Source organism: Passer montanus, unplaced genomic scaffold (assembly GCF_014805655.1).
Source record: "Passer montanus isolate IOZ18808 unplaced genomic scaffold, ASM1480565v1 scaffold37, whole genome shotgun sequence".
Classification (NCBI taxonomy): domain Eukaryota; kingdom Metazoa; phylum Chordata; class Aves; order Passeriformes; family Passeridae; genus Passer; species Passer montanus.
In genome coordinates, this window is record NW_024368485.1 from 756,974 (window position 1) to 898,638 (window position 141,665).

General features: G+C 48.6%; 3 protein-coding genes across 6 annotated transcripts in view; 1 reads left to right on the plus strand and 2 right to left on the minus strand.

Moving 5' to 3' along the window:
* Positions 1–11,106, minus strand: part of PSEN2 (presenilin 2) — an 18,393-nt gene extending 7,287 nt beyond the window's left edge. The window contains exons 1-7 of the mRNA XM_039717050.1: positions 11,034–11,106; positions 5,763–5,952; positions 4,816–5,045; positions 4,021–4,162; positions 3,102–3,169; positions 2,087–2,307; positions 1,193–1,291 (exon numbers count right to left, since the gene is read on the minus strand). Of these exons, the coding sequence (XP_039572984.1) occupies positions 1,193–1,291; positions 2,087–2,307; positions 3,102–3,169; positions 4,021–4,162; positions 4,816–5,045; positions 5,763–5,906 (904 nt within the window). The 5' untranslated portion in view covers positions 5,907–5,952; positions 11,034–11,106. The remainder of the gene's footprint in view (positions 1–1,192; positions 1,292–2,086; positions 2,308–3,101; positions 3,170–4,020; positions 4,163–4,815; positions 5,046–5,762; positions 5,953–11,033) is intronic.
* A 26,112-nt stretch (positions 11,107–37,218) lies between these two features.
* ITPKB (inositol-trisphosphate 3-kinase B) lies at positions 37,219–102,465 on the plus strand. Its single transcript, XM_039717019.1, has 7 exons — positions 37,219–38,323; positions 86,982–87,081; positions 87,662–87,875; positions 90,749–90,953; positions 95,946–96,047; positions 97,444–97,515; positions 100,063–102,465. Exons 1-7 carry the CDS (start codon positions 37,424–37,426, stop codon positions 100,276–100,278), a joined length of 1,809 nt encoding a protein of 602 aa, XP_039572953.1. The 5' UTR covers positions 37,219–37,423; the 3' UTR covers positions 100,279–102,465.
* An 8,057-nt stretch (positions 102,466–110,522) lies between these two features.
* The window catches only part of STUM (stum, mechanosensory transduction mediator homolog), a 49,031-nt gene continuing 17,888 nt past the window's right edge, over positions 110,523–141,665 (minus strand). Inside the window, exons 2-5 of one of the 4 annotated variants that reach the window (XM_039717063.1) lie at positions 126,032–126,211; positions 120,488–120,496; positions 116,068–116,879; positions 110,523–112,581 (exon numbers count right to left, since the gene is read on the minus strand). In XM_039717063.1, the coding sequence (XP_039572997.1) occupies positions 116,839–116,879; positions 120,488–120,496; positions 126,032–126,211 (230 nt within the window). In that variant the 3' untranslated portion in view covers positions 110,523–112,581; positions 116,068–116,838. Of the gene's footprint in view, positions 112,582–116,067; positions 117,061–120,487; positions 120,497–126,031; positions 126,212–141,665 lie in introns of all 4 variants that reach the window. The other 3 variants (XM_039717064.1, XM_039717065.1, XM_039717066.1) reach the window with 3 other exon arrangements.

Below are 141,665 nucleotides of genomic sequence, written 5' to 3' on the forward strand. Positions count from 1 at the left end.
AGGAATACAGACCATTCCAAAACCAGCAGAAGGGAACTCAAATCAGCTTTTTATTTAAGTGTGCATCACTCTCCCTGATTTTGTAGAAGCTAAGCTAAACAAAATAAGCCAAGGCAAACACAGTGCCTGCTTTTCCACTATGAGCTCAGCCAAGGTGATGTTTTTGCATGTAGAGGGAGCCACAGAATGTAGTCTTGCAATGGAGACACTGACATTCTGCACAAGAACTTTTTGTTCAGTGTTTATTATTTGCTGAACTGCATTCTCCTTTAGGGAAGCTCTTGTTTGTTAACTACAGCATGTGAAAGACTCCATCTACATCGTCTCAGGTCAGATTCTGTTAGAATCTCCTGTAAAAGGGAAGGCAGCTGAAGTGAACTGAGACTCTGCTTGGAACACATAAAAGCATTTATGTAACATTAAATGCTTGAAGAAAAAAAAAATCAGTCAGGTTGTAGGCATCCTCAGCTTAGCACCAAACATTTGGGAATAATCCTTCATCTTCCAAGTGATGTAATGAAAAAGTCACTGAGGTCCATGAAGCACCCAAGTTCAGGTCTCATGAGTGTTGAGTCTTCTGCCTTCCAACAATCTTAGGCATGTGGATACCTCTGGACAAGGGCACCAGACACTGTGGTAGTTAAAGAGCCCAGGAAAGCCAGGAGAGAGATGACTGATTCTGTTTGCAGAGCAATACTTGAATGGAGCCCTTTGCAAAGTGAGGAGCCAAACAATGAACAATAAAGGAAAAAAATATATATAAGCACTGGCATCTGTACAGGACAGAGGGCAAGAGGGGGCTGCAGGAAGCATGGAGCCTCATCACACGTTTGAAGTGTGTCTGTAAAGCATACACACAATGAATAAATGCATTGAGTGGGCATCACCTCATCACAGAACTTGGCAAACACTGCTGCCCACCTCACACAGGGTTTGTGTGCAGAAAAAAAAATACATATTCTGCACTATATTCATGAAAAGATTAGTCTGTTTCTGAACATCCAGCTTCACAAGGTAAGTGTGGGCTCCCTTTGGCTAATTAGAGTTAGCAACATTGTAACTGATAAACAAGGCCTTCTACAAATTCCAGAACATTCTTAAGGCAAGAAAGTAGCTAAGACAGTGCTCTTTGCTTTGACACAAACATAGACTTTCATCAGGCTAAAAACATTAACATTGTAATCTTACTCACAGGAATATATTAATGCAGGGAAAATGGGCTCATTTCTCTCCTGTGCAGTTTCTACCAGCATTCTCAGTGGCCCCTTGGGGCAGAGAACAGCCATCAAATCTGCAGAAAGAAAAGGACCAGTCTCATCTCAAACTGTCATGCATATTTTACATTCTTTATCTTTAAGATGTTCTCCCCCTAAATTTACATCTATCCATATAAACCAGATGATTTCCTGAATGGCACTTTCCACCACTTTGCATAACTCTAGCTGTTTTAAGTCCCTGAAATTGTTGCTCACTTAAAATACCATCTTCAAGCCTTAATGTAATAATAAGAGTGTTCACTGTGCTAATCCTATAAAAAGCCCCTTGAGAATACCACATGAGTTCTTTGAAAGCTGATGGCAGCATTTCACTGAGATGTTAAATTTAATTAGAGGAGGAGTGGGGGGTGCTTTGTTCACATTCCACAATCCATCACTACCTACACTGGCTCCGTGTTTCACATGCAGCCTTCAGTCCAGGACCTCTTTGCCTACCCTCTCTCCTCCATCACATCTCTCCTCCCTCTTGTTCTGCAGGTTCTCTTGAAACTTAGTACTCATACCAAAATCCAAGATGTCTTGATAACAATAAACAAAACCTGCAAGACTGTCAGGTCTGCTCCTGATAAAAATCCAGCCACCCCTACCATGCTGGGTGAGGTTCAGTCCTTCCCTGATTTGGTGATCCACTCTGACAGACCTGATTGAGGTACACTACCTACATGAACAATTAGCAAGAGACAAGGCAGGGAGTCAAATTAATTGACCATCTGGCACTTCCTAAAGCTTTTAGCACCATAAAGTTGTTTTTCTGAAGGACATACAGAGTCCTGAGGAGCCACACCTTGAGCGTCACAACCCAGACTTACCATAGATGGAGATTGCACCTAGAATCACCCATGCTGACCACTCAGGTAGATATTTAATGAACACCAATGCCATTAGAGCACTGATCATAATGAGATAAGCTTGCTGGAGCTGCAAGGGACCTTTCCAGTGGATGCAAATCATTCCAACAGCTCCAAAATTCCAGATGACTATGAACAGAGTGGGGTAATCCATGGCCACGTTGTATGTCTTCAATACTTCCCTGGAATACCACAAGAAAATTTAGCTAAGCAGTGAAAACAAGTGACATGCAAAGCATCCCCCTGGCTGTAGTTAAACAAAAAAGCCCCCAACAACACCAGGAGGAAGCAGAAGAGAGCAACTCTCATCATGAAAGGGGAACCTGCCCTTTGGCTGCTTGCTGCTCTGAGCTCTGTTCCTCCTGCCTGAGATGGATGTGCTGTGTTACAGACCACCATTCCACTGCCTTAGTCCTCAGTCCAACAGCCATTCCAAGGGTTTGAGCAGGCAGGATTTCAAGTCTAAAATGAGCATGGCTACATGACTGTCTGCAGCAAAGAAATCCTGTCAGTGTCATCCCACCAGGTGCAATGTGCTCACATTAAAAATGAAAATGTCTTAATAATAAATGTCACGCTCAAGTTAAAAGTTTCCTTTCACCTGAGCTGGGAGCTAAGGGAATGAGCTTGAAACAATATTGTGAAAGAAAAAAGACAAATCAGGAAAGTAACTTGGCACATGAAGTGCCTTTCCACATGCTTCTCAATGTATAATAATCCAGGGTCTCTGTACCACAAGATTCAGCCTGTTTATGTCATGTTCACAGTATCACTTCCCAGCAATTTTTGTAAAACTGAGCATTGTCTATTAAAGATCTTCTTGTCCAGTTTTTAAAAGAGAAAGCTGTCTTCTAACAACACTTAAATGTCCACTTGGAGAAGGGGAGACATTCCTTTTCTTGTTCAAAGTGGGAATTCTCAGCAAAGAGGTGCAGGAGCCCTGAACTGCCAGGTTACCTGCACCATTCCCGCTTACCCGAGGTATATGTAGGTAAAGAGGAAGAGCAGCATCAAGGAGGACAGGATCAGCCAGCCATGGATGAACTGTCAAGGGCAAGAAGAGACAGTGATTGCAGGTGCTGTTACCCCTGCACAGGTCACAGAACTGCAGCCCAACAGTCTCCTTCTGCACTCTTCTTCCAGTGTCCAAAGACCCTGCCTTCCCTACGGTCAGTGAAGGAGGAGGGACAGCCAGTTCCTCCCAGTTCTCCCACTTTCATTCTGTATTCTGTCCCTGAGCATTTTAGCTGGTCTGGGTTTATTTCAGTCTCTGGCCTAAGCATTTTCATGGGTATTCAGACTGGCTGCTAGCTCATACAGGTGAGCACATTCTTTCTGTTTGCTAGGAAGGAGGAGGGGTTTGCCCAAGGCTGTAAAATAAGCTCTGTCTTTGAGACAACTTTAAAAAGCAGGAATGGACAAAGCTCAAATGCTGGGCTGGTACCACATATGAGAACTCCCTGAGCACCATAGAACCTGAATGTGCCTTTCTCTCCAAGCCTTGTGCTCTTCTACCAGAGCTTCCATAGGCAGAAAAATACCAGCTCCCACAAAGCTTGTCTGAAATGTCTTAATAAAAGGCATTCTCAGTAAAGAGTACAACTTAGTCCATAAGTACAAATGGCAAAATATTTGGATCAGATGCAGAAGACTCAGACCTGAGTCTAAGTCTTTGTGTCACTAAGGGCCTGCCATTAGTGACAAAATAATAGCAAAGCCTATTTAGAGCCACAGCTCCATCACTACTGATGAAGAGTTCTGCACAGTGTGATTCCTGCTGTGCCCAAGATGAGATGAGCCAGTGCAGTGCCTGTGTCTCTCACTGCTGTGCAAGGCCCATTTGATCCCAGGCTCACAGCACAGAGATGGAAAAGGCTCTGGCATGGATGCTTTACCTTGTAGCAGCGATATTTATAGAGCAGCACTAGGAACACAGTCATTACAATGATGACACTGATCATCACAATGGTGTTCAACACCGAGTTCAAGAGACGCTGGCCCACAGATGGGGTGTCCTCACTGAAAGGGGTGTAGATCCTGCAGGATAAAGAAAAAGCCATATAAAGTACAGATATTCTCCTCTAACTATCTGTCCCAGATAAAACCAGACCTCTCTGTGTGTGGGAAAGAAAGGGAGGTAGAACTGCCAAGGACAGCAAACATGAGATGTAGGCTGGGCTCAGGTTAATTATCAACTAAAGATAGTGGTCTCTATCAAAAACACATTCTTACAGAGCAGCTGGGTTCCCAGGTGCTGTTCTGAAATGGGGGACACCCTTTCTTTCCACACTTGGTAGGAGAGTTTTGGACTCTTTTTATCCCTTCTCACCACCCTACACCCCTTCCCCCATTTTGTTTGCTTTGATTCAGCTCAAGGGACCACAGTCCCCCTTTCTCCATCCCATACGGAAGCAGCTACAGTCCCAGGAGACAGGCCCCAGAAGCCAGGCACTGTCAGCAAGAGCTGGATGGAATTATGTATCCACACCATGAGTCTTTAGGAACCAGAAATATCACCAGGAAATGAGACACTCATCCAAATGAACATGCTATTCTCTCATTGCTGCCAGCTAGTGAGTGAACAGTCTAGGAGTTCAGCCTGGGCCTTTTCTGCTGCAGAATGAAGCAGCAGAGTGTGTGTGTGGAGCAGGGGGTCCCACAGACTCAGGCTGTTTGCAGAGCCCACTTACAGCTGCCCGTTTTTCTCCGTATAGAAGCGCACTGACTTTATGGTGGCGACGACAACAATCATACAAAGGGTGACAGGCACAAAGAGCATGATTACATGCTTCGCTCCATATTTCAGTGTCAGTTCCTCCTCTTCATTTTCCAGGATGCTTTCTCTCACTGGAACACCTGAGCCAGACATTTCTCCACCAGCGATATTGTTTGGGCCACGGCTGCTGCCTGCTCGCCTCTTCTGAAAAGAAACATTTGCAAATGTGTAAGATGCTTCTTTTCTTTGTGCTCAAAGTTTGATTCCATCATATCTCACGAGGCTGCTGTAGGCCACCACAGCATAGCAGCTGAATCCTAACAGAAAGGTACCAAGTGAACAATACAATTAGAAATTCCATTAAATTCCATTGCAAACAGGTTGCAATAAACCAATTGGATTTTAAACCAAAAAACAATTGGTTTTTAAACTAAGGACCTCTTCAAATACACATATATAGACAGACACATGAACATGAAGGGCAAGATGCCCAGAACTAGACAGAATAAGTGTCATCTGAGGTGACAAAAGCTTGACGTGTTCCTCCTCTCTCAGCAATGCTGTGCTTGCTTTATCCTGCTGCTTTGCTGGCAGCTGGACTAGATTCTGTTCTAACATTAGCTGCATCTGACCAGAGCAGACAAGAAGGCTAAAAAGGATGTCCTGCAACAGTCATATGTGCATCAGGTCCTGATTAAAAGCCTGTATCTTTACCAAAAGGAAGGAAAAGGGAGGAGTACCTATAGAGATAAAAACGGGGGAAAAGAGTGGAGGAAATGGCAACAGGCAGTGCTGCTGCTGGCTGAGTGTGACACCAGGGAAACAACACCAAAGCCAATCCCAGAATCCAACCAGGAAGGAGGAATTGAGGGGTAGCAGGACTACTTCTGTCACCACAGCCCGTGAGGGACACACACCTACCCTGTGTGCCTGTGCTTCCCCTGCTTCTGAGGCTTGCAGGCCATCCTGGTAGGAGGGTACTGGAGGGCTCTCTGCAGACATCAGGGATGTTCTCTCATTGCAGGGCTCCTCCTCGCTGTCCGAGTTGTTCATGAACGTGATCATGGCCGCCTCCCAAGGCAGCACTCAGGAGGGCAAGCACTACCCAAGGCTGTGGGGACAAGCAGAGCAGAGGGGAAGAAAACAGTGAACACCACACTGCAAATAACTGGAAGTCTGAAGAGGATTTCAGCAGGGAGGCTCCAGCACAGCCTGCAGCTCCATCTCCTCCCAAGAGCAGATTTATCCTGCCCTCACCCAGGCGTGAAAATCCATTCAGTTCAAGTCACTGGGACTGCTGCAGGCACAGATATCAGCAAAATGCAGCACTAAAGAAACTTACTTTTTCTTTACCACAGCTTTCATGCTTGCTGCCTCTATTTCCCCTCTCCCATCAGTATACCTTACCTTCCACAAAGGACGTTTCTCAGTGCTCAGTGTTTGTTTGGTAGGGGCCAGACACATTTTCCCCTCACACCCTGGCTGCCTGTCAGGAAGCTCAGCTCTTACACAACACTCCCGTGAGCATCAGCAAGGAGCAGAAGTTTCTTAGTAACCTAATCAGGAGCCACATGCTGTCTTATGACTGTTTATTAACCAGAATAATTTTATTAGCAGTGCTTCTCTTTGCTGATGAAGAGGTTTGCATAGCAAGGGAAACACCTGTCTCCTTTTAGGAGAGCCACTTGTGGGTTTTTCCTTGTGCTGTCTTGTGATTAAAAGCAAAACTACTTGAATGGGCAAAAACACGGAGAATAAATGTGGAGGCTAGAAATGCTTGGCCTCTTTTCACCTATTCCTATGCAGAAAAGCAGGCAAAGCAGTGACAGAGTGCAGGAAGGAAAGGAACAGCTCTTCTTTCTAGACACCAGAGGGAGAAGGTGCACTGCCCTGAATATGGCAGAACAGCCTTAAAATCGGGATTTCAGGAAGTTATAAATGCAACTAATAGGAAAATTCCTTTTAGCATTTATTAAGTCAGCTTTAAAAAGCAAGTAATTAATTGCTTTTCTGATACTCAGCCACTTGTCCACAAGCAAAACCATACCTCTAATGTATTGTCAGAAGTTATACCTACCAGAAGAACTCTCCTCTACAGAACCTTACCCAAGTTCCTGTGTCTCAGGAAATAGAAGAGGAAGCTGAAGAAGCCACGTGATTTGGATACTTAAATCTGAATCATACATTCACAGCCCAACCAGCACACCCTGGCATCAGAGTACACACTTTGAAGATCTGTGAGATATTCTTGCTTCTCACTAAAGAAACTGAAATTCACTTTGGAGGAAAGAGGGAGGTGTAGGAGACCCCTCCTTTCTTTCACAGCCTCCTCAACACATCTGCACCTTCAAGAAATTTTAGAACATCAACTCAATCCACCCAAGTGAAACATTTTTCAAACATCTGCTCCTCCCCTGGCTTCTGTTGCTTTTTCATATCATTTTGTTCCTCCTTTGGTGATAAAAGTGGTACATTATGGGAAACAGAAGCAGGGTTAACCCTCACACCAGGCCTGTCAGCTTCATAGTAATCCCATGTTCTTACTGAGTGAGCTGCTTAGCACTTGTGTGCTTATTTCTTACAGACACCAAGGTCTCCTCTCTGGATTATTAACACGCTCTTTTGACTGAGCTCCTGAGGGCTCACAATTTACAGACTGTGCTCCAGTTCTAGGATTTAGGTCTTTAAAGAAGTCGGATCCACAGTCATTCAATCATGACATACTTCTGGATGAGGAACAGGATAAGTTATTCCTGCCACAGGATCTGTGACCTACAGGATTTAAATAACTCTCAAAACCTTCTGATCATGCCAGAGGCCAGGGAGGAAATAAATAAAGCTTTATTCACTGATAGTTTGGGACCAATATTTAAGTTTCAACAACCCAATCAAAATACTGAAGAACTTTTTCACACATTATTTAAGAAATCATTTTTGCTACATAAAGAGAGCAATTCTGCAGAGGACTTTGAAGGGACAGCCACTTAGCCTACTTTCAATACCCTAGTTATGCCCACTGGAGGAGTTAAACCAATAGCAAAACCACTGTGCCAATTACTAACCTTCATAGTTACATGGGAAGAAATAAACTCATGTTGAAATACAGCCAATTTTAAGGACATTTTCTCCTAGGCTCCCCCAACGAGGATATGGACATGCAAAGGTGCCATGATACTTCTGCTCAGCAAGCAGATCCAGACCTGAACAGAGCTTCACTGTCCCTTGTTTACACAGCCATGGTTCCAGTGAGGGTGGACACAAACCCACACCGAGGGATCCAAGACTTTACAGGAGCTCCAATGGCAGACACAAAGTCACAGCTGCCTTAAGATTGCCAGAGGGCTTGTCTCACCACCCTCCAACTCTCTGGTGCCAACACCAGGTGCTCATCAGCTGTGTCCTGCCTTTGAAAAGACAGTGAGGCAGCACTTTCCCTTTGCTGTCACAGAGCCAGGTCCAGCAGGGCAGGCCCTGAGAGTGGCTGTGGAGCAGCCCCAGTGGCAGAGCCCACACTGGGAACAGCGAGCACTGTGCATCCCCCTTCCAGCAGGAATGAGCCTCAAGGTGACAAGCCCTCTGCTCGCTGCCAGACAAGCAGCCCATCCTCACCTCAGGCCTGCAGAACCCTTGGCAGTGTGGCTTTGTGCCTCTTACCTAAGCAGGGGCCTTGAATATATGGTTTACAGGGGCAGGAACACTGGCTCTCCCCATCTGCCCCACCACAGACCCAGCAGGGATTTTGTCTAATGGCACTATTTATTGATCAGAGGTGCACTTTGAGCTGGCAGCGAGGCTGTGCTGGCTGCCTGAGGGAGCTGTGGTTTGAGCAATGTGTGCTCCAGGGGAGGAAGGACCAGCCTGGTCACTGTCACCCATGTACCCCTTTGGGCTGAGCAGAGAAAGAACAGAAAGCCAGGGACTTGCCTGACAAACAAAAAGGGAGACACAGGGCACCAGGCAGCTAAGACAGGGGTGTTACAGAGCCACACTGTTTTCTGGTCCCATTTCACTACTTAAACTAAGGAAAAGGGGCTTGTGGAAACAATTTCTGCCTGCCAAAAAGGATGCTGCATACACCACAGTGGAAAGGAAGGTAGCCTTCTTTCCTACTCAAACTCATGACAGCAAATATGTCTGTGCATATTGACTGTTTTTCTAGGCTGAGCTGAAAGAGGGAGAAGGACAGCTCAGGAATGGAAAACATGGAGCACTGAGAGAAATGTAAGCTGTATCTATGTTAACAGAAAGCTTTAGAGCATGATCTACCAAATACCTTAAACAACGTGCCAGGCCATTATCCAACTGAAGCACTAAGTTATATCAGGCAAGGTTCTCCTCTCTGCCTCTCAAACCACCAGGTCCCATTCAAAAAAAAAAATCATACAATGCTTAAGAGCAAAATGACCCAACTCTCAAAACTGCATGGAAAAAATATGAAAGAGGACAAAAAGTAGGCCAGTAGTAAGTGCTTCTTAGAAGAGCTGAGGTGGGAATACAATTACTCCTGCTTTACAGCAGTCTTGTGAATCCTGAAGGGAAGCAGGAGTCACCAATTCTCTTTTCAGATGTCCTTCATGCAAGAGACCTCTCTCCTCAACTCTGAAAAATCAGCTTTATGGATTTTGATTAAACTGGGCCGGTTCACTAACATTAAGATCTAGCCTCAGTTTGCCTTTTATTTTCATGCTGCAAACAATCTAAATCACATCGTCCATCACAAATAATACCTCTACAATATACAGCACAGAATAGCTGCTACAGCCTGGCAGAATACTTAATTATCCACTTGAGAGTTAAAATTCCTTCTTATCCATATTGTTCTCTTTGATGGCAATTAGATTAAGAAGTATGTATTTTCTTTGCTATATTTAGATCAAGAGAAAGCTTTGAGATGATACTGACAGCCTGATGCTCTCCTAAGTCTCGGCTGCAGCAACCACTGCTGTTGATAAATATGAAGAGAAGGAAATAAACTTAAGAAATCGGAAGTGGTGGGGCCAAAATTAGGAGGGAAGATTTCCATGCTCTTGCCAATGAATAAAGTCAGAATGGGTGTGCTGCTAAATGACAGGGGACTTGGAACACACCATCTCAAGAGTGCAAATACCACTCACTTTTAGCCCCAGAACACAAAAAAAAATAAAAATAAAAAAATACAAGATGGTCTGGGAAGCAGTAAAGATTTGTAGCTTTCTTTTTACACAGTGGCTGAACTAGCACTGCTTTCTCTTGCCCAAGAAAGGCACAAGGTGTAGCCCCAAAGGGCGATTCCGCTGGCAGAGCTGCAATCAGACCCTCCCCGAGGGGGTCAGAAGGAGGGTCAGGAGGATTGTCCTGCCAGCACCGAGCCCAAACACCCCATCAGCCATCTCCTTGTCACAGCACCAAGGCAGGACTGCCCAGAGCACCCAAACCTCAAAGCCTCACGCTTCCCGTGCGGGAGCAGCTTTGGCCCCAGTGCTGCCGAGGGCACCAGAGCCAGCAGCGGTGACACTCCGGGGACACCCAAGGACAGCTGTGCTGGGCTGCTGTGTCCCGGCAGGGTGGCGGCTTCTCCCGGGCCCGCCAGGGGACTCGGGCACACAGCGCGGCCGGGCTCCTCCCCGCGCATCCCGGGCGGACAACACTGAAGAAAAACGGGGAAAAAGCCCCAAGAGGAGCCCCAGCGCAGCAGGCAGAGGCTCTGCGGGAGGCCAGAGGGCTCCTGCTGCCATGCAGGTGCTCTCGCTCCCCAGCCGCCTTCTGAACGCTGAAAAACTCCGCCTGCCTCCGAAGGGGCGCCGGAGGCGCTCCCAGAGGAAAGCCGGGATGCGCCGCCACCGCCCCGGGGAAACAGGCACACAGGTATTCTAACACACGTACACACCAAACACGCATGGAAACATGTAACTTTTTATATCAGACGTGTAACTTTTTATATATAACATGCACCTATATGAGAACATACATTTGTATGTGTATATATACACACACACAGCAGGCAGTTCTGGGAGCGCGGCGACGCCGAGATACCGCGCGAACGCCGGCGGCTGGCCAGGCCCGGCCGGTCCCGTCCTGTCCCACTCATAGCCCGCAGCACCCTGACCCTGACCCTGACCCTGACCCTGACCCCGATCCCGATCCCGATCCCGATCCCGATCCCGATCCCGGTCCCGGTGCCGGTCCCGCGCCCCGGCCGGCCCCGCTGTTTACCTGCTCCCGGCACCGCACGCGCCCCCCGCCGCTCCCATTGGCTCCCGCCCCACCGCCGGCCGGGAGGGACGGCCGCGCTCGCCCATTCGCCGCCGCAGCCGTCGCTCAGAGGCTGTTCCCGCCTACGGGACGCTCTTCTCCAATAGAAGAGAAGAACGGGAAGGGGATCGGCCAATAGGACGGCGGCTGTCGCAGCCAGCCCGCTGGCGGCCTGTGAGGCGGCGGCGCCGCCATGGTGGGGCGGGTGCGCGCCGTGCCCCAGCCTCGGGTCATGAGGATTCCAGGGATGGCTGGAGCTGGAAGGGGCCGGGAAGGTCATCCAGGGCCAACCCCTTGCATGGCTCGGAGCCTCCCACTAAACCATGTTGCTCAAGGCCCTGGCCGGCATGTCCCTGAATGCTTCCAGGGATGGGGCATCCGCAGCTGCTCTGTGCCAGCTCCTCACCACCCTCACAGTACGGAACTTCCTCCTAATATCTAATGTATAATCGAAACCTACTCTCTTACAGTCTGAATCCATCTCCCCCTTGTCTTGTCACTAAATCCCCTTGTAAAAAGTCAGCTAATGTCTGTCTTGTAGACGCCTTTCAGGTATTGGAAGGCTTAAATGCACATCAACTTATCCCTTCTTCCCAACTATCCCAACCTCCCAAGTAAAATGATATGCAAACGTACAGATCCTGATGGAAATAAAAGGAGTAATAAATAGTAAGAGAGAAGTGTGGAAGAATAAACAGAAACCAGAGGAAAAGGCCAAAGAACAGTTCTGCTGGAATTGTCTGACCCCTACTCAGTACAGAGATCAGAGGGGTGAATAAGGAAAATTGCAATTTTGCCCTGTTTGCACTGGGTGTGGAGAGTTTGTATTTTCAGACTGTAAGCATTTTTGTTTAAAATTAAAAGAATAAAAAGGCATGATAGTAAGCGAGATAATCCAGTAAATAGATGAAATTGCTCTTCAGAAGAAAACAACTCCTGCCTCAGTTCCCATTGCTTCATCAAGCAGCAGCCAAGTGAAATTAAGATTCTGGCAGCTCTGTAGCACTTGCTCATCATCTGTGGGGGCAGAGACACGAACAGGAGTCATGGCAATTTCCCTCTGCTGCTGTTGTCATTTCAGGAAGAACCCCAGGCACAGACACGGGGAGATTCACACTCCTCTTTGCTCCATGCCACCCATGGTGATTCTGTATACAGAAGGAACGAAGAGTGAGATGGTAACGAAGGAGACACGAGGTACAAGCACTATAAATCATTGGGTAAAATGGAATCTTTTGCAGATTCCAAATCTTAAGTTGGCCATCACATTCTTTTCCCCAAAGTCCCTGCATGACATCAGTGACAAGTGATACACCTTCCTTGTACCCATAATTCTTATTTTGAACACTGCACACAGAACTAAGTTACATGGAAAATTCTTCAGAGTCCCGGAGAGCTGCCTATTTATTTTTTACCTTTGCCAAGATAAAGTCAGTCTGGAAAAATTGATAAACTCTGTGCCTGGCTGTGTTCTTCACTAGCCAAGAGCTCTTCACTATCAGAGCTCTTTGTAACAGGTTTCCCTCAAAGGCTGTGTCTGCCTTTGGTCTTTGTGCTGAGCTCTTGAGTTCCTTTTCACTGGATACTTGATCCAGCTGGAGATTTTTTTTAAATGGCAATTTTTCTGATGGATTGAATCCTTCACACATGTGAAGGATGCTGCTTTGTTAGGTTTAACATTAGGGGAAGGAATAATTTTGGCTTTACTCAGATTTTCCAAAACTGACAATGATTTTACTCCTCTTTACTTTTACATGGACCAAATGTATCTGACACAAATTTGGGATAATAGTAAAAATATTAATCTGTTTTACAACATTTTACAACTTCAAAGCCAAAGTGTTGACAGTCTGTGCTGCTGTGCACCTCACTGGCAGCTGTCAGTCCAGCTGAGCCTGCCATAGATCTGTGCAGGAGATAGGGAAATTGTTCTTAGGCTCCTTCTTCTAGGGGCTGAAGGGATGGGAACTGGTTTTACAAGCCCAGTTGCCCTTTTATTAGCAGCTTTAGAAGCTAAACTTGCAGCTTTTTGTATCTCTCAAAAGTGCTGCTCTGCTGTATGAAGGGCACACAGGTGCCTACTCTGGACTAAAATTTAGAGACAAACAAATTCCTTGCTTCTTTCCACATTCTCACTAGATCCTCCCTTTTTGCTCTCACCCTCATGGACAAATGCAAAGAGGTGTAGGTCTTGTGCAACCTAGCAAAGGGTTTTATGAAAAAAATAATGTACTTCAACCTTCATGGAAGCACAAGAGCATGGGTATGTAAAACCCAGCTGTCTTTCTCAGAATGCATATCCTGCCTGCCTCCTTTGTAGCATGAGGCAAAAATCTGTCTTAGCTCAGTGTTCCTCTTCTGTAGCCTAAAGTGGGTAATAGGAAGGCAAATAGTTGTTTTGACCTCTCCATCCATGAGTGCTACTTCCATGCTGCTTTCAGTCAGAATGCCTTTTCACATGTTTTTTCCCAGCTGCATCACATGAGAAGCATCTGACCTGGGAGCAAGTTAACAGGCTCTCTGAGCAAAGCCTTGCTCTGTGTGTTATGGACATCACAAATATTTCTGGGTTTTTTCTTTCTGTTGTTTTTTTTAACAGATTTGTGCAGTCATTGCCTTAAAGGATCTCTCCCAGATAATGCAGATTTGTGCTCATTGCCAGGGAAATCACATGCCCAGCTGCATCACAGCTTCATGACTTGGGGGGTCGGTGTCTCTCACCAGGCTGGTGGTGGTTCTGAAGTACACGGGGACATTCTCTGGGATTGCCCTAATGTGTTCCACTTTGGTGCTGAGATGTTTACGGGAGGAAATCTCAGGGAGGTTTTGGTCATAAGCTGTTGCAGTCCTTCAAATATATCCAAGGAATTGTGACTGTTTTATTTCAGGAGATGTAAATAATACCCGGAAACAGGACTACTGACACAAATCCAAACAGAGATGCTCCCTTGGCTTTTGAATGGAAACAGACTTGACACCATCTGTCAAAATAACAGTAAAACCTCTTGTGCTTGCACAGAAGATATGAATAGGGTCAGGCCCAGCACACTGGAGTTTTGTTCTGGAATAGATAGTACTTTCCAGGAGTCTTGCTCAGTTTATTCCATCCCACAGATCTGCACTCCCTCAAGGAAAGGTCATTACTGAGAACCAAAGCTAACATTTTTCTCATAACTGAAGGAGATCTCATTCATGAGAGGGCTTAGCAAGCAGCCAGGGCTCATGACTGAGTGCCACCTGTGGGCAGGAATCATGTATTGGCATCACACTTCTGTGTGGATTTTTAAGGAGTGTTCCCACATTGGTGTATCCCTGATGCCTCTGATGTAACCAGAGAGTTCAGAGTGTGGTGTATCCTTCTATCTAAAACAGATCTAAGTACAGATCCAGAGTTCCCTGGACTGCAGGCTGTCTTTAGGGTCTGACCCTTGGAAGCTCAGCTTTGTGCTAAGGGGATAGTCATGAGATGTGTCATGAATGTTCACACAATATAAATCCCCCACGGTGCTGCACAGACCTGAGATCTCCTTCCAGGTCATCAGCATCACAGGAGCTGTGCAGATGGCTTCTTTCTAAAGGATATAGAATTGAGCTAAATATGAGATTCTCTCAAAACAGACAGGGCCAAAGTGGTGGGAAGGGAGCAGGAATTAAATCTGGTAGTGTGCAGTCACAAAGCAGTCAGTGACGCATCCAAGTCAATGGAATGCCACCAAAATCTTGCTTTTAGGCACAAGGTCCTTGGCAGCCCGTCAAGCAGGAGCCCAGTGGGACTGCCCTGTGCCTGCCTGGGAGCAGAGCTCCTGTGCCATGGTATCCTCTGGACCACTGTCTGTATCAGACAGCTTCTCCTGCCTCCTTATGTACAAGTTCTGCACAGTTTTGCTAAAGCATGACATTCCCCTTTGGGAGACAAATGCACCAGTCTGACTAGCAGCATTGTGCCTTTAGGGTTGTTGGTATCTCTTTGGCTTTTCAGATCTTGGGACGGATCCTTCAGGCAATTCCCAGGCTCTGAGCAATCAGCAGACCTCTTCATGTGACCTGGAAAACTGTGAGTTCACACTGCTCTGCTCCCTTTGGAGACAGTGACTTTAACTGAAATGAGGTCTCTCCTGGGAAGAAGGGAAGCAAATGTCTAACATATTTTCAAAATCCACATGGAAAAAAACCCAAAAACTAAAAAGAGAATAAAAGTTGCTAATTAAGTTCCCCACAACTACTCAGATGAACTGTATAATTGACTTGGACCTGTTGGTGAGGAGGTTGGGACATTCCCCACTCATGTCCCCCACTGCTGAGCTACTCAGATGAACTGTATAATTGACTGTTGGTGAGGAGGTTGGGACATTCCCCACTCATGTCCCCCACTGCTGAGGGGGACATGAATGAGGGATGTGGATTATACATTCACACCCAAATAAATCCTTCCCTGTTTCCCTGGAAGGAGATTCCCATGCCCAAGCTGTGACGGAGCCTCTCGCTGTGCCCGCTAGGGGACAGAGCTCTGCCGCCAACATCCCTCTCCTCGGGAGTGCAATGAGCTCCAGCCCCGGGACTCTCCGGGATAAGCCTTTCAGGGAATTTTTTTAGTGTAATCAGATCCCTGCGAAATACAGCCCTCGATGGAGAATGTATCTGTGAAACTCCTGACAGTGCAAGAACGATTGATTTGAAGCCACGTTATTTGCTGGGTTCCACCTCGCTCGGCAGGACTCAGACTGAGCCCAGCTTCCCACAACTGTAGCAGCAATGGCAAGAAAACTGAGAAAATGTAGGCAAAACTGTATTTTTCACTCCGCTAAGGGGAAAGGGGAAAAGCGTTGTTTTTGATTTTTGTTTATAAAAGGTGCAAGGTTTAGTTGCTTTCAGTTTCCGTGCTTCACTCACGTACTCGTGTTAAGCAGCAGTTTTCCAGAGTCCATTGTAATAGCTCTGCAAGTTTTTCTGCACAGAAGCACTTAGAATAGTTTATCTTAGTAACTTTTAAAGTAAATTAAATGAGTTTGTTTTAAACTACTTACCCTTCAGCAGGAGTGGCAATTCCTAAAATAGCTTTTACTGGCACTTAGTTTATTTAACTTTACATTAGCACTATTTAATCAAGCCCTAAATTAGGTTCTGAATGGGCCTAGTTAAACTGGATCAAGCTGGTTTGATTCTCAATTATTCAGTGACTGAAGAGGTTATAACATATTATGAAAGATTAAATAAGGGAGTTTATACAGGAATTTTCTACTGATCAAATAAAGCAGGTTAAAGGTAAAACTACAGTTAAACCACAGTTAAACTGTGGCTTTTCAAAACCTTGAGGCATTTTTTCCCTCTTGTACAATTAAACTGTAAGTTGAAGAAAAAAGTATTTATTTTATATATCAAAGGCATTCAAGCATAGATCTCAAATTAAGGAAACAACAGTAACTAGTACCTCCTCATCTTCATAACTTCCCTCCTCTTTTCTACATCTGACAAGCATCAATTGCTTAAAGAAGAACTTCAGAAGTGAATTATTTTTAAATTCTGCATGGTATTGTACTTTGGTAATGAATAATACTTCTCATCTGTAACTTTTTATAAGCACAGTTAAGCACACCTTTATTGCCATTCCGTTGCCATATTTCACCCAAATCACCTTGGTGTTCCCATACATCTCACAGATGTTTCCACATAACAATAACACCTGTTTCCAGGGCAACAAAACTTTGCAGGCACTATGGGAGACACTCATCCTTGGTCAAAAACTGTCTTCCTGGAACACAGTCATGCTGCAGCTTTCAAACAGCCAGAGTTGATTGTTGGGGTGGGATAAACTCTTTTATCTGCTCCTGTCTGTGATTGTCTCCTAAGGGCTGTGTAGAGCCTGGAGATCATTATATGTATATGTATTATAAGTATATATGTACACCTGATATTTAATAGCTCACAAAATTACATAGAATAGTCGAGGAGAAAGAAATGAAAGAACATCACAGAGATCTGACATTGCCAAGCTGTTTGTCTCCTAAAGGCTGTGTAGAGCCTGGAGATCGTTATATGTATTATATGTATATATGTACACCTGCTATTTAACAGCTGACAAAATTAAATAGAATAGTCGAAGAGAAAGAAATGAAAGAACATCACAGAGATCTGACATTGCCAAGCTGAAGTTAGGCTGTCCAAAATTCATTATTCAATAGATAGTTACAGAGGAGAGGACATTGCAAATAAATAAAAATAACAAAGATTCATTTGAATGCAAGCTACAGGTTTTCCAAAATGTCTTTGGTATGTGTGGAGGTGTACTGTTTTTTTCCTAAACCACATGAGGAACTGGATACTTGCACAAATAGAAACAGTGTGGGCCTAATATATGGAAGCTGGGAAAATAGCAGAAAAGAGAATGCACTGTGGTAGAGCCAAAGAGAGCACCTGAGCAAAGGGAGGTGTGGCACCGGAATCTGGATTGGTGCTCACTGATGCAGTCTGAATTCCCTGACATTTGCAACTGCAAAGTTGCCCTGAGAAAATCTAGACCTGTGTCAAGCAGTCAACTTGGTTTCCTCTTAGCTCAGTCAGGAGCTTTTCCGTGCTTGAAATCCTTGCTGAAAAAATGCCACTCCTCTGTGGCCACGTTGCCTGACAGCCACCAAACAGCTCAGCAGCTCAACTCCAGCTGTCACTGAAGGCAGTGTCAAACTCAGCAAGACAGAGGGTGGGTGTAGTGCTGTCAGGGGAGCTGCAATACCCCTATCCAAAAGGAAAAATTACAGTTCTTCATGGCATGTAGGCAAGATGCAGTTTCCTCATCTACCCTATGAAGTCAGATGAGTTTACTCATACAAATATCAGGAAAAAGCAAATACAACTCCATAGATACCTCCATGTTATTTGTGGACAGCTTGTATTACAAAGTGAATACAAAAGCTGTGATAAAGTAACATTCAAATCAGATATATTATTTAAAAATAAGATTCCTTCACTATATTAGAGACAGAAACTAATTGTGGTAACTTTCTGTATGAGCTACAATAGCATTTAAGGGACTAACATATCCCATGTATTCATCTCAAATGCTGAATTTGAGACGCCTTGGACCTTGTTTTCATATGTGCTGAGCAGACAATAGTCCACACTTGTGCAAGTCATGAGGTTCATGAAGGTCGTGAGGTTCATGAAAGGCATGGCTTTCATTAAGGAAACAAGACTGGTTTCCTTTTAGACATGCCGAAATCAAGCCACCAAAAACCAGTCTTTAAAATGTTGGTCTTGACCTTTCCCTGCCTTGGTTTTCCCATCTGCATGGAAAAGATGATAATCCCAGCAGTGAGAAGTGCCTTGAGCCAGCCCCTCCAGGGAGGGAAGGGGTAGCAAAGTGCTATGCTGTTCATGGAGATGAGCAGTGCCCACTGCACTGCACACAATGCCAACGCTTAGATCATTTCTCACCCACCTCTGCTTTCCTCCCTCATCTGCATTTCTGTCTCCTGTGTCTTTCACAGAGCTTTTCACACCCCTGTTTATTGCAACATGTATACAGGAGGTTCCATAACAACTTGAGATTCATTTACTTTTTTCCGCCCAGTGCAGCTATATTAGAAACCCGTTAAAACATTTCACCTCTTAAAGTAATTTCTTTTCTCAGACAGCCACTGTGACACTTCTTATAAACTCAACACCTACTCTGCTTATTCAAGGAAGATTCCTTGTGAGTGCTGAATCAAGTCTAGCCCTGAGATCCCAAGCTGCAGTTAAAACAGCCAGTGCCACAGCAGAGGCACTCGGTAGGTGATGGCAGAGGAGGAGTGCTCCTAGACCTTGAAAAGATGAATTTGTTCCTGCTGTAGAGGGTCTGTCTGAACACAGAACCTCTGTTTGACTCTAATCCCAGTGCTGAGCTAATAGGTCTAATGACTTCTGAAGAACTACCTTGTGCACACTGAGGGAATTGGCCCTTCTGAGAGCCTTGAACCACCAGAACCAGAGTACCTTTGCTGTAGAAAGGAAGTGTAAGTTGGAAATTTGAGCAGAAAGGAAAGAACAGCTTCTGGCTTGGGCCCTGATTTAGAATACTCATAGTCCAGGCTGGTTTCCCAATTCCTGCACAGACTTACTAAATATTCATAGAGATAAGAACCTTTCTGACGCCTGTCTTGGAGAGTAAACTCTTGGGCAGAGAGATTCCTGCATGTTATATACATGTGCTTTTCACTTATGTTTATGAGGTTCTGACTCATAAGCTAATTTGAATAAATTTTGAGTTGGGTAGCTGAGCCAAATAAATCAGTTGGACTGAAATTGGTTTGAACTGATCCATAGTAGAGATATATGGGTTGTATTTGCATTCAAAAGAAAAACTGAAATGTTGCTCTGGTTTGTGGAACATACTTTACTCAACCCAAAATGAAATCCTTCCTTCTTATAGTGGAAAAAAGAAAAGTTAAATAGTAGATTAACCTTATAAAGTAGCTGATGGTAGTGGCCACCTCTTCTGCAAACACAAGAAGCCATCATGTAGGCAGTGTAAAACCCACATCTGAAAGGATGTGACCCACATCTCTCATTTCTCACAGAAGCATCTTCTCAAAGCTGTTTTACATCCACCAGATTTAGTCAAAGGGAGGAACTCTGTCTAATGTTGTAAAGTCAATACATTTCTGACATGCTGAAATAGTTCCTTTCTATGTTAACAACATAATTTTTTGTTCAGCCAAGCTATTTTGCAAAGTTGATGGACAACCAATCACTCAAAACATGTGCCTCAGTTGTCAGCATCTGATATTACTGTTTGTGGTTTATTTGAACTATTCAATTGATTTCTATAAATAGGATATACTCTCCCACTGAAATCTATAAAGAGTGGAAACAGCATGCAAATGATAGCAGCCTCCTGTGTACCTTTATAGAAGGACTTACAGTGATGGGAGGCTTTTTGCTGTAAAATAGTTCTTGTGAAGTCTGAAACAAGCATAAGTTGACTCATGGAAGAAAAATTGAATCATAAAGAACACTCAAACACACACAGCAATGAACCCAAACACCTCCATTAGTGTCTGCAAATTGTCACATTTACTCTCACCACTGTGTGAACTGACCAATCCTCATGGCTGGAGAAAGAAGAGCTAAAAAGAGAACGAGAGAAAGAAAGAGAGAAAGAGAGAAAGAGAGAAAAAGAAAGAAAGAAAGAAAGAAAGAAAGAAAGAAAGAAAGAAAGAAAGAAAGAAAGAAAGAAAGAAAAAGAAAAGCAGATGGGATAAAGAATCAACAATACAGAAACTTTTAACTCTGCTGCCTTCAAAACTAAAAATTTTTCAGAAGTCTGCAGTCCAGTTTATGCCAGATGTTCTGAGAAAACACATCAAACTTTTGCATATGGATCATGGTGCAACATGGAATTCTGAACAAATACCTGCAGGGTTGCATTGCCCATCTCATTCCAGAAAGCAATGCATCTTTCTTCATCTTTCCTAATGTTCTTCTGTGCTTCCTTGTCCTCTTGTCATCCTAATCCATGGTCCATCCTGCCAGATGCTGAGCTCACAGTGGTGCTTGTGCTGCCAAGAGCTGAGTGCCCTTGAAGCCATTGTTCACTTGAGTTTTGTCACAAGGTCTCTGTTTTCCTTGGTTTCCAAAGTTTCCTCATGGCCAGCAATATTATATGGTGATAAACAATAGTATGAGCTGTTCTCCAGAAGGAGGGAGAGAAAGAGCAGGGAGAGAAGGAAAGAAGGAGAGAAGGAAAATGGGGAGAAAAGCAAGAAGAAGGGTTAAGGGGAACAAAGGGAGGGAAGGAGTGGAAAGGGAATTGCTTCCTGAACAGCACTTGTTCTGGCAAGTCCCAGAGTCCCTGATTGATGCCATTGTTGAGCATTCAGCAGTCACTGAGCACTGGGCTGTGTCATTTCCAGTGTGCCATAACAGCATATGCACTCACCACAGAGACAGGAAGGACGGTGTGGGACTCCTGTAGGACAGCTGTGCAGCTTTGCCAGCTGCAGTGCTGTCATTACATCCCCACCTAATGTAGGATGGACAGGAAAACCCCAGACCTGTTCCTTGCACTCTCCCTGAGGGGAGGAAGGAGGGTTGACTCACCAGGAAATATAAGTGATGTATTTTATGGGAATGGCCTTTGCTGCTGGTGCAGCTTCTGCATCAGCCACATGCTGCTTTTTTTCTGGGTTTTGCTAAGCACACCACTTCTGCCTGGGACCTTTGGCTGCCTTCCCTGGGCTGGGACAAACCAGTTCATCTCCCTGAAAGCAGCCCCTTGGGGTACAGAGACTGCAGAGACAGGACAAGCCAAGTAGAAAAGAGTTATTAGTGTGTGGTGAGGTATCAGATGGAGTTGGACACCAACCAGAGCCTGTCTGTGGAGTCATGGTGATGAGGGATCATTCTCCTCTGCAGAAGCTGCTCCTACCACAGGCTGCATGTCTGGGCTTCTCCTCGGGCAGCCTTCCTTCAAACCTGGGTCTGGTGAGGGTGATGTTTTTTACACAACTTACAGGTTCATGGCAGGTGATGACATCTCTTTTGAAAAAGGGGTCATAATAGAAGAGTACCAAAAAAAAAAATGCAGAGGACATGAATTAGTTGTCATCATTTCTAAACCAAGAAAGACAAAGCTATGATAACTAAGAATTTGATTCCAAAAAAGACAAAGGTGGAGATTAAAAAGGCCTCATAGGGGCATTTTGAATCTAAAGTTGAAGCTGAGTGAAATGTTACAGTACAGTTCTGTTAAGCCATAACCCTCCTTGTGCTTCTTTCATTTAGGAGAAGTGTAGAATTTTTTAAAGCATCAAAATTGATGTAGAAACACAAATATTAGTTGTTTTCAACCACTTCAATGTGGAGAGAATTTGTAGATACTAACATCATGCTAACATCTATCGTGTCAGCATTCAGCAGATGCCACAAGAAAATATAAATTTTTGGTACAGTAAGATATGGATCAAGTACAAAAAAAGCATTATATGATGACACTATCTTTCCACTTCCTGGGCTTAAAGTAACCAGAAATAACCAAAACCTATTTTTTCAGTATTTCTGCTGCTAAGAAATACTGTGTCAAGATTTGCTGAGAATATCCTGAGAAACAAAATCAGGACATTCCCTACCATCCTCATCTGCTACCTTGTAAAGGCTTGCTGTATATATACCTACATCTGTCCCACCAGACATCCTGAGAGTTCTTTCATGTGCAAAGGAACTGATTTACCTTGCCAAAAGTACAGCCTGCTGCTGCTACTGCTTGAAGTTTGTCAGATGAGGCAGATACTGGAGAATCCCTTTCCATTTTGCTGAATCCATGAAGATTATGTTGACAAATGAAATGTGCATGGACTCTTTCAAATATTTGCAGAAAACCTTTGTTTTTGAAGAATCCTGCAGCAACCACTATGCAGTTTCCAGCATCACCCCACCACATTGACTGGAACCAATTGCTTCCAACAAATTTCCAGAGTTTATTCAGGAAGAAGAGAGATGAAAAGCTTTGCCAAGAGCTCTTCTCAAAAAAATTAGCACCTATGCTCATGGCCCAGGGTTGATCTGGCAAAACTTGATCAGCTTTTTCTTCTAGTAGAGGTGCAAAAGGAGGAGCAGCAGCAGCTTTTCTGTCACTGGAGGGACAAGAGAAGTTCAGACTGCTAACTCAACTGTCTTGTCTGCAACAGAAACTCAAGATATTTCTGAGGAAGAAGGCTTCATTTTCAATGTATTTTCCTGATTTGACTAAAATCTCCAGCTGTGGCCCTTTACCTGACCAGCCAGGCTTTGTCCTGCTAGAGAAGATGCAAAATGAAAAGCAGTGGTGCCAAGTGCCTGGGGAGCCCAACCGATGGTTCTCAAATGTCACCACAACACCCGTGATCATATCACAGCGTGGCCTCTGTCTCTTGACAAAATGAAGCAGAGGCAGAAGTTGCTAAATCACAGTGGTTGCTTTTCATTTATAAAGCTGCAGATGTTTTTGAGCCAAGGGTCAGGAAGTAAATAAAGCTGTGTTTGCATTTCATAAGTCCTGAAAGGTCAGTGCTGCATCCAATTGCCTCTGGGAGCTGGTCCCCCAGGGGGAAGAGGGAAAGTGTTAGGAGTAGCAGTGCCCCAAACTTGAACCTTTTCAGCTGGGCACCTTTCACCTTTGCAGAAATGTTTGTGCACTTGTTCTTGAGGTGAAGCTCCTGCTTCACTGCCCAGGCAGAGCTTGGAGCAGCAGGGCTGGGGCTGCAGCCACTGCCCCGCTGCTGTGCTTGTGGGGCTGCTTCTCCTCTAGGCATGGCTTCCCCTTCTTCGTGTGGCACCCTGACTGGCACCTCCTGGCCTCCTCTATTTACCTGTGGGCTCTCCAGCTAAAAGAAATGATGCTAAAAGAAAACAGAAATCTGTTTTCTATGTCTCTCCATTTCTTCTGCAGAATAACCCAGCTCTGTGGTTTCATTAGCACTGCTTCAGGTACTGAGGTGATGCTCTTAACTTTCAGCAGTGTCTCAGTGGCTGCTCCATAGCCATAAAAGGTTGCTTAAGCACACTTTCAAAATGAAATAGACAGGGGCTACTCATTCCAGCCCTTTCTTGGGTTGGTTTTAATATGCTTTTATCTGATGTTTACCCTTCAGGAACCCAAACAGCAAAACCAATGATTTTGGTTGAATCTAAAAGCTCCACCAAGCTTTTAGATTCAACCCTCTCTGCAAGACTAAATGTCTTTCAGTAAAGGAAAAATTTGATTCAGTGCCTGTAGGAGTCAGTGATTCTCTTCCCTTCAGCATTTGGGTCCAACTCCATGAGCTTTATGAAAAACTAACAGCAGTGTGAGGACAATGAATGTGAGCCCAAGAAATATTATAGGCAGAGCAAAGAGAAGTTGGGGCTAATAGAAATTTAGGTAGAGTGAGAAGGGTTTCCTTGAGCTGCCTGAGCACCATGGAAAGCCTGGACACACAGACAGATAAAAGCCAGATAGACACACAGAGCAAATTGTCTGCACTTTGCTGTTCACCTTCAGGAAGAGGATATGATGGACAACAAAGGCTCTCCATGCAGGCTGAGAAACTGGCAGGACCCAGCTGAGCTGAGGCAGCTGCAGATAAATCACTACAACAAGAGCTCAGACAGTAGCTGTGTCAAAGAACAGGACAAGTACAAATAACCTACCCAGTGTGCTGGCTTCACTGAAGCTCATCATGCAAACATAACCATGAGGAAACAGGAATGAGGAAAAAGGCTTTAGCTATTTTTAGCTATTTACCTCTGTCCTTCTCTCTAAATACAAGAGCCAAGGCCATCAATGCAGTCCTGAGACCCCAGGGTGGTCCTGGCTTGGCCTGATTGCTTTCTCTGCTGCTGCTTCCCTGCACTGTGCTGGGCATCACTGTCAGTGCTGCTGCCCTCTGTTTTCTGACCTGTGCCAGGGGGAGGACTGGCCTCCTCACTGCCAAATGCTCGGAGCTCTTCCATCTGCAGGGACTTACCTCTTCATTCATCCTGTTTACATTGCACCAGCTTGTTGAAAGAAAGGCTGGTCCAGTGTGCCTAACTTAAATGTGGAAGGAAAAAATTATACCTACCCAGTGGAAACTGATTTGAATTCAGCAGATTATTTAGCACCTTGTATGTAAATCCTTGCTTTCGATCTTTGAATAGTACAAGTGAAAATAGGAAATGTGGAAAACATTACTTCCTCAGAAACAGAAGGGATTTTGAACTGAATTCTGGAAGAGAGAACTTGATAAGTTTCTGTCCCAGAGACAGATGAATTTCTAATTTTGGTGTACAGTATAAGACCTGATCTGTAGCCTATTCAAATCAGCAGGTATTTTTCTTTGGACATATGCAGACTATAATTTGTGTTTCCAGCTACAGTTGTTAGCCTTTTGGGGATTTTTAATGGATTATCTAAGTGACAGAGCCAAGACTTATTTCAGGTGGGTTGTAATCCACTTTATGTGAATCTTCCCAGGAACTGATCTAGTTTATTATTCTGAAATAATTCTGATTATTTCAAATGTAAGCAAAATTAATTAAAGGCTTTCAACCCTGCTGATACTCAGAATTGCTGCAATAATTTTGCATTTATTGAGAAAAAGCTTCCATAATTTTAAGTGCTTAAGCATATTAACATAAAATATTTGACTGTAATCTCATCCCTCTGTAATGATTTGGAAAACTGAATGCTTTAGCAGCTATTCCAGATCCATTTACCTGCAATACAGCTAATGTCTCAATTAAACTCAATCAACCAAAACTCATCAACATTTATGCTCAGGTGTTCAAAGTTACGCACACTTTGAAAATGAAAATTATTTCAAACCCAACCCCTCAAGACTACCTTCCCAAAGACAGAATTTATCACTGAGGGCAGGTTAGAACAGATGTGGGCTTTTTAAACCTCTACTTTGTTTGAGACAGAACTTGACAAAGCCCCTGAAGTTTTTAGATAACTCAAGGCCCAACCTTCCCTTTTTACAACTTATTGTACCAAGCAAATGGTACCATTCACCCCAAGCTTGAGGGAAAAAAGACCCCTCTGAGAATCATTTAAGCATTAAGAGTGGGAGAGTATATCTATATATTTTGAGGGAGAAAAAGATGAGTGTCATTAATCAGATTTTTAACAGAGAATGAAGTGCAGTACTGACTTCAGGCATTATCTATCTCTGGTAAACCTGGTGGATGACATCTCTTAACAACTGCCAGGCAAATTTCATCAACAGAAAATTGTCCTGCACTCTTCCTGCAAGGATCATCATCCTTTTTTCTGGATGTCCAAAAGCTGGTTTTATTTCCTTGTAAATGCAATTGAAATGTATGTTCATATTGACAGCTTGCATCTAAGGGACTCCAACCTTCTTCCATCCATCTTCTATTTGAAATGAAAATCTATTTGTTCAATTACCTTAGCACACAGAAGCTGCCCCAGCACTATTTTCCTTCCAAAAGAAAAGGGATGAACCCTTGTTTTGTCAGGGTTATAAGGACTCCCCTGGTCCTTGCAGTATATTTTTCTTGGATGCATTGCAACTGTAGGTGCTACTAAGTGTCTTGCCATGGAAGTCAAATGAGACTTTCCATCAGAGAGCAAACAAGTTGGGAATATGGGAAAACTGAGGCAAGGAGTGTTACATTTCTGTGAAGAGACTCAGCTGGCCACCAGCCAGCAAAGCCATCACTGCAGCTGTTTAGATAAAAAAAAAGAGAGAGAGAAATGTAATATTTGTTGACAATCTAATGTCAAAGTCTATGATATCACCTGCCTCCAGCTGCTGATTAATCTTGTGAAAGAAATTAGCTTGGACATGAGAGAGTGTGAATCTGGGACAAATAACTGTGTTCAGAAAGGAACGAGGAGGAAACAACTTACCAAGTGTTTGGTCAAACAGTTTATTTTAGAACAGCCTCAACCCCCAATTCTCTCTTTCCCTGTAAAATTTGCTACTAAATCCTCATGGTCTGATTGCACTCCTATCAGATTCAGTCCTTTTGCTTCCATGGAATTGCTACAGGTTTCTCCATGAGCAGAACTGTCCATGAGCTTGATGGACTGGAGATGAGAAAATGGCATGGAGGGAACATTAAAACACAGACAATTTAGAAGTTTCAGTGAGGATGAGAGGAAGAGTTGTTGGTGTGTGTCAAGATTTCCAGGGAGGCTTCCTAGGGCACTTACCACTTCCAGTAAGATGGGCATTTTGCCTCTCATTCTCCTTAGCTCAGCTTTCAGAAGTGTTCCTACGAGTTCACAGAACTTGTGTGTGCTTGTCACTTTCCATCCAGGTTGATTTCCCTGGGAGAAGATAGAAATGTGACAGTGCAGGTACTTCAGGGCTTTCAGGTTAGGGGTGGGGAAGTGTAAGAGGCCATGTAAAAATCTCTGCAGGTGAGATCACTGTTTAGGCAGTAAATCTGATGGCCGGCCTTTTGTTAGTCGTTAGAGTTCATCTCCTCCTCTCTGGTGGTCTCAAGTGTGCAAAGGAAAGCCTTCTGCAACAAAGTGGAAGCGGATTTTGTAGAAGATCAGAGTTTCACCTGTTGTTCTGAAGTCCCTTCCAGTGTCCCACCAGCAACTACAATGGAATGACGTCCAGGGGAGAGCTGGGCCCAGCTTGTTGAGCAGAGCAGTGGTGATGAACTCCATTCTCTGGTTCACCACTGATGCACCATTTTCTACATTGCTACGGCAGCCTCCAGCTGTTGTTCTTGGAGCTTTCAAGCCTGACTACACTCGTGATGTTTCCTCCAAAACCGGAGCCTTGCCTAACTCAACAGCCTCACATAGGATCTGTTCCTGCAAATAATCCAAATTTCCATTTGTCCAACTTCAAAGTCTGTTCCATCCGCTGTAATAAATCTTAGCCTGCTCCATTTTCCTCTCCATCTCTCTTTGAAGCAATTGAAATGGTAGATCATTCCCTGATGACCACTGTTGCTGGTGACGCAAATGGCACCGCGCTGGATCCTGTAAGTCTTGTTCAGCCCCATCTATCATCTTAACAGGGAAGAAGAGATGTTAGGCAAACTGTCTCTTAATGAAAGATAGGGCTGTAAAAAAGAAAAATATTTCATTGTTTCAACACTTCGTTCCTTTTGGGAAATGCCACATATGTAAAAGAGAAAGAAACAAACTGGTTGCGTTTTTTTGTTGCATTTTTGTTTGTTTGTTTGTTTGTTTGTTTTTGTTTTAACAGAAAACTCTTGCAATCCAGTCCAGAAATGATCTTGAGAAGAGTTAAAGAAATTTGCTTGTGTAGCTAAGGAATGAAGTGAGTGTCTCTGCCAAATGATGGGTGTTTCCAGGATACTGTGTCTCCAACCAGAAAGGGTTATTCCAAGGCATTTCTCTGGCAGCTTTTATAAATCTCCTTCGCTCTGAGCCAGAAGACAGGAAGATGTCAGACATCTGTGCTCTTGCACTGTTCCCCTTTTCCTATTCAGGACAAGGCTGTCCTCAGCCAGTGGGAGAGAACGTAAAGGAACTGGCAAAGCTCAAACATTTTGTCAAAGGGAGACACATTTGTAAAGTTAATCCTAGTGCTCTGTCCGGGTGCTCTCTTCCCTCTCCTCATAAAACAGCCATGAAGAAAAACAGTTTCAGTCTGTTCCCAGTGGAGAGAAGACCACAACAGCTGCCAGCTTTTCCAGTGCCTCCAGCTGGAGGTGCAGGCTGTGTCCACAGAGGGTGACATCAAGAAGCCACCATCTCTGAGGGCAAAGCTGTCACTGGAGCCAGCAGAGCTTCACCAACTCTCCTGGTTCTCCCACTTCCATGCTGTTTCTGTCCAGGCAGGGTGTCTCTCTGTCCCACTCACCAGACAAGTCCTGCTTTTCTCCACCAGCAGAAGCCCGTGGGCAGAGTGGCCAGAGTGTGGGTGCAGGCCCAGCTGGAGGGAGCTGTGGCAGCTCCCCACCAGGGAGGAGTGGGCCTCTTTGCCATGCCCCTCTGCAGCTCCATCTTCTGCCAGCCCTCCCTGGCTCAGGCCAGCCTGAAGTCCTACCCAATCCAGTCTGGAATGCTGCTGTCAAGGACTGTGGGAGAATCTGGTTCAGACATCAAGGGCTACAGTTCCTATAGACGTGCCCAGAAAGGAGGAGAGCAAAGGATGGAAAAGGAGTGAAGAACAAGTGGGAAGTAAACACAGCATTTCTGCTGAGGACCTGCAGGCCCCACATCTCTCCTCTTCTCTACTTGCTTTTGCATCTCATTAAGTTACTTAAGCAAATATGTGAATTCTCCTGGGAAGAAAAGAGCAGCCAGCTGGAAGTCTGTGGTATCAGTCCCCATCCAGCAGGAAGTGGGGAGAAAATACATAACATTTAGGAGCCATTAATGCTGCGGTCTAGCTCATCAGCCCCCATTCAGCAAGATAGGAAATGGATGGTTAATCTCTCCCTTCTGGGCCAGTCCTTCATCTTCCCCAGCTGCAGTGTGTCTTCAGTGTCCTAATTTCAGGCAGGCAGACCATGAAATATCTTTCACCTTTTGCAAAGGAAAAGACGGATTCAGAGCCCCTCCCTTGGAGCACAGAGAGTCATGAAGAGTGGCAAACTTCATGGTGGTGTGGGGGAGCATCCCAGCTCTTGACATCTGTCTTCAAACTCAGGCATCTATACATGCCTGAGAGTTTAAATTTTTCAGTTTAGTTACACAGAGGTGAAAACTCAAGTTGTAGTGCTGCCTGGTGTTAGAGAGCTCATGGCAGTGGAGTGGGAAATGCCAATGACCTGAAACTCTGCAGAGGGCAAATAACTGCCCTCTCAGTGCTAAATAACTCTGTGGATCCAGGAGCAACCTGGAAATACCTGAGGGAGGAGGAAGGGCAGCACAAGAGGGAGGCTTGTCCTGGGCAGAACCAGCCAGAGGAGGTGGGAGCACTGCAGAGGAGACTATGCTGCATTGCTCAATTTGCTGCTCAAATCCAGGGCTGGGGAGGCAGCTCAGAGAGCAGCTCCAGGAGTGGATGTCTCCAGAGTGCTCCAGGAATGGTCATCTCCAGAGCTGGGGCAAGGGGCAGCAGGGAGATAAGGCTCTGACTAGTGCTAGTTGCAGCTGGAGGAGCTGCTCTTAAAGTGCCCCCTTATTATGCCTGGGCATATTTGTGTGTATGGATTTATGTGTAGGAACTTGTGACAGTTCTGAAAATATCCTAGGTGGACATGTAAGCCATAAGGGCTTTACTTACCTCTAGCTGTTCAGAGGAAAAGCGTGATCCATCATGCAGATCTCAGTCTTTCTGGGAAAGATGTTCTGGCTTGAAGCAATCCTGTGTGCAAGGACTGGTGTTTTCCAGTGACTGCTATAACACAGCTGCTTTGCAGGGTCAGGGTCTGCTGACCTCTGTGATTTGTTGCATAGCAATGAACACTGCTGCACACAGAAAACAGCACAGATAATACTCTTCTGTCTGGCAACATCATTTAGGAATATTTTCATAACTCCATTGCTTTAGATATTTAAAGTTAGGAAGAATCGACCCAGACCTGCTAGTTTGTTTAACTGTGCTGCACTCGTTCAAAGTTCAGCTTTTTTTCCTTTCAAAGGCATAGGAACGAAGATAAACATCTGTCCATTGTAGCAATATTATGGTAAATCCTTAAAATAATTATACAGCAAGCAAAAATAGATTTCTGGAGAAAACCAAATTGCTTTATTTAAAATTACATGGATACAGCTCAGTATGAACTTTAAAATTATTAATCATGTCTTCTTCAGTGCCTTCTGTCTCCCAGTTTTTCAAAACACAGCTATCACTCACTGCAGAGTGGAAACTTGGACAACATTTCTTGTGATTCCACGCTCATCTCATCCCTAAAAGGTGCAGTGGAATCTCACAGCCCCTTCATATACTACTGATTCCAAAAAAGTCTATGTGACACACACTGCTCACTTGGAAAGCAGCCTTTTTCCTGCTGTGATCGTAGCTATCTCAAAGAAATGCAAAGCTGCTCAATTATGGCTGTGTGGTCACAGTCTAGTAGAATAACTGTGGCCCATGAATAGAAAAAACTTCTTCAGATAACTAAGCAGTATTTGAGTTCTAATTGTTTTATTCCCTCAGCAACAGACCTGGGTACAACTCTTAGAAGCCTCAAGCCCCAACAGGGAAGGATTCCCCTTTATGGTTTTAGTTTTTGTGAATGTCAGCAAAACTCAGCAATACTTATTTGATGTGCTTCTACTGCTGTAGTTTGGTCTGTGCAAAAAAAAAAGAAAACATTTATGCCAAATCATGAGTTAGTCCCCAAACATGCACATGTTTCTATTCCTATTATCTGCAAATAGCAACTGTGAGCCAAGGTGCCAATGTAAAGCCCTGCTGCAGCCCAGAGGACCACGGCTGTGGCACACACCAACTGCAAAGCTGGGCTCTTCCCTGGAATCCAGAAAAAACAGGAAGGGTGGCACTGAAACTGCTGGCCATAGCCAGACATAAAACCAAGAATTCACATCAGACCTTCACATCCTCACCCTGGGGAGTTTACCAGCTGAGGGAAAGGTACCACAGCCATACATGCATTGCATCAGGAGGAAATGTCATATCCTGTGCTTGTTCAAGAGTTCCTAAATATTCTTGCCTATACTGTGTGTACATAACTCCTTGTTGGAGTAATGCACTATGCATAATATTTTCCATAGATAGATCTCTTGAGCTCTGTAACAGTTCTCCAAAGTCCAGCTGCAAATCCTGAAGCCTGAGAGGCAAACTGCTGTTCTTAGCTCAGCACTACAGCTCTGCATATGTGTGCTGGGCATGGACACGTGGTGTGTACCCCTTCCCTCAAGGTGCCCAGATGTGAATCAGCCTTCAGGCAGGTCACGGACACCAAGTCCCCAGAAGACACAGGATGTCTCAGTCCCTCCTGCCTGTTCTGCAGGTGGGCAGTCACCTCATTGCTCAGGAACAGCAGGGGCAGAGCCTGGAAAGGATCACTGAGATCTTTGGCTGCCTTTCCTGGCTGTGCTCAGCCCTGGGTCTTGCTGCAGCACAGGGCGAGGCTCAGCCAGGAATGCGTGGAGGAGGCTCCCAGGGAACAAAACTGGTTCCTTTGTGCTCTGGGAGGACGTACAAGCTCAGGCAGATGTAGGTGCAGTACAAAGACTGCCCTAAATCACAGTGACTTGCTACAGGTGTCCTAGCAGAGCCCTGTGTTCTTGTTCCCTGAACAGGAGCTGGCACAGAGAATATTAACCAGTCATTGCCTAATTCTGCCATTATGTGTGTTCTTGTGGGATAGCGGGACGGGAGAAGATGACTGGATAACCTAACTCAGAGGTCACTGAGAGCTGGGAAAACCAGCTTCTTTCTGACCTGTTTTCCACTGAAGGAAGGCAAAAGGGCCAGTGCAAGATAAGCATCCAGAGGCCTTTGCTCAGGCCTGTGTTTCCTCTGGCAGCCCAGACAGGGCAGATGTGTGCTGTGCCTGTGACAGCCACCTGCCTGAACAGAGACAATTCTCAGCACATAATTCAGTGCTATGTTTTCACTTGTGTCTTCTGTGGGTCTTTTTCTTGTAAAATGTTAGCCAGACTGATTCTCTGTCATGCTGGCATGAACACAAAGTCAATCTGTTGACTGTAGAATTACTCTACATTTATCCATTAATTTCTATATTTTACATGAGCCTAAGATTCAACTCACTGGTGAGGAAATGCAGTCAGACACTGACTTCCACTGCAAGGGTGCTGATGGTCCTGATGCTGGATGGGATGAACAGTGACAGTCTAGACAACTCATCTTTGAAACACAGGGAAGGCTGTCTTGCCCAACCGGTCCAAAACACGACAGGGAGTAATAATTTTTTAAATTAATCTTATAATAAAGAAATAATGGATTGAGGAGGGTACTTGAGGATTGTGGTTGTTTTTTTATTAAATTGTTACGATTTTTTTCTGTTTTGTTTTTACAGCTGGATTGATTGTGGTCCATCTAGCTTTATAATGCAGCCTACACCATATTAATTATGTGTCTTCAAGGATTCAAGTGATTACAATTACCATGCAAGTATTTTCCCTTCTCCACAGAAGGAGGTATTTCTGCACTACAGGATCTTGTTTCAGTGGGTGTTTTGGATTTGCTTTTTTTGCTTGTTACTTTGGCTTGGACTGGGGAAGAGGTTCTTCTTCAATTCAGTACATGCAGACCAGGACCTGAACTCCAGGGGAAGAGAGTGTATAAAATAGCAAATGACAGCTCTACTTGTGCTTGAGAGGGTCACCAGCACTGTACAGGTCTCCTGTCCCTCCCACTGGATGCCACTTGTTAGGGCTGCCCCATCACTCCTACAAAAAGCCACCCCCCCACAGTGATCAGCAGCCCCAGGCCCTGGGGTACAGCAGCCACACCCCTTGCTGCTCATGGGGCACAGTGAGCACACTCAGGACAACTAATTTTACATGAAACATGGTAATTAACGTGTCTCCCTTCGAGTACGCAGAGGTGCTGGGAGGCCATTAACTTTGACAGCTGTGGTATTTCTTTCCCTAAATGACTCTTAGCCAGTGTGTCAGTGGGAGATGTTACACACTTAGGACAACTCCATGCCCTTCTCTAAGTGTCTGTCCTCACTTTATTTCAGATTAAAATACATTCTGCACTGGATATGTGCCCCTCCTAAGTGGAAGATCCTGTTCATTTTAATGGCTCCACTCCCTTGGATAAGGACAAGACAAAAGTTGGCTGGATCAACTGTTTGCCCTAACCCAGCCTGTTTCAGTATCCTTAAGCACTGTAATGATTTTCTTTGGAAGCAGGAAGTATAAATTTAAATTAAGAACATAGCTTAAGGAGAAGCAAGATCTTTTAACACCCAACACTGAAGTTTTATTTGAAGAATGTGCACTGAGAGTGTCAGAGTGGAACGATCTTTTTGTTCTCTTTGTACAGCACCTAAGGCAACACTGCCAAAGCCACGGAGAAGGCTCCTCAGTAACTACAGCAGTACCAGTGCCCAGGTCTGTGTCTGTGAAAGCAACTTTTCTCTTTTCTTGCTTCCATCCTTGTCCCTGGATTGGACTAGCAACCTGTATCGGTTGTGTTTTCCATTTAGGCTAACCTCAAACACTTGGTTTCCCCTTGATTGGAAACAAGTGTGCTGAAAGCTGTCTGCTCTTTCCTCACTGCACAGTGTGGACTGCTGCCTGGCTCCTGTCTGGAAACAATTATTTCCCTCATGTACCTACTGGTTCTGAACAGTCAAAGACTTATCCCTAGACTTTATTTTCCTTTTTGCACTTTTATTAGCCCCTTCCTTTATAAACAGAACTTGTCATTGTATATAATGCCCACAGAACAGCTCTAGCTCTGTTACTTGACAAAATTGCTGCCACGTTTTAAGGCCAGGTCTCCCTTGAGGGAGTTTTGTATCTGTAAACGTGCCATGGTGAATTCACCACTCCTTTGTTCTGATAGGATAAATTTTGGATGGTGTTTGGATTTGTTGGACTTTAAGATAGGGTGGGACTTCAAGCACACATTGTGGTTACAGTGGTGTAAATATTCTTCGACAACCCCAAAGACTGGTCAAAACATCCACACACAGATGTGCAGTAATGCCTCCAAGTATTTGCAGATGCTACCAGCATAGCATAGTGCAGCTGTTTAAAAAAAGAATGTACCTGTTTATCTGCCTGTATTCCTGGATTTATTCCTCTTTTCAAATGTTCCTACTTTTTGACGTGTGTATGCAGACACGAGGGAATGTGAGCAACAGATGACCAGAATCTGCAGATATTTGCACACAGGGTAAGCTTATGCCATGAATAGTGCCATTATACTGAGCAGAGTCACTTTTCTCAGAGAGATTGATCTCATACTTTACTTCACGAAGACCAGTTCCCAACTAAGCACAGACTGTGAGGAAACGAATTGGAGTGGAAAGAGTCTATAAATTTCTTTTCCTGCGCTGAATTCAAAATAGCATTTCTCTTACTGGAAAAACAAACATAAGCTCATTTTGGGTGTCTCTGTCTGCCTGCCTGTGGGACTGGTAGTCCACACCTTCTGCCAATTCAGAGACCTCTCTGCCCCCGTTTATGCTCTAGAGGTTATGTCTTAATTACAGAAAAACTGATCTGCTGTGACATCAATTTCCCTCCCTAGGGGAAATTCCTAGCTGTGAAATCCTAGCAGAGGCAAATTGCTGTTCTTTTTTTTTTTTTTTTTCCTTTTCCTTTGGCCAGTCCAGATCAACCCCAAAACTGCCATCTCGGTTTGACCTTGACTACTGCCTTGAGAGTGAATCGGAGAGTCTGCTCTCCTAAAGTGCTGACGTACAGACAACTATTTCCAATGAGTTATCTTGATACAGAACTCAGGCTGTATCACAGCCAAGAGCCTGCTTCTCCTGCCAAGCAGGACCCAAGCCTGGGGGCTGCAGGAGCTGAGGAAGTGCAGCGTCCCTCCATGAATCAAAAAGGATGGGCAGTGTCCTGAACGAGGACACTGCAGCCCTGCCTAAACCTGGGCTGCATCACAGCAAGTCCAAGTGCCATCGATCCTCTAGAGAGATGTGGGGGCCATCTCGGGATGACCCAAGGGATCTCTCCCTTGGGATGTGCTCACCCAAAGCCACGCAGCCTGGCAGGGAGGGCTTTGTGTGAATGCCCAGCACGCTGAGAAGCAGCAGGACTGAGCCCTGGTGCGCGGGGAAGGGGATGCCGGGGGAAATGGCTGTGTTATCCCGTGCCTTCGTGGGGAGGTGGGTGGCCTTGGGCTGCGCGGTGCTGGCGCTGCCGGCACCCCCCTTTGCCGTGACCGCTGTGCCCGGGGAGAGCTCGGCAGCGCTGGGAGCCGGGATGCGGAGGCGAGGCGGGGGATGCCCCCCCGGGCGGGCGGTGCCGGGGCTGACCGGGGGCTCTGCCGGGCCCGCACCGCACGCCACGGCCGCGGGTGGAAAATGCTTCGTGTGTCTTGAACCCACAGCCCAGCCACCAAAGCACGGCGACGGTGTTGTTTTGTTTCTTTTTTTTTTTTCTTAGTTAACAATGGAAACTTTTTTTTTTCAGTATTTCCCTCCAGCCTGAGCCGAGCGAGAAGAGAAAAAAAAAAAAAAACTTGTTCCGCTGAGTTCAACCCCAGACCCCCCAGCCGGACCCTGGGGAAAAAAAAAAAAAAAAAAAAAAAACTTGTTCCGCTGAGTTCAACCCCAGACAGACTCACAACTTCCTTCCTGCTCTCCTACCCCCCTCCCTCCGCTCTCCTCCTCCTCGCCGCTCCTCTCCCTCTCCTCCTCCTCCTCCTGCTCTCTCCGCCTTTCCAGCCGCACCGGGAGCGGGCTCCGGGGCCGCGGAGCCGCCCGGAGCGCGGAACCGCCCGGAGCGCGGAGGGGCAGAGCCCGGCGCGGCCGGCCCGCCCCNNNNTAGGTAAGCAGCGGGAAAGGAGCGGGGGTCGCGGCCGCCCCTCCGCCGGGGGCGGTGCGGGGGCCAGGCGGGCCCCGCGGGGAGGAAGGGGCGAGCTGGGGACGGGCAGAGGGGCAGGGTGCTGCCCCGGGGCCGAGCGGGCTGTCCCACAGCCGAAGGGTGGCCGAGCACCTTGTGCCGGTGCTCGCTTTGGCAGCCGAGCCGGAGTGCTTGGGAGAGTTGCTGTGCCGGGGATCCCTGCAAAGAGTGGCTGTCCACGCTGGCTGGGCTCTGCTGAGGCTCGCACTGCCTGCAAGCAGTGCCTGGAGGGATGGCGAGCCCTTTGGTCACGCCGTCAGCTGGGACTGCGCTTAGACTTGAGGGCATTTACCTGCCAGGAACCTCACAGGGATACCGCTGATAGCATCACACACGAGTGCTTCCAGAGGCGTGTTCACCCACAGGCAGAGTTAGCGCACTGTGTGTAAACAAGTTTGTACTCTCATGTGGGCAGTGTGTTTGTGCCGATCTCAGGAGTTCCCATGCCCCGACACGGGATGGGGACTGCAACTCCAGGGCACATGGAGCAAACAGGAGATGACGGAAAGCACACTGACATGCACGGGGGCACAGGGAGCCACCTCCGAAAGCAGAGCCTCCCTCACATGTGTACACAGTCACACACTCGCCAGAACAAGCAGCACGGCACATCTCTGCGTGTGCAGTCCGGGCTGTGACTCGGAGGCAGCTGCAGCCTGCAGTGTCCCGGATGGCACATGTGCACAGGGAATTCACATTAACCAGGGCATTCATGACAATGTGCAAAGCCGTGTTGTTGCACATGGTAGGTTAAGGGACTAGCTTGAGATGTGACCCTGTGCCATACAAAACAGTGCAAGCAGGGAGTCTTCCCATGTATCGTATAACATAAATGCATTCCTGAGACTTGGTCTTGCTATAGGTGACGGACTGGAGGGAGGCAAATTTAAGTTGTTTGGAGTTTTTTATCTTCTTTCAGAAAATGCCAAGTTTTGGGGCGAACAAACCATAACTAATCATTTAACCATAATGCTCTTACTCTGTTGTGGGAATGGCTGCTGGCTGTGTGTCCTCTCGGACACTGCTGCTGCAGCTGTGCCGACAGGCAACCTGGAGCGGGGGCAGGGAAGAGGGGAAACAGCCGCAAACCCGACTTCCCTTTCACTCAGATCGTTCTCCCGGCTGGCCCGTGTCCCCAGGGCTGACACTGGGGGTGCATGCAGGTGGGAGGGGCACGCAGCAAGGGAAGAGTCCGGCACGCTGTGTGCCCAGCTGGACGGCGAGCTAAGGGCGGGCACGGCGCTACTCTCACTGCTTCTCTCTCCTCAGCCGTCCCGTTTTATGGAGCTGCGGGCCAGGTGCAGCCCCGCTCGCCGTGTTCCTGCTGGCGATGCTGCTGGTCCCGCCGCGGAGGGAGCCCGGGCAGCCCCGCAGAGCCTGAGCAGAGCCGAGGCGGCAGTGGCGACGGCCCCCCAGTGCTCCGCGGCTGACTACTATGGCCGTGTACTGCTATGCGCTCAATAGCTTGGTGATGATGAATAGCAACAGCGAGGTGACAAGCGGCGGGAGCAAGACGCCGCCTCCTCCCGGACAAGTGCTGCCCCGGGGCCCGGAGACGCCCGGCGGCTGCCGCTCGCTCCCCGTCTTCAGCCCGGCGCCCGTGCCGCCCCGCTCGCCGCGCTGCGGCCCCGCTTTCCTCTTCCCGCTGCCCGAGGAGCCCCTGCGGCAGCCGGGCAGCCCCGGGGCCCGGCGGGGCAGCCGCGGTGAGGAGGGACAGCCCATGGCGCGGCAGCTTCAGCGGGAGCTGCACAACGTGCAGGTGAACCAGAAAGTGGGGCTCTTCGAGGCGCACATCCAGGCGCACAGCTCGGCTGCCCAGCCGCCCCGGAGCCCCCGGCTGGCCCGGCCCCGTCCGGCCAGCCCCGCGGCACCGGCGGTGGGACTTGGAGCTGGACCGCGGCCGAGAGCCTACGGAGAGAGCGAGGCCCCCGATGCGGGTGGGGGGCAGGTTTGTGTGAGCGCTGCAGAGCCCTCCAGGAGGCCAGTGCCCATGGTGGAGCTGGCAGAGAGCAGCAGCCCCCTGGAGCAGTCGGGGCCGGCGCCACGGCAGGAGGAGGTGGTGGTGGTTCCCACGGGACCGAAGGGCCAGCACCCGGCCATGGGTGGGAGCATCCCTGCCGTCATTGTCACAGACCTGGGGGGCCCGGAGGAGGAGGCGGGCGCCGTGCCCCCTGGCAGCCTGCCCGTCCGGAAGCTCTCATCATCCTCTGCGTCTTCCACTGGCTTCTCCTCGTCCTGGGAGGAGTCCGAGGAGGACATCTCCAGTGACCCCGAGCGCACCCTGGACCAGACCCCCGCCTTCCTGCAGACCCTGGACCAGCAGAAACCCCGAGTGGTGAGTCTTGCAGCAGCCCTGCGGAGGTGGGGTGAAGGGTTGTGGCATCCCTGCTCCAGGGCACAGCTGCACCTCTGTGGCAGGTGTGTTGCAGCAGAGTTCTGCAGAGAAACTTTACACTTGCTTGCTTTCCCTCACATGAAAAGCTTTCAGACTTACAAGAGGGGTTCCTGGCCGGAAAATCCTCTCAGGAGAGAGTACTGGTGCCTGTTTCATTGTGCACAGTCCTTGCAGAGCTTCCCTGGTGCTGCAAAGCTGCCTGCCAGCATGCTTAAAATACATCCGTGGACTGCAGCCTTCTGCTGACATGTGGTTACGAGCTTCAGTTTTTCCTCAGCACAGCTTCCCTGGGTGCTGGAGGTTTCCCATGGTTTACATGAGCCTGAGGGAGAATTTATTTCCTCCCTGGAGCTGAAACTGTGTGGGCCCACTGTCTGTTCAGGTTTACAGTGATGCCCATCACCACGATGTCTCTGTGTCTTTCACACAGAAGCAAAATGCTCTGGAATTTCTGGTAATTCCCCTTTTGAATAATACTTCTTGGTTGTGGGATATCTTATATTTTAGGTACGCGTATTTTTATTAGGTATTTATATTAAGTTCATTTGTTTCAGGATCTTTGTTGTGGAGCTGGTTGTGAGGCTTAAGGCGAGAGAAATCATCAGTGTTGTGTTGCCCTTAGGAGAAGAAAGGTCTCCTCAGAGAGGAGAGCTCTGAGGCATTCTCCAAAGGCATGAGACAGTCATGGGGTTTGTGGTGTCACTGGGGGAGTTCATTGCATGTGTGAGTGCACCACACAGAGCCTGCTTTGCTCTGAGCTGTCACACCAGTAGTCCAGAGGGCTTTGAACCACTTTAACCCAGTGCAGGGCACCCATCACGAGGTTCTCCAGCCAGCACATGGTCTCTGCTATCATCCAGCTCTGAGACATTACATTGATTTGAGCCCAGCACTGGAGCCTCCCACTGACAAACCATGAAACATGCAGGACAACCCAGTGGTTCCTTAGTTTGAAGAGTTTAACAAAGGCTTATGAACTTCAGTGATGTATTTTACTATGTTTAATTTCCTGTAGACACTGGTAGTGAAACTCCTGCTAAATGCAATGACACAAGGAAAACTAGTGCAGGGAAACATCTAAGTGAAGGCATCAAACTTGGAAGAACTGAGACTGTGGTTTGTAAAACACTCAGCAGGCTGAAATAAGTATCTTTTCTTTTCTTTTGTACTCCTTTTGTCCTATTCCAAGAATCCAGGCTTGGTTCTGCTCAGGATGGAGCAGCAGCTGAGCAAAAGCAGTTAACAAAGTTATGAGCCTGCAGTTCATCGTGTTTGCAGACAGTTTTGTATTTTGGGGCTCTCAACTGATGAATCAGCCTGTTCCCTTTGGGAGCTGCTACAATCCCTCTGCTGATTAAACTGCTGGTTTTATGTGCAGAGCTGTAGTAATCTCTGCTCCATTCTCTGCGCTAATGACTGTTCCTAGTGCCAGGAACAGATTTGCTGCTGAAAACAGTTCATTGATGGGTAAAAGCATGCCTGGTGCTCCTGTGGAAAGCTTCCTGGAGCCTCAAGCCGACTGTGCACAACCTCCCGTGGCCTCCAGTGAGCTCAGCCAGGCCGGTGGCTCAGCAGTGCACAGGCAGGGCTCATTTGTGCTGCTAAAAGCTCTGGATGAGAGCAAGCTCAGATCAGCTCTAAGATCAGAGTAACTGCTGGGCTCCATGGGACCACTCAGGCCAAACGAGATGAAGATGTGGTCCAGAATGTGTCAGGCAGCCTAAGGAGGTGCACTTGATTTTGTGTTTCAGTGCTGGAGTCTCAGCAGAGGCAGTAAGGGTAATTTACAATGATACTTTCCACTGGGCTCCACGGGTCCCATGCAGGGCTGATCACTGACTTTGGCAGGTTATAGTCAACTTCTCAGCAGGATCATGTGCAAATGCCCAGTAATTCAAAATTGATTTGGTATAAATAACACCCAGCTTTGTGTACTGGTTGGCAGTATCTTGTAAATCCATAACGACAGCAGAAGGCAGCTACTGAAGCAGTGTCAGGTTGCACACTCATTTGTTTTCATGAACTCACTGTTTCCTTTCAGCAACGCACACGGTCTGGAAATGAGGAGAATGTGTGAGAAGCTCTCTCCACAACTCCTGCTTTTAATCAAATCCTGGGAGATCTCGGCCGAGAGAAACCAACAAGGTGCCCCTGGGTGCCTGTGGGTTGAGGAGATAAAGGCAGGGCAGGCAGAGAGCCCTGCCTGTCTGCTCTGGGCACTGCTGGCACTCTTGTACCTGGAGGAGAGGTAACGAGGAGTGGCAGGAAAGCCGTTCCTGCTGCAGAGACAGTCTGTGCTGCACATCTCACACAGCATGTTTACAGATTTGATAAACAGCAGGCCTGCTTCTGCCCTTCCTTTTTGGAGGCTTTCTGGTTTAGCAAATCTGTTAGGGATGTCCGGCGGTCTATTGTAGTTCCTCCTGACATCCCGGGGAAACAGGCAGATCCCTCCGGCTGTCATGGACTCGTCCTCCATTTGTACTGCAGGTAGGAAACTTTGTTTGTGCTCAACCCTGAGAGTTGGCCAGTAAGAAAATTATGCTGCCAAGTGAAAGGGAAGGAGGTATTGTGGCCACACTTTTGGACGCTGTGACCTGGAGCAGCTCTGCGGGTGAAGCGGGCTCTGTGTCTGTTTGTTGAAACAGTTTGCTCAGTGCTTTCCCTGTCCCTGGAGTGCCCTGGTGCTCAGTGGGCTGCACAGCACCGGGGAACAGTGACCCTGCCACGGTGGTTGCAGACTTGTGAAGTGCAGTGACAGCAGGGGCAACGTGACGTTTTGCTGTTTAGTTGCAAATCCACTTAAGGTCTGAGTAAACTTCCACGTAAGGGCTTTTGCAGCTGTGGCTTTCCCCGGGCTGTGGGCTGCTGCCGGAGAAACCCCACGCTTGTTTATTGATGCTTGCAAGGTTTCAGAGACACTCGAGCGACTGCACTTCTGGGGCTGTGTGGGAGGGACGGGCTGTCCAGGCAGCGTGCTGGGATGGGGACACTGTGGTTTGGAAATGCTGCAGGGGAGCACTCCCTGCACACCCCCTGTGACCAGCACGGGCACTTTGGGGAAGGAGCTGACCTGAGGTCTCTGCTCACCAACCCCCTGAGGCAGTGACTGTGGGAAGGCACCTGCCTCCATCGCTGTCTCGTGCTGAGAGGGAGAATTTCTGCCCTCCTGGCTCATCACACGGGTTGGGTGTGTAGGGAAGGGAGAAGGTGCTCCTTTGCCCCAGGTTCTGAGTGGCACAGGTAGCCTGAAATGGCAGCCCAGTCTGCTGAGGAGATTTCATGCCTAAAATACGTTCTAGCTGTGACTCCCACTGACTTCTCGACTGGAAAAGCAGCAGTGTATGAGTTTTGCCATTCTGGGGGCTCTGTTGGCTCTTCCCAAGGAAGAGCTGACAACCAGGATGGACTCTGCAGCAGGAGACTTGTCCCGCTCTTGGAAACTGGCTGCGCCCCTTAAGCAAAAGATATTCCAAAGCTGGTCATTAGTGAGTCCTTGTCACTGACCTAAATTCCCCAGTTTGTCAGCTTCTCCAAAACTGGAGACAAAGCAACAGACAAGTGGGGGGAGAGGCAGAAGCTGTGCAAGCAAGCACGTACTATAGAAAAATGACATGTTGAGGGGGAAAGGAACCCCTTCCTGGAAAAACAGTACAAGACACTGCAGTGTTCCTCTTCCTGGCTTTCCTACAGCTGCTGTGGAAATGCAAGGATGTACAGCAGAATAGTAATCAAGGGACTTGGTACTCTGTGAAACTTCTGCTCCTTTCAGCAGGCTGAGTAGATTTCTCAGAATAAGAGACTTCCATTAACCTGTGCGAAATGGAAGAATTTTTGGAAAAAGCTAACGGCAGTGCTGATGACAGGCATTCTTTTAATTGATTTATTTGTTTGACTCACAATGGCTGTTAATGCAGTCCTGAAAGGAGCCAAGTTTAGATAGGGCTAGTGTCAGCCAAGGGCCTCTGGGACCTTTGCTTATTTCTCTTTGAGATGTTCCAAGGCATAAGCTGACAACAGGAGTCCTGATTTGTTCCTATAAAAATCAATCAAATTAAATATGCTTTCGTTCCCTTTCCAAGCTGTCGCTGTGATCAGGAAGTCTCCGTGTAACAGAAACCATGACCACATGGCTATGGTGATACATGCAAGCCCTGTGAATATATATCTTTATGCCAACTGTGTTTATGTGTTTCACTCCTTACTCCTACTCCTACTGTGTTTGTCTTAAAAGCTCCCAAGCTTATGAGCTTGTGAGTGGTATCTCTGATTTAGTATCAATATAATGTCTGGTGTATTAGGGCCCTGCTGGCTGACTCAGAAGAGCGACTGCTCTTTTAGTAATGCACATCATTGCAAGGGAAGATGCTCAGCACACCTGGTAAGCTGCCAAGGGATGGAGTCTCCCTGCTGCAGGAAGACCTGGGGGGAGAGGGGAATGAGGTGGGCACCTGTGTGTTTCCCCTTTCAGAACAGCACAGCCTGTTCTACCTGCTGGGATGAGATGAGCACACCCCGGAGCTTGGAGGGCTGGGCAGAGCTCCAGGCTCTTTGTGGATGGAGGCTGTGCACTCCAGGGACTCCACAAAGCATCACTCCCTATTCCACAGCTAATCCTCTACCTACTCACGTGACCTGCTCAGGGAATAAGCAGCTTTTTTATGGGCTCCCACCCACAGAGGCCAAGTGAAGATGCTGCTGTAACCCAGTGAGAGACATATGGTGCTACTTCAGTCTGTTTTCAGCTCATTGGGAAAAGTTTGTTCTCCGTGCACATTCTCCATTATTGACAGGGCAGGAATTACATGGCACATAGATCCTTTTCATGGAGGGACTTACTTGCTGGCACAGCTGCTGTCTCTTGCATATTTTGTTTCTCAAAAGAAATTTCATGCTGAAAGCATTCATGAAAGTAGCAAAATAAATCTCTCCCCACACTACTGAGGTGCAGGAAGAACAAACATTAGACCCATCATCCTTAGGGTCCCCAGCTCTGGAAAGAGCCAGATTTCCACCTCTTCTGGTGGGAATTGCAGGATGTCAGGAGCTTGCCTGTTGGGGTCCCTTGGATGGAAAACTGAATGTCCGCAGGGTGAATTTCATGGATCAGTGGAAACTTCAGAGTTTTGTCTTCACATTTTTAGAGGCTTGCAATGACAAAACCCAAACTGTAGTCAGCACCTGTCTCATGTTTTCCATATTATTTCTATAATGTGTTAGGACAGATTTGCATGTGAAGAAAATATTAGTGCAGCACTGAGTTCTCACGTGCCATGTGATGGCTGAAAGCCACTGCTGAGCTAATGTTTTCTGTACATGTAATTCTGTTCTAGCTCACTACTGAAATAATGGCGTCTGTGTATGACATTAAGTGTCGCTTCAGCTAAGATTAGTCTTCTGTAATGGTTAGAGATTATTTTGTTTATACCTGTAGTGCAGTAAATTTGACCTGCTTTCTTCCAACGAAGCCCAGCCAAGCTTTCTAAGAAAGATATGTTAATATTTAACAGACAGTGAAAACTAAATGTTAACATTTTCAAATCACTGAGTAGCTTTGCAGCCTAATCCCTTTTCTTACATGTGACTTTTTGGGGAATGGTGGCTTCCACGCTTGCTGTGTCACTTGAAATGGCTCTTTTATGGCATTCCTCTTGCTTAGCCTTGCTGGGTGTCTCCTCAGGCATCCTAAGGTTCTCCTAACGTAGCTTTCTTCTCTCTTACGCTAATGGGATCTTGACAACTAGCCCAAGAGTTTGCTTTAAGACAGAGGAATCTGTTTCTGAATGTCTACTATAAAATTTATTGGAATTTCATTTTTATTCCTACACGTAAAAACCCAGGTCATGCATAGCCTGCGCAATGGCTCCAAGTAGTTCAGAAAGCTGATTCAGTCTGAGGTCTACCAGCCTCAAAAGCAAGTGCCTGTGATTGGCTTTTAAATCAGTGTTTAGGCAGCAAAATTCAACTTGCTCTGTAACAGGATGATCATCCAGCAGTGCCTTTCAGCATGGCTTGGTGCAGGCACATTCAGAAATGTAGGGTCTCCAGCTGCAAGTTTCAGTCTGGGTGCATGCACTGGGGATTGGTGGAAGCCTTTGGAAAATGCAGGCTGCAGGTCCTGCTTCCCCAGGCACGGTGGGAGTTGAGCCCAGAGCTGCTGTCACAGCTGTGTGCCTGTAGAGATCCTCATCGCTGCTGTCAGCCACGGGATGCGTTTGCAGGGTGGATTCTGACCTTAATTTCCCAGGGATGGGTAATACTGGAGCCAGGAGCTGCTGCAGGCTGCTAAGACCCATGTTAGACTCTTCCCTCTCTCGATATTTATTTCAGTCTTTTCGTACATTCCAGCCATGAAAAGAAAGAAGTGATTTTTCTTTTTTTTTTTTTTTGTAGTAAAGAAAGTTCTTTTCATTAATGACATGGGAAAAGGGACAAGCCAGTAGAAGGAATTAAATTCTTCTTTTAGACGTAAGATTTATTGCTGGTCAAAACACAAGGACTGCTTTTGGAAGGAGAACTAGGGGGTAAAACAACAAGTGCTTAGCACTTACAACTACTTCTTGTAAGCAGTACAGTGTAGTATCTGATCAGTGCTACACAACAGGAACTTCATTAGCATTCTGCACTGTTGTGGTTTTAAGTAATAGTAAAGCATCCCTCGTCTCTGTGAAAGACATAGATGTGCTCAGGAGGGACATGCCTGCAGACATTTTAATGAGCTAGATTCAAAGGACAGAATCAGGTTGTCTCTTCACTATTTGCTTCACACACTTGATTTGCAGAGATGTTGGCACCTGGGGTTGCTGTGGCATGGACCTCACTGAATTGATGTGAGTTTTTCCCAGGGTTTCATCCTTGACTTTAAGCCTTGTACTTGGGATTTTGGACAACAGGGTTCCTGTACTATGCAAAGCAGAGGGAGGTCTCATGGGGCCTGCAGTCTTTGCTGTCACAAAACTCCCTGCAGCCAGAATGAGGACCAATACTCCACCAGGAGTAACCAGCACAACATTTTGGTCAAATGGCTATGGCAAGGAGATGATGCAACTCTTTCCTCCCAGCCCATCAGCATTTGCAGAAGGGGCTGTTTAGCAAGGGCTAAGCAATGGCAGCACCTACCTTCAGCATCAGCTCCTTCTCCTCCCCCTTCGCTTCCTGTCCCTTTGCCCTTGCTTGGGCAATTCATCTGCAGCAAGATAGAATCAAAGAACCCTCTTCCTTTGCTAAACAATTTGCTCCTTTTGTTAGGGTCAGATAAAACGCTGATAAAAGCTGTTGTAGCTAGCAGGAGCATGCTGCAGGTTTGGTCCTTGAGCGTTTTTCGCCGCGCTCGCTCCTGCATGTATCCAGTTACATCTTGTGGTACATCCAACCTTAAGCAGAATTAATGAGCCAGAGATGCAGTCCCTCTTGGGGGGGTTTGCCTGTTCACAGGTCCAGCGCCTCAGAGCCTTGGGAGACAGGAGGTTTATAAATGGAAAGTTCTGCAGGGAGGCTTTTTGGAAACTGCATTTTAGGGTTGGGTGTCTTTCTCTCGTTTCTTGCTAAACAATCTCTGATCCCTGCCCCTGGAGAGAAGATCAGGAGCCAGGGCTGGCCTTCAGCTCACCACTGAGCCTTGTTGGTTGCAGACCTGCATTTTGGGAAGGCGTAGGAATAGTTTTTATCCCCTTGAGCTGAACACATTCAAAACACTTTCATTAAAGGGGTACTTGAGCACAAGCCCAGGCGTACCTCTCCAAAGAGAGGAGACCAGGGCTCCAGGAAGGGGTGGGAGCGAGGGGGAGGTGAGCAGGCTCCTTCTCACCATGTGAACCATAGGACTGGCTTTGCTGGCTGCTGCAAGCTCCATTAGTTACCCAGGGGTGTCCTCCCACTGCAGGCAAGGTACAGAGCAGCCAGCTGGAGAATTAGCAGTGTGCCCAAATGTAATGGGGCTGCTATTACGGGTAATATATATTTAACACTCTGCGGGGACCGTTTAAACCTGCATCTGCAGGAAGGGGAAAAAAGTCAGGTTTGCTTTCTTGGCAGACTGCAGATCAGAAAGTCCAATCTGTAGTCTCTCTTGGTATGTTTTATGTGGGTGGGTTTTGTTAAATTACAGGCAAAGTTATTGCACCCCTAGGCTACGCGCATTAAATGTTTCTCCAATTTTAGCAACATTCTTTCCAGGCTCAGCTACATTTGTTTTTGTCTTCTCTATGGCAATTGATGAGCTCAGTCTGAAATGTATAACTCCACGGGATCTCCTGTTATATATTTCTTCCACAGCTGTAGCTGAATCGGCGCAGTGTAATCCAATGACTTGTTGTAATGCCTAATGCTTTCTTTAATGCATTCCAGATTAAAGGAGTCAGCAAAGTTTACATATCCAAAGTAATAAATTTAAACAATAATAATGGCAAATCCAAAACCATGATTATATCTTGAAAATTCTGGGCTTTTTTCCCCCTCCTATCTTTTCTGGTCTGGCTAAAGTCTGTTTTTAGGAAACTGAACAGGACAGATAAAAGATGATGAGACAAACAACTTAATCCCTTAATAATGTCAAGTGGAAAATCCAACAACAGATTGGCAAGAAACTGTAATAACAACTCTAAGTGACCCTTACTGAAGACTAAAGAACTGGTTTTAAAGGCTGAACTTGGGACATAATTAGAGATGAGCCTGAATCAGTGCCCATAGGCTCAAATATTTCTTTGAACTCTGAAATGGAGCCAAATTTATTTTTTTTTTTTTTAATCCATGCCTGTACAGCATCATCTTAGCTGCACTGAGGCCAATTCAGCATCACCTCGTACCTTGTACTGCCCTGGGTACCCACACAAAATGAACAATCCCAGGGTGGTATTCCCACCTCTGGGTGCTGTTGCAGATGGAGTGTGGGATGACAGCCACTGTGCACAGCCCAGGCAGGTGCTTGTTATGGCAGCAGCAGAAGGGATGGGCAGTGCCTCCAAGTGGGAGGAGAAAGATGAGCGTTTCTGCATCGGCCTTTCAGTCCCAGCATCTCATCCTGCCCTTGCCCCACCCCTGGGCAGCAACTCTGAATAGTCTTGGGCTGCCATTAATAGATAGACCTTGGAAGCAAGGCATGTGGTCACAGGAGTGGGGAGCACTTGGAATTGTAATTGCCAAAGCAGCTTCAGGAAGAGGGCGTTAATTATTATCTCTCCTTGGAGCCATATTTACCTAGAGCTGACAGCCCTCCACCCTGGGGTTCCTGGGAGGAATGTCTTGCTGGGGTGGAGACCAGGACTGCCAGAAAAGGAAACAAAGGAAAGAGATTTTAGAACGGTGGCTTATCTCTATCCACCTGAATTACTGTTGTATTTTAAAAGAATATGGGAAAAAGGATTGTTTGAAAAAGCCTTGACAAGTGTACTCTCCCAGCTCCATTGTTTTAACCTTCTCCTAGGAATTTGTGTATAAAATGTTCTCAATTCAGTTTATCTCTGCTTGACAAATCCTGTGTTTCCCTTCCGTGCTTTTAGTGGAGTGGGAACTAACCTTGATCTTTTTGCAAAGCAAACAGAAGCTGGATGTCACATTCCCACCTTCACACACAAACAGTGCGTGTCACAGCTTTTGAGCAAGATGTACAATCACTGACAAAAAAATTGTGTAAAGTTCATATTCGAGATAAGCTTTTAGAAAAGCAGCTCCAAACTGAACCAGGCTCTCAGAGGAGGGAGCAGTTGATGTTGTCTGGCTCTCGTGGAAGCCACCTTGCTCAGCAGGTTAAAACAAAAGGTCTGAAGCCAGGACTGTAGCTCAGCTCCTCCATTAGCAGCCCCTCATCTATGTCTCATCTTGAGGAGAAAAGACTTGGCCTCTCTCCTCAGGTCTCTGTTTTCTCATGCTACCCTGTGTTGCTGGAATGGCTTTTCTGAGCCAAGGAAAGCAGCAGAGGAGTCCAGGTGGTCACAAGTGACCAAAACATTGACCAGATGCTGGGCTGGTAATGAGAGGGAAAAGCAGAGGTAGCACAATGCCACCTAGTCTGTTATTGTCCTCCCTGTGTCCTACATCCCAACCAAGTCTGGAATTTGGTTTTTGAGCATTTGGGCGGCTCAGGAGGCAGTTCCAGATTCCAGGTTTGTTCCTGTGGATGGGAACCCTTCCCAGAAGGGAGAAAGCTCAGAGGAGCCTGTTTAATATAGGCTGATCTCATGCTTGAGCATACGCAGGAGCTGACCTTTCAGTGCTGAAATAAGAAGTGATGGGAATAGAATAAATCACAGTCTTGAAAGAAAAGCCAAGGAGCTTAGAGATGCACCTCAGGAGAAGGAATCAAGGTAGGGAGGCTGAGAGCCACAGAAGGGCCAAATGACAGATTCAAAAGCCATCTTTCAGCAATGAGGTTGATGGATCTTTGGAGAGCAAAGGCTGTTGAGATGAGAAATGGGGATATGATGTGATGAGCCCAGAAAGTGAATTTTGTTTGGGTGGATAGGCTGGAAAGACTCTTTTAGGGATGCTATCCTGAAAAATCTGCAAGACTTACAAATAGGTTGGATGTGAGGACTGAAAGAGATCCAAGTTTTCCACTTACTAAAAGTTTCAGGGTAGTAGCAAAACATTCACAAATGGGAGCAGTAACGTTTACACTTGCACTGCAAAGACATAAATTGTTCTGTGAATCGCCAGGCTACGAAGAATCAAACCTCTACATTGCATTGCAAGCCTCAGAGCTTTCAAGTCTTGACTGAATCCAAAGCTAAATTTTCTGTAACCTTGATAGGAGACAGCTCCAAGCCTCTATAGTACATCCACTTAACCTCCAGAGGCCTGGCTTTAATGCAAGATTTTTCCAAGAGAACCAAAACTCTAAGCACTCTTCTCATACCTGGAAGCCACAGCCTGATGAGGAATTCTGTCTGTGTGGTGGCCTCTGTTGGAGCCCAGCTCCCTGCTCAGCCTCAAGACAGGGTGGCTCAGAGCTTTTTCAGAGCCCATCACTGCCTGGGGTTTGCCCTCCTGGCCTGCTCTGCCTCTGGACCATCCATGCTGTGTCCCCAGGGCAGTCAGAGCCTCAGACCCAGACAAACCCTGGCAGGGCAGGAGGTTGTAGGAGCTGGCTGGATCTGGAAGAACAGTTTTTTTGGCAGAGAATAGATTTTCCAGCAAATGTCAGGGGAGAGGGGGAGTCAAAATGATTCACAAATTCAAACACATTTTCTGAATAGTTCTGGCCTAGAAAAAAATACAGAGGTGGGGGAAGAAGGAGGGAGGTTAAAAATAGCAGTGCATGTCATTCTGACACTTTCAGAATGAACTGTTTCATTTTGGGGATGGTTTGTTTATGTTTTGCAAGTATTTGAAATGTAGATTTGGTTCAAAATGCCATTTTTCACTTAAAAGTTGACCTCGCCACTAAAACACATTGAAAGAAGAGAAGAGAAAAGGTTTTTTAGGACTTTCATAACCCAAAATGAAACACCTCCTTTTGCTTTGGCTCCAGATGAGACATTGTAGAGTTTTCCTTTCACAACCCCATGATCTTAGCTGGGTCCAGCCCAAGCTGAGCAGCTCCTATCCCCTAGTTTTTTGATTGAGCTCTGATGTTAAAAAATAAATCCAGCTCCCATGCTGGCCAACCCTTAAGTCTAATGCCATGGAGCAAGTACTTTAGTTTATTCTGAGGTCAACCACACATTGCTGTGATTCAGACTGAAACCTGTGGTATCAAATTAATAAGAGCTGTAGGTTTTGTAGATAACTGGCATCTTCCCCAGAAGATGCAGTGCTGAGCCTCATTTAGAAAAATAACCCAAACTCCTGAGGCCCTGAAATCTGATCTAGAAATCTTCAGAGAAGCCGGGGTTTGCAGACAGCTGAATGACAGACTTTCACTCCCCTGACACTCACACTGGTCTCATTCAAGTGATTCATTAAAGGAAAATGAGCAGATAGCTGGTAATCACTTTGCTGTAGGCAAAACGTGCCACAGTTTCCCCAGGCAGAGGGGAAGGAACACGCGTGTTTGCTGTACGATGAGCCATAGCTGAGTTTGCTGTTCCTGCTGTGTTTTCTGCCTGGCTGAGACACGCTGTGTGCCATTTCCTCATCCCTTGGTGACTGAGTGGAGCCTCCTTTGCTGAGATTTACCTTCCTTGTCTCCTGAGCCCTTCCTCTCCATGCCTTGGGAGGGTTTGGGCATAGAGGGAGAGCGCAGATGCTACAGTGTGGGATGGCAAACTTCTTAACATCAGCCCTTTTGGGGCAGGGGCTATAGGAAAGATATTTTCCATTCATGGGGAAATCCTGGTTTTCACCTGAAACAGGCAGATTTGTAAGCATTTTTCTGGCCTGCTGTAATTTGAAAGATGGATCTCATGGTGTGGACAGGATATTTTTATGGTAGAGGAGAGGGGCTGGCAGTGGCTGAGCATCAGAGCAGGCTGTGCTCCCTGCTAGCTCTGGTTTCTGTGGTGGCTCAGGGTCCCCAGCAGTGGAGAGGGCAGGGATCAATGCCTGTAGCAGGATGAGGAGTCAAGGCCAATGAGTGCATCAGCAATGCAATTCCCTCAATCACGCATTTACTGTTCAAACATTGCCAACTCAAGCTCTCCCAGAAAACAATGAGGATTGCCTTAAAAACCAAACCAAAAGTTTCAAGGGTTTTGGAAGTGCTGGGCTTGTTTGATTGTTTTCCTGGTTTCCCTGCCTATAATTCACACTCAGGAGAATTTTTCAATCTGTTCTCTGCAAGGCAGAAGCCTAGAAGTGTACTTTAAAAAAAAAAATATGAAAACTCAGAGTCTCAGCTACCTGATGACTGCAAGAGCTTCAATCTGTTCTCTGCAAGGCAGAACCTAGAAGTGTACTTTAAAAAAAAATATGAAAACTCAGAGTCTCAGCTACCTGATGACTGCAAGAGAGCTGTGAGAACAAGGCAGAGCTCACGTTAGACCTGCAGGAGTGGGCAGAGGGCCTGTGGAGAGGGCTGTTTCTGTGGGTCAGGAGTGGGGCTGAATGGAAAGAAAGGCCAGAGGGCAGAGCCTGTAAGCCGATTCGGCTGCCTGGAACAATCGGAGCGCGCCAGCGCTGCCTCCCCGCCCCAGCCGAAACAAAAAGCCCTTACACACCAAAGCAAAATCTGCCTTCCTGTTTGTATGCCTGGGAGGGCAGGTGGCGTTTGACTCTTGCATCCCCACCAAAGCCCAAAGTCCCCTCTGTCCCAGCTGAATGCAGAGGCGGGGATGCAGGAGGTCACTGAAGAGCAAGGACTGTGCAAACGGCACAAGAGGGCCACACTCCTTCCCTGTTGATAGTTTATATGAAGCAGTTTGAGAACTAATTGCTTTTTCTACTTGTAGAAGTGATTCACAGGTCTTTGACACAAGCAGCTGCCAGGAGATGGGAGTACAGCTTTGATTATGTTAAAGGGAGGAGGCAGCGGCTTTCGAAGTGAGCAACTGCATTTGGACAGTCTGTGGAAGGCTGTATACATCTTTCAGCAAGGAATCTTAGGCTGTGATAGATCCCAGAAAGTAGCAGGCAGGGTTGTTGAACCATCCCAAACCACCTTGTCATTGAATGGTGCAGAGGCAATGTGTGAAGCAATGCCAAGCATTCTGTAGCAGCTCTAATGGTGTCTGGATTTCAATTTACTCTCATCAGATAAGCTGACGTGTTCCCCAGTTTGCATCTTGAATTAAGATGCTGTAGTGTTCATTTTTCCCCTTTCCAGCTGATAGGTATGTGTCCTTGCTCCTCCACAGGGAGGAAAGCAAGTATATTCTTCTCTTTAGCATGTCCTTAGAGCTATTACACGTTTAAAGGGAATTAATCCTCAGAGCAAAGGCCAGAACACTGTGTGTGTGTGTCACATTCCAGCTGGTGGGCTGTTCCCAGGTGCTCCATCTGCAGGCAGCACTTCTGTGAAATCACACCAGGAGGGCAGTTCTGAAGGTTGTGTACAACATGCAGCTGGTCCTCTGGAGTGCAGACGCCTTTGAAAAGCTAGCTAGAGCCACTGATGGCGTAACAAACAGAATTAGAATATTTCCAGGATATAAAATTGAGGGAGGGAAGTGGCTTTACTGGCTATTGTCAGAAAACAGAGGTTTGCGTAACAGCAACATTTTCCATATACTGCGCAATGGAGTTCCTTGCTTGGGAATTAAATTGCAAGTCAGTTTTAGACAGCGTGGCCAGCTGTAACATAGCACACATTGCAACACCCATGCTGAATGTTATTACTTGGTGTCAGTGTTTATTGAAGCTAGTGGGGATTTGAGAAACAAGCTCTGGCACGGGAAACACTAACAATGTGATGGCACTTAATGTCTCAGAGAGTGTAAGAACTTTGGGGAATAAATTCTCCAAAGACAGAATACTTTAGAAAATACACGCTAATCCCTTTAAACCCCTAAGACGCTTTAATTTTTGTATTGGGTGATGATAAGCCACAGATTTCACCACTAATCTAAAAAATATCCTGTGGTTTCTGGAAAAGCACAGGAGACTCCAGGTGCAGGTTCAGTGGCAGATTTTGCAGTGGCAGCTCCAGCTGATCTCACTGGAAAGAGTTTATTTGCTGCTGTCTGCTGGTCCCTTGCTGTCTTCTTTTGCTACTGCAAGAACCAGGATCAGCAAACTTGAGCTACACTTCCCTGTCACCTTTATGGAGAAGATTCAGCACTCTAGAACTTCATTTAGCTGCAAGACTGGAATCAGATTGGGCCAAATCAATTCTGTTGTATCTCTGTTGAGTCTGGTGGGCTTGCACAATGGATAGATGTGGTCCAGAGTAAGAACAACACGAACCACAGATGGCTGAGTGAAGTGCATTGTTTGTATTCATGGCTAGGCCATGGAGAGCTGCCCGCATTGCAAAATCCCCCTCCCATCTGGCTCCTTCAAGGCATCTGAAATCACAGCAGGGGGAGACCAGCCACAAAATGTGGCACAGAGACCGAGTTTCCCCCTGTGCTCAGAGATGTGGATCTATTGGCACTGGTACATGGGCTCAGCTCACCAACTGTGCTGAGCTGGCATCTCAGAGAGCAGGACAGGTCACATTGCTGTGCCCTCTGATGGCAGTAAAGTTAGAAATACATTTTTGGAGCAAAAATAGGAACCAACTCAGAGATGTGGATCTATTGGCAGTGGTACATGGGCTCAGCTCACCCTACTCTGCTGAGCTGGCATCTCAGGGAGCAGGACAGGTCACATTGCTGTGCCCTCTGATGGCAGTAAAGTTAGAAATACATTTTTGGAGCAAAAATAGGAACCATCCACCACAGCTATTTCTGATGGCCTAAGAATAAAGTCAGAATTTGGGTTTTTTTCCCTCTGTTTCTTAGCAGGGCTGCTGAGCTCTCCAGCAGAACAGGAAGTAGGCTGAGGAACTGTTTGAGTAACCAGGGTCGTCAGATCAATGGAAAAAGCGGTTTGAGTACACTCTGTGAAAGTGCAGTCAACAATTTTGAAATTACTGCAGCTTCTCTTCCTAGGTCAGGGCTCTTGTTCATGCCAAGGGGACTTAAGTTACTACTGCTCTTTCTGTAAGCAAACAGAACGTTTCTTTTTGATGATGTACATAATGTGCACCCAGGGGTGAAGCAGAGAGCTTTCCCTTGGTGTCCTTGGCTCAGGTTCCAGATGAGTTAGGAGATAATTTGATCAAGATCCTACGTAATTTTGAGATGTCTACCATGCTATTTGGAGGAAAAGTAAACTTGCTTTTGTTGGGATTTGGGCATGGAGAGGTCAGAGTAGGTGAGGAGGGAGGGAGAGGATAAGGGACAATATTTTGCTGTCAAGGAGGACGATGTACAGTTGTCAATCTCAGAATTGAGGCTGATCCTACATTTTAGTGACACTTGCAGCTTCTTTCATGTTTTGCAAGTTCATCTGAGAACTGAATGCATGCCAAATGAATCTTTCAAGGGAAGTGGAGCTGGGTTGAAAATATCTCCAGCACACATAATTCAAAGGAAGTGCAACTTTCAAAAAAACATGTGAAATGGCTCTAAGAATCTACCTGTTTTTTCCTGTTTACTTTTTTCTTTTTTCCCTTGCCTCCTCTTAGCCCTACATTTCACCTCTGCTCTGCCATCACGTCACCTTTTTTTGCCTTTAGTTGATCTCACAGAGGCATGCAAAGGGTTTTCAGTGCCGTCACATGCTCCAGCTGGAACTGGAGCACGATTCCTTTCTGACACTGTTTTCTCCAGGATTCTGTCAAGCTGAGCTACAGACTCTCCCTGGTTTTTCTCTGATTGTCTTTTCAGCTGTCCTCCTCTTGCAACACTCACGTTGCAGCCAGGCAGAGGCCCGGGGCTCACTGCAGAGTGGAGACCATGCCGTGAGTGCAGGAGCAAGGGGTGCCAGCGGGATGGGGCGGCTGCGGCGTGGGAGAGCAGGGCCAGGAGAGAGAGATAAGGTGGGCAGGAAGGGGAAAGGCAGGTGGAAAAGGGAAATGACCACGGGGGCCAGGAAGACTAAAGAGAATACAAGGGAAGCTGTGAAGCCATCTGGGAATCTGCTCTAGCCACGTGTGAGTGCTGCGCGTCCTTGGGGCGTCGCAGTGCGCGCGGAGCGGGGATGGCGGCGTGGAGCTGTGCGGGGTGAGCCCCTGGGGTGAGTGGGGACACGTGGGGACAGCCCCCTGGGCACGGTGCTGATGGGTGTGGGGGCGAGGGGAAGGGTGGGGGTGCTCCAAAGTGGGGTGCAGGGGTGGCAGGGATGATATGGCTCTGCAGGGACTTGCCTGCCTGTTGCCGCTCGTTGCGCTTCTTAAAGACGCTGAGGTTACCTTGAAATAGACTTACTTGCTTTGCCCTGGCAAAAAATACTGAGTTTTGGGGTTATGAGGGCTACCTTTAACTGGAGGTGATGATGGAGTGTGGATTGTTGATTGTCCTGTGAGGATGAGGGCAGATGGTGCCACTTTTACTTGGAGCTGTGTCCAGCTGTGTCAGGTCCTGGGTGATGGCTGAAGAGCGAGAGGAGAGGTGGGTGGCAGAATGGGAAGTCTGGGGGAAACTGAGTGCAAAATCTCGTCAGGAGATGGAAAAGGAGCAAAGTGGAGGGGAAAATAACGTGAAAAGTTGCATTGTGAAAAAGTAGTGGAAGAAAGCATGCAAGCATTGTGCAAGGCTGACATGGAAGGGCAGGGAGGGAGAAGAGAGGAGAGCTTGGGTAACAAGACTTTAAAAGTACTTAATGATGCATGGCTGTGGTGGGATTTAGACTTACTTGCTTTGCCCCGGCAAAAAATACTGAGTTTTGGGGGTGATGAGGGCTACCTTTAACTGGAGGTGATGATGGAGTGTGGATTGTTGATTGTCCCATGAGGATGAGGGCAGATGGTGCCCCTTTTACTTGGAGCTGTGTCCAACTGAGTCTGGTCCTGGGTGATGGCCGAGGAGCGGGAGGAGAGGTGGGTGTTATGGGGTGGAGGCAGAATGGGAAATTTGGGAGAAAATGAGTGCAAAATCTCATCAGGAGATGGAAAAGGAGCAAAGTGGAGGGGAAAATAACGTAAAAAGTTGCATTGTGAAAAAGTAGTGGAAGAAAGCACGCAAGCATCGTGCAAGGCTGGCATGGAAAGGCAGGGGGAAGAGAGGAGAGCTTGGGTAATAAGACTTTAAAAGTACTTAATAGTGCATGGCTGTGGTGGGATTTGTGGCAAATAGCTAGATCTGATCCAGCCTCCCTTTGTGGGGAGAAACAGGCCCCTGCAGGACACACTGTATGTGACCTGTCTGCACAGCATGAGAGGAGCTGAGGCTGAGCAGCCCTGTGACTGTAAAAGGAGTTAACCAGGATAGATGCAGTCATCTACATTGAATATGTCTAAAAATAGGTGAGATGAATTTCGGTCCAGAGGACAAAATGTTACAGGAAATTAATACAAACAATCTCATGGTGTCTAGCTGGGTTTGTTCATGTCTCCTGTGCCCAGTTTCAGAGCTTGTGCACGTGTGGACACCAGCACAAACCTGGCTGCAATGTTCGTGTCTCACATCTTCTGTGCAAAAGTCCTCTGCAGCTTGAACACTGAAAAATGGAGCTGTGATGCTGGAGCAGGCTGTAGTTCCTCAGGTGTCTGCAGTTTTTATTGTAAATCATTCCTAAGAGCCTCAAGGAAGGGCAGGGAGGTGTGCTGCGTTTTCAGGGAGTGCTGCTGCTGACCCCATCACTCTCTGCTTCACTGTGGGACTGCCTGGTTTTATCTCAGCTCTCCTGGCTGCCTCAGAGGTGTGGGGCTTACTTTGCTTTAGCTCATGCCGTGAGACACCAGTGTGACAGGGAAGGAAAGTCCCAGTCCCCAGTGGTGCCATTGCCCCATGCCACCTTGCCAACTGTTCTGAAGGAGAGACAATTTCTTTCCCCTGGTGAGAGGACTGGCTGGAAAAGAATAACCACATCTCTGTGGAGACCCTCATGGGATGTGCCAAGAGGAGCCCAGGCAGCTGCAGTTATTTAATGGGATCCCTCAGGGATGGATCTGGAGCCTGTCCCCAGCCAGTTCCCTGCAGCCCTGCTCTCCTTCCTTGTTCCAGTCCCTGTGCGTGTCCTCATCTCCAAAATTAGGTCTGCAGGTCCCCTGCCTCATCTTTAAAACTCTCTGTGCAATTAACTTGCACAGGCACGTCCTTGGCAGAAAATGTCCCCAGAGGATGGGCAACAAGAGGGTGGCACAGTTTCACTGAGTAGCTGAAGGTTATTTGTAGGAAAAGCTGGGAATGTCTGTCCCTGCACCAAGAAGTGGCAGCATGCTCATGGAGGTCGTGAGTCTCTGGTAGGACCTGAGCTCATTTAACAGTCTGCACTGTGGAAGAGAACAGAGTTTTAATTTAATGAGGGTGGTGTTGGGCAAACGCTTTTAGTGCTTGGGTCTGATTAGTTGTGATTGAGCTCCTCTCTCCCTTAGTCCCTTACTGGAGGCTGCTCATTCTCATGCTGCGCATTTCCTCTGCCTGCAAAAGCACTTAGAGCAGCTTGGATCCCCAGGTCACATATTCTCAATATTTATGCCCCCTGAGCGGTTTTCCAGGGAAGCTCTTAATCTACCAAGTCAAGGAAAGACACATATTTGTTAGAACCAATTCTAGCAAGGTGCAGAGTTCATTCTTAGGCAGCAGGTGGGTTAGAAAGTCTTATTTTTGTGCAATTAATTTTGTAAAAGCTCCCTCCCCCCTTCTCCATGCTTTCATTTTCTTTTGTGTCCTGGGGTCTCGGAACACAAAGGTTTCTAAGGGTAGGTTGTGTGCCTTGAGATCACTTGCTGGTAATGCCCAGAGGAGCAGTACATTTCTATTTCCACATTCATGTTAGCTGTTGAAACATGTTGTCTCACCCCAGTAATTCTTTAAACCTGTTCAGAGGGGATCTGTAGAAATCCAGTAAGCCAGTTTCACATTACTGTAATAGTTTCCAGATTATTTTGTTTAGAAGCCTGTGTGAAACATTACTTCTTGCCTTCCTCTGTCACCCCTCAGGCTGAAAGTGAAAAGGTCTTGGTGAAGAAAACTGAGTAAGGAGATGAACAAAGTTTATATATGGAATTATTTGGCCTGCAAACTAATGGGTTTCGAATGAAATATCTAAGATCATTGCAAAAACTCTTCCATTCATTGCCTTCTACTCTACCCTGTCTGGTAAATCGACATACACCTTGTCAGATGGAATTGTGAGGATATGCACACAGACTTGGAGAAGAAATTAGTGGGCACCATGCAGAGCCACCCTGGGGAACTCCCTGCTGTGGGATGCTCTGAGCCCACCTGTGCCAAGGGGAGAAAGGGCTGGGGGGCACCCCAGCCACCTGCTTGCAGCTTTGCAGGCTGGGACAGGCAGCCACATGGGGGATTCCAGCAGTGACCATAAGCTGGACACTGGAAGGAACAGGATGGGATTTTTGCACTGCAGCCTCCATGGCTCCATGGGTGGGGCTGTCTGTGATGGAAAGGGGGTGCAGAGGCACTGCCTGGCCCATGGCAAAGGCCCACAGCTTTCTGAGGTGGTGAAAGGCCGTGCTGTGAATGAGAGGGCAGCTCCTCAAGTGGGTTCATCTTCCTGTGAAATGGGGGCAGAGCTGAGAGCAAACACCTGGAATGCACTTGCTGTGATCTGGGCCATGGGGGCTCTGCTGTTACTCTCAGTAACAGAATTTGCCCAGTTTCCTATTAAATGCAACACCTGCACCTGAGACAGTGAAAGCCTTTGCAGCTCCTTAGACCTCACATCACAAATGATGAGCCCCAGGTCCATCACACGGAATTGCACTAGCCCAGTGTCAGTCTCATGCACCTTAGGAGCAGGACCCAAAAGGATGTGGTTTTCTCCCCAAAGTTGGTGTGAACTCCCAGCATATTCCATGCAAAGCTCACAGTGATGCCCAATGGCTGTTCCTTGGAGGGTGATATCAGCAGGGTGTCCCTGAGCATCTTGCACTGATGGACTTGGTAGGCAACATCTTCTCCTGCTGTGAAGTCTCCAAGCTGCCTTAGCTTCAGCCCAGCTCTCACTTCGACACCAGCTGAGGATCTGGCTGCCACCTCAAAGGGTTACACACGGTTTGTGCTCTGTTAGAAAGCCCCACCCTTTTCCTGCAGTTTTAGTCTGAGGGGTAGCGCTGCTTGAGATGCCTTATTGTAACAGAAAATGAAGAGAAATGGGGAAAAATGAGGCAGTTAGATACTTGGTCTAAGGTATGCTGCTGAATTTTTTATCTAGGGAGGGGAAGAAGGTGCCCTTCCTTCAGTAGGTGGTTTTAGATTATATTTGTTTAAGCAAGGAGTGAAGTGTTTAGGACCATAGGGCTCCCCCAGGTTTCTGCATGCTACATGAGCATTGCTCAGAGAGCAGGCAGCTCTGGCTCACAAATGGTTTGTGTATGGCTGTGTTTGCCCTTCCAGCAGAGGGACTTCAATCCTGCTCTGTGTCAGGAGGCAAACTCTGCTGGAGCATCACCAGCAGACCCAGGGATTGCTGTGTGTCTTCATGAAATTCAGTTGGAGCTGACCACCAGGAAGGTCTCAGGACTGAGAGAAGGATGTTTTTTGGGATTTCTGGCACATCAGCAGGGCTTTCAGGCAGTAGATGGTCCATCCTATTCCCTCCTGCAGGAGCTGTGCAGTTGAAGTGCTGGAGCTGTTCCCCAGCCTCCCATCCACAGCCTGTGTGGTTGATGTGGTGGGCCTGGGAAAAGCAGGATTTGCAGGTACAGCTGGGTGATTGGTGCATGAGACTCTCTGAAGGGAGAAACTGATGCACCAGCACTACAACAGGGAGCTGATGGGCTGGAGAGAACATCCAGCTTGCAGTCCCAAGGCATCTTGGGGACCATCATTGTTTGCCAGGGGAAGGCTTTGCTGGGACTGCACCCTCTGCCTCCTGAGACCTCTGTGTTCACTGTTGTTCCTTGCCTTGTTTTGTGGATTTGGGTAGTCCAGGCAGTTCTGTTGGATGCTGCAATGTGTTGTGTGCCATTAGGCTGCATGGGAAGGGATGCTCTTCCAGTTCTTGGATTCTTCCCTGCCTCTCCTCTGTTCAGACAAGTGGTTGTCTTTTTCTTCCTTGGTCCAGCAAAACATGTTCCTGCAGGTGGACCCTCTGACTCTGCCAATTGACAACCTGGCAGTTTCAGTCTGTGGCAGAATTTCCACAGAAATTCCCCACTCCTGCACTGTTTTGTTTTTTTTTTCCTCCAAGTGGTGGGACTGGCTCTTTTTACATTCCCATCAGGCTGGGAGCTCTGCCAGCTCCCAGCCAGGCTCCACTGCCTGCACACAGCCAGCACAGGACAGCAGGGATTGTCTCCAATGCCTGGATGTTTGCTGCTGGGTTAGGCACCCCCAGGCTCTGCTCTGCAGAGCAGCAACATATCTAATCCTGTGGGAGTTTCATCCCTTTCAGTCAGAGGTCTGTAGAACTCCTTTCAATGATTAGCTCCCTGAATGTTAATGATCCACAATTTGGTTAGTGCTGGGTCTTTTTCACAGGCCACATCCCAGAGTAACTGCTGAGGGGGCAGACTGGTGAGGTCAGACATAAAAGCAGATGCCACAGGGGGGCATGACCACAGAGATGTACACAGCCTCATGCTGAGGGGAGTCCTTAACCTCTCCTAGAAGAAGAGAGAAGCAGTGTGTTTCCTTCTGCTGGTGGCGGGTTGCCAAGGTGAGCAGGTTAGCACCGATAAAAACATCTCTCTTTTCCACCCTCAAACGAGGGCCTACGGGTTTCCTCTTCAGATTTGCACTTCTCTTGCAACCCCATTCAGCTGGCCTGAGGTGCAGTGAGTGACATGCAGGTGGGAGAGACCTTGGGAGGTTAATTGTGAGTGGCTTGAGGGGAGCAGGGGCAGGAGTGTGCACACCCAGGGATATATACCCAAGAACCCAGGGATACACACCCAGAGCCCCTCCTGTTCTGTTATGGTGTTTCTTGGCATGGTGTTGCTTTTGCCATGCACCTGCTCAGTGTGCTTTAGCCACAGGGATGGCAGGAATAACTTGGCAACATGCCACAGCACACCTGCACACACAGGCAGCACATCTGCACATGCAGTGGCCACTGTCACTGCCAGTGCTTGGACCTTCAGAGCTAAAGATGTGAGCTTTTTGTCTGGGGAGAAGAACGTGATTTGAGGAGGGGTTTACATGTCCTTTGTGCTGTGGTGCAGGGTGTGGATGGGGACAGGACCAGAGTGACATCCTCCCTGTCCACCCTTGCTCTGGGATGTGAGTGTTTTCACCCATCCACTGACAAGTGCCTCAGTTGTATTTACACCCTGTAGACCAACTCCAAAACTTCTTTCAATTTTGCCTCCATTCTTACTGGAAAGCAATGCTCTCAGTGAAATTTAAGTGGAGTTTTTTCAATAAAAAGGACTGTTAAAAAGAAGTCCTTCATGGTTTTGTCCAATATGAAGGCAGCTTTTACTTTTAGTTTCACAGAAATCACAAACATCCCTAGTTGCTGTAATAATAGAAGTCAGAATAGAAACATGCTGTTTATGTGGTGTGGAGAATGAGAAAGAACTGGTGAATGTTTAAAACCAAGGCCCCTCTGTGACTCTCCAATAAAAGCTGTCCCAAAGAGCCTGCTCATTAAGAGGGGTGGTGGTGAGCAGAGGCCTGAGTGGGATTTGTTACAAACCCTGGAGCAAGGCAGTGTGTCCTTCACTGTCACCTCATTTCAGACCAGTGCCCACCTCTGCTTCATGTCTCACCACAGCCTGGGGAGGGATGGGCCCACAGGAGATGCTCTGTTGCAGGCATCTCTCTGGGGAAGTTCAGGCTGCTAGGCTGGACCTGCAGTACCTCCCTTAGCAAGGGACATCCTGCACTGTGAGCATCCACCCTCGGGTTTCTCTGTTACCAGCAAGAAGTCTCTGCATGGGTGTTCTGGGCACTTTGTTCCCAAAGCTGGCATCACAACCTGATGAGGTTTTCATCCAGCATCTGGGTAGGAGAAGCCAGGTGTCTACAAATGTGCTGTGCATTAAAGGCAGATGTGTCTTGGCTGCTGAGTGTGGTTGCTACTACCAGGGACCTAGCATTTCTTCCCTGGATCTGGATTTTTTTTCCTGAGCATTGTACTGATTCTTGTTGTGCCTTTCCCTTCTCTTTTTTTCCTTAATTACTCTCATTGCCTTCTTTTCCTGGCAAGTGAATGCCATTAAATCCAGGCACCAAATCAAGAGGGAGACTGGCAGCATTGAATTTCTGGGCAGGTTCCTGAGGACTCTGCAACCTTCTCATGAAACTCATTTGGTGGAAGAAATTTGGCTGCTTTTGTCAGTCACTTCTGCCTGCAGTCATCACCAGTGACTTGCCTCTCTCAGGATTTAGACAATCTGCCTCTGAAATGCAGAAAGTTTTACTAGAAGTTGCACGTTATACCATAAGGTCTTAGTAGTAATATGCATCATCTTTTCATCTCTTTTATTGCACAGGATGTACCACAAATAGGCCCTGATTCCTGTTTACTTTAAGCATTATCTCAGCATTAGTACACAGGCTTTCCTGATTATTTCTCCTCCTCTGCCGCAGGCTTTCCAGTTTTTTAAATATTTTGTATTTAATGCATCGCACAAGCCAGAAGTTGGATTTTATAATCAGTATGGTAAGGAGAACTGAAATACAAACAGAAAAGAGCTGGACACGTTTTTTTTGCCCAGATAAGTGAGGAGGTAGATAGGATATGTCCCCACAGTGACTGCAAGCACTGGAGAAGCTCCCCTCCTTTTTGGAAGCCCCTGTGGAGGGGCGATGAAAGTAGAGCTTTCCAGCAACTCCTGCCAGCTGATTTGGGCCTCTCTGTACTTTTGTTAACATGACACCCACCAGGCTCTCCACCCTTGGTTTTGTGAGCAGATTTGTGGCTGTGCCAGGGGCAGGCATGGGAGCTCTTTGTTAGGAGTTGTGGGGTGCAGCCCCCTGGCTGGGGACAGCAAATGCTCTCTTGCTTCCAGGGCTCACATCTGTGTGGGAATAATCATGCCACAGGCGTCCTTGAGCGCTCCATTTTAGAAATGAGGAAGGCCTGGCAGAAGATCAGCCTTGCCTTAGGCACCCACCTACTTGGATACCCCGGGTTTGTAGCCCATTTTGAGGCTGGCAGGGCTGAAGTGCAGCTTTTGGTTCAGAAGTGCTTCATGCTCATAATAAACACTACATGAAGGGTCCTGGCCCTCCACACTTCAGTGGCCCTCAGGGAAAAGCTCTGGCTTCAGTGAGCACATCCAGTGCCTGCTGGAGCACGGAGCGCTTCCCCGACCTCCCCTTTCCTCACTCCTGAGCTCCTCGGAGGAGCCCAGGCACACATGGCCCTCTGTCAGGCAGCCTTTAACACGACTCTGTAACTCTTTTTTTGTTCTCTGTCTTATTTATGGCTGTAAAGTATGTTTCTTCCAGGCCAGCAGAAAACAAGTCGATGTAGGAAACAATGTGCGATTCAGTTTGCAGTGGTGCATCCAATTTACAGGAACTGGCTCCTTGCAGTACAGTACATGCTGTGAAAGAGCAGGTCTGCCTTGGCACTGCCTGGACAAACAGAGGTGACTAAGCAATCCAACTGATTTATAGCAACAGCCTTGCACAGGAGATCCGGGAAACCTCTGGGAAAGCTGCCTCTAGCTCAAGGAATCACCGTGTGTGAATTATAAAGGCTCCTGGGCGCAGCAGAGACCTGTCGTCAGAGCCTGAGGAGGGAAACATGAGGCAGGAGAGCACTTAGAGCTTTGGGCACTCCTCTCCCGGAGCTCTCCCAGCGAGCCTGGGGCTGCCGGCGTGCGCGGAGGAGCCTTTCCCGCGGGATCGCCATGCAAGCCAGCGATGACGGGCTGTTGTGGGAATTCCTGTCCCAGGTAGGGTTGTGGGGGCAGACAGGGAGGAGTGACAGGTGCTGGGAAAGTTTGAGACACGGCTGATTTTCTGTGGCAGAGAGATGGGAACGGGGGAGGTTGGTGTTGGATGCACAGCAGGGTGATGGGGGAGGACAGAGGTCTGGTTACAGGGGTGTCAAGTGCCTTCAGTCTCTGGAAATGAGGGACTAGAGGATGCTTATTCCTGTGGCAGTGTGTCAGGCAAATTGTGGACCCCTGGCTATAGGTGGTGCAGAGAATGTTTTAATGAATAAGGAGGAAAAGTCGTTTACTCGATTTGACTTATGATAAAAGGCCTTCCATCACAACAGGGAATGTATGAGCAGTCTCTCAATGCAAGCTGTGGTGTCCCTATGAAATGTTATTAGACTTTCCATCTGGGGTTCCTTTTGCCTAACCCACTTCCAGAATGGTGTCCCACAGCCCCACCACCCCACAACTTGGATTTTACTGACTTGAGCTGCAGAGATTTTTTGTTCTCAAGGCCAGCTGAGATTCACTGAAGCAATGTTGTAAGAACGTGTTTTGGCAGTGCAAGGATTTTTGGGGTTAAGTGGTGGGGAAGGGGCAGGGCAGTGCTCAGCTCTGAAGCCCAGCAGGCAAGGACTGCTCTGCCTTCCCTCTTCCTCACATCCCACCCTTTTCCCTCATCCCTCACCACTCTGTGCTGGAGCACTCTTTGTTGCTTGTGCTTTCCTGGTACCTGGCGCTGCCTGTTTGGCATGCCATGGCCACCCCCACAAGCGCTGGCAGTGACAAGGGAAATTTGCCTTGTCTCAGTCACCACTCATTTCCCAAGCTCTCGATGTCTGCTGTGCAGGGCAGCCCATCAGAAACACCCTGGCACGTTTCAAAAGCTGATGCCACTGCTCTCTGGGAAGGGCTGTGTTCTCCCTGCCCACCCCTCCAGAGTCCGTGGAACTGCGTCCCGTGGGGATGAAGAAATGAATGTCCCACGTCATCAGGGAGATCTGGGGGTGACAAATGCTCAGTGCAATCTTCAGAAGCAATGGGAAAACAAAGGGATTAGTGCTTGCCACATTTCCTAGGAAAGCACGAGTAGCTAGCTGGGAGGGACGGCTGCCATAGTCTGGGAAATGGAGGGGCTGTTGCTGGAGATGCAGCTCCATGTCCTGTTGCACAAGGGGCCTCAGCTTTAATGGGCAAGTCTGGGGAGAAATGATGCAGAAAGGATGAATCAAGCTAAAATGGAAAAGTGTGAGTGTGTAGGGTGTGAAATACTGGATTTACTGGTGGAGGAGAGTGGAGAGCAGAAGGCAGATGCTCTGCCTGTTGATCCGGACACAGGTGCTGTGGTATGTAAAGCACCTTTGGATCACTCGAGGAGTGGAGGAGGAAGGAGTCTGGCTGCATACCATTGAAATTACTGCCTCTCTCTGAGAGGAATTGATTAATGAGATCAGGTAGGGGCAAGGCTTACCAGATTAAAATGACTTTGCAACACCTCCCCTGTTCCTTGTGGGGCACCACCCAGAAACACAGATCGAAAATCCACCTCAGGGTTTCGTTGGATGAGTGGCCCTGCACATCTCCACCCCTTAGGTCTGGAGTCTCTGTGCCAGCTGTAGCAGCTGGGAAGGAATCCTGCGTGTGGGCTGCTCTGCCAGAGCAAAATGGGGCAGAGGGAGGTGGCAGGGATCAGCAGGCACCTGGCAAATCAGGATTGCCTCCTTCCACATGGCGCTTGTGGCTGGCTCACAGTCTTGTCCCTGTGCCCCTCCCCTACACCTAGGGGCAGGGATGGAGGTTTGGGTTCCTCTAGGTCCCTGCAGCCTTGTTTGTGTCCCGCAGCCCAGAGAGGATCAGTGGACACTCGATGAGTTTAGGAATGTACACAGTGCCATTGTAGCAGCATGGAGGCCCTGTGTAGATGCCTAAACTTGTGGGGCTACTCACTTTGTGTAATGAACTGTGGAGAGAAGTACTTGTGTGCATCTGAAAAACCTGTTTCAAAGTCTTTAATGCTTGTGTGTTACTATTTTCGAGGATGACAATTCCTCAGTGTGTAAACTCCCAGTATCTTATCAAAAAATCCAAGACGAACCTCAAGGAAGCTTCGTAATAGGGGAAACTCCTCAGGTGGGAATGGCATTAAAGAGCTGCTCCTCTGGAAAGCTGTAACTTTCTTTTCTGTGCAATTATCTGCTAGTATCTCAGCTGCCAACCCAACCACTTTCCTTGAGAACATTCTTTATTGCCAGACCCTGGGCACTACAAGCCTGCATTCAGTAACTGGCTGGGTGGCACTGAGGCACTGGGGGTGCCAGACAAGGACTTTCCAAGCAAACCAGTGACCTTCTATTTGCTCATGACCAATTTCAGAGCGGGTTATTTTGTACTGTTTTTTTAAAGTAATGGTAGAGTTGAATCAATCTAGGGGTAGGCTTTTTACCTACTGCTTATGTTTTGGAAAAATGTCGCTTGCATGAAACACGAGTCTCAGACTAGAGCTGTTGGGGCCTCTGCTTTTCCTGTTCTTCTTCTCTGTGTGCGTTGAAAGAACCTAATTTAATATGGTCGCCCTGTAGTTTAGAAATGTGGTTATGCTAAATGGCTGTCTGCTAGATTTCTCTTGTGAAGTTTCCTCTCGATCCCATAGAAATTGCAGATGTTCATGCTCAACATTGCAAAGATAAGCTTGAAGTTCAAATGAAGCTTTGCATCAAAGTGGAAGGATGAAGCCAAATCTTGTCATTTCCTTGTCAGAGCTTTGTGTTTGATAGAACATGAATATGCAATTCATCACCACCTGGCTTTTCATGCAGCTGTAGCAAAAATGCATGTTCTCATATCTCCCTGTTTGCCATACACAACTGGGGAAGGTGTGTCCCAGGACAAGAAAACAAAGGTGTTTTCACACTCAGGCGTTCAAAGCACGTGCTTTAGGTGGTAGCAGTCCTGGGATGTGGAAGATGTGGACTCACTTCCTTCTCTTGCAGCATTTTTGTTCTTATGAAGCCCCTTGTAAGTGAATCAGGGCCAGTGACCTCATTTTCAGTAAATTACAAGGCGAGGTTATTGCTGACTTTTCTGTAGACATGTCTGATTAAGCCACAGAATAAATAATAGGAACAAATATTTCAGAAGGACCTTTCCCTCGGGGTTTATTCCCACTGAGTCAGTCCCTGTTACATCAACAAGCTGTGCCACTTCAGTAAGTGCAGGAATCAACAGGGCTGAGCGGAAATCACAGCACGTCGAGCTGATTCCTCCTTTCCCCTCAGCTGGGTCATCACCATGGCTTTCAGTTTCCACCCTGCCCCAGTATGAGTGTGGTCAGGTAGCACAGCCTGGCCTTGAATTCAGAAAGTGGTGATGGATCATGGTAGTCCAGCCCAGTCCCATGTCAAAGAAACTCATGGCTGGTGTGTCCTGCAAAACATTTGGCTCTACATCATCTTCTTGAAGGTGAGCCCTGGGGTAAGCCCTGTGCTACCTGTTGCTGTGGGACTGTCTGTCCCACATGCTCTGGGCATGTTCTGGGCATCAGTACCAGGGCCCCTGGCTCCTGCCCTCCTCCTGCCTCTCAGTCTCACTGCTGCAACTGAGTTTCTGCTCAGCCCCAGTCAGGGACGTCCTGCTGGTCCTGGAAAGTCACTCTCTTCCACAGGGAGAGGGGCCAGTGCCCTTCTAGTGATACTCTGCTGGTCTGGCAGCACTTCAGCGTGGGATGTCCATGTCTCTGATCATCAGCTGGGAGTGCTTGGCATGAAGGGGCAGTTTATAGCCCTGCTCTGTGCTGATCCATCTTTCCTGGTCACTGAGAGCAAGCACTGACCCACTGAGCGACCTGCTCTGTTCACAGCTGCCAAAATCAGCTGGAGGGATCAGAACAGAACAGGGCAAAGTACCTGGGCTGAGGATCCTGCCCATCCACTGGGAATGGGCTGCAGGCTGAGAGCACAGCACAACTGGAAGCTGTCATCCCAGTTGTGCAGGCCTGACAGCTCATTTCCCTAGGGAGCAAGCCATCGAGTGGGAATGCTGGAATTGGCTGTCACTGGCTCCCACCAGGCAGCCATGGTTTATTGCAACACATGTGGGGGACTCCAGCTGAGGCAACAGCCTCCAGATTCCTGGGAAATGGGGTTACTAACAATTTTCCAGCCAAACACCTCCGTGTCTGTGCTTTTACTGGGAACTAGACAGGGGCAGAGCTTCTTGCCTGCAGATGGACAGCCCCAGTATAGGGGCTGGAAATGTCCTGCTGAGCAGCAAACAGATCACAAGATGCTGGATCCTGTCTGTTGTCAGCAGCCCGTGCTGAAGGCACCTTTGGAGACAGCAGCAGGGATTCAGCTTTAAGAGGAGCTGAGCCACCACACATCTACTCACCTGGCCCATTTTCCTTGCATTTTCCCCACCAGTCAGTCCAAGGTTACTAGGACAGTGTCCTCCGTCGGAAAACATCCAGAAAAGCTCACCAAAGAGGGAAGAGAGGTAAGAGAAGGGGCACAAGAGGGGGATGCAGTAAAATGGCATCAATGGAAATGATTTTTCAGCAAGAAAAATGCAGGCTCAGGACAACTCCAATTCCTCAGACTGTCAACACTGCCCTTGAACCTCCTAGCCTGCCTTCCTCCCTGGCAAGGGGAAAGGGCACAGTGTGCATTTGCTATCTTCTGCAAGGGCTTCAGATGAATTTCCCACTATTTTGGTGTTTGTAAACCTCTGTGCAGGGTGAGGAAGTCCAGGGGAAGCACAATAGCCACAGGGGTGGCCTGGCCCGGGTTCAGAGGTCGCAGGTTTTCTGACTGATTGGTGCTGGGCTCAGAACTGCCTCTAAAAGTTGCAGGAAAATATTTTCAACTAATAACACTTTTTTTTTTCCTGTTTTCCCTAAGCTCACATTCTTTTTCTCTGGCGTTTTGGCTGACAGTTGAATGGATTTATTGCTCTAATAGCAGAAAATGACCATCAGCAAATCCCTGTGGTTTTGCTGCCCCTTAAGGCAAATTGTTCATAGTTTCTCCATACTCCAGAGCACAGATATTTTGCAGGGTAGTTTTCCAGCCTCTGTCCCCTGGCTGGCTGGAGCAGCCTACAGAATTCCTGTACCTGCATTTCAGTGCCCTGCCAAGGGTGCCTTTTGTGCACTGGGACAACTCATGACAGCAATTCAGGGGGAGGCTTTGGGAGCTGTGAGGAGTTGGGGGGAGAGCCAGGACACAGAGCTGGCTCTGACAGCCTCAGTGACAGTGTGTCCTCCCTGACACATGGTGTGAGGCAGGGGAATCCACTCCTGCCAAGGGTCAGATTTGGCCTTCGTGCGGAAGGACAGGATGTTTCTGCTGCAATTCCACGCATTGGTGGAAGGGCATTTCCAGGGCAGAGCTTTGTCCTGTATCAGGTTTTGTACATCCATACTCTGCCAGCAGCTCGAGCCATTTTGGATGTACATGCTGGATGCAGCTGCGCTCATGTGACTTCCTGGGCTAAACTTTGTTACGGGGGGGAAAAAGCAAAGTCTTTGTTTACCCGTCTCAATGGAAAAGTTTAGTCCTGGCCTGTCTTGCCAAGGAAGGAAGGAGTGTGCCAAAGTGATAGTACAGCAAATTCTGGCTGCTGGTGGGCCAGGGATGGAGCTGGCTGCCAGGCACACCATCAGCATCACACCCTGGCTGTGTAGGGCTGCCCTGGAGCATGGGGCTCCAGGATACAGTGAGCATCTGGCTCTTCCTTGGCTCTCTCCATTGCAAGAGATGGCCACAGTGAGGTGCTGGTCGAGTTTCTTGTGTCTGTCCAGCAGAAAATGAGGAGGGGGAGAAGCAAGCACTGCGTATGTGGGATGGGAATGGGTCAGGAAGGAAAACATCTTTGGCCATATATGCCCAGATGATGTAGCATCGTGCATGGAGGGACCAGTCCTCAGGTCTGAAGTGCCATCTTAACTTGAGTAATCACAGCTCTGGTATCAACTCTCAATCACTGTGTACAGCTCTCAGCTTTCTCAAAGCATGCAGCTACCCAAGGGGCAGAGCTCCAGCCCTGAGTTCAGGCTTTATATTCCATTTCTCTCTGTCCTCCTTCCCCTGACTCAGGTGGTAATGGCTCCTGAGCATGGGATGCTCAGCTGACATGGGGTGCTTGGCTGGCGTGGCTGCTCTCACAGGACTGAAAGGCACAAGTTGCCTCTATGGCTTTTATTTACATGGGTTGAAATTATCACGAGGTTAAACTACAGCCAGGCAATGCTCATGGGTGCTTTAAAAGTTGCAGGCTTTAAAAGCTGGCTCCAGAAAGTTGCTCAAACAGGGCTCTGTAAAGGGAAACTCATCCATGGTGAATTTACCACATGTCTTCAATTCAGGAGCTGCTGTCCTGTGCCCAGCTAGGGCAGGGTGGTTCCCCCAGATCACAGCCTTCCCATCGTGGCCCAAAGCAGCACAGGAGTGGCAAAGGGCCCTGGCCACCAGAACAGGATCTCCAGCACACAAAAGGGCAGGCTTGTCTGCAGAGAGGGTGGGTTTTTTTCATACTTTCCAATGGGACTGGGAGGCTCAACAAGACTGGGACTGACTCACAAATCCCAGCTCTTGAGACCAGAGTCTTGGAGTGGATAATTTTTTATATTGTCCTCTTTCTCATCCAAGGAAGCGGCGGTGCCGTGGGGCGAAGGATGGTGCCCCACATGAGCATTGCCCATCCCCCTGCATCTGAAACTTTCCACTTGAAACCAAGAGCCCTCACAGTGAGCTCTGCTGCCAGTCCCAATTCCCAGCACTCATTGCTGTGCAGCTGAAGCACAGCTGCAGCTCCCCTCCTGATTTTGTCCAGATCCTCAGTTCTGTGAGTCTTTCTGCTCCTTTCCTTTGGAGCTGCTTAAACTCAAATCAACAACCTCTTAATGGGACCTGCATCTTCCAAAAGAGTCTCTGTTACTTGCTTGCCACAGCTAAAACTTTCCAAATGCTTTCAATGATCCTTTTTTGAACTACCTCTCTATACAGAAAACAAAAATCTTCTCTTCTACCCTCCTCTCATCTAGCCACTGTCTGGGATGTGCCAGTCATTGACTTGAGAATACTTTTTTCTTGTCTGGCACATCAGTGGGTGTCACAAATAGTCACCTCATCAACACGTTTTTTGTTAATATCTCAAACACCCTGTGGCTATTAAAAATACTATAAATACCTTAGCTCATTAACAAGACACTGTTTCCAGCATATAAACTTTTCCATTACAGAACCACTAGCTGTAATGCCCTAAAAGCTTACAGTTGTTTATAATCTAAGTAAAATGGGGCACCTTCCCTCTCCTTGTGCCATGTCTACTTGTGCTGGTGACTGTGTAAGAGGGACAGACCTGTGCTGCTGTTTCCACAGGCAAGTGTTAGCCAAGACAAAATACTTTTATTTATGGATTTTTTTATTCTTATTCTGCACCCACAGTACTGCTGCCTGGACAGCACCACTGACAGATTTAGGTCTTGTGAGATTTTTGCATCTTCCCTCATGAGCTGGAGCATGGGTGTTGGGGGTCCCTGCCTTGCCCTGGTGCAGGGGGGAGCGGGCTGGGGCACCAGCTTTGCATAGACAATTACACTTGTGATTAGGAATGGAGAAGGTTTAGCCACCACATTTGCATAGCTCCTGTGCAGAGCTGTGCAAGTGCAGGCGTACGCTCGATACCGAACCCCAGGGTGGCACCCCTGCCCTTGGCCCAGGGCCCATGTGCAGGAAGAGTGCTGGCAGCAGTTTCCTTGGGCATTTCGCAGATGCCAGCTCAGGAGAAATGGATCCTTGTCCCTGGTGGTGTCCTGGGACGTGTCCTAGGTAGCTGTGCCACCCTAGGCACGCAGCACCAGTGCACACTGGTGAGGAGGTGTGAGACTCCCCCAGCGAGGCTGTCTGGGACTCAGGTGTGGTGGCCATGGCTTGAAACACTTTGTCTGCTCTGAGAGGGAGCACATGGAACATTTTCAGTGGTTCCTGAAGTGGTAGCATTGCAAATGTCACTCTTTCAGTAGCTTCCTGACTTGTTTTTCATGCAGAGAGTCTTGGTGCTGCGCAGGTGAAGGAACAGTGAATCCAAATTGGTTTTATGCAAAAAATGCAAATGCTGCTTTTATTAGTAGATTGCCATGTGCCAGGGATAGTACATTTGCAAAGCAGCACAGCTCATTTTCTGCAAATCTCTCCTCCTCATTCCATGTAAGGCCAGGGATCCTGTAAGGCCATTTACATCCCTGCGAGGCCCTGGCAGCTGCAGGCTGTTGCACAGAGTTGTGACTTAGCAGCAAAAAATAAGGTTTTGCTCTCCACAGGCCAAACAGTGGAGCCAAGAAGTGGAGCTCAGCAAGGTCACCAAAAAGCAGCAAGCTCCAAAAGGTAACTTCTGATTTCGAGTTGATCATGGTGCCCTTTTTTCTGAGATGGTGAAGGTCTCAGTGCTTCTCTGTAGAGAGCTGGACTTGTTTTTCATATCAAAAATCTACGAGGGAGATATTGGGAACTTCTAGTGATCACCCTGTAGGTGAGACTGTCTCTGTAGCTTCCTTCTATCCCTAATCAACAGCAGGAGTAATTCAAGAGCTTGGAAACACACAGGGGTTTTTTCCTTTTTTTTCTCCTTCAGACAGAGGATGTTTCCCATGCCATGATTCAGTACCACTGAGCTAATACTTTAGTTTTACACATTTCTGCTTGTCCCTGACTCCACGAGTGGGATTGCCTCACTGTGAGCCAGCACACTGCCAAGAGAGGTGGATTTGTGAGGCAGCTGCAGCCTCCCAGTACCTGCACAGTGCCCCAGAGTGCTTGGGGGAATTAACCCTGCAGGGCAGGAGATCCCTGCAAGAAATGCAGAAATTGCTACTTCTGCCCACACCAGGGAAGGACAAACAGATTTGTGAACACAGGAAAATAACTGAACCAGCGAGGAAACAGTGAGCCTAAAATGTTGATCCTGAATTGCCATGATGAAATGACACCATAACAGTTAGCTGAACTTCCAGCAAGCATACTCCATCCTGCAAAACATTTGAGTTGTACTTCAGATAGTGTGCCCAAAAATGGCTTGATGTTCACCAGTTGCCTGTCTCTGAGGCTATGAGGTGGTTAAAAACTGCACAAGTTGTTGTGTTTGGTGGCATTTAATACCTCACGAGCCTGGCCTGCAGCTTCCAGCTGCGTGGGAGGTAGATAAGCTGTGACCAGAGATGTTACATAGCTCTGGCTTTGTGCAGGAGCTGGGCAGGCTGCTGCCCCGAGCTGCTGATTAAAGGACCATCCCTGTGGTTGTTGGCACCCCGCAGTGGGAGAGGAGGGTTGAAATCAGTCCGTGAACTGAGGTGAACATCTGGAGAGACCTGACCCTGAGAGCCACCAAAGCGTGGAGCTGAGAGAGACCATGGCAAGAGCTGCTCTTGTGGCTGGTCAGGCTGTGCTGCTGCTCCCCATCCAGAGACCCTTCCCAGGAGTGAGCAGGGCTGGCTCAGCCCCCTTAAATCACTCTGAGGATGGTGGCACAGCAGTGAAATGGGCATCCCTGTGGGTAGGACCCAGTGAAGGGGCTGGCAGCAGTGCCTGTGCTGCTGCAGCCTCATTGCCCAGGTAACACGTGGAGTGAGGACTGTGTCAGCCCATCCTCCCCCACGAGTCACCCCTGTGCTCCACAGGGAAAGCCACCAGGAATTTTTGGCTCTCCACCCACACCTCGCTCTGCTTGGAACCTTGACTTTTCTATACCCACACTCTGAGAGGTGTAGTGGCAGGTGTGCCCTTTCTTCAAGCCAGGTCTGAAAACGTGCACTCATTTGTTCCGAACAGGGCAGCTCTCGGCCGCGTCGCGCTCTCCTTCTTTTAAACGTGCCGTGAGTAGCCCTGCAGAGCCCTGCCACCTCGCTGATCTCTCTCAGTTGCTCGCTCAGGAAAGCCACCTCCTGCTCTGCAAGCTTCAACACCGTGTAATGGAAAAATGTAGAAGTGGGGCCCGGCTGTGCGTCAGCGGCTGCCGTGGCAACCTCCGCCTGCGCTGCGCTCGGCCATAGGCGCGCACGGCTGTCCATCTCCAGCGGGGATGAAATGCAGCACTGAGCATCCCCCCCTCCCTCACGAGGGAGAAGGAGGAAATACCAGGGTTTGCTGGTGTCACTGGAGCTTGCCGGGTGCTAACAAAGCGGTGATTTATGAGCGCCGCGAAGAATTTCGTCGTGCTTCAAAGCGGGACAGAGGCATCTGGCGCTCGGCCACCGGGTTTGCATCAGTACAGGAAAAACGCTGAGTTTCTTCAAAGCTGCCACAGCGTTTCCTATTTTTAGGTTAACAATGCCTGTTTTGCTGTACAGCATCAAATGTCAACAAGGAATGAAGATCTATTTGTGTTGCTTTATTGTAAAGCTGAAGCAACAGGAAGCTGTGAGCCATCTGGGTGCCTTCTGAGCCCTCCAAAAACCCCCATCCTGAGTCAATTGTAAAGCACTGGGTCACTGCTATGCCAGTGGGTTTGTTTTTGATGGGGGAGAATGATGGGAATTTTTTGGGCTTGCCTCCCTGTCCTTGGACCCTTCAGGACAGGAGAGAAACCAAATGCCCAGCTCTACATTGCGCTTGCATTCAGAGACACTTTGCTTCTTGCTGCTGTTCAAGCTCTCCCTTCTGAGGCTGCATCTCACAGTCAAAAGGCTCACTGGGGGAAGGGACAGTGTCAAGGGCTCTCTGTGCTCTCCTGAGGATGAGAGGAGTCAGGAAGGGCTGGAGTTTTCCGGTGTTCTGCAGCACTGTTGGACAAAGCCAGTTTTGACAGAAGTTTTTATCCTTAAGGGCTGTAATGCAGGAGCTGTGGTGGCTGGCTTACTAAAATCAACCCCAAAGGAAGTGCTGCTCTGACACTGTTGGAGAGTGGAGGACATCCAAGCTGGATGTGTGGCTTAGGTTGCAAGATAGTCCTTGCTGCTGGAAAACACCTGGAGCATGAGTGGTGTGTTAGAACACTGAATTTACTGTGAGGGCAGGTGCCAGTGCCTGTAGGGGCACGAAGCAGATCTCAGCTCCAGAGGATGCTTGGCACCTTGGCCTGCTGAAGCAGCCCATCGAGCTGTCACTGAGTGAGAGGAAGTGGCAGCTCCTGCCCTCTCTCCTCCTGCATGCAAACACTCACCTGGGTGTCTGCAGCAGCCTCTGAGCTGGGGGGTGAAGTCCTGGTCACTCGCTGCTCACACCCCCAGCCTCCTCCACTAGCTGCTTATTTGGGAAGGAACCTCCTTTTTCTCCTTTTATTTTGATTTGGAAAAATAAAAATAGAAAAAGCCTGTCTGAGACAGCGTGACTAAGTGCTTCATGTGCTGCTGAAGTAAATGAACAGCAAAATGTCTGAGGGGAGAAGATGACTAAGTTTTTTTTCCTCCTCTCCTGCTTCCTTCACCTTCTAAGAGAAGCTAAAATAGCTGCCTGCAGCAGGAGGAGTTCAGCAGCAGGCTGCTACCCACAGATGCAGCCTCAGAGATCGTGGGCTTGTGCCTTGATGGAAAACCCAGTAGTTCAGAAGACTGGGCGTCTTCCCTGTATTCATTTCTCTTCTCCCTTGCTCTTCCCTCAAGCCAAAGTATATTTAGAAACTGTAGGACACAATGAGCTAAACTCTGCTTGTGCTACACCCATGTTTATAATGTGTTCATTGTATTGCCTCTCTTCATTGTATTGCAAGTGCCCTCACTATTTTAGGGCTAGAGATAATTACCCTTCATCTTTGTCTCCTTTTTTGGACCAGAAAGTTCACGAGAATTCTCTTCAACCATAACATGCTGTTCCAAGAAAGACTATCTGAGTTTTAATGTGAAACCCATGATCTCTACCTCTTTGAAGGGTGTCACACTGTGTCATTCCATCCACTTTAAAACAGCCTCTTTCAAGAGAAATATTTAGTTTAGAAACAATTTCACTTTTTCTTTCTTTTTTTTTTTTTTTCCAAAAAAGCAATCAGATGTCTGGATCTGTCTTGACGAACCTGAATTGCCTGGGTGATCCTTGGGTGATGCTGTTTGTGGTCAGCATGTTGTCAGCATTGCTGTAGAACCCAGACCCTCTCTCCCCACATCCGGGACTCCCACGCAGGGCACTCACCAACTCTGCTATTACCCTGACTGAGCAGTGTTTCCCCCCAAAACCTCAGCATGTCCCCGTTTGTGCCAGCAGCAGCCCCCCAGGGCTTTCCTGGGGTGCTGAGTGAGCTGACTTGGCAGGGACAGGGTGTTTTTCCCCAAAAAGCATCTTCTCCCTGCTGCACACCCAGGGAATTCAACACACAGCTACTGCAGGGGTTGATTTTCCACTATTAATGCTCAAAATAAAGTTCCATTTTCCTGTTTCAGATGAGCATTTCCCTTTAGAGTTAGAGAAACCTTTTCCTCCCCAGCACCCTGTGTAAGGCTGTGAACGTGCACCAGAGCAGCAAATTTCTTTGCTGGCCCTGCAGTCCTCTTCCCACCAAAACTCAGCGTTCCCCCAGCCGGCACCTCTGCAGCATGGCATGTACCAGCTCTCAGGAGACTGAGGCCAGTTACACAGGAGTGATAAGCTTTTCCTCAATTTCTTAGAAGTTAACAGCTGAAATCCTCTTTTTCTTCCCCTGCCCCACCCCACCCCTGCGTGTCAGCGCACGGTTGGGTTGGAAAATCCAACGCTGCGCGCCGCACCAGGATGTAGGGTTGGGTAACCCTCTCTGTGTCTGAGGATCCCATTCCTTTCCCTAAGGGCTCAGGGGAGTGCCGGGGTGCAGCAGGGCTCGCCAGCTCTGCTCACAAGCGTCAGAGGCAGCGTGGAAGAAGCAGTGTAGGAAGAAACCTCCTTGCCTGCTGCTGTGACAGCTTCGTCCCCCAGCGCCGTGCTGGCCTTCCCCGGGCACAGCGCTGCCCAGCTGGCTCCTCGGATGCCCTCCCAGCAGGCAGGCGTGGCAGGACGTTGGCTTTGGGAGCAGAGGTATGTACCTGGCCCTGCAGCAGTCGAGCTGTGTAGCTACAGCTGACATTTTTGGATGACTCATAACTGAAATGGTGAAGGGGTGCACGTAGGGCTCTGAGTCCAAAAATGAAGCCGAGGGTAAAATTACTGGTGGTTCTGTGTGAGGTCTGCTCAGTGCCAGCCTTTCTGGTGCTGGGGGGCAGCTGAGGTGTGCTGTTTATATGAATTCCTCCCTCCATCCTGGTCTCCAGGGTCCCACATGGCATCCTGGCTGCTCCCAGCCGGTGCTCTGCCTCTGTCCTCACCAGGCTGGGTGAGCCCGCTCCTGGGTGTGGCAGTGAGGAGCACCCTGCCTGGCAGAGCACGAGTGCAGCTGGGTCTGGATCTGTATGGACAGGGAATGGGGTAATCTAGCGAATGTGGAAAGAGTCCCTGTTCTCAGCCTGGCTCTGCTGTGTGGAGAATTGCGAATGAGCAGCTGAGCATGTGAGATGGTCCATGTTTGAAGCCCTGTAATTAGCTGGGTTTTGCCATGCTCCTGGGAGCCTCTGGCTCCAGCACAGCCTGTGGTTGATGTGTCCAGTGAGGAAGGAGTTCCCACAAGCAGCTGCTTCTGAAGTGCATGGTTTGTGCTTCCCATATCCATTCAGAGCAGTGTGGCTGGAAAGCTGGTGGAGGAGGAAGTCTCAGGGCACCCACAAGCTGGGCTCAGAAGCAGACCATGCTGAACAAGCTGTGTCTCTCATTCTGAGGGAGAGAAGTCTCGTGTATGCCCACAAGCCCTGGTTCCAGGAGTAATGCAGAGCTGAAAAGCTGAGCTGCACTGCCTTTACCTGCAGCACACAGAGAGACTGCTCTGTGAGTGCTCAGTGCCTGTAACAAATCTCTCTTTGCCTGCAGGTTTAGGCCACTTTTTAAACAGCTCTTAGCGCTCTTTAGAGACCAAACCCTCTGAGATGCTGTGCTGAGTCTCCTGGGAAGATGCTTTGGGCACTGTGGGTGCATGGACAGCAGGTCTGCAGCTGTGAGGAAGGTGCTGCCTGGCATGTGCCTGTGGCTTCCTGGCTGCTTGCGATGCCTCTCTCTGGCCAAAGGTGTTTCCCAAAGCCATCGTCTTGCTCCTGTGCTCCTTCTGTAAGGATCTGAGACCAAGGAGGCTCAAGCTGCACTCCCATTCCTGGAGGAGCTCCTGCTGGTTGCTGATTATATTTAGGAGCTGCCTAGGAGAAGGGGCCATGCCATGGTGATGGGTTGGGAGAGCTGGGGAGCCACGGCCGAGGCAGGCTGGTGCTCCCAGCAGCTCCTGTGGAAGCAGAAACTCCTCCAGCCATTTAGCAGAGGATTCGTGGTCCCAGCTCCAAAGCAAGAGAGACAATAAAACTCCTAAATAGTACTTTAAATCACCAAAGTGCTATCCAAACATGAAGGACTCCAAACACAAATGAAAGTGCTAAACTGATTTAAAGGGGAATTAAAAGGTCACGCCTGTTGAACATTTGGCTTTAGAGTTTAGTCATGTTTGTGAAACTTATAACTGCTCTTCTAAATCACCTTTTTACACTTCCTAAACCCAGTAAATGTGAGCATGTTCAGCACTAATGAGTAATTTGAAAAAATTTCTATTCTAAACAAATTTCTGCAGCCAGAGCTTGGCCCTTTCTTTTCTTTCCTTCCAGCTCTGCCTTCCCTCTTCACAGAAGGCACTTTAAAAGCATCTGAACATTTTCCTTGGAAGTGCTCATGGGAGAGATTAATTTCTCATGCACACACTCCACAAAGTGAAGTGCAGTTATGGAGAAACAGCAGAAGAGCAGGGATCTAACTCCATGAGTGGACAGGTCCAGGGAACAGCAATGGAAAAGTTTTCTATGTCCAAAACCAGTGTGAAGGTCTGGGTGTTTCAGTAATAGCAAAACTCAAGTCTACAAGCCAGGCCTTTCTCATCCAGCTTCCCCTGCAGATTGCTTCATTGCCATGGCCTGACTAGGCTAACCTTGCTTGTTTATCATCAGTGCTTATGAGCATTATGCTCCCGGGGTGTTGCATGTACAGCATCCGTACCAATGCCCTCTGTGTTGTGCCAGAGGAAATACTTCACATGGCTGCAGCAGCACTGGAGGTCAGTGGCAGCCCTGTCTGGCCCGTGTCCACCCTGCTGGGTAATGCCAGAATGGAAGGATGAGTGATGGGATATCATCACACCACAGCGTGTGCCTGCTCTGAGCCTTGTGCAGGGAAGAGATCCCTGTCCACCCCCCTTCTCTGGGGACATGAGCTCTGGGCATTTCAGCTCATGGCTCTTGTCAGAGAGCAGACTAGTCCAGTACCAAGATTTCTGAGTCGCCTCCTGAAGCTGACAGAAAGAAATCAGACTCAAAAAAAAACAGGTAGAGGAAAGAACAAAGTATTGCTTTGTTCCAGTCATTGAGGTTACTCCTGCATTTGGTGCCTCTGACCCAAGTGCCTTCAGGCAGGTTGTAAATGTGTCATCCTGGTTTAAATCTCTAAAAACTTACCTTCAAATTGTAGGGGAGTGTTTGGCAGCCTCTGTCCTATGATTAACTCTACCAATCTAATTCAGCCAGATTGGAAATAACTGGCACTTTTTTTATCTCCTGCTGGTCTGACTGCCTGTGTTCCCAACATGCCCTGGGCATGACCCTCTTTCCCAAAGGACTCCAGGATTTGGCTTATCCCTTGGAAGGATATGGTAAACCTATAGCTCCCATCCCAGATCCCTGACATGTACAAGCACAGGTTTTGTATTCAGGTTGTTTCTTGCAGGGAAGCTGTGCCTTAACCAAACCACTGCCCTTTGGGACACTCTGTTGTGACTTTTAGGACCTGAGTCTCTTCTGCACCCTAAGCTGCAGCTCTGGCCTGCAAGGAGCTGAGCTGGACCTCAAATCAAGTAACCAGAGACCAATGCAGTTGTTTGCTGTCAGGAAGGACACAGCTCGTGGTCTCAGCATGTGGCAGCTAGAAGCAGTTTGGGATTCACAGTGGCAGGGCTGGGAAGGCTGCAGGGATCCTTCCCTGCTGGCAGCATGAGAGTGAGAAGTGCTAGAGCCAGCACAGGCACAGGAGCCCACGTCCCCAGCGTGTGCTGTGCTGCTGCAGGAGCTGGTGAGCTGAAACGATGTTTGGAACCAGAAAGATGGTGGTGAATACCCTGGGACTGGGAAAGGGATCAAACACAAGTCTCCAGATGGAAACAGAGCAGTTTCCATCAAAGCTGATGACAAGTTCCCTGATAGAGGGATACAGGGTCAGATCTCTGGGCAGCACATCCCGTTTCTCAGCTGGACGCCTGATCTGGCTGCCTGCAGCTCTGTGCACCAGTGTGTTGCACCAATGAGCTGCACTTCTCTGGGGCTCTTCTCACAAATCAGTTCACCAAAGCCCACTTTTGGCTACCAGCAAGGATTTTTATAGTCTGCTGACTTTTAAAGGCTAGCTGCTTTCTGGGGAAGAAGCACTGTACAGCTCAAGTAGCAGTCCACCAAAAGTGATTAGCTGTTTCTGAATCACTCACCTTTTCCAAGCTGAAAATTGCTTAACAAGTCTTACTGGTGTGTACATAATGAGTAACAAATACATTTGCAGAGATCTGGATCAGTTCCCACACAGGAAAGTAGGCTGAACGTATCTGATGCTGGCAATTAATAATTCCACTGGCTTTATGGGAGGGTCAGTTGTGGCTGAGCTGCACTGGGAGGTGATCAGCTTTGCTTCAGTAAAGGCTCTGCACCAGAAGAAATGCCTCATGGAGACAACAGTAGCTTTGAGACTCAGCTACTCTGAGCTCCAATTCAGTCTCTCTAACTCTCTTTCTAACTCTCACTTAGGCTTTTTTGTCTTTTCTTCTTTGCCAAACTGGCCAGAGAGGTCTAACAGCACTGTCCTCTCTGAAGCCATTTCCCCTGAGCGTGGTGCTGACGTGGCTGTGCTCTGCTGCTCCGCTCTGCTCACGCTTTGTGGGTGAGGAGGTTCCAAATGTCCTTGCAGGCGATGGGTGACTGCTGTGCTCCCGGCTCCCAGCCGCTCTGTTTCCTTCCATTGTCATCAGGGAGGTCAGGCTCAAGGACTGCTGCTCACTCATCTGCCTCTGCTCTTTCTAATTCTCCTTGCCTTCATCACAAGCAGGAAGAGGGAGCCTGCAACAAGCTCCTGTTTTTTTTCCAATACACTGGAATATTTTTTCCATGATCTGAGCAGATGTTCCTGGCTTTGACGCGTTTTTTACTGAGGCTCCTCTATCACACGTGCTGATCTCTGCAGACAGCAGAGAAGCAGTAGCTTTATCTCTGTGACCCTCTACCCCAGATCTTTGGTCTTGGTGGGACGACTCCCTGATCCCACTGGAGAAAAGGGCATTCCTCACAAAACCAGAGGGGATTGGTTTCTCTCTTCTGAAAATCCTTCGTGGCTAAAACAAGATTGTTCTGCAAAGTGTTTGAAGTAAAAGAGTGCACATGTTAGGATTTTTTGTCACTTTAAATGAGATAGAGACCTTAGAGAGTAGCAGAAGCCTGCTACACCCCAACAGAAGTAACTGCACCCTAACAGGAGCCACTACCACAGTCATCAAAATAATTTATCTAATGAGGCTTGGGGCTTTGCACTAAAATTTCTAGGCAATGAGAAATGCCTGTCAGTCATCACACTGTATTTTGTTGTATTAACTTCTGGGAAGCCTGATGTTGGGCCTCACTTTATCTTTGCTCAGTGGTATCTGTGGGATGTGGAACTGGCATTGCTTCTGCCAGGTTTTGGGGAGCTGCTGAAACTTTTGTGTTATGCCTTTTGTGACTAAATCAAGACATGCCCACTGATCCAAAGCACCTCTCCTCCATTGCCAGCTGCTCCTCTGGCCAAAACAAGGCTATTTAGCAGCTGTGCAGTACAGAAGCATCGTCAAGGATGAGAGGGGTTTGTGTAGGAGGAATATGATCCAGAATATGGGCTGTCACTTGCTGCCAGCATCAGGGCCAGTGGTCACAGCCTGGTGCGTGCTGAAGCCGTCACTGGGCTCTTTCTGTTTTTGCCAGAGGGTCTGAGAGATGGCAAAGCCAAGCAGAGCATAACCCCAGCCCTGCACCATCACACCACAGGTTTTTCACTGGGTATCCTGCATTTTGGTCGCCCCCAAGCCAGGACCCAGCAGGAGGAGGCATTCCGTGGTACCTGCCAGCTCTGCCCTGCGCGCCCGGCCTCCAGCACAATGAACAAAGCTGGCCTCCCTGCCGAGGCTGCAGTGACAAGGTTTTTCCCAGTCAAGGGAAACAATCATCACTAGGGAAACCTTAACTACTTTTTAAAGAGCAGAAGAAAACACATTCATTCTTTTAAACATGGAAAACTAAATGGCCTCTTTTTCCTTGGCTGTAAGTGCACGGCCGTGGAGCGGGCTGGCACGGAGGGAGCTCTGCAGGCAAAAGTTCCCCCCACTCATTTAGTTACTAAAGAGGAGGGCTCTGTGAAGCAAAGTTTGCTCTTCTCAGCCTTTGCTGCCTTGGTTTTTTAAGCCAGAAAGGCTCTGGCCACCTGACCCTGCTACTTGTGTGTGAAGCATCTTGGAGCCTGCAACAGCACATCTTCATGTCACTTCCTAGAAAAGCTGGAAGGGAAGCCCCCAGGAGCAGGGCTTTCTCCAAAGGGAAGGGAAAGCCAGGGTGTCACTTAGGCAAATCCCTGGCCTGCAGCAGCTCCAGTGAAGCCTGGGGAAGCAGTGGGCATTGGTGACACTACTGTCTCCTCATAGATTTCCTCCACCTCTTCTGATCCTAGGATATGTCATGATTTTCCTGGGAGAAAGGAGCTGAAGTTCTTCTCACAATTGGGAAAATCATTAATTTGATTTTGCTCCCACTCTTTTCCATCCCTTGGCCCAGCTGTGTAATCTTGCCTCTAACCATGCATGCTCTAGTTAACAAAACACTAAAATACAGGTCCAGCTCCTGCTATTTCCAGGAACATTTGGTCCCATAAAACCATAGGAAAGCATAATTTCAGCAAATTAAATCAGTTACTGCCTATCTCTCTGGCTGAATGCATGGAAAGGGAAGAGCACCCTGCTGGCTCCATGCTTGGGGAATAACACCAGTCAAATTCCACCAGTGTCCATGCTGGGAAAGGGAGGCAACAGGCACTCCGAGAAAGGCACGTCTCCTTTGAGCAGACATTAAAGGAATAAATATGCAGTAGAGAAAATGTACAGCGAGCACTGAGCTCATCAGTCACTTTTTGTTTAATCTAATTAAACACAATATATCCTCTGACCTTCTGCACTGGCACTAAATTCTCCTGTGTTGTTCTTTCCATACGGAGCTCTATTGACAGATGGGGAAAGCCTAGAGTTTGCTTTAAGCTTCAGATAAGTAAAGTTAAACATACAGCAGATAAAATTGTTTTGCCAGCACTCCTCTCCCCCTGACCAATTGTAGGTGCTCACTGGGAGGGATTAGCTCCTCTGGCCTGTATCCCACTCCTGGCTTGGCATACTGCTCTGTGCAGTAAGCAAAAGCTGTAAGAGGGCAGAGGCAGAAGCAGAGTGCTGCAGAAACCATAAGAACTTCTTTTTTAGAGATGGTTCTGCAGTTGCTGAGCCTCTTTTCCGTGTGGCAGACTGTTAGGGAAAACAGTGCCATTCTTTGCTAAATCTATTTCCAGAGTCACTAAATAATTTACTTAACAGCTAATCAGTTGGCATTTGCTGATGCTGAACCGGGTTTTAAATAAAAAGTGTCGAATTGCATCAGACACCTCGTGCATATCCCCTGCTTGTACAGGCTCCATGCTCTTGCTGCCTGTGCAAGAGTGCATTTGGTCCACACAGCTTCCTGAGTTTTCTGGGAGACAAAGGGCTGGGTTTGGGGGAGAGCTGGGAGCCAGGGTGCCACATCAGGTGCAGGCTTTGATCATGCAAAAGGCTTGGAGATGTGCTCACCTTTTGAAATGACCACCTGCAGGTTCACCTCCTTGCAGGCAAATGAGAAGAGCACGGATCTGCTCTTCACCTGCATCACTTGGAAATGCCACCTGCACAGCTGTTTCTTCCAGTATGGTGAAAAATCCTTTGGGGAGTTACCACAGCTAACATCTCCATGCACCCACAGCTGTGCCTGTGCTCCTGGATGTGTGGGCAAATAACTCCTTGACATGTAAACCAAAAGTTACAGAGCCCGGAGGCGACGACCTTATGGTTCCCAACAGGCTGACAGTGTTAAAGAAGATTTCTTTACTGTAAATAGCCTTAATACTCCCTTTGTCTGTTAATAGCACCAGGCAGGGCAGGAGGCAGTGGAGGGGCTGTTTCCTGCATGTGGTTGTGCAGTGAGACTGGAGTGCTGTGAACCTCGTGGCTCTGGTTTTCCCTGGCCATGTGCAGAGCCTGACATGAGGATTGGCATGGCTGGGATCCCAAACCATGGGCTTTGAGATCTCTGAATGCACATCAGTGTCTGAATAAACAGAGACCTCTTTCCAGGGTGAAGGACCCTGCAGATGGTTAAAAGCCATCTCCCATCTCTCTTGGGGCTCAAGGGTAAGTAAAAAGCCTAACTTTTTGGAGCAACATTCTGCCTAGGGAGAATTTTGCTATCTTCAGGCAAAGGGAGTGGCAGGATCCCTGGGGGCTTTGGCCAGTGTTGCTCCTCTGTGATCCCCTCTGCAGCCTGTCCAGAGCTCAGATGGAGCCATGCAGCTGCTGGTTTAGTGGGGTACCTGTGCCTTGCAAAACAGCCTCTTGAGCACTGCCACAACAGATCAACATTCTTTTGGTGAAGCAAACTTTTCCTTATTACATTGGGAGGGGGCTCAGGTGTTAAACAAAAATCCAGTGGCTCCTGAAGGGATCGGAGAGAAAACAGTCCCTCTTCTCCCCTATTAGTGTCCAGTGGCTGTCCCTGTGAGAAACTGGGAAAAAGGGGCTCTGTGAATCAGAATTGTGGGTCACCCCTGCAGCAGTGACAACTGACCTTGCAGTCGATTTCCAGCAGGCTGGGAGTGGCTTGAAAGAGATGAAGCTGCCTCAAGCTTTGCCATAAAAGAAGTCATTACACATGTCCTTAAAACCTGGGTTGGAAATACCTGACTAAAGGCGTGCCTGAAACCAGGTGAGGCCTGGATGAAAACGTTTCCCTCTGGCATAAAGGGGGTGAGGATGTGCTACCTGTTCCTCGGGTGGCTGTGCTGAGTGACTGGCTCTCTGACCCGTTCACATCAGCAGAAGGGTTGTTTTTGTTGTGTTTTGTGTCTCCAGGGGACTCAGGGTCATTGCCCTGCCCTGGGAGCAGTGCTGGAATGGAGGGCATCACTCCTGGGAAAGCCCTGGCAGGGGGAAGCCAGGGTGCCTTGCCCTGCTTTAAGGACTGTTTGCCTCCATTCTGCCTTCACCTTTAAGTACCTCAAGGTTTTAACTGTAAAGCTCTAACCACCATGAACCAAAATCTTGGCTTGGGAAGGCACATTGCCTTGGCATCTTTCCTGGGACCGAGTGACTTACGATGCTGTGCTGCAAGTGAGGGGAGGACTCCTTCTTTTAGAGGAGGTGGGTCACACTCCTTTAGAGTCCAAACTCCCCCAGAGACTTTTTCTTCCCCCTTTTTTCATGACATCAGCCAGGACTTGATGTTACTATTTTAAAAACAAAAGGAGGGGACACCCCCCCGCTTCCCCTTCGCTCTCTGCCAGAAGGAGAACAAAGAACAGCTAAAACACACAAGTTCTGGCACTCTGCATGGAAATAAAAACATTCATCCTCATGTCAGGTAGGGAACTGCCCTACCCCCCTGCCAAAGCAAGCAAGCCCTCGGCGCGGAGGAGCCCGGGAGAAGGGGATGCCCGGTGTCACCCCGGCTTGGGCAGCTCCTGCCAAACTCCTGCAGGGCTGTACCAGTGCCAGGCTGCGCCGGGACGCTCCCGGCCACGGGCAGCCCTCCAGGGAAGGGCTGCCCTGCTCCTCCCAGGCTGCGAGGTAGGGAAAGACCTTGATTCTTCCCCTCTCCCACTCCTGTCCTGCCCACCGCTCGGGCAGCCCCTGCATCTCCCTGCTCCCCAGCTGGCTGGTGCAAGGCACAGGGATAACCCAGTGTGATTTCCACGCTTCAGACACTAACATCTTTGTCTGGCTTCTTGCTGCTCGCCATTTAAACATGTCAGCAGTTCCCAGCACGGATTCCTGTGCTGTGAGTTCACCCCCAGCAAGCATCCAAACTGCAAGTTGGGGCTGCTGGCTCTTCCCTGCCTGTCTGTGAAGCATTACTGGAACAGGGGCCAGTTCTCCAAACACGAGGAAGAGATTACTTGGGCTTTCTGGAAGGCTCCCTCCCATGCCTTCACAGCGGAGCAAATGAGGATAATTTATCTGCTGGCTTCCAGCTGAACCCAGAAGCTTGGAGCAGCCAAGGACTACACTGTTTGTCCCAGCTCCTGCAAGAAGGCATTTTTCCATTGTTGCCCTTGTATATCGTTCACATAATTTGTTTGTGCCGTCACCTTCTGGGGCCAAGATAAGAGGTCATCCCCTGCCTTTTACTGGTGGTGTGTTCCCTAGAACAATCCAGGGAAAAACTCGCAGGAAGGAGCCATTGAGGGAGGCTTTCCTACATCCAGTGCAGCTTCGTTAGAGTCATGTAAATAGTTTTGAGCAATCTATCTGGTGAGAAGCACGACGAGTCAGGAGGGAATTGTTCTCTGAACTGTAGTTACGGATGGGCTGGAGCAGGCAGATCAGCACACGTGGGTTGCCAGCTTAATGGACACAGCAGCTGCCTTTCAGGGGGAACAAAAGCCAGGCAGGGAGCCTCTGTGTGCCTGTGCTCTTGTTCCACTCAGGACCTGCAGCTCGGTTTTGTGGCTGGATGGCAGTCCTGGGTTGCCTTCCCGATCCATCTGCTGCGATCTAATGTGGTGCCCAGGGATGGGTTAATGTCCCTGCAGTGCCCAGGGGTGGGTAAATGTCCCTGAGGTGCCCAGGGATGGGTTAATGTCCCTGCTGCTCCCACAGAGGGATGCAGGGAGCGCAGGGATGAGGAATTGCAGATGGCTGGGCGCTCTGCAGCAGCAGCAGCCAACTGGAACAACGCTGTAACGCCATCCACTTTAGTGAAGTTACTCGTGATTTTTGAATGTAGAGTTGAGGCCCAGTGGCTTGGCACAGCACAATGGGAAAAGAGCAGATTTTCTGTTTGCTTCCATCCTGCGCTGGCTGTGGTGCCTCTTTCCCTGTCCAGAACAGCTGCACGCTGCCTGAAGTGACTTTACAGACAGTAAAAGCTTAAAACATTGCATTCATCTTCATGATTTTTTTTCCCTTTAGAGCAAGTCATGGAGGAAGATCAAGAATATGGTGCACTGGTCCCCGTTTGTGATGTCTTTCAAGAAGAAGTACCCTTGGATCCAGCTAGCGGGACACGCAGGTACAGAGCTTGGGGAGGGGCAGAGTGGTGGCAGAGCCCTTCATTATCCCAGGTTAATGAGCTTTGTTGGCCTTAATTGCTTCAGGCTGCTGCATGAGTGTCACAGCTTACAGCTCCCAGTCTCTAGCCCAGGAGAGTGACTGATCTAAATGCTAGTGAGGGTAGTGTGAAGGTGCTCTGGGCTTTCAGTCTACCAGGGCCAGCAGGAATTATTGCTGCTTTTTCCTCAGGCAGCAGAAAGCTGGGTGCTTTGGGTGAGAGCCAAGCCCACCTCCTGACCCACTGCAAAGCAGGTGATGCTGCCCAGCACAAAGGTGCCCCACACATGAGTGTTGACAAAGATGTGAACCTGCAGGGAAGTGCACAGGGGATGTGAAGCAAACGTGTTGGGTGCTGCAGGACAGGTCTCTGCCTTCTTGGGGTGTGACAGTGCTGGTCATAAACCTCTGGCAACCTGAGCTTTTCAGTCCCTGCCTGTAGGGATGCAGCTGTAAATGGGGGTGCTTCCAAGGTGCTGGGCTGCCCTTCCTATCCCCCTGCCATCCAGAGCAAGTGCCACCTTGTCCCTTGTCACCCTCAGGTAGTTTCAAGGCGGCAGCCAATGGCAGGATACTGAAGAAGCACTGTGAATCGGAGCAGCGGTGCCTCGACCGCCTGATGAACGATGTCCTGAAGCCCTATGTCCCTGCCTACCACGGAGACGTGGTCAAGGATGGGGAGAGATACAACCAGATGGAAGATCTGCTGGCTGAGTTTGACTCCCCGTGTGTTATGGACTGCAAAATGGGGGTCAGGTGAGTGGTGTTGGCGAGGTTTACTGAGTTTTAAGGTGGGATACTCAAAAGTAAATGCATCTCCTAGGTAAAACTGCCTGAAACACACAATTAAGAATACCAGGCTCACCTGTCTTCAGGTAAAGCTCAGCCAATACCGTGAGAGAGCCATGAAGAAAGCTGGGTATGGAAAGGATACACCAGGCTCCTTCCTTCTCTGCTTGTTGACTGTCCTGCATGCTGGGAAAAGTTTGGTGTGGTGGAGGGGACAGCTTGGGTTTAGGTACACAGGAATGGCACAGTAGCTGTTGGGAGGTTCTCTCTGCCACATGAGGACACAGCCAAGGGATAGGGTGTAGGAGATCCTGTCCAGGGTGCCAGAGGGGTGGAATAAAGACGCTTGAAAGGCACAATTTCAGTGAGCGAGAAATTTTCCCTCTGCTCAGCCGTTGCTCCGATGCGCACTGGAAGGATAAAATGCGTGTGCTGAGTAGTTCAGTGCCTTTCATGCAAAGCTCTTGAAATATTTCCTAACAGATGAGCAACATTACCCGTGTCCTCCTTGAGAACCATGTCTCCAGATCCACCAGCATCCCAGGCTGCAGCCACTTGGCCAGCAGCAGTTTTTGAGCGAGCCGTGCCACAGCTGACAAGGGTGTCCCAGAGCAGATGTGGGCAGGGCTGGTGACCTCAGGTGGCTGCCAGTTTTGGAACAGCCTCAGGCCACCCCTCAGCCCTGGGCGTGCTGCAGGCTGGTGGCAGGAAGGGTTGAGACCCCCCTCGCTGGCAGAGGCGCAGCCCAGACATGGTGGAGACGCGCTGCTGGAAAAGCTGATGGTTTCTGTGGGAGGGAGGAATCTTTTTTTCCCCTCCTGAATCCCGATGTGAAACTCGAACTGGCGTGCCGGGCTGTCGGCAGGGAAGAGGCGGGGAATACTTTCCACCAGAGGGGTGGAGGGCCCAGCACAGCCGTGTGGCCCTGGCTGGCACACACAGGCTGCTGTGGGGAGGAAACAGGGCTCACTCTGGACCCGGACAGCAGCCACCAGAAGAGCTGCTGGACCTGCTGCCCAGGTGCTCCTGTGGCTGTCTCAGGGAGGAAGAAAGCTTCCCATGCACAGATAACATGTCAGTGATCTGAGCTCAGGCAAGAGGGCAAATGTGCTGGGCACCATCATCCTGAAATAAGATGGTGCCGTGGAAGAAGCCGGCGAGGATGAATGGAGTTAATGCTTTGGAATGGGGCATCCCCATGGCTGAGCAAATAATCTAAACCTCAGAGGTATCAAACCTGTCCTCTGAGCCAGCAGCTTGCTGCCAGGCAGGTACAGGTTTGTTTTTTTCATGGCAAGATGGCTTTGGGATGTGGCAGCCTACTCCAGTCGCTCCTAAACAAAACTTTGTCTTTCTTAAGCCTTGGTGATGGCACAAGCCTGAGGCGATGGGGAGGACCAAGCCACAGACATTGATGATCTGTCATTCTCATAAGAAATTCTAGCTCTCTGAGCAGTGTGAGCAGCACTTCTAGTACACTGCTGCTTTATTCTGCTGTGTTATTCCATCTGTACCAAAATAATGGGTTTGGTGATCTCAGCCGAGGACTTTAATTGCTTTTACCTGCAGTATTTTTCAAGGGGGCTGATGGCCTGGGTATGTCTGCCCTAAGCAAAGGCACCAGCTTGTCTCATGGGACAAGGGAACACTGTCCCACAGAGTCCAGTCAGCACCCTCCCACTTTGTTCTGCTTGGTTCTGGAGGTGAATCACACAGTGCTGGGATTTTGGCACAAGGGACATGGGCAGAGGGCACTGTCCCTCTGCAGAGCTGAGCATGGCTAGTGGGAGGTGTAGAACAGTGACAGATAGGGTCATTCCTGTGTTGTTTTGCTGGGACATCTCACCCAGCTTGGTGGGCTGTTTGAGGAGGGCCTGAACACTTTCCAGGCTGAGCTAGGGTTGATTTGGGAGCTGGGAGAGGAATTTCGTGGTGGTTTATTATTGCTGCAGGAAGTACTACTTTGTGGATGATGGTTTTATGCATGCCAGAGTGCAGAACTTTTCCAGCACTGTGCTCTGGCACAGAGGGGTGCTTCTTTGAAGTATGGATAAAACCAAGGTCTTCGCACACTCCTCTGCACCTTCTATCCTCCTTCCCCCATTCCCCCATCCTGGCTGCACCCTGTGGACCTGGGATGGTGGTAAGCACCTGGCCAAGGTTGCATCCCTTCCTGTGCTTCATCTTGAAGAGAAAGCTTTTGCTAGGAAATCCACTTGAAGCATATTGCCCTATACTGGGCAAAATCATCCCCATCAGTGTAACAGCCCTGTGTGAAAGCACCCTGTTTAGCAGCTGGTGAGGCAGAGCCCTCGTGGTGCAGAGTGAGGGAATGCAAAAGCACAGAGAGAGAGGCACAGGAGCAGCTTTGGCTGATCCTGAAGGATGGGACACAGCAATGTCCCTCTTGCCTTCAATTCATCTGTCTCCCAGAGCATGTGCACAGTTTCCTGGGCATATCTTGAAAGCCATGTTTAGCTCAGGTAGGAGCTCAGGTTTCCTGAACTTTGGGGTAAGCTCAGGACAAGGGATGGCACGAGGAGGCTGCTGGGATGGCAGCAGCAAGGCCATGAGAACCTGTGAGGAATAACTTCCCATGTTATTGCCAGCCTGGCTGTGGTTCCTTGATGAACTGAAAAGATACCGGGTGGTGATGATGGAGTGATAATTAAATCAGGATCAATTCAGCCACAATGAGGCTTGCTCCATTATTTCCTATGCTGCACTACTCCTTATGGATCAGCTCTCCTGCATCAGCCTGATTTCTGGGGTGAGGCTGTCTGTGGGTATATGGCACCTCATGTGGTGGCCCTGCTCATCCACCCCCTCCCTCCCTGCAGAACGTACCTGGAGGAGGAGCTGATAAAGGCCCGGAAGAAGCCGAGCCTGAGGAAGGACATGTACCAGAAGATGATTGAGGTGGACCCCGATGCCCCCACGGAGGAGGAGAACGTGCTGCGGGCAGTGACCAAGCCGCGCTACATGCAGTGGAGGGAGACCATCAGCTCCACTGCCACGCTGGGCTTCAGGATCGAGGGCATCAAGGTGAGTCTGGCCAGCTCTGCAGGGCAGGGCACCAGCTGCTGGGAGTGCTGGCTAGCCAGACTCACACAGGTACACACACAGCAGGCTGCTGGTGAGAGCAGCTCACATCAGGACATCCCCGGCCCCTCACCCAGGGCACTGCTGCTCGTCGGAGAATGCAGCTGAGCTCTGGGCATCCTGAGGATTGTTTTAGGCATAATCTCATTACATCAGCTGCTTGGTTGATGTCCCCCTCCATGCAAAATGCCATCCTCCGACTTGAAGACTCACATTAGTTGTTTGCTTTCAATTCTGCTCTGCCACTGGGCTGAGCCATTAATCCAAATCCCAGCTTGAACGTGTGCCCATCTGTGGTTGGAGGTGCGAGCTTAGCCACAGCCAGTAAGGAGGGTGTGTTTACCAGCCTGTCCAGGAAGATTCAGCAACTGAGCCCTGTGAAATGGGACAAGCACACACAGCTGCCCTTTCTGCCAGCACCTGCTTGCCCGTGTAACCTGCTGACTGCTCCTGCTCAGAGCAGCACTCACATTTCTGGAGACACCAGCTGGGATGCTTCTGTGTCCCCAGCAGATGAGCCAGCCCAGGAGATTTTCCCCAAGGAGGAGAGAAAGGTGTCTGGGATGGCACTTGAACAGTTATGTCTGTAGCCACAGAGTATTAGTGATACTGCTTCCATGAGCACTAGCAATGGCCTGTGCCTTTTGATAGCCAGCCAGTGTGAATTAAAGGTGATACCACACTTGAGCCAAGGGTTTCATTGCATGCCTGGGCATGGTGTTGGCTTGGCAGCCACGGGGAGCTCGGTCAAGTTGTGTTTGCAGTAATTCAGGCTTGGGTAGCTGCTGAGGGCCCAGGCAGTAGCTCAGAGCAGCCACTTCCTCTTAGTGGAAACGATGGCTCAATATCTGCATGTGTCTTTATTGGAGGAGTTTCTTTCTCTTGATCACAGATTATTTTCCTCCCCTCTGAGCTTGGCACAATTCTCCCAGAGTGCCTATCTGGGTCTCTGTAGCCTAACCTCCTGCCTGAAGATAGTGGTGTCAAAATGATAGAATTAAAACAATTGAAGCTGCTCCCAAATAAAGCCCTCACACCAGATTTTTTAGACTTCCCTGGTAGCATTGCCCTTCACCTCACCAGCAAACTAATACAGGTGTTAGAACATGGGTTTAAAAGGTCAGCAGGAGTGGGTCACTCAGAGCTGCTACTTCTAACCACCCACAGAAGGGAATTGTCTCTTGCTCTGTGCATGTTGCACCTTCTTCATTCAGCTGTTTCATGGCCAGCAGGATACAGTGCATTTACCTCTAACTCAAACACTCTCAGAAACCCCAGGAGCAGCTCTTGGGCTGAGCCCCTTCAGAAGTTTCCTGGCAAGCAATGCAAGGCACCCCTGCCCATCCTGTGTCTCTGCCGAGGATGCTGATGGTCCCTGCTCCCCACAGCAGCTTCCTGCAGTGCCTGCATTGGGTCAGGGCACTTGCCTGCTTGTGCAGCTCAACCCTGATCTCCCCAGGTCTCCCCAAGACCCTTTCCTGCTGTGGATACCCGTAAACACACTGTGAGCTGCTCCAGCTTGGGACAACCCCATGCCTAGTTCCCATTGCTGCTGTTTTGCTTTTTATAAAACTGAGGCTGTATTAGAAAGGGGGACCAGTTGGGACTAAAGCTCACACTGCTTTTTCCCCTGCTTCCTTGGTGCAATCAGAAATACCTGTTTATAGTCCAGCATGATACATCCTTGGCCTCCAGGGGTGCTCCTCAGTCTGGGCATGTTTAGGGGCAGGCTATATATGAAGCACTTGAAATTAAAAAATATTTTCTAAAAAAACAAAAAAACCAAACAAATCATATCCTCAGGGAGGCAAAAAAACATTGTGAAGGGAAATAAAAGCCGTAAAGGAGTTATGAGATTTGTACTTCTGTTTAGCCAGCCATAAACGAGTTGCTGCTTGATCTGAGCCTTGGATTTTTTTTCAAAGAGGTGAAGCAGCCCTTTAATTGAAAAACGTTGAGAAGTTCTGGCCTCCAGCAGTATTCCTGCTGCTGCTAGGGGGCTGACTAATTTGATTGAGGCTCTAATTACTGTAATTCTCCTTAAATCCCTCAGCTTCTGGGTTATTTTCCCCTAAGCTAAAGCATTAGCAGTTCTTGCTGTTTCACAGCTGGCTTTTTTTCCAGCAGGGCTGGTCATGCCGTGCTGTATCCCTGTTGTTTTGCCTATTTCTGGGATTGAGTTTCTGTGTTAGGGAAGGTGCCATTGGTGCTCTGGCTGTCTTCCCATGTTTTATTTCTTGCTGTGGATGCTTCCCTGTGAAGAGCAGTGGTGAATGCCCTGCCTCTCATTCATGGATGTGGGCTGCTGGAGGAGAGCTCTGAGAAGTGCAAGGGAAGGACAGGATTTGACCCTGGACATGTGGGAAGGGGTCATAGGAAGGAGAGGAGCAGTGGAAGCCTTTTGGATAGCATAGTCAGGTAAGGCAAACAGGCAGCTCAGGGTTGGGCATGAGGATAGCAACCCTTTCCTTATTGAGCTCTGCCTTTCCCAGGTGGCCTTGAAGATCCAGTTCTTCCTCTTTAAAATGGAAATTTTCCTTTGCAAAAGGAGATAATGACATTCATCTGACTTTCTGGAATAGCTTGAACCTGTTGGAAACAGAAGCTATTAATAAAATTTCCATGCTGAAAGTAACCCAAGTGATCCCTGGTGGCCCAGTTGAAACTTGCTGGGGCTCCTTGTAAGAAGTGACACTCCTCTGCTCGGCGTGTTGCTCACCATTGCCTGCAGCAAGGCCACGGTGGGGTGGCATTCCACAGGGGCTGGAATGTTTGCAGCCTCCCAAAACCAGCCAGGAAAGCCTCCACCTAACAGTGCCAAGCCAGGCAGCTCACAAGCCCCATCCAAGGGCAGAGGCAGTGCTGGAGGGAGGTCTGGCTGAGCTGAGCCCTGCCCCGGTGACGCCAGCGCGAGCTGGAATCGCTGGTGGGGCGGAGGTTGTGACAGCCCTTATCAGCCCCCCTCACATTTCTTCTGAGTGGAAGGCAGCCCCCTCGGGGCTCAGACACCTGTGAATGTCATGGCAGTTGTCACCCTCGTGGTCAGCAACCTCTGGCTGGGCAAGGAAACTGCAGGAGGCTGGGAGCAGTACTAGGGATAGGCTGCTTGGCTTTCCTGCAGCTGAGATTGCCTTATCGGAAAGGCCATCTGTGATTCGCTTTTATTTTTAGGAGCACTTAGAAGCCCATCTCCTTTCTTGGATGCTTTGTGGAAAGTTGTGCTCTTTACACGTGAAATTAGTGCTGTGGCCCTTCTCCAGGTTGATATTGATCATCCCCCTGGGAGAGGGTGGGTTCGTTTCTGAGCTGCCACGTTGGGGCTCACATGAGGGACACAGAGCAGCAAAGTGCCCTTCCCCTGTGCATCACACATGTGCCACCACAGCATCCTCAGCAAGGTCACAGCTGAGAGCAGAGATCCCAGCTCTGCATGGGCCATCAGCAGCACGGAGTCTCCAGTGAAAAGGTTGTCCCTGACCCCTGCCAATACACACTCTGCCAGCCCTGAGCACTGCTTTTGGACCCTGTGGCAGCACAATGGTCAGGCTGAGCCCAGGGTGATTTGAAGCTGGGTGCAGTCGGTGCAATTGGTATAAAGTTTTTCCTGGAGTTTTTCTTTTGTATGTTGCTTTTGTTACTGCCTTTGTTAATGCTTGCATAAAACACAAGCTGGAAGCTGAAGTGTGCTGTGTGATTCATCCCAAACTGCACTTCAGGTGCTGGTTTGGTGGCAGGCTCCCCTTGGACACTCAACCTTCCCCCAAGTTGGATTGGCCACTGTGCCCACAGCCACCTCTCCAGGGGTATGCACATTGCCCTGTGCTGGGTTAGAGACACATCCAGGCACTTCCTTGGATGTGTCTCTAACCTCCAGGGCAGGTGATTTCGTTGTGCCTTCTTCCTCCCCCAGCCTCTGCGCTGCTTCTTCATCCTTCATCTTCCCCAGCCCACAGGATGTCTTTTGGCCCCTGTTCCTTTGCTGTATTGTGTGCAGACAATCTGTCTGGAGCAGTGGGATGGAGCCCTGCAATGGAGCTGTGAGCACAAGCAAGTGTGGTTTAAAATAGCCCCTGTATCCAGGAAGTGAGATCTGCCTGCCTGTCCCACAGCCCCTCTGGACAATGAAATGAGTTGATGTAAAAATCAGAGCCCCAAAAGGACCAGGGAAATGGGGAGAGAACTACAAAGCTGCCCAAGCTTCAGACAGGAGCGTCTGGGCCAGGGCTGAGTGCTGTCCCTGCAGTGGACAAGCCATGCCATGGCAGGCCAAGGATGGATGTGCCTGGGAAAAGGCAGAGGAGAGCACAAGGCTGCTCACTGCGTCTCAGTGCCAGGCTGCTGCCTTGAAGGGTTTGTGACCCATGGACTATCAGAGGACCAGTGAGGCCAGGTAGCCATGGGCTTGGTCCTTGCTGCAGTGGTCCATGGAGTATTTCTCACAGAGCAGTTTTGTTCCTGCTCTGAAGATGTTTTTCCCATCCACGCTCAGTTTTGTCCCATTGTGATCTTGCTCTGCTGTCCTCCCCAAGCCTGGGAGACAGTCCAGGGCTGGTGTCAGTGCCATTCCCAGCCACAGCAGCCATGGGAAACCATTCGGGCACAGAAACACCAGAAACAGGGAGTTTCCAGCCTCTGTTAGCAGCAAGCCCCTGGTCTGTGAGGAGAGTTTGTCCACATTGCCAGTGAGCTTGGCAAGTATTTGATGATGGGGAGTTCTGCTTGCATTAGAGATCAGTGCATTGGGAGTGTGGGATAACTTGGGATGTGCAAGCAGAGACCTGCTGCCTGTGCTCACCCCTGCTCCACAGACAGATCCTTCAGCTGCCAAAAACGCTGGTCACATCCTGCTTGGCAACATGCATGGCTGCAGAAACACTACTCCTTCCCCAGCTCCCTTCCTCCCCATCCAACTCAGCCCTGTCCCTTCTTTTCAAGAAAGAGGACGGCACTGTGAACCGGGACTTCAAGAAGACACGGACAAAGGAACAAGTCATGGAGGCCTTCAGGGAGTTCACCAGAGGAAACAGGAATGTTTTGGTGAGTGGGGGATGTTGGGGGGCACTGCCTGGAGAGGGCATTTCTGTGGAGCCTGGCCTCAGCTCATCAGGTCCCTGGCCTGCAGGGCTGAAGCCTGAGCAATGTCTCTTAAAAAAGCAAGAGAAATGCTGAAGAGAAACACTGTCCTGTTGCAGGGTGAGGGGAAAGCAGTGGAGAGCTGGGAGGGGACTTGGCTGTAGCAGCACTGCTTGACCCGAGTCTGAATCTGCTGAGGATCTCCAGGATTGGCTCCCAAAACCCACTGAGGAGTCACAGCCATGCTCTGTCCCTCATCCCTGGGCTGGTGGTCACCCCGAGCCCTCTCTGTACCCCAGTATGAGTGGTGGGGGCTCCTGTCCTGGCAGGGGGGGGCTGCCTGTACCCGGTCTCACAGAACAGTGATCCTGTGCCAGGCACACTTCACAGGGGCAAGCCACAGGCAGCATTTTCTAAGCTTCCCTAAGTTGCCAGGAGAATAAGAAATCTGGCTGTAAACAATTTACACAAACTGTGTCAAATAACCTACTTGACAAAGCACTCCCATTTTAAGCTGTATAAAGTCTCCAAACACAAGGCTCCAGCTGGAGTGGCCCTTGGCACTGTCTCCTTCAAACTGGCATGCTTGCTTTCACAAGAGTTACCCAGGGATTTTCCCAAATCTGAAGATGAAATTGCCTGGCTGCATTTTAACCCCAAAGAACTTGGAGCACACATCGTGCTGTGGCTCTGTATGGGGCTCCTTGGCCAGTGCATTTTTATACAGCAATCCCCACCTCTGCCCTTGCAGTGTGTTACAGTGCCCAGATACTTGCTGTGTGCATGTTCCTGTGTTTAATTCTTCTATATAAACCTCTAAATCAGTGGAGCCCCCAGAATGTGCCAAGTGCCTTCCAGCAATTTGCAGGGATGTTCAAACAGGCTTGTGGGTCTTGACCTGTGTGCTGGCCCTTGTGAAAGCCCTTCTGCCTACGGGGCCAGCTTTGCAGAAGTGCTGATAACGGAGCTGCCGAAGTGTCTCATGATGTGTGACTGAGTGCTAAAAAGACAGATGAAGTGAAGAGTTGATCTATGAAGGGAGTGCAGGCAAGGGGAAAAAGTAGCAGCTGCTGAACTAGGTGTTCCCAGCATGGAGGCAGCAGGGGCGCTCTGCAGAAAGAACCAGTTCAGCAAAAGCAAAGGCTTTCACTAAGCTTTGAAAGCCAAATGAGCTCAGGGTGCTGTAGAAACCAAAAGGATAAGTGGATCATAAAAAAGAGGGGACACTCTCCAAAGGGAAAGGTCTGTGGGAGGATGCTGGGCACGGGGCTGACTTTCCTGTCTGCCCCAATGCAGTGGTTTTTATGTAGGTTCCTGCAACACTAATGGCTTGGATTTGGGGATTTTTTTGTAATTCCAGAACAGTTACCTTAACCGGTTGAAGGGTATCCGCGCTACCCTGGAGACATCCCCGTTCTTCAAGTGCCATGAGGTAATACTGCTGTTTATATGGATCTGCCTGGAGGGGAAAACTGTTTAATCCCAGCTTGTCCAAGGAGAGGAGTCAAACTCAGGGGCTGGTTTATTCTTGTATCTGTATTTTCTTATGTGTATGTAATACTTACATACAAATGTAGACGATAGCATACAATGTTTGTGCATCTGACATGGGCTCAAATCTACTGAAAGCCAGTGTCCAAACAGATTAAAAGTGATCTAGGAGAAACTCGGGCTGTTTATGACAGGAAAATTGCCTAGTTTAAAAGCACTGGGGTTTTCTCAGGAGAAATGTCTATTTGAATGCATGTCAGGTATCATTTGGCTGACAGTTGCTCCACATGATCAAACAAGGCCTCACAACACAGCCATAAATTGCAGATACCCCAAACATGCCTTTCCTGAGCTGGTTGGGGCACCACAGTATGCACTCTGCCTTTCAAAGGAATTTCATACAGAAAGGAGTATCCACGACACCAACATATTCTATAGTGGAGACTCAGAGCTGATGGGAAAACAAGGAGGCAACACTGTTTTTTAGCCATTTCAGGAACTGCAATGCTCCACAACTTAATGCAATAATTTTGCTATTGCAAACAAAACATGAGAGTGTGTGTCCTTGTCATGTGTGCTGTAGGAATAAAGAGCCTCATAGGAACCTTTGGCTCCCAGGGCTCAGGAGCCACTGCTCCAAGAGCCCACTGTCCCTCATCCAGAGGCACATGAACCACCTCAGCCCCAGCCAGACACGGAGGATCCTGCCAGGAGCCAAAGGCAGATGGGGCTGTGCCTCCTGGTGGCAGCGTCTGGAAGGCAGTTGGAAGGGAAATGTCAAAACTGAGGGTTTCAGGGCAGTTCAACACAGGAAACAAAATTCTCCCTGAAACCGAGTGCCAGGGTTTCATTTGAAAACACAGAAACAAAGGAGCCTTTCAAAGAGGGTTTGAAAGGAGTTTCCACTCCTTAAAAATTAAAAAGCGCAGCAGCTTTGACTTTCCATCCCACTTTGAGATGAGGCACAGCAGAAGGTCTGCCAAGCTCTGTGTCCCTCCGTGGGGCCCTTGCTGAGCAGGGCTCCTCCAAGGAGCTGCAGGGGAATTGGGCAGCCCAGGACACGCAAATGAAGAATGTCAGCAAAAGGCTTTTCCTTAAATTTAGAATGCTCTGTCCTGGCCAAGAGAGGGCTATAAGAGGTTAGCAGGAGGAGAGCTAAAGATAAGCATTTCTCGGAAATAATACGCATCTCTGGACCTTGGACATTTTCCCAACACACTGGAGGAAAGAGTCTCCTGAAAAATGTAAATTCATAACAGCTTTTGCAAACAGTACATGCATCCTGTTCAAAACCCTCGTCCAAAGGCAAACCTCAGGCTAAGCCCTGCTGATAGCATGGATGTGGGAGTCCCCAGTAACATTTAGTGCTGCTGTTCTGGAGGGCTGACACCAGCTGGATTCTCTTCCATGTACCTACACATCATAAGGGGCACTCGTGGCTCTCAGTGCTCTGCATCACCTCTGCTACAGCCCTTGCACTCTGGTCACCAAGGTCCATTTGTGACATAGGGGAAAGTGAGTCTGTAATTCACCAATTCACTCATATCAGAATTTGGAAAGCAGTTTTCATTTGGAACAGCTCTGAAATGCACTCATTGGTGCTTTTCTGTAGAAGCCCCTGCTGAAATCTTCTGACTGGAGGAAGAGATTAAGCAGAAGAGCACGATGGTGACTGGCTTGATACTGATACACGTTTCCTAAGCACTGGGAAGCCAGAGCAGAGCTGCTGAGCATCTCTCTGCTTTGTGTGTGCTGACCATTGGGCTTGTGGGGTCTCATCCCACTGCAACAGGCCTTGAGACTTTTGCTGTCAGAGCCCAAATGCACCTGTTGGCTTCCCTGGTCTTGCCCAGGCCACTGCTTGCTGCAGGATTTTCCCAGAGTCCGTTCAGGATGGATATGAAGGAGCCCTTCAAAGCAGATGCAGCCAAGTGAACTCAGAGAAAAGGAGATCCATGCAGCTCTATACCTTGCATCCCCAGAGTGCTGTGAGTGCCAGGAGGATATTCTAGGGCCAGTTTGGGTGTAATTCAATGGAGTTTGAAGGAGGAGACAGCAGGTTTCAAGTCACTTGTACTTGGAGTGTCCCCATCCCTGCAGTGGTACCTGTAGGTGAGTGTGAAGAGCACAGGCTGATTACAAAGAACCAGCCTTGGAAAAAATCCCCATCTGAAGGTTGAGACAATTCATCTCATTCCTTGCTAAGGGACCTTAGCTCATTTTCCAAAATGACATCTTTATCTTTCATGCTCATGTTTTTCTGATCCTCTCCTGCCAAGACCTGGGATTTGTATGAGTAAATCAGCTCGTCCAAATGCCCCATTTGCATATGCAAACACAACCAGTGGCACACAGAGCTTGCTTTTCCTCATGCAAAATTGCAGCAGCATCTCTTGGAAATGCAGCCTGAGATAAGGTGTCTGAAAGTCCCAAAGAGGGCTGAAAATGAGCAGCAGGAGCACCACTAATTGGTCTCACCTCTCCACAGGTAATCGGGAGCTCTCTCCTCTTCATTCACGACAAGCAGGAACAAGCCAAAGTCTGGATGATTGACTTTGGGAAAACCACCCCACTGCCAGAGGGACAAGTTCTCCAGCACAACGTGCCCTGGGTGGAAGGGAACAGAGAGGATGGCTACCTCTGGGGGCTGGACAACCTCATTCAGATCCTGACAGAGTTGTCCCAGAGCGAAGACTTGCATTAAAGCCGCGCATCCGACTCTGCCACTACCCCCAGCCTGCCCCCGACTGACTCTTCTGAACTGCACTACAAGACACTTTCCAGCCCTCGCCCTCCCCATTTGAAAGCTATACTCTCCCTATTTAATGTGTTTTTGTCGTGTTTTTTTTTTTTTTTTTTTTTTTTTTTTTTAGGTTGTCTTGGTTGTTTCCCCCCCCACCCCTCCTTGTAAATAGAGAGCTAACCTGCCAGAACAAAAGCTGAACTTGAAACCTTGGCTTTGCAGAGTCAGTGGGAGCAGGTGGGGCAGCCCAGTGGGGTTGCTTAGGCAAGTGCATGCTTCGCCTATCATGCTTTTGTCTCTTGCTCAGCCTGATGTTAAGAGGGCTGGCGGAGGAAGGAGCCTCTTCTTGCACCAGGATCATCCTGAAAACACTCAGTGATGTGCCCAGGACCCTCTGGCAGTCAGAGAGTGTGAGCGAGGTGTGGAGATGGTGAGGACACTGTAGTGGGAGCCCTTTAGTTGTCTCTGCCAGCACCTTTCAGCCCAGGGAGCTGGCTGTGCCACGTTCTTCAGAGAGCTGCTAGAAGGGCAGATTTGGGGTTTAATTTGTGTTCAAGACATCTTGCAGAGGTTGCAGTTAATTTTGAGTGGCACTGGAGGGTAAGGGTTTCCCTCCTGCTGCAGAGCCATGTAGTCAGGCACAGGTATTTGCCATGGCCAGGTGCTTCCCACCCACATTCCCCATGCTGGGTGCCTTGGTGAGCAAAATTTTGGGCTCTTCTCTAGACCTCCAGCTCCCCCGCTAGGAACTGCTTCCAGCCTACCTTAGCTGGGGTCTCCAGTCCTCCCTAGCTGGGAAAAATAGCTCATAAAGGACTACTATGAGACCTAAAGTAGCCATCCAGGTTGATCAGTCTTTTTTGTCAGCAGCTGAGCACACCAATTGTAGTGCCACCAGTGCTCACACCTAGCCCAGGGTGACCCTCCTGCCTGGAGCATGTCCATAACTTCCATCTGCATCAGGTGAAGGGTCACAGCAGCAAGGCAGCACCCAGGTTAGACACCTTTGGCAAAGCAAAGCTGGGGTCAGGCATCCTCTTTTTCCACAGAGCTGCCTGTGGCTGCGCTGCTCCCCAGCCTGCTGGGGCCGTGTGAGGGCCCCGTGCTCCCTCTCCTGTGAAAACACCCAGTTCCCTGTTTAGGGTGGAGGCTGTTTTTTAACTTCCTGGAACATTTGAAGCCAGTGGCGGCAGGGCTGGTGCACCAAAGGTCATCCCTGGAGAGGCTGGCGGGGAGGGGAGGCTGCAGCGGGCCGGGAGCCCCCGCCTCGAGGAACCTGCAGCACAGCAGGAGGAGCTTGGCAGCCACAAATCCCTCACCTGCTCCATCCATCCATCCCCAAACCCACTGTCCCGTCTCTCTCCCCAGGAGCAGGGCTCCAGAGCCCCTCTGCCATAGTTTGATGGGTCCAGCACCCTCAATGGGGGAGATCTCCCTTGCAGCAATAAGGAGGAAGAGGAGTTGGCCACCAAGCCATCTGCAGCCAAGCCTCTTTCCCAAGGACTGAAGTTTCCTAAGGTTTTTCTGAGTTCATAGCTCACCAGACAGGTGTCTTTTGCTTATCAGATGCCATTGTAAATGGTTGCACTGTTTTAGCTCCTTGCCAGGCTTCCTAGACTAGCCTATGTGGAAGTGCCTTATAGATTTTGCCTCTGTTCCATTAGTGTCATGGAAAAGGTTGGGGTTTTTTTTTTAAGTTATATTTATTTTCATCCCATTTTAATTGCACAAAACACTAAAACTTAATGCATGGAATATTTTTTTTTTAACTGTGTTTTTTAGTTTTTAAGCCATGCCTTTTCCAGCTTTGGAGAAAGGGTGTGGACAGACATGCTATGTAGCTATGTACCACTTACCGCTGTACTTTAGCTTCGAGCTGCTCTTATATATGTACGTTATTTTTTAAGCCTGTTTATAAACCAGATCCCTTGCTTCGTGGCTTCAGAAGAAGCAGATTGTTGCTCTCAGATGTCTTATGCTTTCCTGGAGGCTGGAATGGTTGCTGTGAGGGATTTTCCCTGCTCCCACCACACCTCTTGGTCATTGGGTAATACAGAAAAAAAAAATCCAAACCGGTCTGGAACACCAACGCACAGTGCCTGTAAAAAAGTCCTGTAACATTGCAAATAAAGGCATATGGGAAGCATTCCCCTGGTGTGCAGTCAGTGTCTGCCCTGTGCAGCTTGTGGCAGCCTTGGAACAGCCTTCCATGTCCATGGCTGGGGGGGAATCAGGCTCCAGCAGTGCTGCATAAAAGCAAGAGTAGGGAAGGACCCTGCGCTGGGAACAGATCCTGACAAACAGGAACTGGCTCTGCAGGGAGCAGGGCAGGACGAGAGCAGAACTGGGGCTGTGGGAGGCCCAGGCTCAGTGGGAGCTACTTCCCAGAGAGGCCTGAATTTCTCCATCCCCCTTCTGCAGGGAAGGCCACTGAAGGCAGCTCCAATTTTTCTGGAATGTTTTTGGCTCACACTGAGCGGTTTCTGAGTGCCACCGTGTGATTCCTGCACTGGAGAATAGCAAAGCACCCAGGAGAATCAGAGCTGTTTGGCACAGCCAAACACTGCCCCAGCTCCTCTCCTCTCAGCTGCACTGTGGGCAGAGGGTTTGGACCACAAAAACCCCCAGGTTGTTTCTGTAGTGAAGGAGGAATCAGGCTGTAGAGCCTGAAGGCAGCTCCAGGAAAGCAGCTCCTTTCCCTCCTGGCTGGTTGTGCAAGCACAGGACAGCAGGAGCTGTTCTGGCACAGATGTGACTAAAGCCAGATTTAGTGCCCAGACCCTCAGGAGCAGCCAGCCTGAGGACCAGACCTGGCTCAGCACGAGTCCTCTAAAAGAAACTGCAGGAGAAACCCTGCAGTGTGGAATTTGGAGAGTAGAAACCTCTTGGTGTGAGGCAGAGCTGGCAGGACACTGGATGTGAGGCTGCTGCCTGTGCACCAGCGGTCTCTCCTGGGCTGTGGGAAAGCCAACACGTTTCCTGTCTGGCTGCTGAGCTCACTCCAGCAGAACTGACAACCCTGATTTACTTATAGGTCCAGTTTTTGGGGTCTGTGTTTCCTCTTCCTACCTTCAGAGGAAAACAAAAGCCTCCAAAACTTACCCAGCTGCACCCTGAAATGCAAAAACAGAGGGTGAAGAACCCTGTTCTGTGAAAACTTCTCTTGGGAGTTGAGGAAACACCATGACATTGTGGTGGAGAGTGTGCAGAAAAATTCATGATGCCAGAGGCTTATGTCCAGAAAGGAGACAGAGGAGTCCTGTAACTTTGTTTGAGTAAAGGGAAAGGCCATGGGGCATTTCCCCGGGGTCTACCAAATTATTGGAGGATGCAGCCTCCTTTTTATCCTAATTTCCCTCTTCCTTTCCCAATTGGCTTAGGTACTTGGAAGGTACACACTTCCCAACAGGCCTACTGCATGTCCCCCTCTAATATGCACTTGCCTCCTTTTATATATATATAACAAAACAATATTCATCATTGCATTCAGTCTTTGTTCTTCTTCTCTAAGTTCAGGAATTTACCACGGCCTTGGCTGAGCATCAGTCTGTGTCAACTGGTAACATTTTCTAGAACTGATAGTTTCTCCCATTCCTTCCCTATCTAAGTCCCTGGCCCTATCTACAGGCAGATTCACATGATCTGTAAAGACACATTCATCCTATTCCTTTCAAGAGGAAAAGGGAGTAAGTCAGGAGAAGGAACCCCTTGTGGCTGAATGCTGGCATCTGCTGACCCTGGGGTTTATCAGGGCTGGGATGGGGCATGGCACATGCCACAGCAAGAGACTGGCTTGGCCTCCCTGCCTGGCTTTATTGCACCCCCAAAGCAAAGCCCAGAGCTCCCTGAGACCTTATGCATTAATAAACTAATTGATTCATAAACTCAGTATAGAGAAGAGGGGCCAGGACTTACATTAATGCAACAAAGAAAGCTTTACACCTTGCTGAGGTCTCTGCCCTTCCAGAACAGAGCCAGCAGTGCCAGGGCATGTAAGCTCATCTGGAGGGGCAGCTCATTCTCTTCAGCATTGTCTGATTGGGCACTGCTTGACAGAATGAGCCTCCCATAAATCAGGGGGTGCTGGGGCCAGCTGATTCCAGCCTGTGGAAATGCAGGACGTGGGTGTGGTGGTTGGCAGGGGTCAAACACTGTGCTCAGCTTTGTTCCCAGCACAGGCTGGTGGGGTTTGGGGGGTCTCGGGAGGGATTTTACCCCTGCCATGGGTGATGCAGAGCAGCCCCCAGGGCCCCCGTGTTCTCCTGCCCATTGTGGCTGGGGGGAAGCAGGCGTGAGGAGTGGAAAAGCTCCTGCCTGTGTGCTGCTGCTGCAAGGGATGCATTGCTGGGGCAGCATGGTGACACCACGGCACCTCTGTTCCATTAGTGTATGGAAAAGGTGGGGTTTTTTTAAAGTTATATTTATTTTCATCTCATTTTAATTGCACAAAACACTAAAGTTTAATGCACGGATTTTTTTGTTGTTGTTTTAACTGTGTTTTTAGTTTTTAAGCCATGCCTTTTCCAGCTTTGGAGAAAGGGTGTGGACAGAGTGCTGGCATCTGCACCTAGGGTTTATCCAAGGGTTGGGATGGAGCAAGAGCTTGGCTTGGCCTCCCTGCCTGGCTTTACTGCACCCCCAAAGCAAAGCCCAGAGTTCCCTGCCACCTTATTATGCATTAATAAATTGATTTATTGATGCATAATATAAATTAATAACTGATTCATAAATTCAATTTAGAGAAGAGGGGGCAGGACTTATAATGCATGGGATTTTTTGTTGTTGTTTTAACTGTGTTTTTTAGTTTTTAAGCCATGCCTTTTCCAGCTTTGGAGAAAGGGTGTGGACAGATATGCTGTGTAGCTATGTGACAGGATGGCCAAGCAGCATCTGAGTGTGGAGGGAGCTGATCAGCCTGAGGATGCTTTTCCCCTCAGCCACTTTGTCGTGGGGGTGTGCCTGGCACCTCCAGCGTCCTGCTGGCCTGGAGATGTTTTGGGACAATGGTGCCAGGGCACCCTCCGGGCTTCAGTGGGGTGAGCTCACCTTTGGTCTTAGCTGGACAAGGGCTGTGCCCCCCCGTCTGCCGGACCTTAAAAACCAGACCAGTGAAAAACATCAATCACTTGTTTTTAAGATTTTAAAAGTTTAATAGTAATAAAATGGTTATAAAAATAGCAATGTAATTAGAATAATAAAAGTTTGGTCAGCTTGGATTAGGGCAATATGAGACAAAAAACCCCAAAGAGTTACAGACATCTGGGTACCTTTTTCTGGGCAAAACAAGCCCGAAAAAGGACACACGTTAACAGAGTATTAACCCTTAAAAGCAATAGCCTGTTGCATATTCATACACCTCATACATGATGCATAATTCCATTCAGACACAGGATTCTGTCTGGTCAGTGTCAGCTTCTCCCTCTGAATCCTAACAGTGTCTACGAGGCTGAGCAAGGCAGGAAGAAGTTAGTTTATTCTGATAATGGGGCAATCAATTATCTTTCTCTAAAAGATTTAGGTGTCTTGTGGCTGCTATCTCGGTGCGAGTCCTCTCTTTAAAAAAAAAAAAAATTTACATAGCACAGTTCCTATTTTAACATTATGTTATAACCTAAAACTGTATTTAAGAAAACAAATAACTACTTAAGAAAATGAACACAGCACAACTTTCTAACATGACACATACAAGATTCATTTTAACATTTGCGAAAAGCCAATCATAACATACGAATGATACACAAAACCCGATCTCCCCCCGGTCCCGCGTGGACGCGGGCTCCCGGGGCCGGGCGGGCTCCCGGGGCCGGGCGGGCTCCCGGGGCCGGGCGGGCTCCCGGGGCCGGCGCTTCCCCCGCGGGCCGGGAGGTGGCACTGTGCCCCCGGACACGGGCAAGCTGCGCCTCAGGACGGGCAGGGCAGAGCCTCAGGGCGGGGAGAGCAAAGCCTCAGGGCGGGGAGAGCAAAGCCTCAGGGCGGGCAGGGCAGTCCCTCAGGGCGGGCACAGCAAAGCCTCAGGACGGGCAGAGCAAAGCCTCAGGGCGGGCAGGGCAGTCCCTCAGGGCGGGCAGGGCAGAGCCTCAGGACGGGCAGAGCAAAGCATCAGGGCGGGCAGGGCCCCGCGAAAGGGATGTTCCCCGTGGATGCGCCCCTGCGCATCTGCTTTGAGGTTTTTTTTCTCCACCCCCGGCACTTTTTGGGATTTGGGTTTCCCCACTACGAGCTGGGGAGGTGGTTAAAAATTAATAAACCCCGCCCTTTCTAGCAGCGGCTCCATCGCGGAGCCAGCCTGAGCAGGGCAGGGGGTGAAGGGCTCACGCTGCCCGCATCTCCTTGCTGGGTGGTTTTAGGGTGAGAGGCTGGGGGAACATGACTGTCCCCCTGTGCCATTGCAGGGTTGGAGCCCCCGGCAGTTCTTTCCCCTGGGGACAGCTTTCCCGCTCCTACTTGAGTCTGCATTTTTTCACTTCCCTGCCCTCAAAAAAAAAAAAAAAAAAAAAAAAATTGTTCTCTTTGTTATTGTGAAGTGTACAAACGAAAAATGTAGAAAGCCCTGGGAAATGGGAGAAGTGGACAGCACCCTGCTATAGTATCAGCTGGTTTGGTTTGTCTTTTGTCTTGTCTTCAAGTCCTTCAAACTTGAAGCCCATGGAAGTGGTGACACTGTGCTCCTGCAGTCCCGGGGGTCCCAGGGAGGACCTGCCATGCCCATCCCACACTTCACCCCAGAGCGGGGCTGTGGGCACAGCTCTGCCCCGTCCTGCACCTCCAGTGCCTCACGCACCACTAGTGATACCTCCATCAAGGAAAGCTTTATTATGGGGGAATTACTGCTCTGGGGGTGCCCCGGGGGCTGTTGTTGCTTTTATACAGTCAGGTGTTCTCTGTCCACCCTTGGGGGACCTGTCTCAGCAGTTCCTGCTGCTCTCCAGGATGCAACTGTGCTTCCACCCTGGAACAGCCAGAGAGCACAGGAGAGCTGCTGCTGGTGCCACTCAAAAGAGAAAGCCCATGGAGGAGGCTGCTGAGTGAATCCAATCTGGGACAGCTCTGGACGAAACAGAAATTTTGGGAGTCCAGCAGCTCATCCCACTTCTGGCACTGCTGCACTGCCTGCTTGGGGCTGGTTTGTTGGGACTTTGTGCCTCCTGCCATTCATTTGGTGTGTATTAACAATGTCAGACCTGCAAGACCTGGGGCCAGCTCCCCCCCGTCCACATTGCCTGGTGCCAGGATGTTCAAACACACTTTCCCTAGTGTAGAAACCTAAGACTTGAAACCACCAGGACAAAGGAGCACGAAAAGAAATAGAGGCACAAAATTATTTACTCAAACACCTGACCAGAGCCAGGAAACAAAATCAAATACTTTAATTTCCAGTGGCTGCCCTCTGTGCCCGAAAGAGCTTTTGCTCCAAGATGTTTTCCATGCTGCTTTCCATGGCAGGAACCCTAGGACTTCTGCAGGGACACACACACACAGAGAGATCTACTTCTCTTGTAGCAGTGGGGTTGGCTCAGAGAAGGGAATGTGAGAAGAAAAAGCAGCAGGAGTCTGTAGTAGCAAGATAGAGATGCTACAGATATTTGCAAAAGATCTGTGGCTAAAAAAAAACATTTCCCACTGGCAGCGTGGTATCTTTTTCTAGAGCTAAATTCATGTTTAATCTCTTTTCATGCCTCCAGAACAGCGAGGGGAGATGGCAGGACCCGTGGGTGGGCTCTGCAGGGTGCCATGTGCTTCCTCCCACCATTCATCAGCCCCAGGCAGGCGCTGCAAACGTGCCCTGCTGCGACTGCCACGTTCTGCACGTGCCCAGCTGCTCTTCCTGTGGGAAATGGCTCTGCAGGAAGGCTCACCGGCCCTGTGGTTTGCAGGGGGAACATCAAGGATCAGAGGATGTCTCTTGAGCACTTGTGTGCCAGCATGGTACAGCCCACAGTGCTGCTGCCCAGGGAGCATCCCCAGGGCAGGCTGGTGCCATCCTGTCCTTTGAACCCATTGTATCCTTTGGCCACGGGTGGGACAGGCAGTGACAGTGGCTCTTCTGGTGGGACAGGCAGTGACAGTGGCTGCTTTGGTGGGCAGAGGTTCCAGCAGGGCAGGTTGCAGCATTCTGAGAGTGCCAGGGCACTCACACCCTGTCTCTGCAGGGACAGTGGTTCCTAGTCCCTGTGCTGCCCAGGCTGCTCAGCAGCATGTGGGCCCTTGAATAAACAGAATTTAAGCCTGGAATTTGGCATTCATCTGGCTGGCCTGAAACCAAGGCCCGTCCCTTAAAAGCCCACAACTTCCCTTCACATCTCTGGCAGCGCAATGCTTGGTGTGCCCCAGACATAAGCATACACTCCTCCCAGTCTTGCAGCTCACATCCTCTTCCAGTGGGCTGCAGTTTTCCTGTGGAAACAAGCTCTGAAATATCCTGTAATTATAATATTACCTCCTAGGATCAGGTGCTACCTTTTCATAGCTGCATGTGGATCTGAATGTGTGTTTGGACTGCATGGCTTTGAGGTTTAGAGATAGTACAAGCATACCTTGCAATAACCCTCCTCTGCACAGACATTTTTTTTTATGGTTGCTCAGGCTAGTTTGAAAAGAACACAGTTAACATTATGCTTTCCTAAATGTGTATCTCTAAATGATCCAATATCCAGGTGGTGTATTTCCATGTCCCTGCATGGCCAGCAGTGAGAGCTGCTGGTGGGCAGACCCTGGCTCCCTTTTGGGGAGAGCTGCAAGCCGGGACTGACCCCAGCCCTCCTGCACAAGCTGCCTTCATCACACCAGTGTAACAGCTGCCAACAGCCCAAACTCTCCCAGCTGGCCTCATGCAAAGCCCACCTGGTGACACTGGTTGCTCTGGAGCATGCAGGAGGTCACAGCTGTCCCCATCACCCTGGGAGTGGTGTTGGTGCTGTGGCTGCAGCCCCGTGGGGCTCCCAGCAAGAGCTGCTGCAGGATTGGATGTATCCCAGAGGTGTGTGGCAGCTGTAAGGTGAGGTGGTTTGGGGAGGCTGCAAGTGGAGAGGGAGGGAATTGTCCCTGTTGTGTGGTGGTTGCTGGAAAGGGACTTTCCTTGGAGCCATCACTGTGTGCTGCACAGAGCGAGGGCTGGGCTGTGCTCTGAGGGCACCTGGGCTGGCTCTGCTCTTATGTTGGAGGTGAGCCAGTTCACCCCTGAAGTCAGGGTGAGGTGTGTGCTGGCTGTGGGCCTCCCTTGGGTGAGGAAGAGGTGGGTGCCCAGAAATGTGGCATGGAGGTTTTCCCTGTGTCTCATCTGTCTCCACCAAGCTCCAGTTTTTGACTTTGCTTTCGTGTGGTTTACTGCTGATTTTCCTCCTCCCCTTCTGAAATGGTTCCATTAGCAGGGTGCTAAAGAAATCTCTTTGAGATAATCATCCCAGATCTCTCTGGTGGGTTTGCCACGTGCTGGTGTGTCTGCAGGGGTGTATTAATAGTATCACACTACTATGTGTCAGTGTTCATCCCAAAGTGCTTCCCCTGCTGAGGGCTGAATAGAAACATACAGCAAGTGAAAGGAGATTCTGCCTCACCTCCCAGAGCCCTCAAAGCCATGGGGTGTGAGAAGACCCTTCCTGCTGGTTGTGCACCAACTCTGAGTTTGGTCCCCTGATCCAGCTGGGATCTCCCATGTGTTTCCCTGCCCACAGTGGCTTTGGGGAGGGAGCAGAGCAGGTGTTTTGTGGCATTCTACATCAATGACAAGCTGGCCCTTGCAGCAGAGCTGCCTTTCATGGGAAGGCTCTGCCACCTGCTCAGCTCTGCTCAGGTGTTTGCAGCCAAGCTCCTGACAGCACGTGGGCTGTTCTCTCACGGGGAGCAGGGATAATACACCTGGATTCATATTAAAATGTTAAAATTGTGAACAAAACCCCGTCAAGAAGGATTGCTGGTAGGTATGTGTACAGGGCAACACAGGGTGTCTTTTCCTCCTCCCTTGTCTCTGTTCCAGAGGTTCAGGTGAGGCTCCTCACCAGCCTTCTACTGCTCTGGAAGGTTCTGGTTGTGAATTCCTTAAGGAAGCCGTGCCCTGGCCCCTGCCTCCTCTCCTCAGAGGATGTGGGTGTGGGCTGGTGTCTGCTGGATGCTCTCCATCACCTCACTGGTGGGAGGAGAACGAGAACCCATTTGGAATCAGGGATGATGTGGTTTCTCCAGGTGACACAAAGAGACTCTGCATTTCATTCCAGCTGTCCAGCAATAGAATATATTTAACTTTAAAAAAAAATATCCACAGTATCAAAACACAAGAAGTCACAATCCAATACTCAGTGATACAAACAGGCACACAAATGGTCCTCTGCAACCCCTCAGTTTGGCCTCCAGTACGAAAAGGAAAGGTGGGCTCACCAGCAAGGTGCAAACGGCACAGGTGGGCAGGCCCCTGCTCCCTCCTTCCTAGGGTGGAAAATCTGAGCTATCCATGCATGGCCAGAACCACAGAGCACACAGACTAGAGCCAGCAATCCCCCTCCCAGCCTTGGAGCAGTGCCTGTGTGGGGTGGGATGGCTTGCTGGGTGTCTGGGGGAGCACTGCCATCACCTCCAGCAGTGCTGGGAGAGGTGAGCCCCTGTTTTGATCCCTAGCCAAAATGTGCCATTCCCTTTCACCTGCTTGTTGAAAGCATTCTCAGAGCTGGAACATGGATTGAGCTGCTCTGGCCTTTGCCATTCTTAGGGCCTGAACAAAACCTTCACTTCCCACTGCACCATTCCAGCAGTGGGGACAGCGTGTTGTTGCTTCCCTCTGGCCACTTGGGTGGGTGCAAGAGAAGCAGGACTTTACTTTTAGCCTGGCTTAGGTATTTTTACAGATGACAAGAGGAGGAAGGATGGGTTGTGGTTAGCATGAGCTCTGGTGGGATTCACTGTAATTAACCCTGCTTCAGATGGTGCCGCTGTGACCTGGGGTTTTGCACCATGCTGCTCCCACAGGGGGATGGGAATGCTGAGTGCCAGTTTGGGGGAAAAATTGCAGCACTGCTTCAAAGTGCATCGTGTGTGTGAGTGTGAAGCAAAGTCAGCTGGAAAACACAGGGCTGTGTTGCCACACCATGGTTAGCAAGTGTTTGGGGAAGACATGGCTTTTACCTGGGAGGAATGTCAGATCTAGCCAGGGTCACCTTGTACCTGGGGTTTAGATGCCAAGGAACTCTGGGTGGTGTCTTGCAGTGGATGCAGTTTGGGCTGGGTAGCAATAAAATGCATCCTGGCTGGAGTGTATGCATGTGTGTGAACTGCAGGGTCAGCCCAGAACAAGCAGGAGGCAAGGAATAAAACAGCCCTGTGGAGAATACTGGGACTGTGAGCTTCAGCTTCCTGCCCACACAGCTCAGCACAGCACTCCCAGCAAGGCTTAAGGGGCAATTTCCAGCACAACTGGAAGGACTTTAATAAAATGTGTGACAGTCAATGCACACAGGGAGGGACATGCAGCTTCATGTGTTGGGAAGCACAGGGTGTGGCACAGATGGGGTCCCCTCTCATGTCTAACTCTCCTGACCCGTGGCTGCCTGTGCCAGAGCTGCTCCCAGCACAAAGCCCCACTGACCTGCCCAGCTGTGAGCAACCCCAGACCCCTGCAGCAAGGATGGCCAACCAGGCAAAAGGCTGGGATGGTGGGGGTCACCTGCCAAGGCACCTTTTCCAGTCCTTAAATTGGATTGGGCAACACAAATGAACTTGGGAAAATTGTACTGTGCCCTGCGTTGCAATAGTTGGGCTGACTCAGGATGAAGCTGTTTTTTCACTGGGTTGGTTCCTACCTGGAACTGCTTTCCAATGAGTAGTAAATCAGTTGTTCAGCCCAGGTGGGTTCAAGTACCAAGAAGCTATTTCATTAAAGCCCTTTTTTGTTTTGGTTTTTGTTTGGGGTTGTTTTTGTTTTGGGTATTTTTTTGAGAAACCTGGTTTTCGCAATCAGAAAGGAGCAGCAGAGAATTCTGTTGCTGGCGGATGGGGGTGAAGCAACTGCATTTATTCTTCAATACCCACGATCACTCTTTAGCTGTAAAACTGTCATGTCAAACATCTACATTTACAAAGCAGGTGATGGTGCTGGGATAGCTGGGGGCCATACACTTCGACCAGAGGAGGGGCTCTGGCTGTGCCCTCTGGCTGTGCTGGTTTGCAGCTGCTCCCACAGGAGGGACGGGAGTTATCCAGCCCCCTGGAGGTGGAGGTGTTGTCCCGTCTGCAGTGCTTCGGAAGGAGGTGTGAAAGCGCTGGGTGGTTTATTTTACCCTAAAGAGAAAGAAAGTAATTGTTGATAGGGGAAAGCTCCAGATTTTCACTTGTGTTTTCACAGCATGGCTCTTCTTGTCAGTGCCTGGATTGTGGGCAGCAGACACGCACCTCCAGATGCTGCCAGCTGCCCACAGAACTCTGACCTCTTGTGAGAGGAGCAAAACCAAGTCATAGTGGAGGATGCAGTACTAAAGATGGGAAGAGCAGAACCCCGTGGTGAGCCTGAAGCCAAGATGAAGCCAATCTCACCATTGCCTGAGAGCAGGCTGCTGCTCCCACCTGGGCTGGGGGGAGCTTGGCAGTGCCAGTTTTATTCAGGGCTATTGGAAAAAGCAGAGGGATTTATCATTTTTATTACTACTACAGGACAACCTTGGGCAAAATGCAATTTGATGCTTGCTGCCTGGTAGCAAGGCCACTATAAAGTGGCTCCTGTCCTAAAGCTGAGAGTGGGGAACTGTCTGCTTCTAATTAAAATCAATTAAGCAAATCACCACAATAGGCAAAAATAAGGCTTTTTGTCCTGGGTGACATTTGACAGATTTCAGTGCCTCTGAAGTGTGCATTGAGTGTTTTCTTGGCTTCACCAATTCAATAAGAAGGTCAAGGATAAGAAAAAGGTCTGAAAGTAAATTATAAATTCCACACCTCATCTGTGCAGTGCTCAGACTCCTTCATGCAATAAATACAGGCAGCACCCAGATCAAACCAAAGTGATGCTCTCAGAGACCTGCAGCCATCCCAGGGAGGGCAGCATTTCCATTCAATCCCTTCCCAGCCAGTCCAATTCTCCCATCCTCACTAGAGCACAGAGACAGACAGCACCAAGTGTGGCCCAGAAGTTCAGCAAAACCCTGTTGGTGATGCTGATGAGGAGCTTATTCTGTCCCTTTTTGTTCCCAGGGGACCTTTTGTGCAGGTGCTGGGTCTCTGGGATGGGGCATCTGCTGCTGATCTGATATCTGATGCCACGTGACTTTTGGCACTTTAGGCCCAGTGAAAATGTCAGCTTGTTTATTCCTCCCCTACCTTGTGCTGCCTGTCCACTACACATTTAAATCCACAACCCAGCTTTACAGGCACCAGAAGAAGTTGTCTTAGGCCACAATTGCTGCTCCTGTTCCAAAGGTTTTGCCTGGTTCCTTTTATCCATGGCCTGTTATCCATGTCTGCAGGGGCTCCTGCACACCCATCCTGGCACCACAGCACAACTAACTTGATGCTTAGGCAGTGTTTGGTGTTTGCACTTGGCCCAGCCATTCTGGTTTGGCAAAGGTGAGGGGGAACCATTGCTCTTTGGCATTGCACATGCTGCAGCTGAGCAGGCAAGTGGTTTGGGTGGCTTCAGGGCCAGTTATAGACCTCAAGAAAAGAGTTCTCACTGATGACAGCAGCAGCTTGTGAAGGTGTTTTCCAGATGTGCTACAGATTCCCCATTTGCTACTGGTTAGGATCCTATTTATTCCTTTTTTTCTCAGGTGGGAAATGGAGGAGCAGAGATGGTCTGTCTCACAGGAAATGCTCAGTTCTGTAACACCTGTACAGCCCAGCAAGCCACAGAGCTGCAGATGCACAGCACAGGCCACTCCCTGAACCAGTCCCTTTGGTAGAAATGGACAAAGACACTTGAAATTGCTGAATGTTGTGAGCAGAAATCCTTTTGGCCATCACCGTGGCAGTGGTACTCTTGAGGAGCTCATCCACTGGCTTTAGTGCAGGTCCCAGGTGGCTCTTGGCTTTTCACCACTGACCTGCTTGGTTGGTTTTCTCCAGCTGCTGCTGTGCCCCACGCCTCTCCCTGGCAAAGCAAGGTAACTGTGGCTGGCTGCAGCCTGGCATCCTGGCAGGATAACCAGGCTGCTTTTCCTCTGGAGCACTTCCAGCCCTGGGCTAACAAGAAGCACCCTGAGAAGCACCAACTGGTACTTGTCTTCCAAGAAAACCTTTGCTCCTCTGCTGCCTGTGTTGTGTGGCTTGTGTTGCTCTAAAAACTGATGGTTTCATCTCTTTTCCTCTAAAATGACAAATGCAAAGTCTTCCTGTCTGCACCATGTCATGATTTTCACTTTTTATGCAGTTGCTGAAAAAGTGGAGTTCAGCATCCCTGTTTGGATACAGGGTAGTGACTAAATACCTGTTTCTGCCTGTCCAGCATGGCAGTACAAGCAACAGTTTAGGGTGTGAGGCAAGAAATGCAGCCTGAGTTATTCCTCTGCTTCTGCTATGGGTTTGCTGTCCTTTTTCCTCACTCTGTACTGTGAGCTATACAAATACACTGCCCTGCCTGAAGTCTGGCGTGGTAAAATGTACAATTAATTGTGTTACAAATTTGCCTCCTTGTTTATATATATATGTATTGTTGTTGTTGTTGTTTTTCCAATTAATACTGCTGAGAGCAGAAGAAATGCTTGAGCCAGCATCTTCACAATGAAAGCTGGTGCTCCCAAGGCTCCTAACTCTCTGCTTTTTCTCCTGTTCAGGCAGCCCAAAGCTTTTTATAGTGCCCAGCCATGAAAGGGTGACGTGAAAAAAAGTCTGTCATCCCTTCTGATGCCTGCATTGGATAAATGGGCATAGTTTGGAGGGATCCTGTCCCACCACAAGTTAGTTGGGACTGTGGATGCTGCTTTATCCTCAGCCCTGAAGAAGGATCTCCTGAGCTGGGATAGCAAAGAGGTACTGATGCCTGCATTCCACAGGCTGTGGGCTCACAGCAGTGTGGGCATTGGGCAGGGAGGAAACTTTCTGGGAAGAGAGGTGTTGCATTAAATCCAGACAGTGCCCAGGCATCAGGAGAACAGCAGGGGCTGTGGGGAGGCTAAGCCAGAGGTTTGCACCAAAACACCAAAGGAGCTTCCTACCCCAGCAGCTCTCTGTGGATCACTGACAGGTGCCCTGCCCAGCACAGGGCTCTCCTCCACCCTTGCTGGGCAGCTCAGGGCACTTGCTGCTTTTTGACACCCCAGCTCTCTTTACAACAGGAAATATTTTAGCTGACAGGACCTGTACTGCATGAAAAATAAAAACTTTTGTTAAAAGGAGACCATCATACCAGGAGAGGCTGGACACTTGCAGGGCAGTGGGGTTTGCTGCCATCCCTTTCCCACCATGTGCCTCCTGGCAGGAGCAGTGGGCTGGGAGTGGGTCTCAGCTCTGCCACGCTTGGCAGAGGGTTTGTGTGAAACTCCTCTGGCTGGAAGGGCCCTCCCTGCATGTGAGCAGCCTGGCTTTGCCCTCTTTCAGCAGGGCTCCTCCTGCCATCTTTTTGGAGAGGAAGAGCATCCAGGTGCTGGCCCCAAGCCGAGCTCCTCTCACCCTGCTGCGGTCAGAGGGATCATTCCACCTGCAGCCACTGCAACTCTGCACATGGTGTTCAAACAATGAAATCACAGCTCCCCTGTTTGGCCACGGGCCTTCCAAGCACAACAGCTCCCAAGCACCTGTCTAGTACCTGGTGGAGATCCTGGAATTTTGGATACTTACCTGGGGAATCAGAGCTGGGATGCTGCTTCAGCCAGGAGCACTCGTCATGCTCCAAGGGGGTCCGTTTCCAAAGTATGGAGACACTGCCAGCAAGTCCCTTTCAGGGACAGGAAATGTTCTTTGTCTCCCCCAGTATCGTTTTATATGAGAGGCTTGGGCAGTACTTGCTGCCCTAGAGGCAAGGTGCTGCAGGACACCAGTGCTGTGCTAGGAAAAGTGTCCCCTGGGCTGGTGGGAGCTCTGGGCTTTGCGTGGTGGCAGCGGGTGGAAGCAGGGCATGGCCCCGGTCACTTCAGCGGTACAATACAATTTACAGCAAGCACGTTTCTCAAGACATCTGCAGGGACAGAGCTTCAGTGAACACCATATCTACACAGGCAGCAGAGGGGGCTGGGTTGGACCCTCCACTACTGCAGAGCAGTCACGGATGGAATCTCAGGGCAGGAAGAAAGTACCACTGGTTTTCTTTTACATCCTGTACGTGTATCTATGAACAGCTCCTTGGCATTTGGTGTTCACAGCCAGCATCCTTTAACAGCGAGCATAAAAAGGAGGCAAAACATCTTCAGCGACCTCCCCCTGGGAGCAGAGGGAAGGCAGGATCTCCCCCTCCCTTGGTTCAGCTGCCTGCCCAGGTGCCACCTTTGCCAAGGGCGTTTCCTTGTCCTGGCACCCTCGTCCTGCTGTCCTCCTCGTGGGCCGCCCACCTCCTGGTGGCCGGGACCAGTCCAAGGCCAGCCGTGCTTGCCTCATCTCCGCTGCTCGGGGCCGTCAGTGCAGGTCTGCGCCGGCTGCTCTGCATCTCCGCTCCGCTGGACGGGCACGAGGACCGGGCAGACACAGCGAGACAAAACAAAGGGGACAAGAAGAGAGACAAAGGGTAATCAAAAGGTCCGTGGCCCACGGCTGCCAAAGGAAATCTCTCGCCGTGTTTCTCTGACCATACTTGTCCCAGCCACTACAGCTGCTGTGGGATCCCCTGCTCCTTGTAGCCTGTGAGGAGGGAGGGGAAGGGAACATGATTAGAGTTAATTCCAAATGAGGACCCTCGGTGAGGCTCAAGCAAGCCACGAGGAATGGCAAAAAACCCCAAAACTGTGGGAAATCAGGGGGGCTGCCACATTCTACCTCGTGGCCAGGCTGCCCAGGGCAGCCCCTGCCCTGCTTTAGCCAACAGCTGCCAGGTGCTTCCTCCTTCCTGGGCACAGCCATGTGGATGCTGGCAGCCAGCCCTGCTGCTCTGGCACCTGCCTGCCACCAGCCTGGCACAGGCACCTCTGCTTGAAGAGATTTGTCCTGGATTGTCAAGCAAATTGTATTCTGTTTGCCATCTATGGCAGTTGTCTTCTGTTCAGTGGCAAGTTCTCCTTATCTCTTCCACAACTATTCCTCCCTCCTGGGAGACATCTGCTGATAACGGGCTATTGAATGTCACTGCATGACTGATAAGAACTGCAGCATCCCACTGGGAGATGCTCCACCCAGAGGGAAGAGCCAAGCATTCCTACCCAGATATAATCTGGAGATTTTGGAACACCAGCACTGCTTTCTCCACTGGATTTTCCCAATGGAACAGCTGCTTTCTTCCACTGGATCTTCAGAGGAAGACTATACCCTTCTACAGGATTCCTGCTCCAACAGAGCCACACCTGACACTCCAGGAGGTCTGCAGCCACAATTCCAATTGGACTGCTACCAACACCCTGACCAACAGGGTGTCAGGTTGTGTTCTGACTCTGTCAGTGTTGTTTTAGTTTACTGCATTGTTTATTTTATTTTTTTAAATTTTCTTCATTGGTAAAGAACTGTTATTCCTGCTCCCATATTTTTTGCCTGAGAGCCCCTTAACTTAAAATTTATAGCAATTCAGAGGGGGGAGTTTACATTTTCCATTTCAGGGGAGGCTCCTACCTTCCTTAGCACACACCTGTCTTTCAAAACCAATACAAGATTGTAAGAGCACAGCAGGTACCAGTGGTCACCAATTCCAGCCCAATAACCTACAGTTTTTATGGAGTGTGTTTTCCTGCAGTGAAGGGGAAATGGATGCTCTTTTATCCTGCTCCAGAGGCACGGCTGTTCCTAAGCCCTGCCCTGGTAGGTCGTGCATCCCACACACCTCTCTCCTTGGGATCTACTTGTGCTTGAACCTCATCCTCCCAGAGCACTGCCAGGTAGGAGGAGTTTGGTTTCCTCTATCCATCTTTGTGTTCCCCTGCTGGCTTTTGCTGACAGCACTCCCCAGCAGCAACCAATTTGCACAGGTGAGCAAACACGTCTTGGAGGAGAAGAAGAATGCCTTGACTCACAGGATGAAGTGTCAAACACAGATCTTGGGATGCCTCTAATGATATCCTCACTGCCTGGTTCTGCACTTGCTTTACTCCAGCCCAGCAGAATTACAGCTGCTTTTGTTAGGGCACAGCAGCCATCCAGTGGGCCTGGAGGAAACCAATCTTTTCAGCAGCAAAACCAAGGAAACTGCCAGGATCCCTGTTCCTTCACACCCTTTCCTCTTCCTGTGGCCATGAGGTTGATGCACTTCCCAACCAAGACAGCAAAGCCCTTGGGGTCCCCACTGTGTGCAGCCACATGGATGTTCCAAGGGCTCAAACAGCCTGTTCTGCTGCTTGTCACAGCTCCGTGGGCTCCTGGGGCCCCAGACCATTTACTGTCCTGCACACAGGCTGCAAATCCCACGGGGGACAGCTTCATCCCCTGGCAGGGCTAGGGCAGGGAAGGGCAATAGCAGAGCCCCTGCAGCTCCTGTGCTAGTACAGAATGATGAGAAAAATACTGGATTTTTTAACACTTTCCTAAGCGGTTGCAATGAATGCGCCAGAAGTTTTCCTCACTTTCCTTTCAAGACTCTTTCCTTGTTATTCTGACTGTATCAATGCAAAAAAATCTTCTTATTAAAGAAGCAAACAGCCCTTACTTGCAGTGCCTGCCACAGTGAATATCTTTCAACTAAAAAACTTTTTTAAATCTGGAGGGTTTTTTTCTTAGCTTAACTAACATAAGTAGCCTGTCATTTTTATGTTTTGAATTTCAAAGAAGTCTGAAATTTTATATCTCAGAAGAATGCTTAACTTTTCAAACACTTTTCCATTTATGCTTTGTAATATTCTTTCTAACCCTTATGTTAGGCTTTTTAAAGTCCCTTACAAAAACTGAACATAAAATACCAGCAGGTGCCAGAACCCCTATCTTTAATGGACTTTTTGCTGAACTAAGAATTGACTCCAGCGAATGAACTTTGCTGTACTTTGGAAAAAACCCACACATTCTCCCAGGTTTGGCAGCCTGGATCTCCTGCTGCTAAACAAGCACAGGGGACAGAATAATGACACTTAACTGAATTTCTGCCTATTGTGTGCAGCTGAACAGAAAGACTCTCATCTCTTTCAAACAGCTTTTACTAGGGGGCAAAATGATGATTTCACATGCATTTATGTTTTAAGTGTGAGTCAGCTCTGAAGGCAAGGTGAGCTGGCTGGAAACTGTAATTTGGGCTTGTCTATGGCATTGGTTTAATTTGTTTAGTGAGCGGAGTTAAAAAAAAAACAAACAAATAATCCTATGGACCAGAAAAGTCAGGCCGCTCTTAAATCTTTAGCTAAAGTAAGAGTCGCCTACTTGTACAGCCATGCCTTTTATTGAGATATAAGGAAATTAAGATTGAGAAATCCTTTCAGTCTGGCTGTCACTGTTAAAACTGGCTGGAAGGAAGTTACAGCGGCCAAGCCTGTCTCTTCACATGACCATAAGCCAAAAAATGACCTGTCCTATGCTAAACTTGTTTATTACAACACTTCAGACTTATCAAATAGTTTATATGTGAAAATAGTTATTGCATTTCTTGCATAGGACTAGCTGTTCTGTATGAAGCAGCTTTACATTAATATGCCTGCAATAAAATTGAGGTGCAGTTTTGTAAAACAGACAGCTCTGGGTTCAGGATTAAGTGGGCTTGTGCACAAAGTCACTGATTTAATCGAGTTTACTTGAAATTGCACTTCTGTAAACCATTGCATGTAAGATTGAGGCAAAAGGAACCCAGCCTGTGCACAGGCTGTCCTTCTGGGGCTGGGTTCATGCTGAGGGTGGCTTCAGGATGCTCTCAATGCTGAAATTCCTGCTCTGCTCCAAGGGCGCCCTTGGGGCATCCCGAGGGGCATTTCAATGCCGTGTGAGGATTTTCAGCATCCCTGGGGCTGTGCAGCCACGGGACAGACACAGACACAGTCGGACACACACATGTAAAGGCACACGGCTGGACTTGGGCTGGGAGTGGGCAGCGCTGGCCAAAGTGAATTCCAGGTGTGCGGCCCCCACCGATGCTCGCTGCTCTCCATGGGAAACTGCCTTGGAATGTGAGGAGGAGGAGGAGGAGGAGGAAGAACAGAAACAAACTTACCTTGTGAGACTTTGATGGTGAACAAAAGGAGGCAAAGGAACATGAAAGAAAGAGAGAGGGAGAAATGTGACTGTAGATGATATATCTGAAACACATGGAGAACCAGAAGAGAATGAACAAACTGAGGCTGCAGAGTAAACAGAGAACAGCTGCTCTACCATCAGACATTCACACCAGGGCTAAACATTTCTTTAAATCCTTGTACTTGATGTGGATAATTTCATTTGGGACTCTTGTTTAAAGATGATGGGGGAATCCTCATTTGCTTTTTCAGCCCCAGGCAGAACAGGCTGGATGGGCTAACACCTCTGAGCAATGCTCCCAGAAACTCTCTCCTCTGTGCCACTGGCATTTCATGGGTTGGACTGAAGGGGAGCCGCTGAAGGAAGGCATCAAACAAGACACCACAGTGTACCAAAGGGCTCATGGCATACCATTCACAGTCCCAGAGTTGGGAAAACTACACCTGAAGAGTTTTTGGCAGCTTCCCTGCTCTGTTTGCTTGTGCCCACATGTAACTCACAACCACAGCATGCCTCAGCCTGTCTGGGTGCTGCAAACACTGGGGCTATTTAACATTTCTAAAATGTGTTAAGAACTTGCCCCACTGCTGCATTTGGTAGGAAACTGCAAAAAAGGGTATTTTTAACTACTTTCCTCAGGCCTAGTTTGGGGGACAGCCCTTTTTAGATGTTTTGTTTAAGTGTAGTAAGTCCAAGCAGGCAATTTGTCCTTGGAATTTTCTTTATCTCTCGAAGGGTTACTGGTTGGTTTGGGACTCCTGCTCCCCTTTCCTTCCCAGGAGAGCAGTGTTACCTGCCCCAGCAGGGCCCTGCAGAGCAGAGAGGCTCGGTGATGCTTTCCCTCAGAGCCCGAGCATATAGTGACTGTGCAATCATCTGCTGCTGCTTCTGGCAGGGTCTGAACAGAGTAATTAGCAAAGAAGTGACGAGGATGGCATGATTACAGGTGAGTTCTCACTGCTGGCTGGCCATCAGCCCCGAGAGGCAGCCGGAGTCTCCATCCAGTGAAGCCGAAGCGATGGTGCAGCCAAGCACATCATTCATTCAGAGGCCGAGAGGAGAGGGAGGGCTTCCTTCAGAAACCAGGCTTGACTTCTTGGCTGCATTCAGCAGAGGCAAAACAATGCCTGGACAAACAGTCCCTGACTTGTGTCCCCTGTGCCACGTCAGTGTGACATTACTATGTTATTTCTCTGTCAAGAAATAGCACACAACCTTTTCTACCCGGCTCTGAGCAGGCAGGGACTTCCTGGAAAGTTCATTCTCACAGTGGGCTGATGAAGATGTGGGCTGGGGACAAAGTGTGTCTGTAGCTGAGGGAGCTTTGCCTAGAAAGCCTTAGGAGGCTTGTTTTGCAGTTGGCTTTGGCCAGCTAATTAGCTGTGGTTTGCCTCAGCTCTGTGCATCGTCCCCACAGAGCTGGCGAGGGGTTCCAGGAGAACACACTGCAGCAGCAGTGCCCAGACATTTTTTGGCAGAAGAATTAAGTGCCCCCTAATTCTACCTTTGCCTTCAGAGAGCAGGTACAGCAGAGGATAGTTCCTAAAGCCATCTGGCTCCTTAAAGAAGATATCTCTGATGGCCAGCGGGGCCAGCTGGCAGTTCGTTTAAATTAGCAGAGAAAATGCCCTGTGCTGTGGTGCTGCCAAAAGTAATTAAATGTGACAGCAAAACTGCATTCAATTTATCTTCCTTCTGGGATATTATCCTGCTAAAGGGCACCCTAGAGGAGATGAGGATTGGACAGGACCCCCAGGTTAGTCAGTCTCTTGCTGTGTCCCACCTTGTCCCTGACAGACATGGGTCTGTCCACTCTTGGAGTCTTCCAGGGACAGAGAGAGCAGATCCTACCATGCCACCTCTGCAGCATTTTGACCTTACTGGAGGAAAAACATCCTCTAATTTCCACACAGATCCTTTCTGGTGTTATTCAAGTCTGTCTTAGGCGGAACTGCTGCCCTCTCACATTTACTAGCCCACTGAACACCTTCATCATCAGCACGCCTACCATCTTACGGTTCTCTGGACTCTCTCCAGGTTTTCCACTTAAAGTACAGCCTCCAAAGCTGGCCACAAGCCTCACCACAGCTTTATGCATGCAGAGAAAGGTGATGGGATCAGCAAAAGCCCTCCAAGCCCTGCTCCCACCTGCCTGTGTGGTGTTCGTTCCCTCTGCAGCAATGTTCCCCCTGTGCCGCTTGTGACTCACTGCAGCCACCACGTCCTTCCCTGAAAAACAAGTTGTTCCGTAGTGTATATTTATGCAGTTCATTAGTCTTTCTGTAGAACCCTGGACTTGTCCCTGCTCAGTAGCACTTTCTGTTTCCAGAACATTTCTTTGGTTGGTGTGGATCTGGGCACTGCCCTCGCTGTGCCTGCCGCGCTCACAGCCAGTGCTGGTGTGCAGCTGAGAGCCTCCTCTCCAGCCCATCCTCAAGCCACAAATGAAAACACTGAGCAGAGCTGCATTCAGGAGGGACCTTTCAACACACCTCTCTTTATCTCTTCCCAGCTCAGGAAAATCCATTTAGAGGAAAGTCCTCAAGTGCATTTTCACTCAGGTCACGTCCCCCTGGCTTGCGGGTAGGAACGCTGTGTGAGACGGGGTCAGCATCTGAAGGTTAGGAGGGATGGCTGACTGCTGCCACCTCACACGAAATTAATTCCTCTGCCATGGAAGGGAATCAAGCTGATTCCTCACAGCTCCCTCTGGACAGAGCCACGGTGACTTTGTGGGGGTGTTTTTTATTTTCTAAACGCATGCGAGTCACTTACTTGATTACTTCTTCCAGGAACTGAAGCATACCTGATTGGCCTGTAATTCTTCTCCTTTTTCCCTCATTAAGGACAGTATGCCATTATCCTCAGACCAGACTCCCCCTTTCCATGCCTGGGAAATAGTACTAGAAGATGAAAAGCTGGAAGGAGTCTCCTGTTCAAAAGGCATGTGGATGTGGCACTTGGGGAACATGGCTCAGTGGTGGACACGATGGTGATGGCTTGACTTGGACTCAATGATTTTGGAGGTTTTCTCCAACCTCAGTGATTTTATGATTCTGTGGTTCTAACTCCCTCCCAAGTCTCTACCAGCTAACAGAGAGACAGGCCCAGGTACAGGGTGTGAGGTGATTATCCCTTAGGGAAAGCCTGAGCTGAGTTTCTGGCCCTCAGCTCCTTCCCACCCTCACCCTCACTGCTGGCCCTCACCAGCTTAGACAGGACCTGCTGTGTCCTGCCTTTAGCCCATCCAAACAGCCTGGCACCCTCACAGGGACACATAGGATTGACCATTCCAAGGCAAGGGGACTAGAGGTGGGCAGTAGTTTCATACTTTTTTAGCTATTTCCCATCTGCAGCCAGATTCAAGTTGCAGTGGTGTACGGTTTCTGTTCAGTGCATCCAATGGTTTGCATGCAAACAAAACCCAACCAAAGCAAACTGGCAGTGTTCTTAAATGAAATGCCTTATTTCTTGCATTATAAACGTTGTTTCCTTCTTAAGTTATTATTTTTCCTTTCAAATATGGTAACAAGAACCAGTGAAGTTCTTACCACTTTGGGTCTGACAGGGCTGTTTAATACAGGTAAGAGCAACCAGTCACTTAATTCTTTGTTTCAATCAAGGTTTTTCTTTTCCATCAACCCAGAGCTGCTGCATTTAGCCACCACTTTCTCTGCATGGCAAGTAAACTTAAAATCAGCTATTTAATGAGATGGCAAGAAACTGCCAAGGGCTGCAGCTTGTCAGATGCCACTGGTAAAACATAAGACACGTTGACTCCTCTTGCCATTCTCTACCACCACCAGAGGAAATACTGCTGCTGTGCTTGGGGACCTCTTGCCCTGAGCATTCCCACCACATGTTACTCATCCATCCTCTGCCTCCCAAACTGGTGGAATCCAGCCAGGTGTGGGAAGGAGTGTTTTGGAGACACTTCCAAGCTGTATGGTTTTCCCCCAACAGTGAAACTGGAGAAGAACCTCCCAGTAAGACCCTCTAGCTGGAGAGCAGGGCTTTGGAGCAAAGCAAGTCACAGGTTCAGTGGTGGCTCTTTGCCAGGACAGATGCTTTCCTGGCTCTCCCCACACCTGCAGAGTGGGGTCCTGCCAGACACTGACCTGCACCCAGGGGCTGCCCCGCAGAGGAAGAGCACAAGGGTTGATGGTTATGAACATGCACTTATGGCACTACACACAAATCTGGCAGATTCTTGAAGACACATCACACGTGTACACCAGTTCACAGTTTAGCCTCAGAAATAACCTGCTCTGCAGGTACATCTGGAAGGAAACGTGCAAGTGGCTTGCAGGGTAAAGCAGAGAGCAGTACTGCCTTCATTCTGAGGAAAGATTTTGCTTTGAACATGTTCAGGCTTTTAATATCCATCATTTGCTCTGCATGGGGACTGCCTTAACTGAACTGGCTCAAAAATTAGCAGGTGGTTTGCAGCTGAAAATGTGCACTGGTTTCCTGCATGCTTTTTTTTTTTTTTTCAATTTCATCCATTTTGTCTTTGGGAAGGTTTCTGGCAACTTCCTGAGATCCTCTCTCCCCCTCTGCCATGCAGCCACAGATGTCATCAGCAGAGATGACAAAGTGGAGCCTCTTCAAACCAAAAGGCAAAAGCTGGTCTCTGGGAGAAGGGCTTGCTTTGGGAACTGCCTGTCCTGTCAGCCTGAAAGGTCTCAGACCTGTTTGGTTTGAGGGCTTGCCCACCAGCCTCTGGAAAGGGAGTGGGGTCTTGCAGATGCCACCAGCACCCTGAGCTCTGTGTTGCTTCTGGCTTTGGAGGTGAGATGAGGCTGTCACCTCCATCCTCTACACCAGGATATGGGAGATATGATACAACTTTTACACCAGTGAAAGCCTCTACCAGATGAAAGTTACAGAGCCTGTCTTCTGGATTGGTAATATCTACTAACTTGTGACTTCAATTATTAACATTGAAAAAGGATTCTTCTTTCCTTAAGCTAATGTTTTAGTCAACTCAAAGGCAACTTATGGGATGTTGTTCTAGGAGCAGCAAAACACTTCTGGCTCAGCCTCAGAACTTGGGCTGAAACATGAAAAATACTCCAAAACAATGGGTAAATGTATCCTGGGGAGGGAGAGGAGGGTCCAGGAGGTGCCCAGAGCTTTTCTGGGGACAGATGCACTGGGAACAGAACTGGCCTAGCAAGAAGTTCTCACTAACCACAGATTTAGGGAGAAAGGGTTTTCTTGCTTCAAATAGATGTGTCCAGGGTAGAAGGGCTCCAGACAGCAGAGTTCACAGAGCTCCCCCTTTCATTTCATACAGGGAAGTTCCTGACCCCATGCGGTGGGATGGGAGACTCCCCCAGCTATGCCACAGAGTCCATTCCCACTGCCTCCCAGCAATTTCTCTGCCTACTGCATTTCCCATGGACTTGCAGAGCCCATCCCGTGGCTCTTCCTCCCTAGGGTGCAGCCCAGTGGCTCGCAGGGACATTGTCTGAGCCGCGGAGAGGAGAAGTCAGGAGGGCGAGCTCCCAGCACTTACTTGCAAGGATGACCATGTCCATGCCCCAGAATATGCTCATGATCCAGCCCACCATGACGATGGCCGTGAGGATCTGGATGAGGGCGGCGGCGATGTTGAGCCAGAAGACGCAGCACATGTGCCGGTCCGGGAGGTCGGTGCGCGCCCCGCAGAGCACCGTGAAGGCCGACACGAACGTTCCTGGGGACACACAGCAGCACAGCACCCCGTCAGAGCCACGGCACCACCTCCTGCTCCTCACTGCCCCCTGAGCACCTCGCTTCCTCTGCCTGAAGAGCAGGGTGGATCTCGGGTTTTCTGCGGTCAGGATGACCTCGAAAATCCTTTTTTCCCAGCCCAATGGTCGAAGAAGGATTTGGAATTCCTTGGCTCTGGTTTTCAAGGTTGTTTATTTTCTCTTATCTAATACATTCTTTTCCTGACCCGCAAAGCTCTGTCTAGCAGGTCTGTCCAAGGCACACTGGTGGTGCTGGTGCCAAAATTTAATACTACAAACTACGTGTACTTTATTTACCATTATTTTCCAATACCTATCACCTGTGTTAGACAGTCTACTTCTACCCTAAACCAATCCAAAAGTGCCAACATCACACAGAAGATGGAGTCTAGGAAGAAGAAGGAAGAAGGACAGGACAATGCCCAAATCCCTCCATCTTGACTCCTAGACCCCTACAGTAAAAATCCTCAAAATTCCACTTTTCACCCTGTGCTAAATCCATTATCATTCTACTTAAACTTTTTGTGACTTGTAATTCTTCATACAAGGTTGGTAATTTGCTCCCTGGGTTGAGATCGAATTTCCAAGTGTCTTTGGCTTCCTGCCAGGATTCCCGAGCCCCCTGCCAGAGGCTGGAGCCATCCAGGGCACCCAGAGGGATGTCCTGGGTTCTGACAGGTGGAAAAAGCACACCTTGGGTGTGGTAAAATCAGGGCCCCCGACGGAGGGAAACAATTGACATCTGACTCCAAGGATATTTTCTGGTAATAGCAGTAAGGAACCTCAGAGGAAAAAAAAAATCTTATCTCATGTGCTGCTCCTGTGTTGTGCTCATGTGAAATGTGTTTGGAGATTGTTTACCCACAGGTGATTGTTTCACTGGATTCTTTGGGAGTTGTTTTGACTCTTTGGCCAATGAGGGCCAAGCTGTGTCAGGACTCTGGAAAGAGTCAGGAGTTTCCATTATTATCTTTTTTAGCATTGAGTAAGTATCCTTTCTGTATTCTTTAGTACAGTAGTATAGTATTCTTTAATATAATATAGTATCATAAAGTAATAAATTAGCCTTCTGAAAATATGGAGTCCTCCTCATTATTCCTTCCTTGGTCAGTGGCCCTGCATTTACAATATTCCTAGACTAGCTCTAGGAATCTCTAATGGTCTGGCAGTCTGTTGCTATGCACAAATACTGCTCTAGAAGAAGCAGACACACACACACAGAAAAAAAAAAAAAAAAAAAAAAAAAAGAGGAGTGGCACTGAATTTTTGCACAATTTTTGCACACCCAGGCACAAGCTGCTACCTGAGGGCATGTTTTAACCAAGCAGAAGTAGCTAAACTTCTTAAAGTGCTGGAGCCAGGGGACCTGGTGTGGCAGCCCTTGGCTCTGCTTGAGACCAACTTACAAATCTTGCAAACTCACTTCAAACTTCCTAAAATGTTCAGATGAAGGATCTTGTTGATGTATGGAAATTAAAGCTGGGGAAAAAACCAAAAACCTACACCTCAGCAGCCTTTCACAAAGATTCTTCCTAAATTTACACTCTTGGATAAGGCAGATTTTTTACTTTTAGCTGCTATGTTGTGCTCATGGCTGGCTAGAACTCACAGCTCAGGGAAGCCTTGTCTGTCCCACAACCAACATGAAGAAATACTATGGGTAAGGAGCAGAAGAGGCAGTTCCTGACTCCTCTAAAATATGAGCTGTTGGCCAGGAGGTTCAGGCACCTTTTCTAAGTACGGATTTCAACACCTCTCAGCATCATCAATTGTCTTTGGGTTTTTCTAAAACAAATACAGCATTGCTAAGGTAAGAACCAAGGTGCAATGTTGATTGTATTGGATAACGCAGTTCTGTGAAATGCCTTCTTTCATCAGTATCTTGAATTAAAGTGATGGTTTCTACAAAAACTGCCTTTTTTTCCTCTTAAAGGATGGAAGCCTGTGAACAGCCTGTAAGATGTGAATGAATAGTGCCTTGTTGAACTCAGGGGAAGGTGGGAGTCCCTTGGTTGGACTGAAGACAGGGACAAAACACTCAGTTTACACCCTTGTAGTAAATCTTATCAGACCAAAAGAGCAGAACCATCTGCTTAGAAGCAAAATACCATTTTGTCCTGCACTGCTGGGGAGGTGGAAGAGAAAATCTATTTCTTTGATGCCTCTTTTTTACTGGGTCACAAGGATAACAGGCAGCTGAGATGCCAAAAGTGCTGGGGAAGGCTGGAAGCCTATTTTTAATCCTGCCACTCTCTGCAAGCTTCAGTTCCAGTGTCTTCCTAACACTCCACAGCTCCTAAAGCCCTGCTCGTGTTCCTGCTGCTGGCTGGATCTGATTTCTTGTTGCCACCCCCTCCGTGTGGCACCTGCCAGAGCTGGGCACAGAGCTGGCATGGAGGGGAGTGAGGGAGTGCTGCTGGGGCAGGGGGAACACCCCTACAGCACAGCATCACTGCCAGGGACAAGGGCAGCATCTTCCACAGGAAAACCACCCCTGGGCTTCCTCCTCGGGCTTTCACCCTAGGATTCCATCCCCTTATCCACAAAAACAAAAGGATCTGCAGACAGGAAATGGAAAGTCATTATAATCCCAAAGGATGTTTTGTAAATCTCCCCATAGCTGTCTTTTGCTCTGTGGCATTGTCTTCCACGTCTCCTGTGTCCCCTGTGTGAGATTATGTGACATCTTTGCCCTGCTTCACCCACCTTTTTTTCCCTTTATAGTTTATCAAAGCAGAGGGAAGCCTGGAATATTTCCCTCCTGCTTCCTGAAAGTGTTGTCTTTAAAATTGCACCACAGCACTCTCTGAGATTAAATATGGATTGAGGCTAGATCAGAGACTGAGTGTTTATGTTTTCCCATCAGGATGCAAAATCTTGCCAAATGGAAATGCCTGTCTCTTTTTAAAATGAAAATCTTCCCCTCTTGCCTAACCTTTAACTCTTCCAAGATGTGTTACAAAGAAAGGTCAAAAATGAGCAATAATTCTTAAACTACAGCTTCAAATCCTTCCAGTGAAGCTTTTAAGATATTTACATCATTAGAGCAAGGTGCTGAATTAGCCAATTAATGCCCAAATACCACAGTGACTAAGCTAAAGTCTAGTCCCATTCAGAAAGGAATAAAGCTAACAAAGCACTTAAGTGTCCTCCTCTGGACTGGGAATAGATACAGAAACTGGGATTAAAATCTCATGAACCTTGACTTCTGATTCCTCTTCAGGCCACTTTCCTACTCACAGGAGCCAATTCATTTTTCCAGTGCCAGTGCATTTTCTTTATTCCTTATGATGAGCCAATCTTTGGGAGTTTGTTGGCATTTTTGAACACAAGACTTTGGCTGTGCCAGCAGCCATAGGATGGAAGCATTTTCCCTCTGTTCCACACATGCTTGAGAATGTGAAGCAGTAGTAAGAGTCTTCAATGCTTTTGCCAAAGTAGATGTTTTCCCCTTAGGAAGCCATCATGGTTACACACTGCCAGATATGGAATTATTTGCATCTGGAAACAGAGAGGTGGAGATGAGGAGGAGGAGAAGGAAGGCAAGCAAGCTGTATCTGCTGAAAGCACCTGGGTGCCTCAGAGCTGGGGCACCAAACCATTTCCCTCCCTGACCAGGCAGTCAGACACTTGAATCCCTACAGTCTGGAAATCCTCAACCTGGAATGCCAGCTGCTGGGGTGATGCTGGCCAAATAAATCAGCAGTCCCAAAAGGTGTCAGGTTGTGAGTGCAACCAGCAGTCACAAACCAGCAACTCCACAAGCAGATGTAAACTGAACACCCATGCAGTTATGCCAGTATAACATAAATTATAGCAAGCATTTCCTCAGTCTTCCCAATGCAAAACACCCAAACTGCAATGAAATCTGGGATTATTCTAAATCATGAATTAATACAGCCTCTTTGGGGACACAGGGGAGGTGATGGAGATGTCCTGGCCTGTCTTTCATGAGTCTGTTTGTTCAGCCCCTTGCAATACCCTGGCTGAACAAATCCCCTGGTGCACCTGAAGCCAGCAGTACCAGGGGCAGAGGGCTGGCTGGGAGCTGAGGATTGCTCTTCTGCAGCAGCTGGGGGGCAGAGGGTGAAGGCACCACGTGCAGCGAGGCTGTGAGGGGCTGTGACACCCATCCTGCTCCTCAGACTCGCCTCACTTGGGGCAGTGTCAGCCAGCTGGGGCACCCACATGGTGCTGGGATAGAAAAAGAGCCCCTGGGAGCCTCTGCTTGCTTTGGCTGTCAGCACAGCTGGGGTATTTTTAGACCACACCAGTCTGCTGCTTGTTTCCAGCAGTTTAACCCATTAAACATGAAGGGAATGCGTTGTCTGCAGAACAACACAATTAAATGAAGGGGCAGAGGAGGGGGTTTTGCCCTTTCTCTCCTCTCTGGTCCATTGTCATGCAGGATGAAGTCCCCTCTCTGATGTCTGCTGGTATCTTGGCAGCCACGGCCTTCCCAAGAGCATCACCTGCTGGTCCCTGGCCTCACAGCATACAGAAAAATAGCATGAGAGGGATAGTTTGGACTTTTCTATTTTAGAGCAAAACCTCACAGACTGGAAAGGGATCCCCTGGTTTCCTGCTGTTTGAGTCACTCATCCAGGGTGGAGAAAGGCATGAGGTCAAGACCATGGCCTGTCCTGAACAGTCTCCTCTGTGTTATCTGAGTGCAGAAGGAAATGTGTTATGGAATACCTTAAGCTGCAGGAGGGAAGTTTTTCCTCTCCTGTTTTTACAAGAAAGCCTATCCTGGGCACTCCTGCCAGGGCTTTAGTCAGACACAGCTTGGCACATTTCGTGTGGAGGACCAGCTGTGATGGCACCTTCTCAGGAACATCAGGAGTGGGAGCCTGGCTGGAGCCAGAGGAAGGTGGGACACTGAGGACCACAGTGGAAGTAACTTGAGCATGCAGACAGCTTAGTGGGCTTCCCACTGACTGCCAGGTACCTGAGACTTCCCAGAAGAAAGCATCTCTGATGCAAGGAAATCACATCTGATGAGCTGGTACAGGGGGAGGAACAGCAGAAACCCAAATTACTGCAATCAGGGGCCGCAGGTGGAGATGATGATGGTGATTCTATGATGATGATGATCCCTACCCTGCAAAAGCCTGGCAGGGGGTGAGGAGTATTTCTTCCTCTTCCTGAAAGCCTGGAGATCATTGAAGACATTCCCCTGGAGTGCTGTGAGTAAATAAGGCAGCGTTATGGTGCCTCCTTTCCTGCTCCCAGAGAGGAAAACCAGGGCCACGTCACAACTCAGGAGCTGGAGGCAAGTACAGGCAAAGATGGGAACAAAACTGGAGGTGTCTGTGGGAGCAGGGCTGTTGGATCATCACAGGGAGATGTAATTAATGAGTGTGTGCTTTGTGGGGATGAGCTGTGCCTGTATTGTGTCAGGGGAGAGCTCTGTGTGGGGACACGTCTGCTGCATGGCTTTCAATTTTCTTAAGTAAAATGATTATTAGCTGTCATTAAACAGTGCTGGCAGGTATGTGAGGCAGATGTTGTGGATGTGCTGAAAATTCATGAGATGTGCAGGCTCCTGTTTGTGTGAGTCAGAAAAAGCTGTGCAGGAATGGTTATAAGGACTGCACTCCTTGCCTTGGTGTAAAAATGAATATGGTATCTATTGCTCAAGGCGTCCTTGGCTCCCCAGTGGCATGAACTTGTTTTTATACTCCAGTTAGAGCTGTAAAGAGTCATTTTGGGAGTGGAAGCCTCTCATCTTTGGCATCAGTCCAATGCCAGCTGCAGCCCTTTGGGTTATGATGAGGGAAACCAGTAACCCTTGCTTAAGGAGGGGGTAAGGCACTGTCTGCTGATGCTCAGCACCATTCTCCCCTCTGCAAAGGTGGGCAGAGCTGGGCTGTGGAAAGGACTCTGTTAACAAGGTGATTAAATGGAGTTGCAACACATCAAAACCCATGGTGATGATGATGATATGCTGAAGCAGACAATTGTTTGTGTCATTGCTTGAGGAAACAGCTGCAAAGTCAAATGCCCTGGAAGCGTTCTGGCCAGTGTGAATCCTCACCAGTGTCCCCAGTCTCCACCTGGCTGGATCTCACTGGGGCTTGGGCTGCACGACAGAGAATCTGCCAGTGCAGGTGTGTCACCTAAAGCCCCTGAGATAAGAGTGCTTCCTCTCCAAGCTTATTGCAGCTCTTTGAACAGAAAAGGCTGGCTCAGGAAAACATATGAGGTGCCTCTGTGTCATCCCCTGTGGTCGTTGCTGCTTGTGAGTGGAGGGTTCTTGTCAGGGTCACCACTGTGCCTCTTCTTCCATGGCTCCCTCAGAGAGCTGTGAGGGCAGGCAGGGGCAACCACTGAACCCCTTTGGCTGGCAGCAAAAGTAGAGGAGTGGAGGCTGCAGGGTGTCCCCTGGAGGGAGCTGACCTTTACTGAGTACCTGGCTCTGTGGCCAGCTCTCCTTCTTTGCCAGGGGGAAAATTCCAACCCACTTTCCTCAGAGGCATTCCGAGCAAGCAAAGCAAGACACCAAGCCACTTGCCATTCATAGAAATGGATGAAAATCAGTCCACAGGGTTACAGCTGCACTCCTGGAGCACAGCATCCAGCTGGACAGCCTGTGGCCTTCTCCCACTGAGCAGTTTGGGAGCACTGAGGAACTCGTGGTGCTGCTCCCGTGGGCTGGGCCAGAGCCAAGAGCAGGGTGTGCAGGCTGTCACTGACCCTGCAGCTCCTTACTGCTGGACTTGCTTCTCTTGGCAAGTGGATGGTTGGACATGATGACCTTAAAGGTGTTTTCCAGCCTTGATTCTGTGATACCATGAAATATGAGGACTGTAGAGGTACAAGACTGCAACAGAGTGCTGCAGCACCAGCAAGGCTCAGGTGTCCCTCACATGCAACCTGTCAGGGCATCCCCTGCATCCTTCCACTTGTGGTTCATTTCAGCCACAGAAGTAAGTCAGCACTGGCTGCAATTACCTGGTTTGGGTTGGGTTTTTTTTCTAGAAATAAGCATGTTTTAGACTAACATCTTAAAAGCTCAGGTTTTAGGATAAAGCTTAATTAAACAGCCATGGATGGGCAAGGTTTTTTCCCTGTTCCAGTATCCATACAGGCCCCCTGCAAATACAGTGCAAGGGGGCCAGAGTGGATAGCAATAGTGGTGGTTTTAGCAATTTGAGGGTAAGAAGAGCAGGAGCAGTGGACAGCTTAGGAAACAGGAGGCTTACTTGGTCCCTCTTAGAATTAACAGCCTGAATCCCACAGATTCAGCTCTGCCAGGAGGGGACATGGATGACACCTTGGTGCAAATGCCAGGTCCTGTGGGCAGGAGCAGCAGGAGCTCAAGGGTAGGAGAGGGAGAGGAGAAAGGGAAGGAGGAGAGAGTGGAGGCAGCAAACGTGACAGAACTTAGATGTTGCCATGGAGAGTAGCTCATGAATTTTTCTTCATGGCCTGCTATTAAAAATGTTTTGTTTAGCTTCTGCCAGCACATTGTTTTTATTTTCCCCTTCCATATCCGAAGGACACCCAGAGGGAATTTTGGCTCCCTCCTTTCCCTTTGGCCTCACTGGACAAAAATACACAATCACTTGACAAGGGAGAGCTGGCACCTGCAGTCCTCCTCTCCACAGGGTTTGTTCCAAGTCCTGAGCCTGCAGAAGGCAGGCTGTGTATGGGATTAGCTCTCTGCTTCCCCTTCACACGTGGAAAATTACCAGCACATCCCAAAGCACCGTGTGCCCGTGGCTGATCCCAGCTTTCCCAGCACCTGGCTGAAGCTCCAGCACTGAGCTCTGCATCTGTTTGTTGTCAGGAGCTTTGTGTCATGTGGTCAGAGCACACTTGACAGTGTTTGTGTAGCTTCTACAGAAGGCAGCCCACGTGCAAGTAAGACAGCAGTGCCTTTGCATCAAAAATGAGATTTTTTTCTTGTATTTAATGCTCTAGAAGAAGTTAACTCTTCCAAAACGCAGAGTTTTTTAAACTAAAACTTCAAAACTTGACTGCAACAAACTTTCACAGACTTCCAAGGCTAAAAATACACAGCAAAATCTTAAATTACATGGTGGAGGGGGGGCTGCATGAAGGTGAAGTGGCTTACTAAAGCTTTAATTATATACGGGCCCATAAAAATTATTTTTACTCTGCAGCACTGCAATGTTTTGAACACTTAAAAGCAGCCACCCATAAATAGTGAGATTGAAGTACAGCTTGTTCCACTGCCAGACATTCCACAATCCTTGGGTGAAGTTTTCCAGTCCAGCCCTATGGTTTAATTCTGTTGACTTGGTGCACAAAATTAAGGGTGTGCTTGAAGTATTTGAGACTGGAGAATTTCTGCTAAACAGCAAATACAAGGCCCCAAATAATCCATGGTGGTGGAGCAGACCTCAGAAATCTGCCAGGACTTGCTGAATTATCTTTGCAAATTGCACCTGCTTGATTCCCAGATTTTTTTTTCTCCTTTTGGATAAATGATGTCCCAGAACCACCAATGGCATTTTGCATCATGCTTCACACCAGTGTGAGCCACTGTAGAGAACATGTGATGTCCCAGGAGTGGGGAGAAGTGTTGCTGCAAGGACAGGAAACAGACCCAGGGAATGGGAAAGCTGTAACAAGTGATACCTGCCACCTACAGCCAAGGAATTGGAAAAAGCTCATCAAAGTACTTCAGAAGTGGATGGCAGCCCACCTGCATGTCAGACAGGGAATGGGGAGCCAGGGAGGCTGAACCTGCCCCTGGTTCTGCTGCCAGCAGGGGCACCCCTGTGACAACAGCTCAGGCACTGCAGCCCCGCTCCTGCTCACTGCTTGCTTTTTTTCTTTACTAATGGAATGGAGGGAAGATTTTTAATTAATTTGCGTCCTTATTAAGTATGCCAGCATTCAGAGGAATAATGCAGCTGGCTTCCAATTATAACAAACATAAAGGAGAACAAAAGGCACGAGTGCTGTTTACAGCACAGCGAGCTTTGCTGAGAGCTCGTCTGACCCAAGTGGACTCATTCCTGCTGCTCTGTAGCTTTAGCAGCAATTTAAAAGCTCCTTTTTTATGGAATCAGCTCTGCTGCTGATTTCCCTCATGCAGAACTTTCTGTATTTATATTGTCTACTATTAAACCAGGTACTTATCCCAGCTTGTGTTCCCTTCTGCTGGGAGCAGAGGTGTGGATGCTCTGCCATGGCTCTCCTAGTTCCAGTCTGCTCTGCACCCACCCACTGCAGGAGCCTGGGCCTTACATGAGAGAGGACCCAAGGAGCCAGAAATAATCATCCACTAAACCACCTCTTATTTTTAAGACTCTGCTCTTATTCTCAGAAATTAATTTTCTCTTTTCTTGATGTACATCCAGAAACAAACCTCAAGCCATTCTGTTTTGCGCTGTTGATACAGAAATAATTTGAATCTGGCTTTTCACCCAAATTTGACCAACCTGGAAGCTTCAACAGCAGAATGTCTGGGGAGAGCCCCTCCTCGTTTCAGAGAGGCCATGAAACCTCCTGCAAGAAAAGCTTTCTGGCTTTCTGATCCCTCCAGTTCCTGAAGGATGCTGGAAGTAAAAGCTGTGTAACAGCAGAAGCATAATGAGGAAAAGCCTATGGATTCTCATGAGCTTTCACACGGGCTCTTGCCAATTCTACAGTGATGAACTGAAGTTTATTCTTAATTGTCTGTGCCACGGGAAGCTCTTTCCTGTCAGGCACAGAGCAGGAGGAGGGCAGGCAGGATCCTCCAGCTCCCGCACGGGTTTAAGGGCTGCTGGGTGAAGCCACACCAAAGGCTCAGTGCTCCTCCTGCCTCTGCCCTCCACAGGTTCATCGAGTGCCATCAGCACCCATCTCGGGGAGCTCTCAGCGAGCAGGAGGACAACAGCAGGCCAGGGGCACTGCAGGTCTCTGCCCCAGCCCTGCCTGGGTGTTCCAGCCCTGCAGCCACTGCTCCAGGTGAGGTCTGCGGCTGCTCTGCCTCCTCTGGCTCTCCCATCAAAGCCTCGAGATTAATTTAGCCCTTTGAAGCTCCCCAGGAGGATCTGCTCTGCTCGTGGAAGGATGGATTAGCTACTTCCAAGATTCACTGAGCAGTGGCTCTGAGCTTGCTGTGATACCCTGGAGCCCTTAACTGTGAAGACAAATCATGTTAATTAGGGACTACCAAGACACAAGACAGAATTAATCTTATTAGAAAGTTAGATGGGGATGCAGAGCAATTAGAGGTTATTGTACTGAACAAGGCAGCTGAAATGGCAGTATAGTAAATTGCATCAGCCTCCAAAATCACCTCAAAGTACAAGCTATCTTTTAAGGACTAGAAGAATGGAAAATAAAACTGACATAATTGTTCAGGGATCTGCAGTGATAAGTGTGCAGGAGATAACAAACTCATCCTTTCATCTTTTTTTTCTTAATCCAGAAAACTCAGTGCACACATTTTATGAGCCAAAGTGTCTCAGGCAGGGACAAACAGGACATAAGAGAATTGCACTCTGTAGCTAAGTGGTGTCATGCTGTACCCAGGAGTCTGGAATATGATTTGTGAGACCAGAACTCCATCCTGGATTTACAGCTGCTTGCTAAGTAATTCTGATGCTATAACTTGATTCTTATAATGCCAAAGTAACATTATTAAGGTGTTAATTTAGAGTCTGTCAGGAAATTTAGTGTCTAGCCTGATGGACTATATCCTTGTTGTTCTGTTCAATGCCACCATTAGTCAAATAGTGACCAAGTCTTATTTTTAAAGGACACTTTTCATAAAACCACTACTCTTAGATGAAAGGTAAAGCACTTTACCTACTAAAGCCATTGCTATTTTGCTGATGTACATAATATCCAATATATTTAGGAGATGGTGCTTTACACTTTAAGTTTGGCTTTGATACCTTCAGGTGATTCAGACACTTTACAAACAAAAATCTCATTTCACGGTCGTTTACTTGACTGAGAACACCAAGATGTTTCACCCTATTCAGCAAAACCATTAGGGAGCATTTTCAACAATAAAAGCAGCTTTTGCATCCCTTTTAAGTGGAACTTCCCACGTTGCCATCCCTGACCAGCACGATGGCTGTGATCATCCCTGAGTGAACGTGATGGGTTCTGCAGAAGAGGGAGCGTGGTGGGTTCTGCAGAAGAGTGAACGTGATGGGTTCTGCAGAAGAGCAGCATGGGGTGAGGAGGACAAGGATCCACTCAGAGCAGAGCTGCAGCAACCCACAGCATCCTTGGTGAGGGTGCTGTAATTCTGCAGGTGAAGCACAAAGACGAGAGTGAGCCTCTGCACATAACCAGTCCTGCTCCTGTGGACAAGCTCTGGAGTCTTCCACAGCCATTTTGGCTCCCCTTGGAAAGGCCCTATGCAGGCCAAGAAAAGCAAATCTCTTCTGGCAGCATGGAAATGAGCTGTGCTACCTTGGGCCTGACATCACCCCAGCCCAGGCTCCATAAATAGTGCAAGCTGGAGTGACCCCTGACTTCACAGATTCTGTGGATATGAGCACCAGCCAAGACAAATTATTCCAGCCCAGATAGAGCAGTTTTGTAAAAGGAAGATTTCTGATTAGGATGGAGAAAATGTGGATATTATGGAGGCTGGTGCATGTGTCAGCAGCAGCAGGTGTCCTGTGATGCTGTGGAGGAGGACCTGAGCAACCTGCTCTGCTTTAACCCACTCAGAGGAAGGAATAAGTGACCCCCAGAAGTCTCTTCCATCCCAGCTTTTCCATGGTATTTCAGTAACTTTAACTACTCCACACAAAGCTTGGCTGATCTCCCTGGTTTTTATCCCCAGAGCTGTGTCCTTCTGCCACCACATGTCTGACAGCCCTTGAACACAGGCCTCTTCATGATTTCTCAATTTATTTTTGAAAAGCTGCTCTGGTTCTAAAATGTCAAGTGCAATTACTCTCGCAGCAATCAGAAAACTTGCTTGTGAGTTGCTGATCACACCAAAACAGGGGAGCTTCAAGTCACTCCCCCGAGCTGTGTGTGCTCCTGTCACACAGCTCAGGCAGCCTCTGAGGGGAGATGCAAATGCTGCTTTCTGCAGAAGTACTGTCCTGCTTTAGAAGAAATATTTACTTGGATAAAACCATCATTTCTGCAGGGTCTAGTCCTCTTCTGTGTGAAAACAAAGCTAAAGGAAGTGCCACAGCTTAGCTGAGCAGGTCACAAACACAGATGAGTCCTTGTGTTCAAATGCCAGGTTGTGCACAAACAGTTAATGCTTCTTGGCCACCTGGATGTGTCCAGCAAGGCCTGCAGAGGCACAGCCCTGTAAATGTGCTATGAGGTTTTTTATGTGGTCTTTTCATCTGAGTTCCCTCTTTCTCCCATCACTTGGAGTTCTTGTGTTCCCAGTTTGCAGGAAATAGCACTCGATTTACACCTATATTTGTGTCCAAGGACTGATTTTCCCTTTATCAAATACTTTCCAATATCTGCCAACTAGCTGCTGGTCAGCACTAGATAAAAATAAATGTGTATGTTTTTTTTTGTAGATGCCACAAAGAACTGAGCTCCCAACATCACAATAGAGCACATAATGATTTTGAGTAAAATACAAAAAGTAATACCTTTAAAGTATAAAAGTACAATGACTCAAGGACCTCATTTTTCAGAGGTTAGGTGAGATTTATATGGAGTGAGGTGTAGCAGGAAAAAGGATTACACAGAGAAACTCAAAATTAACATGGTTTCACCCCACCTGTTTGTTTTTTTTTTTTCATTCTGACCTGGAAAGGGTTACAATGAGGTTGGGCACAATGGTAATATGGTTCAACATTCCTATGCTGAACTGGACTGCTGGAAGCACTCATCTCACTGTCAAAAGGTGCAGCTGAGATTCAGACTTTTAAATGTCCCTTCCAGAAGTCACAGAGGGGGCAGCAGACCAACCACAACAATTCACACTGGCATTGCAATGCAAGACTTCTCAATCTGAACAAAGGTGCTGTTTCTCTGCTTCTGTACATCCTCCAGTTTGGCTAACCAGAATTCACTAGGGTCAATTTTCCATTGTGTTTTCTAAGCAAGGCTGATTTTTGGGGAGTACCAGTCCTGCTGAGGAAGGGGAATTCACATTTGCCACTTGTGTGCCAGCCAGGGCCAGGCTTCAGGTGGTGAGCAGGGTTTGCACCCCACAGGGCTCCCCCTGGGCCAAAGAGCTCTTTCTGCAGTTTCTTGACTATCCCCAAAGCTCCCCCTCCCATATTTTCTTGGGACCTGGGTTCTGTGTCTCTCAGGAGCCTGTGTCTCCCTGGAGCAGCTCAAAAAGCTTCATCACCTGCCACTCACCAAGGACTGCCTTTTTCACCTTGTATGGCTCCCCCACTTCAGCTCTCTGAACCAGAGGAATGCATTTCCTTGGAAAGAAGGAGTGGGCATAGAAGGAAAACACTTCTTTCAAGAAGGCCAGGCACAGCTGAGCGACCATCCATCTAACCTTTATTCATTCCTCTGTTGGTTTACTTTTCCTTCTGCCAAAAAATACTTCTATATTGGACCCAGATTCATCCCTGACACAAATCCACTGACTGCCAGCATTACGCCAGGGATTAATTTGGCTCACCAGGGCTAACCTGATCTTGGCAGCAATTCTGAAGTGCAAACTGCAGAAAGACAGGACTTTTAAATAATAGTCACAGGCCATGGCAAACAGCATACACCTGCTGCTCGGCGTGAGGTTGATAAATTCAAACATGGATAGCATGGATAGCTCCTTAAACAGAATTAGAGATTGGAGAAGATGGATTTTATGTGCATACATGTTCTTTCCTAACTTTTTAGCGAGTCTGTTGAGCTGTGTGAGGAGCAAGAGCAGGCTCTGCTCAGCAGATGCTCTCCTTGCTCCCAGCAGGATCTGGAGATCATGGCAGGTTTTTTTGCTTGCCTTGTGCCCAGCAGCTGTACAGCTGTGAGATTCATTATCCAGCTCCTGGGACTCTCCAGCTTTAATGGCAGCTGTGGCTCATTATCCCAGTTGGATTCACTGTATCAGCATTCACACTACAACATGAGCTCAGTTTGTGGGACTGCTCAGCTGAAGCTAAAGGGAGGCCTGCACTTTACCCCACTGTAGAAAAAGGTTTCTTGCAAGTCTCCAACCTCAGCAGAGTTGTGTCAATCATGCAGCTTCACCTGTCACTCCAGCTCCCCTGACCAACTTCCTTCCTCCCTTGCTTTATCTTGGAAATGTTGCAATATTACCTAAATTTCCCTTCTCTCACAAATGAGGTTTCTGTCCTCTCTGCTGAAACAGCTCTCAGCAAGGTCTGCAAAGAGTGTGGAGGAGTGTCAGGACCTGTGCTCCACGTTTCTGGATCCTGCCCCAGGGCTCTCTGGCATCTTGCCTTCTGCCTCCCTCCTGTCCTCAGCATCTCTCACTCTTTGCTGCCATCCTTCTCTTCCTGTTCCACAGAGGCACTGTCTCAGCCTCTGCAATTCCCTTCCCCATTCTCTGCTCCCTCCATATCGTGCCCTCTCTAAACTTCACCTGCACACAAGCCTTGGTGTGCCATCTCCATTTCTTTGCCAGTGACCCAACTCCTGCATTTCTTTAGGATGCTTCTCCCATATCCTGCCCACTCCTCGTGGTCTCTCTGCTTGGAAATCCTCTCCTCTTAATGAAGATGGCAAAGTCAAACTCAATTTCTTTACACAGTGAATGTTTCTTACTGATGACACCACCAACCACCTTTCCAACAATCTGGCTTGCAAGAAAATAGAAAAGGAGGATAATTATGTATTTAATTCCTCCTTCTCCTTTCCCCATGCAGTCAGGTTGCTCCAACTCCTATTTCTTTTTCCTCTCCATCATAAAATTAAATATTTTTTCCTTCCTTATATTCACCTACCCTCCAGCCAGAGTTCCCTTTTACATACCACATCAAAAGCTTTTTCCTCTAAGACTTGGTTTTCAGAGCTGCTGAAAACCTGTTACTGTTTTCATTTACAGACATCCTGCAACACAAATGCTGTGCCTTGAATTAGGGGTTTGTTCTTGATCCTGTGTGCCACGAGGTAACTTGCTGTAACACTTTATTTCTGTAGTTAACCAATGTCCCAGTCTGTACTAGGAATCTAGAAAGGCAGCATCAGTTAAACTATTGCTATGCCATTTTATTTTTATTTATAGGTCAGATGCTTTTCTTGCACATCTAGGTATCTGCAGTTCTGAGCACCAAAAAGACAAGCAGCAATGCTTTCTCCTACCCAAAATTCAGTCACAGTGCTCCTTCCCACACCCCTCCTCAAGGCATGGGCTCCTGTGTGCTCGGAACGCAGGACCACTGATCTGCTGCTACACACCTCGATGTTCTCCTCCTACTTAGGGATTCCTTACTCTTCTCTGCTAATCCCTACAGGTGTCTGAAGTGTATTTCTACAGTCATTATAACTTCCTACACTTAAGCATTAAATTACCCCACGTTTCTA

Coding starts and splice junctions, on each gene's coding strand:
- ITPKB (XM_039717019.1), top strand. CDS start 37,424: ATGGCCGTGTACTGCTATGCGCTCAATAGCTTGGTGATGATGAATAGC. Junction 87,082..87,661: donor CCAGCTAGCGGGACACGCAG/GTACAGAGCTTG, acceptor TGTCACCCTCAG/GTAGTTTCAAGGCGGCAGCC. Junction 97,516..100,062: donor CGTTCTTCAAGTGCCATGAG/GTAATACTGCTG, acceptor ACCTCTCCACAG/GTAATCGGGAGCTCTCTCCT.